General features: G+C 38.7%; 1 pseudogene; it reads right to left on the reverse strand.

Moving 5' to 3' along the window:
- Positions 1–12,904: 12,904 nt before the first annotated feature.
- Positions 12,905–71,034, reverse strand: LOC148049145 (uncharacterized; annotated as a pseudogene).
- Between the last annotated feature and the right edge of the window lie 73,145 nt (positions 71,035–144,179).

Consider the following 144,179-nt stretch of genomic DNA (forward strand, 5'->3'; position numbering starts at 1 on the left):
CTGGAAAGTTGAAAACACCTCCCAGAAGAAGAGACTGGTAAATAATTTTTCATTTGTTGTCAAGAAAATGATTTTAAAAACTCACAATTACAAGTGCACAAATAGATAGATAAAGGGAGTCAAATTCAACTTGATGGAAATGTTGGTTCCTTTTGAACTGCATTAGAACAAAAATCTTTGGAATATTGTTTTGGGTCCAAAAGTCATGGATTTTCCATTAATGCAGTTCAGTGGTGGGATTCATACATTTTTACTACCTCCCCGTGGAGATTCGGACCCTCACCACCCTCCAGGCTTTCCGCAAAGCCTAAAAAACCTGTTGGCTGTTCCAACAGGCCTGGGGCTGATGAGTTCCTGTCCCCGCTCGAATGGTGTGGCTGTTGATTGTTTTTAAAATTGTGGTGTTGTGTTGTCCATTGTCTTTCTCTGTCCCCCCCCCCCCGACTTGGTTTGTGAGTCGCCCTGAATCCCTCTGGGGAACAGGGTGGCATAGAAATACAATAAAATCGAAATTGAAATCGAAACCTGTTCTGTGGCCGTGGCTTGGTGGGTATGGCTTGGTGGGTGTGGCAGGGGAAGGATACTGTAAAATCTCCATTCCCATCCCACTCCAGGGGAAGGTAACTGCAAAATCCCCATTTCTTTCCAATCAGCTGGGACTGGGAGGGAGGAAAGGCAGAGAGGCAGAGAATAAATGGGAGCGGGACCAGTCAGAGGTGGTATTTACTAGTTCTCCAAACTACTCAAAATTGCCGCTACTGGTTCTATAGAACTGGTCAGAACTTGCTGAATACCACCTCTGGTGCAGCTTATGAACAATATTTAGAAGTATACATGCATACATTATATTTTTATTTTTTAAAGAAATTCATTTGTTCAACAACAAAAGGCTATCAGTCTCTCATTTTTTCATGTTATTTTTAACAGAGGCTAATAAATTGAAATATTTTGTGCACAGATAGTGAAGGAAAAATGTCAGGATTTTAAGCTCTTTCTTTTTAAATAAATGAAATTCTTTAAATAGGAGTGCAGTTCCAATGAACATTTTTCATTTCTGAACAACGCTTAAGTTGGAAGCAGTGGGGAGGGAGACATTTTGACATTTCACAAAATCATTTCCAGGGGCATTGTTATTTATACTACTAGAAAATCAAGGTTATGAACTTGATTAGAAGGAAAATATTTAGCCACAACCATATGGTATTATGCTGGACTAAAATACTAAACTATTTTCCTAATAACACTCATGTTTAATTTAAGAATTCTGTTTTTCCAGATATTGCTAAATTTTAGTCTTCAACAGCATCAACCAGAATGCCCAATTCAAGGCAAAGTACGGATTTAACCATTTACCATCATATTGTTATGCTACTACTTACCAAAATTAATGTGTAGCAGCCCCTGGAGAGCCATAGTTTCCTCACCTTTGAAAGATCCTTAGACGAAAGTAACAACAGAAAAAGAGTGGGAACAACAGCTTCTACTGTTCCATTTCTAGAAGAAAAGGAAGTTCTCAAGATCTATTTTCTAGAATAGCCTCCCTACAGAAATAATCTCTTGCACAATCACTGATCACATTCTACTGAAGACCAACTTCAGTCCACGATTTACTATGGATGTTTTAAATTGCTGTCTATTATGTGCACTTCTGGCAGTTGAATTGATTGTGACAGGATATACATGCAATTGATTAATCAATCCTTCCTTCTGTTCATGCAGCCTAAAATTGCATTTGCTTTCTCTGCAGCCATGTCATTTTCTGGCTCATTTTCAATTTTGCAATCAACTACGATGTCAAGTTCTTTTTTGCAATTATTATGAGATAATATTTCTAATCTTGTACTTCGGCATTCGATTTTTGTCTCCCAAGTGAAAAGCAATTGCATAAACCCTGTTAAATTTCTCCAATTTTGGCCCATTTCTTCAAATTATCAAGATCATTTTAAATTGTATTTCTGCCATCTCTCATTCATTGCTCTTTTCATATCATCAGCAAGTTTCATCCATAATCCCTCCATCCCATCACCTAACAATTAATAGAAATTTGCCACATCCTAACTCAGTCATTTTACTATAGCTGTACTATCAACAGAGCAATTGGAATTCCTCCCTTCTGCTTTAGCACAATTGAATTTCAAGTGGTCATTCTACCAATTTTGTGGTTGGATTCAAACTTGGCGCTAAGCCATCAAGTAGATTGTTTGCTTCATGGTTTAGTAGATTACATGAATACAATCACTGAGAACCATACTGAGCATGTTGAATGAATCCAACCATTAGAGTTTATTCAATAAATCATGCTTAAGCAACCATCACTTTAAAGTGATGTGTAAACATTACTTTGACTGCTATTCAGTCTGACACATATATTTAAAAAGCATATCATGTGAGATGGTGGTGTGGAGATTTGATAAATAAATAAAATAACATTTCTGGATACTATTCCATACTACAAAAAGGGCAAGTTGCCATTTTTTTAAAAAAAGCACCATATAAAAATTAGAAAAGACTGTTGAAAGCTTTGTTAGAATTCTTTTTCAACATGTAAATGTTTTTTTTTTAAATACAGATTTGCTTCTCTTGTAGTACAGCCCAGAACTAAAATATTTTATAAAATGTATGAATTAGTACCTTAAATAGTTTTAGTACTATTTAGAGAATATAACACCAACAAGAGCCTTTGAAAGACTTCAATGAGAAATGTTTGGACAGTAGCTATCACTTGATTACACCTTATAATAAATGTAATATTCCGTGTCTATATTAACTATAATCTGCCATTATGGAATACTGTGATATATTTTCTTTAAATATTACTGTAATTTCAGGCTCAATTTACTAAAACTATGGAAAGAAGGAACATTCACTGACAATAGTCAGAGAAGAGATTCACTGATATAAATTACTTGACTCCATAAATATAGCATTGAAAATGGGACAATTATAATGGGAGAAAGTCATATTTTTTTCCTGCATAAATGCAATAAAAGGCAAATTATAAAACCATTCCCTAGCTATCCACACTCCATTACTGCCTACAGTTATGAGAAGGACATATAAAAATAATTCCATCTGTTCTGCTTCTACTCATAAAAACTTTGATGATGTGTAATATATAAGTTTTATTTGAGAAGAGCCACATCTTGGCATATTTCTGGCACTGCTCCTTAGAAAAGACTCAAACTGATTTATACAATCTGAGAAGCAATCCTAAGAATGTACTGAATTATTTTAAGTACACATTAGATTACCTGTAGATACATGGCATAGATGTATAACTCTTTGGATAAGAATCTAAAATGTTGAAGGAAAAAAAAGGTATGATCCATATCCTACATTTAAAATGGGTCAGAAGAATAGAGTGGTGGAGAAAACCAGAATGCCCATAATACTCCTTTAAAATGTGTTATGGTGGTCCATATATAGAACAAGATAAAAGAAACATACTTCTGCATATACTATGAGTCAACCTGAATGCTACAGAAAATATTCTGCAGTTATTGAAAACACTTCTTCAATTTATTTCACTGGGAAACTTTTTTTTAGAATAAATGAGAAGAATGCCAAACTATTAAGCTTTAATAAGCCTGGAGGCTGAAACATATGAGGAATGGGTGCAGGGACTGGGTGTATCTAGTCTAACAAAGAGAAGAACTAGAGATGACATGAGAGTGGTCTTCAGCATTTGCGTGGCTGTCACAGAGAAGAGGGAGTTGGTTTATTCTCCAAAGCCCCTGAGGACAGGACAAGAAGTAAGAGATAGAAACTTACCAAGAAGAGATCCAACCTAGAGCTAAGAAGACATTCACAGACAATCAGAACAATTCAACAATGGAACAGCTTGCTTCTAGAAGTTCTACCTGTTCCATCACTGGAAGTTTTTTAAAAAAAAGATTGGACAACCTTTTTTCCAGAATGGCATAGGGTCTCCTGCTTGAGCAGAAGTTGGAAAAGAAAGTCCATGGTCCCTTTCAACTCTGTTATTCTGTTATTTCTGAATGAAACCTGAAGAAACAACTCAACTTGTTTTATTTATGTAGAAGATAAGAGTGACTGGCCACCTACTCACTCTCAGTGACTCTGGGCAGCTTACAAACAATAAAAACCCAGTATAGAAGAATAAAAAACAATAACCCCACTGACAACACACAATCAAATGAGCCATTTGATGGGCTCTCTCCCGGTCTGGATAAGGTAAAGGTAAAGGTTACACTCACACATATGTGCTAGTCATTTCCGACTCTAGCAGGAGGTGCTCAACACCATTTCAAAGCTGAAGACATCTATGTGGTCATGTGGCTGGCATGACTAAATGCTGAATGCACCCAGAACACTGTTACCTTCCCACCAAAGGTGGTCCCTATTTTTCTACTTTCATTTTTACATGATTTCAAACTGCTAGGTTGGCAAAAGATGGAACAAGTAATGGGAGCTCAGTCTGTTACGCGACACTAGGGATTTTGAACCGCCAAACTGCGGACCTTTCTGATCAATAAGCTCAGTGTCTTAGCTACTGAGCCACCAGGTTCCATTCTGAATACTTCAGGCCAGTTGACAGAACCAGGTCTTATGAAAGAGTGTCAAAGGGGGTGGGCAATCTAAGTTCTGTTGTGATGGTATTGCAAATGGAGGGAGTCACCACGAGAAGGCCCTTCTTCTGATCCCATCAGATACAACCCAGAGGTGATATTCCGCAGGTTCTGACCAGTTCTGGAGAACCAGTAGTGGAAATTTTGAGTAGTTCAGATAACCAGCAAATACCACCTCTGACTGTCTCCACCCCCATCTATTCTCTACCTTCCGAGTCCCAGATGATAGGGAGGAAATGAAGATTTTGCAGTTTCCTTCTCTTGCTACGCCCACCAAGCAACACCCACAGTAGCAAAAAAATTTGAATCCCCAACTGATACAACCTCCTTAGAAGATGGGAGCAATAAAATTCTTTGTCTCCTTAACGCTAGTGGGTCAGATGGATGCAACTGAAAAGAGATGGTACCTCTGATAGATTTGTCAAAAATATGTACCTTCTTTCCTTAGATGCAAAATGCTCCAGGAACATTTCAAAGAATCATATGTTTATCTATCTCTTCATTTTTCATAATGGAAATGCCAGGGAATGAAAGAATAAAATCATCCCCTAACATTTTCTTTTATGGGCCCCGAATTAAATAGAAATAAAACATTATTCAGTAATTTTACATCACAAAAGAGATGGTCGGGATATACTACACATAATAACCAAAAAAAAAAAAAAAAAAGGAATTGTGAAAATACAATACAATACAATTGTGTGTGTGTGTGTGTGTGTGTGTGTGTGTGTGTGTGTGTGTATTGAATCTGATGTATTTTATATTATCATCCCTTGAATCGCAAAGGAATTAAAATTTTAATACCAATTTCTAGTGTCCACAGAAAGCATCTCATCCAGTTCCAATGAATCATGCAATTTAAAGCAAAAAATCATTTGAAAACAAACAATAGAAAGACTTAAGCCAACTAATATTTAATCAAGAATCCAAAATCCACCATAAAACAAGAATCCCTTTTAAAAAAATAATAACTAAATAGTTCTTGATCTAATCCTCTGCCTTCTAATTGTGTCTCTTCTTTCTTCCTCTCTGCCCCAAGTCATAATCATCCATGCTCTTCTCTTGTTTGAGTCTTTATCTGAGAATAAAGCAACAACAATTGGCTCTGAGCTCTACAGTGTTAGAGCTCTTCTCCTTTATGTTGAAGAAATTATGGAAATAATTGGGATTTTGTCTATTGTTTACAAGACATAATGGAATGTTTTCTAAGACCAAAGACAATGGAGCCAAATTTACTGTTGGGGGAGAAGTCAACAAAAGAAAATAAAGTTCAAAAGTAGGTTGATCTGGCAAGAATCTCAAAGGGAAGGGAAGGATGGGACAGGTCAGGAAGGGAAGGGAAGGGAATCTCCTTATAGAAAAGACAATTGGCCAGCAGTTCACAATGTGGATGTTTCCACTTTTTTAAGATTCCTTCTTTCTAACCTTGAGACTCAAAGTAGAGCTATAAGGTATTGGGAAGATTTAATACAATACAATACAATAGCAGAGTTGGAAGGGACCTTGGAGGTCTTCTAGTCCAACCCCCTGCCTAACAGGAAACCCTATACCATTCCAGACAAATGGCTATCCAACATCTTCTTAAAGATGTCCAGTTTTGGGGCATTCACAACATTTGGAGTCAAGCTGTTCCACTGATTAATTGTTCTAACTGTCAGGAAATTTCTCCTCAGTTCTAAGTTGCCGCTCTCCTTGATTAGATTCCACCCATTGCTTCTTTTTCTACCCTCAGGTGCCTTAGAGCAGTGATCCCCAACCCCCGGTCCGCGGACTGGTGCCGGGCCGTGGAGTACCTGGCACCGGGCCGCGCAGCAGCCGGGGGCCATGATCGCTGCAGCGGCCGGGGGCCATAGTTTCTTTCTGTATGCAAATTAGGGCTAACTGGCACAAGGGGTGTTACTGGACCGCTGGTGGCACTCTGACGTCACCAGCGGCCCACCGCCCCCCTGTGTCCAGCGCCGCCCTTCTCATTCCTTTTCAGCACTTCAGCGCTGGCCGATTCCTGAAAAAAACCTAAGAGCGCCTGCGCAGCTACGTAGGGCTAGCGTAGGCAGCGCTAGTAGCGTAGCCTTGCGTAGGCGCAGTTTGTGCTACGCTATCTACGCTAGCCATACTGAACTGCGCCTGCGCAAGGCTACGCTACTAGCGCTGGTCATCGACGCGCTCAGCGGGGCACGGTAAAATTATCAAAGGCTGACTGGTCCGCGGCGATAAAAAGGTTGGGGACCACTGCCTTAGAGGATAGTTTGACTACCTCTTCTTTGTGGCAATCCCTGAGATATTGGAACACTGCTATCATGTCTCCCCTAGCCATTTTTTTCTATTAAACTAGTCATACCCAGTTCCTGCAACCGTTCTTCATATGTTTTAGTCTCCAGTTCCCTAATCATCTTTGTTGCTCTTCTCTGCACTCTTTCGAGAGTCTCCACATCTTTTCTACATCATGGCGACCAAAACTGAATGCAGTATTCCAAGTTTGGCCTTACCACGGCATTATAAAGTGGTATTAACACTTCACATGATCTTGATTCTATCCCTCTGTTTATGTAGCCTAGAACTGTGTTGGCTTTTTTGGCAGCTGCTGCACACTGCTGGCTCATATTTAAATGGTTGTCCACTAGGACTCCAAGATCCCTCTCACAGTTACTACTATTGAGCAAGGCACCACCTATAGTGTACCTGTGCATTCATTTTTCTTGCCTAAATGTAGAACCTTACTCTTTTCACCATTGAATTTCATTTTATTAGATAGCTCAAGTTTGTCAAGATCCTTCTATGTCTTAAGCCTATCTTCTGGAGTGTTGGCTATTCCTTGGGAGCTGTTGTTTTTTCTTCTTCATTGGTATTGTGCTAGACTGGGCTTTTGTAATCTCATTTTTCAAAATTTCCCAAGCTTCTTGAGTTGTTTTCCCCTTGAGGATTCTCATCCATGGACTTCTTCCCAAGCTCTCTCTAAGTTTATTGAAATGAGCTCTCTTAAAGTCCAAGACTCTAGTTTGACTTTGTTCTACTACTTGTGTTTACATAATGTTGAATTCCTATATTGCATGGTCACTTGCCCCCAGGGTTCCTGTGGCCTCAACACCTTCTATCATTTCCTCTCTGTTAGTGAGAATTAAGTCCAATATGGCTGATCCCCTTGTTCCCTTCTCTACTTTTTGGGAAACAAAGTTGTCTGCTAGGTTCATTAGGAAACTGTTGGATCTTCCATTTGGTGCAGAGTTTGTTTCCCAGTTGATGTCAAGGTAGTTAAAATCCCCCATTACTATTGTGGTGTGCTTCCTTAGTTAGCTGACTAGCAAAAAGTTCATCTACTTCTGCTGCTTGATTGGGTAGCCTGCAGTATAGACCTATGGCAATGTCATTTTCTCCCCAACCTTTAATATTGACCCAAATGCCTTCAAGATATTTCTCATCATTTTTGTGCTCTATTTCTGTAGAGATGTAGTTATTTCTTATATATAGGGCAACTCACCCTCCTGTTTTATTTGGTCTACTTCTTTTAAATAATATAAATCCTTCTAGCTGTATGTTCCATTTGTGGGTTTCATCCCACCAAGTTTCTGTAATGGCAATTATATCGTATATGCCATCATTTACATGAATTTCTAATTCACCTGTTTATTCCTTATACTCTGTGCATTGGTGTATAGACATATGAGTCCATTTGTTTGTGTGCTTTTTCTCCTTTTGTTAAAGCCTAGATCAGAAGCTTAATTCTTACATTCCAAATTAAATTCCATCTTTTACCCACTTTGCAACTTGAATGTTTCAGTTTATTGTTGTACCCTTATATACATATTAGTATAAGACATTCATGTCATTTTTGAAAGTGAATTATTTTATCTCATTAACGAGTCTTGATATCTGTATGTCCAGGTCAGGATTCTGCACAGACATTGATATTGAGAACATTGTATGCCAATCATGTCTTTCCTGATGCAACTTTGCAAAGACTACCATAACATGTACATTCTGAGCAAAAGCTGGGCTATACGATCCCCATAATTTAACATATTCTTAGCTTACAGGTACAAGATCTTGATGGATTAGTCCTGATGTCCCCAAACGCAATGCAAGATCCACGTCTAAATATGGAAGAAGCACAACTAACTAATACAATAGCAACGTCTCAGCACAGTTGTGAGATTGCTTGACTGAACTCAAAAGGAGACTGCTCCTGTTTTCAATATGAGCTATTTCTCTATCTCTTCAGACCGCCAAATGCCTAATTTTAATTCACTGCAAGAATAAGAAGGGAAATTCTGCCTCTGAAGTAGCTGAAGCGACTCTCGCAAGCATGAGTGAGTAGTTTCTAAATTACTTTCTGAATATTTTATCATATCCCCTAATATAACCATTTTAACAGGCAAAGCAAAGGAATTCACAATCTGAAATGGAGGAATAAAACAGAATATTTAATCAGTCGTCATACTGGACTTTGAATGGTTTGCTTATCATTACACTAAGGAGGAGATCCTTAAAGAGAAATGTGCTCAGATGGAATAGAAATGATGGCAATTTAGCAAGTAGCTGATGTCTTCAATGAAAATTAAGAGGGCTACTCAATTTGCCTAGCAGTGTGTTATTTAAGAAGGATGCCATTCTCTTTTTTTTCTGCCACAGATATTATTTCCATAAGAGGTCATGAGCCAGATGAACTATTCTCCACAGCTATCTCTCTTTTCCAAGCATTTATTCCATTAGAATTGCCAAGAATCAGATCAACTGAACCCGGGGTAGGTTGCTGCCAGCATTACTGCCGGTTCGGTACACAAAATTTTTCGCGCATGTGCAGTCGTTTCACTCGCTTGCATGCCAAATGCGTAAATGCGCATTTGTACCTGAAAAGGTCTGCTCATGTGCACAACATTACAAAAGGAAAAAAAAATACATTTCTGCAATGAAGATGGCGTCGCTGCTGATAGAACTGGTTCGGGGGCATGGCAGGCCGAGTTACTACCTTCTCAACGGAACCGGTCCGAACCAGTAGGAACCCACCTCTGGACTGAACAGATAATGTCATCGTCATGAGCTTCTAGACACAGAGGTCTCCAAACTTGACAACTTTAAGACTTACGGATTTCAACTCCCAGAACTCTCCAGCCCTGTTGTAGGCTAGCACATTAATCAGCTGGTGATTCTCAGGATGGATATTATTTTCAACATACGACAAATAGAGAGCTCTAGAAATCCATATAATGCTTAATTTCTTCTTGTATTCTATACAGTTCCAACCAACAGAATGAGCAGAATAGCCAGTCAGATTTTAAGAAGACATTAATACAATTAAGACTACAGTAGTCTTTAACTTCTTCCAATATGCCTTTTCCCAATAATATATAACACCCCACTTTGCTTGATTCTAAACTAGTGACTGTGTATATGTATGCCAGCACACACTTATAAACTGAGACCCACGGATTTATGGATTTTTCAGCTCAGTTCACACTAAAATCAGAGAAATGTCCACAAAAATATGCACTTTGGGAAGTACTTACACAAATACATATGTCAGAGAAATGTGCATGAAAAATGTTCAACTGCTATGGAAATAGGTTGAAACAAATGTAAGCCTGAAACTGAGCCAACCACAGTATGATACATTTGCTCTCCCGTAAATTTCTCATTACCTTATGGTCTACTGGAACTTCAGGGTCATATGCTTTGAACCATTTTCACATTACCATCTATGGTGGGAAGAATTTGGAAACTGAATACTTTACATTGCTAAATGTCTATGGAGATTCTCAGTCATGTAGGTTATGGTTGTCCCAAAGGTGCTTTTTCCAGAGGCAATGGGAGTTTCTGGTTTTTCTTTGAAGATGTTTTCGCTTCTCATCTTCTTGGATAAGAAGTGAAACATCTTCAAAGAAAAACCAGAAACTTCAGTTGCCTTTGGAAAAAGCACCTTTAGGATAAATACTTTATAGTTTCTGTTGGAAGAAATGTCCTTCTGGGTTCAGTTCCAAATGGGGAAAAAGACACTGAAAACATGGAGGCTGTTTGGAAAGATGGTTTTAATGGTGGACAGGACCACATGGCTTAAGGTCCTAGGCAAAAAGGTAATAACATGCTTCGAAGATGTTGACTGAGGAAAAAGAAGTGAAGGGGCTTGCTGGGAGTTCCTGAGTTTTTTATACTCTCTATTCGGCCCCACCTCTCTGTTTCCTGTTCCTGTGGAAGAAATGTATTCTGATTGGTTGTCAGACTCCCAGGGGCAGGGGGTCTTAGCTAACTTTGTAGGTTGTGTCTCTTTTGAGTCCCAAACTTGGTTGTGTTCCCAGTGCCCTGTAATAAGATGGGTAAAAGGCTAATACTATCATGCCTTAATCCCATCACCCTGGAGCAGAAGGGAATATATCTGTTATGTAGAATAGACTAGTTTTGGCATTTTAATGGCACATTGACAAAGGTGAGAACAATTAAGAGTGAGTCTGTTTCCTGCTGAAAACATGTTTCTCCATTTCTTATCCAGGGAAATATAAAATTCTGCCTTCTTAATACTTCCCAGGATACTTCATTTTTCTAGCATAGGGTTGGGTTTTAACTTTCTATAGTTCCTAAGACCCACATAAGCACATCTAAAAGCGGTATGTGTTTTAAAAATGAAGAAAACAAAAACAGTTGAAATCATTTTTAATAAACAATCAAAGAAAGTTATGGAAGTCGTCAGACAAAGAAAGTTTGTAAGATCCAGTGCAAGCTGCTTTCTTTAACTTTGACTTGAATCTGTACAGGGTATCTGATTGGAATTATTCTATAAAATCATAATATTGTCACTGCAAGAATGGCATATCTGCCTGGAATATTCAAGCAAACATGGTAAAAAGCAGCTCATTAATTTTCAAGAGGCAATTTAGAATAGTGCCAACACCTTCAAAGTTTATAGGTAATGTGTTCTTTTCAGCAGTGCTGAACTAGGAGAAAGTACAAGAAAAAAAATGTCTAATTAAGAAATGGAAAACTATAAATACATGTAATTTGATAATTGGCCAAAGCATGACTTTATAACTACATGGAGCTAAGCCCAGTGAGATAACAACACCACTTTTTTCCAATTTTTGCAGTGCATCGTTGCATGTCTAAATAAATAGACATTTTAAATACTGAGTTCATTTGTTTCTGAATTTTAAAGTTCCAAAGAGGTTCTTTTAGCCTCTGAATACATTCTTTTCTCCTACTATTTCTTTCCTCAATTTTTAATTGCCAGAATTAAACATTAATTCCTAATGTTTAGGAAAGCAAAGAATGAGCTAACATTAGATAGAATTGGGTGGCACGGTGGCTGAACATGTTGAATCAATTGTAGTGTATCACTTTAATTATAGTGTATCACTTTAATTATAGTGTCCCTTAAGAGTCCTCACCATCTGGCCAATTAGAGCTAGTTTTTGACAAGCCATTTCATGACAGTTCATAACATCTTCATATTATCAATTAAGGAAGGAAAAAGGTATACTCATTATAGATGAATTATAATGAAAGTCCCCTTTAGAATTTTGTTACTTAGGATCTTCTCAAGAATTAACATTTCAGAAAGAAATAACTAAAGTAAGTCTTATGCATCTACAAAGTTTTTTTTAAAAACATTTACACAGAAGTAGAAAAATCTTCAGAAATATAACAATTATATGGGCAAACTCAAGCTTCAAAGCTAATTCCTGTGCTTTAATGGAAAGGGTAGGAATTTCAGAATCTTCATACACCATTAGGTTAAAGCTTTTTTTGTGGGGGGGATAACTTACAGAAACTCTCACGAGCTTTCATTGGGACTTTTTTTCATAGATTCTTTGAAAAAGCAAGATTTTAGAATCTCTCCCAGGTATGGATTTGGAGGATGCTGCAAACTCTCAGATCTCCTCAAAAGCAAATAAAGTTCAAAGATTAAGTTCATTTTTCTGGAAATGACATTCTACCATCACCATACTCCTATGAACTTCTAGGTTCCAAACAATTAAACAAAAGCATCTGCCCATAACTGAAAACTATTGTCCATAATGTAAAGGATTTGGGTACAAAGATGATGCTGGCTTCATCCATTATGTCTCTTGTGGGGAATGGTATAGGGTCACCTGTTTGAGTAGGGGTTAGACTAGAAGACCTCCAAGGTCCCTTCCAGGTCTATTCTGATTGATTGATTGATTGATTGATTGACTGACTGACTGACTGACTGATTGAATTGGATTAAAAGTGACACAGCGTGCGAAGGAAGGGGTAGGAAAAATATTGTTTTGCATTATTGGGACTATAATTATATGTAGTCCTAAAAAAAGATGGCATTATTATTATTATTATTATACAATTGTATCACAGCGGCCAGTTGTTTCGCCGGATTTGGCATTGGTTACTAGTCGGGCCCCACCCAGGGGCCTAGGACGTTGTAACGTATTTTCATAATATGCATGCAGATCCAAGCAGTGCGGCTTTTTGCATTTGACTGATGGTGATTTTGTCAATTTTTAACTGTTTTAAATGTAATTCCAGTGCTTTTGGTATAGCACCCAGTGTGCCAATTACCACTGGAATTATCACTGCTGGTTTGTGCCATAGTCGTTGAATTTCGATTTTTAAGTCCTGGTATCTTGCTATTTTTTCATGTTCCTTCTCGGCAACCCTGCTATCACCTGGTATTGCAATGTCTATGATTGTGACCTTATTTTTCTCAACCAGTGTGATGTCTGGTGTATTATGCGCCAGTATTTTGTCGGTTTGTATATGGAAATCCTACAAGATCTTGACCATCTGATTTTCGGTGACTTTTTCAGGCTGATGTTGCCACCAGTTTGTTGCTGTTTTAATATTATAATTTTTGCACAAATTCCAATGGATCATTTGTGCTACTGAATTGTGCCGCAATTTATAATCAGTCTGCGCGATTTTTTTTACAGCAGCTGAGTATGTGATCAACAGTTTCATCAGCTTCTTTGCAAAGTCTGCATTTGGCATCATCAGAGGATTTTTCGATTTTGGCCTTAATGGCATTTGTGCGGATAGCTTGTTCTTGCGCAGCCAGGATTAGTGACTCTGTTTCTTTCTTTAATGTACCTGTTGTTAACCATAACCAAGTTTGTTCACTGTCCACTTTATCTTTTATTTTTTCCAGAAATTGGCCATGCAGTGCTTTGTTCTGCCAATTCTCCATTCTTGATTTTATCACATCCTTTCTGTATTCTTATTTTGTCTGTTGGGCCTTCAGTAGATTTTTGTTCTTTACTTTGATTAATAGATGTTCTTGACTTTCTTTTAAATAATCAGCCAGTGCATGTTTTTCTTCTTCAACTGTTTGCTTCACTTGTAATAATCCTCTGCCACCTGATTTTCGGGGCAGGTAGAGTCTATCAGTATCACCACGTGGATGTAAACTGTAGTGCACTGTCATTAGTTTCCTGGTTTTTCGGTCCAAAAGGTCCAAATCAGCTTGTGTCCAGTTAACTATACCAGCTGTGTATCTTATAACTGGTATTGCCCAGGTATTTATGGCCTTGATTGTATTTCCACCATTCAATTTAGATTTCAAAATTTTCCTAACTCTGTTGGTGTACTCTCGCCTGACAATAGTTTTTACTTCTCCATGCTTGATGTTATCCAACTGCAGAATGCCTAAGTATTTGTAGGCTTCATTTTCTTTGCATTTAATTAATTGGCCATTGGGCATTTCAATTCCCTCACATGCAGTGATTTTGCCCCTTTTTATGGATACAGTGGTGCATTTTTCCATGCCAAACTGCATTGAAATTTCGGTGCTGAATACTCGGACTGTGTTTGTCAATGATTGGATTTCTATTTCTGACTTTCCATAGAGTTTCAAATCATCCATATATAGTAAATGTGAAATTTTTTCAGCTTCTTTGGCTGTTTGGTAGCCTAATTTCATTTTTTTAAAAGATTACTGATAGTGGGATCATTGCGATGATGAAGAGAAGAGGTGAAAGTGAATCACCCTGGAAAATTCCTTGCTTGATATTAACCATTCCGTAGATCTCATTCCCTACTGCCAACTCAGTTCTCCATTCTTTCATCGCCTTTTCAGTAAAGGATGTAATATTTTTGCTAATGCCAGTTGTTTCTAAGCATTTTATGATCCAACTATGTGGCAGTGAGTCAAATGCCTTTTTGTAATCAAACCAGACCATATTCAAGTTTGTTTTGCTGTTCTTACAATTTTCTAATATCATTTTATCAATTAGAAGCTGAACTTTTGTGCCCCTGCTCCTTCTTTTTTTGCCTTTTTGCTCTACTGGCAAGATGTTGTTTGTTTCCAAATAATCCATCATGTTATCTGCAATAATGCCTGTGAGTAATTTGAAGGTTGTTGGCAAGCATGTTATTGGTCTGTAGTTTTCAGGTGTTGTTCCTTTAGTTGCATCTTTCTGAATCAAGGATGTTTTTCCAGTTGTCAACCATTCATCAATTTGGCCCTTTTGTAAAATTTCATTCAGTTGCCTGGCCAATATTGCATGTAAACTGGTCAGATATTTGAGCCAGAAACCATGTAATTGGTCCTTTGCAGGTGTTGTCCAATTCTTTACCTTTTTAACTCAATTTTTGACCATCTCAGTTGTTATTTCTAATACTTGCATTTGTTTGTTGCCAATGCTTTTCTCAAAGTCATGTATCCACTTTGCTTCCTTGTTGTAGTCCTTTGCATTTTCCCACAATTCTTTCCAGAATTATACTGTGGCCTGTTTTTCTGGTTTTTCACTTTTGGTGTCACCATTCACATTAAGACTTTGATAAAAACGCCGTTGGTCTGATCGAAATTGCTGATTTTGTTTATATTGGATGATTTGTGCCTCATATCTTTCAATTTTTCCAGCTGTTGCTGTTATCTGCTGTTTTACAATCTCTACAGCTTCATTGATGTTTCTTGTATCCAATCTATATCTTCTGATTAGGCAATCTATGATTTTGTTGTTTTTAAGCCATTGCTCATGCATGTTCTTTAAGTTACTAGCATCTGCCCTTAATTTATTGATTTTTTTGTTCTAAACGGATTTTCCACTTTGGCTTTGATGCTTTTTCTGTTTTGTGACTAGGTACTTTAATTTTAATGCCTAGTTGATTAGTGACTATTACAGCTGTGCTGTACATTAACTGGTTTGTTTCCAACATGGATCCCGGTTCAATTGTTGAAAACACTGCATTAACCATTTGCATGATAGGGGCCAAAATTTTCTTAGGCATAATTTTTAGTGATGGTAAACATTGCCTTTCCTCATTAAGCAGAAAATGCTCCATGATCTTATCCTTCAATTCTTTTTGTTTTTGAGTTAGTTCATCAGTTGGTTCAGTGATAACTGGTTCTAGTGGTGGTGATGTTATTTCCTCCCCGAGAGCTTCTTCTGGGAGTTCTACTATAATGTCTTTAGTTGTGTCTTGAATATCACTTATTTCCGCTTGTGATATTGTTTTTTGGGTTTTGCAATTTGCCTGAATTTCCTCATGTTCAACGTCACTAAACACTTTATTCCGTATAATAAATCGCCTTTGATCTGCTAGTCGTTGTTCACTAACATTTGAATCTGGATATTGTTGTTTCCATAATTCATACATTCGCTTTAAATAGCCTCTTTTTTTCTGGCTTTGAGCTGTAGTAACAGGCCATTATGGCACGGTTTTCATCTGCACTATATTTTTTGTCGTTTTGTTGGCTGGTCCACTTGTAGCCCACTTGTCGACGGATGTCCAGGGAGCCCAACATCCGCCGTGGCCCTTGTTAACCCGCGTGACGACCGATGCGGTATGGAATTCTTATTTGTTTTTTTCACCATATTGTATGGGTTGGCGGGGTTTTTTTACGGGACCAGGTTGCCAATCTGACCCCAACCCTCCTCCTTTTTCATCCGGGCTTGGGACCGGCAACGGTGGAGTTGTTGTTGTTGCTGTTGTTGTTATTATTATTCTTGTTGTTGTTGTTGTGGTGGTGGTGGTGGTGGTGGTGGTGGTGGTGATGATGATGATGATGATGATGATGATGATGATGATGATGATGATGATGATGATGAACTGGAAAAAATTATGAACTATTGCAACCTTGCCATAAAAACTGCATAGCTATTGATGAAACATGGAAACATGGAAACATGTAACAGTGATAGCCATTATCATTGGAGCACTTGGTACTATGTACAAGAATTTTACAAAACACATCAAGAAATTGCAGCTTCCTGCAATAACAGCAGCGGAACTTCAAAAAACTCGGAACATCATACATCTTAAGAAAGTATTTGGTATATGCTGGCAGCAACCTGTATCAACCATTAGCACCAGTCAATGGTATTTGTGATGCATTTTTAAACACTCAGTTGACTGAGTTTCATATTTAATGAATAAAGTAGATGATGATGATGATGATGATGATGATGATAAACCAGAAATATATAGCTTTTTGCATTGAAGTCAGAGTATGCTTCCCAGAATACTCTATTGGCTAAGTGGATTCATCTAATTTAGTTAAATTCCCAAGGTTTGAGGTATACATACACACACACACACACACTTCAAAGGAAGATAGATGCTCCAAGGATTAAAAAATAGCTCCAAGGAAAATATGTAGGAATCTGCAAAATTTAAGAAACTTCTCCTTACCACTGATCAAATTACTCTCTCATTGCTCTGCTTGAATTGCGCATTTAAAAATTAGGGTTTAGTCTTTGTGACATTAAAAAGAAGCAATTTGTCTTTTCAAACAAATGTATCTTTCGATTAACATATAACAAAAAAGGAGATGCATTTTTGCTTTGTTGCTAGCATTTAAAATGTCAAAGCCTCAGTTATAAATACAGAAAGAAGTAGCTGCCAGTTTTGTATTCTATTATATTCATTGCTTAAATTTCAAATTGCTTTCAAGCAATTTGAATTTGAAGTTCTAAGAACAAATTCTCACTCTTCTGTGCAATTATGCTCAATCGAGATATCACCATATTGTACTTTTAAACAGAGATGTTCTAAATTTAATTCCACACAGCCTCTTTTTTAGGCTGTTTAGTACACTTGCTTTTACCACAAATCTTCTCTCCTAGGTTGTCTCCTGGAGCATTTGTATTCGTGACATAGACTTAAGCTGGAGCATCAACACCATGAAGAAAAAAATCTGTTTTAGTTATCTGTGAACAAGATATCGGTATAAAGTAATAAATCACAGATCTATAATGCTTGCTTCCAAATCTTAAGAGTTAAAACATGCAACAAAACACAGACAACAAATCCATGAATAAAAATAAACAAGCACAACTATCTCACCTTGTTCATTCCCTTTTTATGCTAAGATATACAGTATTTTAAAATCAGTAATTTCCCATGGATAAGTTCCTTATGCTATGAACAGACACTCCTTCTTGATTATTCATATTTTGTTTTATGTAAATTGCCCTAGTTTATCTTCCTTCTCCTTAATAATCCCCAATGCAGAGTTAAGAAATGTCTCCCTCCCGCACCTATTATTTCCCCTGTTTATTGTTGTGGGTTTTTCACATGAACATTTCCCTTGTCAAATGAAAATACTTGATTTTTGATGAGTAACTTTTTTTTAACCATGCGACATAAAGAACCTGTCAAAGAAAAAAAAATCAACAATCCTAAAATGGTTCAACACACATGAATTTAGTGTTATTAAAATAAATATTCAAAGTTGTCTTCCCAGTAAGAAAAAAATGTTTAGCTCTCTCAAGGGATGAAGACAGACAAATGTGTGGGAAATATATCAGACTAGATTTGGGAAATCTATATTCAAGTCCACCTTAGTCAGTAATGAGATGATTAGTCCAGTCTCTTTCTCTTTTTCAATTCTGCTGAAATCAAAGATTGATTGCAGTGCTGGGAACCTACCGGTTTAATAACCAGTTTGGTAATTGCGTGCTTTGCGTGCATGCACAGTTTTGACAAAACATACTTTGCACATTACTGCTGGGGAGAAAACCAGCTGAAGCATAGCAATCTACTCTGCCACGCAAGAGGATATAGGTTAGTAAAATGCAAGGATGGGTGAGTGAGCCCAGCTGATCGTCAGAGCAAACCGGTTCACTCCCAGCTGACTGTCGGAGCTACCGGTTCACCCGAACTGGTCCGAACTGGTAGAATCCCACCCTTCGTTGGTTGTTATGAGAGTAACATGAAAAGACAGTTTGATATTAACTGCCTTGGGCCCTTAAAGGAAAAGCACTATTTATTTATGAATTGTCTTTACTACTTGCCCCAATCCCAAAGGATTCTGAGCAGAACTATAGGAGGAACATATAAGAACAATATAGTCTAGAGAAAATGACTAGGAATAGTGTAGAATGGGGGTGTCAAGCTCACAGCCTGCGGGCAGGAGGTGTCATGTGTGCTGATCACACCTACCCCCAGTTTAGCAAAGGGGGGAAAAGTCACAATACATCACGTGATGACAATGTGATGCAGGTTTGATACCTCTAGTCTAGAGAAAAGAAGTACTATGGGTAACATGATAGAAGTATTACCGGATTTGAAGAACCGCCACAAAGAACTTATTTTCCAAAGCACCAGAGGGCAGGACAAGAAACAATGGATGGAAACTAATCAAAGATGGAAGCAACATGGAATTAAGGAGAAACTTCCTAACAGTGAGGACAATTAACCAGTGGAACACATATTTTGGGTGCTTCATCATTGGAGAAGAGATTGGACTAGACAGCCACTTGTCTGAAATTGTATACAGTCTCCTACTTGAGTAGGGTGTTGGACTAGAAAATGTTCAAGGTCTCTTCCAGCTCTATTCTGAATATAAGAATAAGTCCAACTCTCCAATACATAGTCTGGAGATTGTTTAAAGATTCCAATCAATTTTCTCAACTGAGTCCCAACCAAGAGACAAGTAAGATACTTAAATCACATTTTCATTCCAACCAAGATGTGTTAGATAATAGTGTTTGGGCAGGCAGCCATGTGATATTTCAGATGCCTCACCTCCTGTTCACAGTGTAGCTATGTAATCAAAGATCTAATGCAGTTTCAAGTGCTGCCAGTTTTTAAGGTGGCAGAGCATTAATATTAGGACCAAAATGAGCCAGTTTGGTCTAGTGATTAAGGCACTAGACTAGAAACCAGAACACACAATCCACTTAAAGTTTCTTATAAAGTAATAAAGACACTATTAAAAAGAACCATAAATAAATATTAAAAATTGGGGTGTCTGCAGGGGCTTTAAAAAATCAAAACGTTGTCCATAATTATGAGATAGAAGCCCCTTACCTTTTTATATGTGTCATATGGTTGTGTCTGCCATATTAATTTTTTTGGATCTAAAGTGCACACCTATGGTCAAATGCTGACTACCCAATAATTAATCAAGGAGAGAAGCAACTTAGAATTAAGGAGAAATTTCCTGACAGTTAGACAATTAATCAGTGGAACAACTTGCCTCCAAAAGTTGTGAATGCTCCAATACTGGAAGTTTTTAAGAGGAGATTGGGATAACCATTTGTCTGAAGTAGTGTAGGGTTTCCTGCCTAAGCAGGAGGCTGGACTAGAAGACCTCCAAGGTCCCTCCCAACTCTATTATTCTAATACTTGATAGAAGGAAATCAGTTACTAAAGGAGGATTTCATGTACACCAATGAAAAACTTATTAGATGGAAGGAAGATCACATACTTTATCTGGGCAATCCTGGTCATGATTAGGATTGGATAACATATAATAGATATTTCTTCCTGGACCTATGCATGAAAGTTCTTCATCCCCCCTTTTTGGGGACACCTTGATATATCTCAGGTCAATGTATCTTATCTGCAAACAGCACAGTAACTATTTTTCAAAACTCTTTATTTATTTATTTTTACACCTACCATCTGAACATAGTGACACCCTGTTCTATTGTAGCTAACAATTACAGCAATATAACACAAAAACAACGAACAGTAACTTAACCATCTACAACCAAACGGAATGGAATAAGAGGCCTTTAGTGTTCTTTGAGCTTGGTGGTTTTCTTGTAGACATTTTATTACCGAGCTAGGTAATATTATCAGAGCTAGCAATAGGACTGAGGATGTTATATGGTTTAAGTAAGGAGAAATCTGCAAGAAAACAACCAAGTTCAGAGAGCCTCAAGGATTCCTGATTTCAGTCCTGAGCCACACATATTTTCCTTTATAGGAACGGAATAATTAAACATATATCGAGGGTATAATGCAACCAAAGGAGCAAATATTGCCTGAAAAAGCACCTTAAAAAAGGATATTATTTAAGTACTAGACACAATTAACATCCTGCTTTTTCCCTTGTTTCTTTGTCTGACCCTTTGGCTTGACTTTGAAACTCTGCAGGTTTACTTCAAGATCTCTGAATTTTCATCTGATTCTATTAATATACTAAAAGGAGAGTTTCAGCTGTACCGCACAACTTCCTTCGCCCTTGCCCACAACGTCTACTTCATTAAATCCTTGAATCAAAGCAGGGGCTGCTTTGTAAAATGCCTTAATATCACACTCTCAGAATTAATTTGGCAGGTTTGCAAACGCACACAGAGGGAGGAGAGAGAGAAACTGAGAGGGGGAAAAAAGATACAGCAATCACATTTTCATTCCAATCTTGCTCTAAAGAAAAATTGCACATTTTTCCTAAGAATATGGTATGTGTCATCATCTTGGTCTAAATGGCATGTATAGGGGGGGAGGGGCAGACACAGCCCTTCTCCGATTCTTCTAAGATTGTTTTTAAAAAATCACGAATGCTTGACGTTCGGGGAATCAGGAAGCTACTCAGTGAAAAAAATGATCCTTTTTTTTCTTTTGTGCAAGGACAGCATAATGGCTAATTGAGGTTATGATACTTTTTCATCTGACAGGTTGACATGCCTATCTTTGCTCAGTGAATTAATGATGGGCATGCAAAGGATTTGTTCCTCTGAAAATGGAAAGTGAATATAGTTTTGGTCAATATATAAGCAACGTACAGGATTTAGAGAACTGACATTCTTGCCAAAATGAATGTTATCTATGTATCATTGAGCCAAGGAATGAGTGATTCTTGGAAGAAAGCTGACTGCAGACAATTGAATTTAAATCTAGAAATACCATTGGAAAGCTTTTGAAATGTGCATCTAAAATACTATTTCACTTAGAGCAGGGATGTCAAACTCAATTTCATTGAGGGCCACATCAGGGCTGTGGTTGACCTCTGGAGGCTGAGCGGGCATGGCCAACTGGGTGGGCATGACAAGCTTGATGCCAATTCCCAAACTAATGGAATGTTTCCTCTTTGCATTGGGGAGACCAGGCCAAAGCCACACTGGCCCAATGTTCCTCTTCTCATTGGGTAGACTGGGCCAAAGACATGATGATCTAATATTTCATCTTTGCATTGGGTAGACTGGATCAAAGTGATGTTGGCTGGTTCCTTATATTTTCCAGAATGGCTCTCCAGGCTGGATCCAACCACATCGTCGGCCAGATTTGGCCCGTCGGTCTTGTGTTTGATACCCCTGGCTTAGAGCCAGACTTGAATGAGTGAAATCATCTTTGTTCAGATTTTATGTTCTGTAATTCTACTTGTATTCCACTCTGCCTCTAAAAGATGAAGGTTTCTATATAATGACACAAGGTATGATCCAATGAGAAATGTTGGTTGAATGCACCAAGCTGAAGAACTCTCAGTCTTACAAGATAGCTTTCTCCAATTTTCTCTGATTATACATGGGCACTGTATGTCTTTAGCCATGTTTAGATAATACTTTAGAATTGAGAATTCAGCACATGAGAAGGGGTGAGCAGTCCCTCTGCTATCCACATTGCATTGATGATATCACTGAAGATTACCTCTCCAAAAGTACATCATGATTGTTTCCAGTTACAATCCTTTGTTCTACAAAGGGCATCCATGTGAGTTGGATGGGTAACTCACAGGGGCATCCATGTAAGTTGGAATTCTGGATTCAGGATCTTGGGAAGACTTTGAAACATGTGAAATCTTCCGAGACAAGTGCACTATTATTGGAACTGATTCTTCAACATTATCAGCAATTAAAAGGAGACAGCGAGATCTGCTCACCATTTCTCATGTGTTAGGATTTCCATCCAAAAATATCTGAACAAGTCTCCTATGCCAGAGATTAGTCTGAATCATACTTTTTTTTAAAAAGAAAGAAAAGATGAAGTCTGCAAGGAAACAGATAGAAATAAACCTTTACGGGTACCTATCATTCTTCTCACACTAGTCTGGAGACAAGACATTAGTCTGGAGGCAAGATAAAACATATATCACAAATGTGTGTAAGTGTTCTTATCCTCTTCATAGCGTATTCATCTATATTATTTTGTGCCTACCTCATGCAGAGAAACCATACACCAGCAGATATATGGTACAATTATTTCAACATATCAGTCATGACAAGAGTTATCTTCCCTGTACTATTTTTTTGGCCTGGTTATACCAAGTTTATAAGAGATTTAAAGCACTATCTTTAGAGTTCCTTGCAACCATTTCTAGCAGTTCCTACATATGATATGCTAAATCAGTTTTTCCCCACATTCAGGGACATTTTTAAGAGAGGTTGGTTATGAAATAAACTATGTTAAGTGCTGCCCTCATGGTAAGCTATGGAGAAAGACTTAAGCATTTGCTTTCATATGTCATCTTAAGGGTCATGATTATGACCTTTTCTTTGTTCTAGTATAGGACAAGAATCACCTAAAATCCATGAATGCTACAGTTACTCTTTTTTATGCTATCAGAGTTGCTATAGCTTCATGGATCATTAACTGAAGATTTTATGCTTACCTCCACACTTCTGCGAAACAGTAGGAGAATTCAGGTGTCTTTATTATTGAATCTCCATTGCAGGAACATTATCTGCAAGTAACTTGTAATGTAGAATTGTTTTCTTTTCAGATATAACATCAGAACATCATACTGGTCCTGTTGGATGACTCCTGCTGGATCCCTACATTTTGTGCTATAGTCTTTAACTCCAGCAATGTACATTCATACATATAAGATACTTTTATCAAATTGTTTGTTTGATCTCCCTCTGTTGAAGTTCTCCAAAAAGGCAGGAATTTCTTTAGCAGAATCCATGCTGGTTCTTCATCTTAACAAGACTCCTATACCAGAGATTAGTTTGAATCATACTTGTGATGCAAGTATTATTGTGTAGTAGGCTTCAGTATGCAAGAACCAGACCAGCATAGCTACAAAAACATTTATTGACTCAAAACTGGAACTGAGGAACAGCAGGCAAATGCCTGTAATTTATACTCTGGGCCCACAGGGTCTTAACCAGAGGTGATATTCAGCAGGTTCTGACCAGTTCTGGTGAACCGGTAGCAGAAATTTTGAGTAGTTCAGAGAACCAGTAAATACCACCTCTGACTGGCCCTGCCCCATCTATTCTTTGCCTCCTGAGTCCCAGCTGATTGGAAGGACATTGGAATTTTGCAGTAATCATCCCCTGGAATGGGGTGGGAATGAAGATTTTTTTTAAATCGTGAGGGAAGACGCAGGAGCCATGGATCAGAGAGTAAGATGTTTATTAGTAGGTGACAAGCGATTCAGAATGTGTTACAACTGTCACAGTATTTATACTCTCAGGTACCAACTGTCATTTAACTGTCATTACAACCACCAATCACAGGCTGTGCTTCGCCCGACCAATTAGAACGCAGCACAGGCTGTTGCTGGGTTATAACAATTTTGCAGTATCTTTCTCCTACTATGCCTACCAAGCCACACCCACCAAGCCACAGAACTGGTAATAAAAAAATTTGAATCCCACCACTGGTCTTAACCAATGATAAGGCTTGAAAAACCCACCCAAATATGAATGTTCAAAGTTTCCATCCAAAACAGTTGGAACTAATAGAAAGGGTCATCTAAAGGTTAGTTTCACTTTATCAGGGGTTAACACAACTATACACTATAATAAATAGTGCTGCAAGGAAGCAGACAGAAATAAACTTTTTTGGGTGCCTTTCATTCTTTTCACACTAGTCTGAGTCAAGCCCATGCCTTTGATTCAAAATGGTACCCAGGCCATTTTTTTAACTGAATAATTCCCCCACCCACCCAGTCACCTGCAGTGTGGTTCTACATCAAACTGTGCCTTCAAATATTGAATTACACTTAAAGCAATAGTCTTCAAGAAGCTGTTGTAGAATAGTCGATAAGGCATTTACTGAATGAGGACCTGCCTTTTTTCTTTAAAGCAAGAGGCCATATTGCACAAATTAAAGAAAAAGACGAGTAATGAACTTGTCGTGTAATGTTGCTTAAAGTTTCACATAGTTAAAGGATGCTACATTCGGCACCACTGGGATGCAAGTTATATAATTTCATAAAGACAAACACTATGCTATGAACCTTTAAACAACAATTAGCCATTGTTAATCCTTTTTTCTTGTGCAAATAATTTACATTAGCAGACTTCCTTTTTTATGTATATATAAAAAAGCAGAAACTAGTTCTCTCCCTTGATTGACTGTTCCTTGCATAGAAGTGTGGTTTCCCATTAATGAAGAGATGCTCTGTTGACAGCACAACCCCACCTATTTTTCTTTGATCCCTCTCTGTGAAATGTGTCCTCCTCACATTTTAAAGTATTTAATTATTGATTGCTGGGCCTCAAGGGAGGGTTTTTCTGAATCAAAGCAGAAAGTCAAATGGAATTTATAGAATTTTGAAATCAATATTTCGTTTCTTTTCAAGTGCAAATGCATTTTCTTGGCATTTTTAGAGAACTTCCATCAACATGAAATTCCACTATCTTCTTGGGGCTCTTTAAAATATTTTGTACTGCATGTGAACAAACGTGGGGGAAATGCATAGAAAAAACATAGGAAAATACATTAATATAGAAAAGAAAGAGGCACTTGGAACATGCTGCTTCTTTCTATGAACTGCAGGGGTGCAGCCAACAATAACACTGTATCTCTTTCTATCTTAAGGGAAAGATCTCATATTTGTGTGTATGGGTAGTGTGTGGTGTTTGAGCATATAGAATAGAATAGAATAGAATAGAATAGAATAGAATAGAATAGAATAGAATAGAATAGAATAGAATAGAATAGAATAGAATAGAATAGAATAGAATAGAATAGAATAGAAAACAGAGTTGGAAGGGACATTGGAGGTTTCTAGTCCAAGCCTCTGCCTAGACAGGAAACCCTATACCATTTCAGACAAATGGTTATCCAACATCTTCTTAAAAACTTCCAGTGTTGGAGCATTCACAACTTCTGGAGGCAAGTTGTTCCATTGATTCATTGTTCTAACTGTCAAGAAATTTTTCCTTAGTTCTAGGTTGATCCTCTCCTTGATTAGTTTCCACCCATTGCTCTTGTCCTATCCTCAGGTGCTTTGGAGAATAGTTTGAGTCTCTCTTCTTCGTGGCAGCCCCTGAGATATTGGAACACTGCTATCATGTCTCCCCTAGTCCTTCTTTTCATTAAACTAGACATATCCAGTTCCTGCAACCGTTTGTGGTGTGTTTGTTTGTGTGTGTGTGATGTGTTGTGTGTAGTGTTTGAGTGTTAGGGTTAGTATTACAAAAGGTGTCCATAACTGCTCCTTGGTGTTCATTGTAAGCAAACAAAATCTTATTTTGAATTGCTCTGATTAAATGTTCTGTTTATCAAAAAGAATAAGCTACCTAAACTATTAAACTAGGAAAGGCTGATTTCCCTTCCCCCTCCCCTGATAAATTCCTGTCCATGTGCATATTCCTTTTGCATCTAAATATCCTTCATTTTCAGTTCAACTGGGAGCTCCAAGAAAACCAATGGCCGAAAAGAATGTAGATCAATAAATGAAATATACAATTTAACAACCTGGTTAGACTTAATAAGCCAGAATCAAATCTACTCAGTTAAGGCAAAATAACTTGACCACAGTTATAAGAAAGTTGAGTGCATGTTTATATGTGTGGGATATTCTGTGTAAAGAAGGAAAGAGATTTCCATGAAAAAGTGAGATAAACTGTTTTTAATTAAATTAAGAAACACCTGATTATTGAGCATGGAAGTAAACTGAATAGCAGGAGACGGTTATGGTTAAATCAATCATCTTAGTGATGGCTTCTTGCAGAAAAAGATTGGTTTTTTATCCTGGTCAACTCTCTGAGTGGGGAGCAGGGATGGGTTCCGGCTTCTATTACTGCTAGTTTGCTTAGGGGCATGTTGGGCATGTTTGCGCAGTAGTAAAAAATTGCTTCTGTGCATGCGCAGAAGTAAAAAAACAAGACGGTGGTTCGAGGCCATGTCCGGCCGAGTTATTACTTACTTGTCCGAACCAGTCTGAACCGGTAAGAACCCACCTCTGGTGGGCAGGAACATGTGATTGACATTGCCAAGTACAGGTAGTCTTACAGCGGCATTGAAAAATGTGACTCATGACCATTTTTCGCAGTTACGACCTTTGCCGTATCCCCGTGATCATGGGATCAACATTCAAATGAAGACAGACTCACTTAACAACTGTGTTGCTGACTTAACAACTGCAGTGATTCATGTAACCACTGTGGCGAAAAAAGTCATAAAATGGGTCAAAACTAACTTAACAAATGTCTCACTTGCCGCTGTAACACCAGAAATTTTGGGCTCGATTATGGTCATAAGTCAAGGACTACTTTCAGCAAGGCTATGTTGCTGTTGCTTCACTCTTCACTAAGCTTGCTAGCCACCATGTCTTGTTGAAAGCTGAACAGAGAGTTACTTATTATGCACCTATCACCTTATATTGATATGAACTACCTATAGTTCATATCAATCCAATTCAGTTTACTGCATGGGTGTCAAACCCATTGCCGTCACATAATGTTTTGTGACGTTTCCCCATTTGTGGAGCTGGAGGAGGAGTCTCCCATGGGTGATGCATCTGGCCCATGGGCCACCAGTTTGACACCCCAGATTTAGCAAGGTCTTTGAGAAATCTGTACTAAGCCAGACTGATTTTTTTCTCAATTGATTTAAACATTTTACATGAACTGATTTTCTGAACCAATTCAAATGCTAAGTCAGAATTTCACCCAAATGTTTAAATGAAATTGCATTACATTTAAATTATAGACATGATAGTATTTTTTTAGACCACTATACCTTCTGCAAGAAGGGACATGATGGCTCAGTAGCTAAGATGCTGAGCTTGTCGATCAGAAGGGTCAGCAGTTCGGCGGTTTGAATCCCTAGCGCCACATAACAGAGTTAGCTCCCGTTACTTCTCCAAACCTAGCAGTTCAAAAGCATGTAAAAATGCAAGTCAAAAAATAGGGACCACCTTTAGTGGGATGGTGTTCCATGCATCTTCGATGTTTAGTCAGGCCGGCCACATGACCATGGAGAAGTCTTCGGACAGCGCTGGCTCTTTGGCTTTGAAACAAAGATGAACACTGCCCCCTGAAGTCAGAAACGACTAGCACATATGTGCGAGGAAAACCTTTACCTTACCTTCTGCAAGCATCGCTTTTCTTGGTCTCTAATCCCACACAGAAAGAGAACAACCAGCCTATTGCTTTGAAATTGAAGATTTAAGTTTATAGTCCCCTTAAACCCTCCCCACTCTGCAGAAAAGATAAAAAAAATATATTGCTCTTCCAATCTAGGGTGTCTCAAAGTTGAGCAGCTCCCCATCCCTGCCAGCACTCATAAAAACTTGCATTTCTCTTTCCTTGCTGTTAATGTTTTTCAGATGACTTTTCTCCTTTTTCTTCAATCAAACATGTTTTGGGAAGGGGTGGTATCCTCAACAGATCAAAATACTGACTGTGATTAGCATTCTCAAGACACAGCTGGGAGAAAGGTTTCTCCATTGGAGTTCTGTATGGCAGTTTCCTTGGGCCATTGATGACAGAAGATCGAGAATGACTTCTAAGCCTGTCTCACACTTCTGCGACAGAGAGCTTTCTTGTCAACTTTCCCCCATTGGCACATTTGCTTTGATCTATATTTATTTCCTACAAGTGGACCTTGATTTGTTCTGAAACAAAGAGACAATGGAGGGAGATGGGAATGGAATCTAATGTTTTTTTCTCAACTAGTGGAGACTTTAAAACCGTGATGGCGAACCTATGGCACATGTGCTGGAAGTGGCACTTAGAGCCCTCTCTGTGGGCACATGTACTGTTGCCAGCTGCTCTTCTGGGTTTTCTCATGCTAGCTGGTCCAGCAGGAATGCACACTGGCCAGCTGTTCTCTTCTGGGTTGTGGCACACGCATGCTGGCCAGCGCACATGCGCGTGCCAGAACTCAGAAAAGAGCAGCTAGCCGGTGTGCATGCATGCCAGACCAGCTATCTGGTGAGCATGCACGCAACAGAACCTAGTTAACCATCACTGCTTTAAACTGTCCAGGATGAAATTGACCTACGATTAAGAGAAATGACATCTTCCCGTAGGGTGCAAAGTTGCATTTGATCAATCATAGTTTATTGAATAACTCAAAATTGGATGGGTTTTTTTCAGCAGGCTAAGTCATAAATGACCAATTATAAGCAATTTCTAGATTTGTACTACATACTTAGCCACATTATCATTTGGCATGATGTGTGAAAAAGGCTATAGAGAATTGGCTCTTGTTCCTCTCTTGCCTTCCAGTAAGTTTCATGCACCGTTTTATGATGATGCTGTTTATTTTGGCTCTCTTGCCCTATTTTCCAGTCAAATGGATTAAAGTTGTAGACTGATGGTTACTTTGTGAATTTATGCACCTACACCATAATCACCACCAGGATATCAGTCAATTGATTACATCCGCAATGGGTGTTTTGGACTGCCTTTAATATCAGTGCTGGGTTAAAAAAAAAGCATAGCGTGTAATGCTTTTGATTAAGTTACAAAAAGCTGCTTTAAGCCTCTAGGGATATGAACATAACATCTCCCATGGCTCATTAAATTTGCTGTATCTTTTCCCAAGTTGGCACAGCAACACTTCATAACTGTCACATGGTTCCAAGAAAATATATCGCTACTTTAAACAGTTGCAGATGATATTGTGTGTGCATCCCCAGGCACTCCAAAGCAACATTTCAGAATTAAATCTTAGTACTGAACACCAAGGAGCCCTATAGTAGTGTTAGTCAGGGGCAAACAATGAAACGAGTGGTGTGCCATTGTTACACAAAAGGAATAGATCTTGAGTGCAGTAGCACAAACCTTTCCAGGTGTACCATGTTGAAATATCTTGGGCTTTTATGTAATGGATGTCTGTGTTTTACTCTTCATATAATTAGACCTGTTAGTTTTTAATAAGAGTGTTATCTACTAATGCTATAATTTCTATTACAAGAGTAGATGAAATTTCCCGAGGAAATGTTTTCCGCAGGCTGACAATGAGCTGAACAAAAAGTTTTTATTTTATTTTCAAAGTCTTTAAGTAATATTTGATTGGGTTCTTGGAGACATCTATTGTCTTTGTGTACAAGTCTGCTGATTATGAATGATTAGTGAATTTTCAGTCTTTTTCAAGCACTAATTTTTCAAGCACTGTGGCTCTTAAAATTGCCATGTTATTTTAACGTTCAAAAATTGTTTGGAGCTTCTTCAGTTTCTACAGATGTTTTTTAAATGAAAATGATAGGAAGAAAAAGTTGTTTGGAAGATTTACCCCAAATATATTTGGAATGGGTTAAGAATTGTGGTTAGAGTCACAATAACAATGTTCAATTTTTATTTAAAAATGTGATTAGATATTCAGTTTAGTGTTGTGTACTACAGTTTCCTCTCTGGTCCGTTTGGCTAGGGAGGGCGTGTCCTTGTTACCGATTGGTTACCTGTTTGACAGCTGGGGTATATAAAGAGCTGTCAAACAGGGCTCAGCTGTTGCCAGTTAGCTAATACGTGCGAAATGTGAAGTGCCGCGTTTGGCAACCTGTTAGAAATACACAGTTAGCTGACTTGAAGTCCTGGCTCATCTCCGTTTGTCCAACCGCGTTCTCTCGGCTAGAACATTTAGGATCCTTACTATTGTTCAATTAAGATTCTGACTATAGAAGAAAAAAACCTACTTATTTCAGATCGTTTTAGTAGCAATTCAATTTTAAAACATATTCCTCCATCTACTTACCTGAATTATCTCTCTGGGAGAAATGTCATAGCACTAAATGGATTTGTTTTATAAATCTAATGAGGAAGAAGGTCAGCTTAACACATTTTAGCTGCAAAAATTTGGAGAAGAACAAAAATGGTAATAAAGGTTTCCTGACCAGTCCTTCTGACTCTGGAAAGCAGTGCTCATGTCTGTTTCTAGCCGAGAAAGCCAGTGTTGTCTGAAGATGGTTCCAGGGTCATGTGGCCAGCATGACTATATGTTTGACACACAAAATACTGTGACCTTCCCACCAAAGTGGTTGTCAGGTTTCCAAATGGCATCCTTCATCAAATAAGAATCTGAGGCTAGAGGTTCCTCAAAATTCAAATGTATTAAAGAAGCCATGTTGACACATCTGGGAAAACCCAAATCTGAAAGCTTCCAGGTTTTCCCCACCCAGTTGAAAGTTCAAGACCCTGCCCCAGCACCCACATGTCCATCACATGGCCCAATCAGCCACTGTCATGAAGAAGGATTCCCCCCTTCCACGTCAGTCGAGGTGCAGGGACAAAACGACCTTGACTCTCTGAAAAAGAATGTTACTTTGGCTACATCTCCCATGTTCCATACAATTCCACCCTCCCAGTTTCCCACAGTAGAATATGTTTGAATATGTGGCAGGCTGGAGGTCCAATACAAGCCTGACAGGGGTATCTATTTATCTACTTGCATTTGCATGATTTTTGAGCTGCAGGAGCTGGGACAGGAATGGGAGCTCACACCATCATGTGGTGCTTGGGTCTCAAATGGCCAACCTTCCAGTTGACAAGTCCAGCGTCTTAACCTCTGGGTCACTAGAAATCTGTAAAGAGGTTGAGAAAACTCTATTTCTATATTACATCCCGTGATCATCTATAGAGATCTATTGGATATTAATGCTTATATTCAGCCTGCGCATATGTGACAATAAATCTTAAATTGTAGGGCCATTATAAGCCTCTGGGGAACCCTCTTCAATAAACTGAACTCCATATAAGTGCTGGTATTATAAAACTTCTCACTGTTTGGCAATAGAGAGCACATACTTGTCACAATGAAAGGTTCAGACATTTATCAATCTGAAAGACTCTGGGGAAGCTAACAAGAGGTAATTTTAAAAATGCTTTATAAATTATTTGAGTACAACATCCTGTTACTGTATTTAAGGGCTCCAAATCACCCAAGGAATGGAGACAATAGATCGTTGAAGTGGGAGAAGTGCATTCTTTGTCTGAGGTTTTTTAGTATTGTTGGCATTGTTTCAACCCTATTCCTAAATGTACGGCCATGAGCTGCTCAGAATTGTTTGATTAATGTAAAAAAAGGCTGAGTAAATTACAAATAAATTAATATATCATTGTGTCTAAAAAATAATAATGAGCCTCTGGAATTTATTAATATATAATTCTAAGCAGCTAACAAAGAATTAAAAAAATACAATTAAAATAGGAAGAAAACAGCCAAACTGGAGAAAGTAAGCTATAATATCTAAAGAAAGGGGGAGGGGATTATGCTCTACTTGGATCACACCATTCTTTGAGCCCCAGAAATAGCAAAAGCAATAGCACTTGGACATATATCACTTTACAGTGCTTCAAAGTACTCTCTAAGCGGTTTACAGAGTCAGCATATTGCCCCCAACAATCTGGGTCCTCATGTTACCTCATGTTATTCTCATAAGAATGGCTTATGTAACATCACTGTTCTGCGAGCTGCATTAGCTGCTGGTCTACTTCCGATGCAATTCAAGATGTTGATGATTAGCTTTAAACCCCTTCATGACATGGGTCCAGGCTACTTGAAAGACTATCTCATCCCACTGAGATTGGCTTGCCCCATACAGTCCAGCAGAGAAGCTGCTGGGCCCCGTCAACCTGATTATTCCAGCTAATGGAATCCAGGAGAAGAGACTTCTCAGCTGTTGCACTTGCCCTGTGGAACATCTTGCTGTCCCGGTGAGGTCAACTCTAATTCTCCTCATCTTCCAGAAGAGCTAAAGACCTGATTCTGCCAGTTCTGCTTTGGGCTCCAATGGGGGGAGGGAGTATCACAGTGGAGGTGATTGATTTATTAACAATGTGCTTCAAGGTGCTAGTCGTAACTTATAAAGCCCTTCATGGTATTGGATCTGGGTACTTGAGAGACTGCCTGCTGCCAATTACCTCCCACAGACCCATTAGATCGCACAGGATTGGCCTCCTCCGGGTTCCATCTACCAGCCAATGCCATCTGGCTACTACCCGGGGGAGGGCCTTCTCTGTGGCAGCTCCGGCCCTCTGGAATGAACTCCCCGCAGGGATTCGGACCCTCACCTCTCTCCAGGCCTTCCGAAAAGCCGTCAAAACCTGGCTTTGCCAGCATGTATGGTTGTGCAACTGTTGCTTATTTTTATTATTTGTATTTCGTTTTTATGTTCCCCTTTTTCCCCTTTTGAATTGTTCACCGCCCTGAGTCCTCCCAGAGAAGGGCGGCATATAAATAATAAAATTCCATTCCATTCCATTCCAATGGATCCCACCTTCCACAGCTGTTACACTAGATGGAATCTTGCTTAAAGGCTTTTCTTGCTATAGTGCCTACTCATTCCTTCAGCAGCAATAGTGGGTCCATTAAAAATAAAAGCCTAAATTACATATATGTTCCAGTGCAATCCTATCCAAGACTCAAGTTGTAACTCCTGGAACCAGATCATCCATGAATCCACAGACACTCAGTCTTGCTAGTGTTGAACCTCAGCCTGTTTTATTCCCACTCTAAAGAAAGAAGATGAAGTTAAGGTTTGCCTAGCTTTTCTCTTTACTTCATTCAATTGGTTGCTCTTCCTTCCTATTTTCTGTGGTAGAACAATGTCCTACTTGCTCCTATAGACAGGAATAGGAAATAAGTAATTTAGCGAAGCAAGTTGGACGGAAGACAAAGGTTATTTTGGCTTTGCTGTTACATGTTACAAATGCTGTTCATATTTCTAGATTTTCTCCTACATTTCTTGCCACAATCTTCCTGAGAATCTCTGCAGATTCATGACCTTTAATAACTGTGTAATGCTGTTTACAGATAATAGGAAATATACTTGAATGCTAAATGCCTCTTAACCATAGAAGAAACAGATGCCAATAGAAAAGCTCAGATAATCCTGTTACATGAAAAATGTCCCAGGTGTGAATTTCAGAATCCTTGGCCAAGATTGAAAAAGTGCTAAAAATACATTTGTCATCTTGTATCACTAGTAACAAACTGGAGGAGTCCATGTCTCATTTAGTAGCTCTCTTCTTCATATTCTAAAGCTTAGAGAGACAAAGAGCCTTTTACCACTTACCTTTAACTAGGGTAAGAAGATGGTCCTACAAGATCTTCTCTTCTCTTCTCTTCTCTTCTCTTCTCTTCTCTTCTCTTCTCTTCTCTTCTCTTCTTTTCTCTTCTCTTCTCTTCTCTCCTCTCCTCTCCTTTTCTCTTCTCTTTATTGATTGTTTCCTGGTATGATTAGATTGCTTATTTGTACCCTATGATTATCATTAAGTGTTGTACCTTATGATTTGTGATGAATGTATCTTTTCTTTTATGTACACTGAGAGCATATGTACCAAAGACAAATTCCTTGTGTGTCCTATCACACTTGGTCAATCAAGAATTCTATTCTATTCTACAGGGCGGGGCATAACCTTTTCCTAGGGGGTCACAGCAACACTTGTAATAACAACACAAATAATTCATACACCATTCGAAAGCCCATCAAAAACTGAGTTTATTGACACGATTTAATAGTCAGTATGACCACCATTAGCCCTTCGAACAGCATTCAAACGAGGTGGATAAGAACACAACAAATCTTCAAACAGTCATTATTTTGCAATTCTAGGGCGGGGCATAACCTTTTCCTAGGGGGTCACAGCAAGATCGACAGCAGTTTACAACTTCCGCGACACCTCATTTTAAAGCCCATAAAAAACTGAATTGAATGAGCTATTAAATGTTAAATTTGCTTTAAGAATGGCTGGAAAATTCGATTCGGAAGAACAAAGGATCATTGACAGAATAAAATGCATTGCCTTTCGAGAGGCACCTCGTTTGAATGCTGTTCGAAGGGCTAATGGTGGTCATACTGACTATTAAATTGTGTCAATAAACTCAGTTTTTGATGGGCTTTCGAATGGTGTATGAATTATTTGTGTTGTTATTACAAGTGTTGCTGTGACCCCCTAGGAAAAGGTTATGCCCCGCCCTGTATTCTATTCTATTCTATTCTATTCTATTCCAGTCCTCTATTCTCTACTCTCTACTCTCTTCTGGCTGTGGTCTGTCCATGAACAAGAGATGCTTTAATTATTATTTGCTGTACCTGTCTATATTTCCCTTTTATAACAACCCTGCCCACAGACAACTTCAAGATATATAAAATCTGGAATGTTTGTCACCCATTACTTTGGGAGGAGGTCAGGTGACTAGCAATGACTTCCAAGACAGAAATGGGATCAACAATGGAAACAGCAAATTCCATGTTTGTTTGTTTGTTTGTTTTAAGCTGGGCAAGAAGCACTGCAATTTTAAAATAAGGAAAGATCCCCTGGAATTATTCTAGACATTTACAAAAATGGAACGATCAGCTGATGAACATCAGGGTTAAATATAAGAGGAGAAAGTGAACAAATAGTAAAAGTAATACTTAATTTTTTAAAGAAAAAAAGATATCTAATATAAAGATCAGGTACAATTATAATGGGTATGGGATAGGCAAATTAGCAAAATGATGAAACTGGCCCTGGTTAATGACAATGCAGATTTAACACTAAGCCTGATTAATGTTAATCACAAAGAGGAAAATTAACCTTAGAAAATTAATGCATTAGACTTCTGGATCAGGTTTATTTCTGTAAAGTTGCGTATTAGGAATAATATGATTCATATCTTAATTTTCTTTCTAAAATTTCCTGGCCTTCATTAGTTCTAATGCTAGACCAGTGACTTTTCTGTCTTATATTTTCCGTGAACTACATGCTATTTTCTTTTTAAAGAATTGCATTCATTAACCCTATAATTATTTTTTTGGTTCAGTTGCCTCTGTTCATTCAGATTCATCACTATGAGCAATACCACCTGCAAAGTTGTAAAATTCCTGAAACTTTCAAAGAAGTGCTATGTGTTGGCTTTGATGTATTATAGCCTTCCTTTTCTTTGCAGTTATGAATTACAAGTTCTTCAGCGACCTGTCTGAGATTTCCTATTATTTTTATGTCACACAAAGCTATGAATATTTTGATTACAGTTTCAGCTGTTTAGGAAAAGATATACAAGGGAGGGAGGGAGGACAGGGATTATTCTTTAGAAATTCAGTTTTATCCCTTAGCTGGCATTTCTTTTCTTTATTAATTATTTTTGATAAAATTATCATCATACAGAATACAAATGAAAATAAGGATAGTAAGAAAATGAGTAAGGAAAAGAGAAAGGATAGAAAGGTGTGCCTGCAGCCATCTTTTCTTTTCGATCGTTGGCCTGCCACACTTTCTATTATGCTACTATGCATTTTCTATTGTGGAAAATGGGAGAGGGGATTATAGGAGTGAGATGCGATGTAGCCATAACAATATTCTTTCTAGAAAGCTAAGGTCATCCTTTGTCTTTGCACCTCTGCACCTGACCAGAACTGGATGGGTGGAACTGCCAGCATAACAGTGGAAGATTGGACCCTGTGATGGACTTGTGGGTGTGGGGGCAAAATCTTGAACTTTCAACTGGGTGGGGAAAACTGGGAAGCTTTCATATTCGGGTTTTCCCAGATGTGACAACATGGCTCTCTTAATAAATTGGAACTTTGAGCAATACTTTGCCTTGGACTCTGATTTAGTTTTGGATGCTATTTGGAACCCTGACAATATGGGAAAGGAAAAAAGAAAAAAAATTGACTTTCTTTTAATTTAAAGCACAGTTAAACACAAAATAGAATTACAACAAATTCAACTTTTTTTACTTTACCAACTTAACAAATGTTATCCATTTCTATAACAACAAACTAGTTTAACTAGCAAAAAACAAATTCAACATTTTATTTTTTTCTGTCTTGAGTATAAAATCCAAAAGTGATTGCCAAGTAAAAACAAAACTAGATATGTTCTTTTCTCTAAGTAGAATGGTCAATTTTGCTATCTCTGCTACCTCCTTTGGCCACCTAATGAGGACTCACTGGAGAAGAGCCTAATGCTGGGAATGATTGAGGGCAAAAGAAGAACGGGACGGCAGAGAATAAGGTGACTGGATGGAGTCACCGAAGCAGTAGGTGGGAGCTTAAATGAACCCCAGAGGATGGTAGAGGACAGGAAGACCTGAAGGAACATTGTCCATGGGGTTGTTGATGGGGTCGGACATGACTTTGCAACTAACAACAACAAGCTACCTCCTTCACTTTTTAATCCATTCTTCTATTGTGGGTCTGAGCTGGCATTTCTAAGTGAGGATGAAATTTCGATGCAAGCTTTTCTCCTTTTCTTAAGACACTGTAACTCATGCCCAGACCATTCAGAATCTCATCATCTGCACAATAGTTACAAAGTTATCACAAATTAAGAAAGAATCCTTCTTCATTTGCTTGTCGAGGTGGCGCAGTGGTTAGAGTGCAGGACTGCAGGCCACTTCAGCTGACTGTTATCTGCAGTTCAGCGGTTCTAATCTCACCGGCTCAGGGTTGACTCAGCCTTCCATCCTTCCGAGGTGGGTGAAATGAGGACCCAGACTGTGGGGGTGATATGCTGACTCTGTAAACCGCTTAGAGAGGGCTGAAAGCCCTATGAAGCGGTATATAAGTCTAACTGCTATTGCTATTGCTATTGTCAAGTTTTTCAAGTTTATGGAATTGCTATTATTTTGCCCTCACTTCAGTTTAAAAAAAGAGGTGATACAGCTGTTAACTTGTTTTCTTTTTTCATCACCTCTCTTCAACAAAGCAGCCAACTGGGATTTATTTATTTGTATATGGGGATGTCACAATTAGGCAGGAGACTACAGTGTTGGTGGTATTTAATTGGTTGCCAAAGAGTGAAAGTCACATTAGTTTGTGCTCACACATTAACTGTGGTGCGCTACTGGGGGCAAACTAGTTTCACTCCAGAAAGAAAGATGAACCACATTGTGTGATATCAACCAGGACTTTCTCTCATCATCAACATCACCTCACAGTTGGGTGTCGCATCCAGGTAGGTCCATCACTGGCAGGGGTCCAACCACCTGCATGAAAAACCATCATGTTTCCCACCAAAGTGGTACCTATTTTTCTACCCTCATGTAGGATGCTTTCGAACTGCTAGGCTGGGCAAAAACTGCGGCAAGTGATGGGAATACACTCTACCATGTAGTGCTAGGACTCAAACCATCAGAGCAAAGACTATCCTCAGTGTCTTTAAGCCTCATGCGATGCACTGGAAGGATTGGCACTTAGCACCCATCATATGCAAACCAAGTCATCTCCTTTCAGCTCCTCGGAGAAAGTTTTAGATTGTTTACCACAAAGTGCCTGATGATAATACTTATAGAATGGGGCTATCCACATTTGATGCACTCGGCACCAAATAATATGGCATGATTGCAATCCTCAAAGAATAAACAAAGCTATGACAAATGCTACATTTGCTTTAATTGCCTTTAAATTCCATTTTTCTGGCTGGACGTTACAGTGAACTGTGAACCCATTCAATGAATACAAGAAGAAACCACATCTTTCATGGAAGAGAAGAATCAAGAAAAAACTGAAGTAGAGGTTAGCTGAGAAGGGAAGCTTTCAGCCAGAAAAAGCTGACTCAGAACAGTAAAAAAAAAATCTATGCAATTTTGCTGTTGTAAAGAAGCTAACTTTTTCTTGCTCAACAAAAAGTCTCATGCTGATTTATAAAGAAACAACAGGAGCTGGCTATGGAATGAAAGTTGGCGATGAATATGGAAGGCTGCTGTATAATTTTGCACAGAAGGGTGCTGTTTTTATATAATGCTGAATTCACTTCAACTTTAAATTCATGGAAGCCTAGCCAGAAATTATTACCTCTTTTCTCAACAATTGCTGATTTCTCCTTTTTCTACAACATGAATGCCTGGGCATTTCCATATAGCCAATGGCTGCACCTCACAAAACCTACATTGTTGTTATCCTTGCAACACACAGTTTCCATCCATGCCTCAGTATACCAAAGAAGCAATTGTTCAAAATCAGAGTGTGTTTTTTATATGGAGAGCAGGTATGCAATCATGTAATTTTAGACTTGGAAGATACGTCAAAAACTGTCTAGTCCAACCCTCTGCACTAGGCAGGAGAATCAATTAAGCCATCGATGAGACATGTCTATCTAGCCTCTTCTTAAAACCTCCAAAGATGGGGAACCCACAATCTTCAGTGACAGACTGTTATAGAGATCTTATAACAAGAAAGTTTACCTTAATAAAATCTAGGTGGCAGCAACTTATCCCCATTATTCCTGGTCCTTGTTTCTATGTTATTGTTAGTTTCAAAGTCATGTCTGACCCATCAACGACCCCATGGACAGTGTTCTTCCAGATCTTACTGTTCTCTACCATCCTCTGCAGTCCATTTAAGCTCATGTCAACTGCTTTGGTGACTCCATCCAGTCACCTTATTCTCTGTCGTCCCCTTCTTCTTTTGCCCTCAATCTTTCCCAGCATTAGGGTCTTCTCCAGTGAGTCCTTCCTTCTCATTAGGTGGCCAAAGTATTTGAGTTCATCTTCAGGATCTGATCTTCTAAAGAGCAGTCAGGGTTGATCACCTCTCGGACTGACCGGTTTGATCGCCTTGCAGTCCAAGAGAATTTCAGGAGTCTTCTCCAGCACTATAGTTCAAAGGCCTCAATTCTTTGGCACTCAGCCTTTCTTATGGTTCAACTTTCACAGCCATACATTGTCACTGGGAAAACCATAGCCTTGACTATAACTACTTTTGTTGGCAGGGTGATGTCTCTGCTTTTAAGTATGCTGTCTAGATTTGCCATATCCATTTCCTCCCCAGGAGCAAGTGCCTTTTAATTTCTTGGCTGCAGTACCAATCCTGCTGCTAAAGAAAACTAAGTGGATATAGTTGGTTAAATATCTCTGTGGCACATGTACCCCCCCCGGGAATAATATAGATTTGCAATGATCTTGGAGCCCAGGAACATAAAATCTGTTACTACCTCCATTCCCCACCCTCCCAATCTATTTGCCAGGAATTGAAAGGGCTGGATGTCATGATCTTAGTTTTCTTAATATTAAGTTCCAAGCCAACTTTTGCACTCTCCTCCTTCACCCCCATCAAGAGGCTCTTCAGTTCCTCTCCATTTTCTGCGATTTGAGTGCTATCATCTACATATGTGAGCTCGTTCATATTTCTCTCGGCAATCTTAATTCCAACTTTTGATTCATCTAGCCCTGCTTTTCTCATGATGTGCTCTGCATATAAGTTAAATAGGCAGGGCAACCAGATATAGCCTTGCTGGACTCCTTTCCCAATTTTAAACCAATACGTGTTTCCATGTCCAGTTCTCACTGTTGCTTCTTGACCCACATGTTTCTATAGCAATGAAAAATAATTGCACATCATTCATGACTCTCTTATGCATGTTGCTATCATGTTTCCTCTCAGTCTTCTTTTCCCCAGACCGAACATTTCAATTTCCATTCTATTTTAATAGCATGTACCTTAAAACCCCTTTTATCATCTGAACCCTCTATAACGTGCAATATCCTTTTGGCAATGTGGTGGACAAAGTACACCAGCTGTCCTCTCAACAGGACTGATTAGAGTAAGTGTTGACATTCTGTTTGAGAAGCACAGTGAAGTGGTGACTAGGTGTTAGGGCACCTTGACTTTAACTAGGAGGAGAAAGAGCTGCCTAATTTTAAAAAGCCAGAGAAGTAGTCACAAAGCAATGTCGCTTTTAAATTTATTTATTTTTTGCTTTAGTGGGAGTGGGAAGAACCAAGAACTGTTCTGGCAACTGTTTTTTTTTATTAAAAGTTTTAAAAAGGTTTTACAAATATTTACCTCCCCTCTTCCTTCTTTCAGTATTGTGCCACCAACAGCCTTGCTGCCGTTGTTAGGTTCAGAATCAAATTAGTTTCTTTATCCATACAATCAGTAGTTATACCTAACAAGAATAACTGAGGAGTAAACTTTATCCTCTTTTTAAAGATATTTTGCATAATCCACCATATTTTTATCCAAAATGCTTTGACCTTTTTACAAGTCCACCATTTATGATAATACGTAGTGTCAGCACAATTACATCTCCAGCATTTAGGTTGTAGGTTCGGATACATACAAGCCAATTTTTTGGGATCTAAATGCCATCTGTAAAAAATCTTGTAGAAATTCTCCCTCAGATTTTGTGCTTGCGTAAATTTTACATTTCTTATCCATATCTTTTCCCATGTATCCAGCATTATTGGTTCTTCAAAATTTTGTGCCCACTTTATCATACAGTCTTTAACTAATTCTGTTTCAGAATCTATTTCTATCAATATATTATATAACCTTTTTATGTGCATTTGCCTTTGATCCCTAATTTGTTTTGCTAGATTATCCTCATTTTGTGTAATACCAATTTTCTGGTCTTTTTTCCATCTGGCCTGTAACTGTCCATACTGAAACCATGTTTATTATCAGATGTTAATTAGCTTCATTCTGGAGTAGCTACTAAAACCTGGTAATGTCAGGGGGACCCAGTGGCACAATGCTGGTTCCAGAGCAGTACAAACACTGCAGATATTTTCCTAAATAAATAACTTTCAGTGAAAATCTGGAACTACTACTCAATCTCTTATGCTAAAAGCTTTATGTAGCACCAGTCCAGTGGTTCTCAACCTTCCCAATGCTGTGACCCTTTAATACAATTCTTCATGTTGTGGTGACCCCCAACCATAAAATTGGTGTCTTGGTTCCTAAGACCATCGAAAATATGTGTTTTCTTACAGTCTTAGGTGACCCCTGTGAAAGGATCATTCGACCCCCAAAGGGGTCCCAACCTACAGGTTGAGAACCACTGCACTAGTCTTACCCCTCAAGCAATAAAATATTGTAATATAATTAGTAATAGGGCAGCCAATGGTTGACCCTCGATTAGTTTCAATTTGCATAAAAGATGACAGCAGATTTCATTATAATTGCTTAATTAACTCCCTTGTACTCTCCTTTATCACATCCCAAAACTTCAACTAGGTAATATGGAACAAACTTCCTTCACCTATCTTTTCGTGAGTTCTAGATACATACAGTATGCATATTTGAAAAGCTATGAGAAAAATTTAAATGCTGCCTCCTGGAAAATATTGGTATGAGTGTGAACAGTTTTCAAAGTTGGGGTCATTTTTAACTTTCAGGAAGTTTCTTCCTTTCTTCCTTCTGTCGCATTTTGGAGCACATCTAAGATTAGTTCAATAGAAGAGAATTTATGTAAGATGTCAGATATGTAAGAATATAGGTCAGATAGTTAAGATCAATTTACGTGGTTGCCTTTGTTTTTGCTTAAAAAGTTAACAATCCATTTAGAAGTAGTTTTTTGGAGTGTTCTTACTAAAATAGAATGAAAAATTAGTTAGCTACAAAGAATAAATACCAGATCAATAAAAAGTCATGCTATTAAAACATTCTAAATAAGTTCACAATCATAAAACAAAACAAAATAAAAAACCCACAAGAAAACTTTTCTTAAAAAGAAATAGGAAGGGCTACTTAGCTTGTAAACAGCTGAATAAGAACTATTTGTTCAAAATTTTTCTATACAGTTTTTCTCAAAAGCAATATTGAGGTGAATTTGGAAGGGAAATCTCTGGGGAACTTTGAGAGAAATTAAAAGAACATAGCAATATTTCTTGAAGTAAAAGTTGAAATTTCCCTTGAGTCAAGCTTAATTTCTGATGACTTCATAGATATGACAATATTGTTTTCAGGGCAACAATATAGAAGTGATTTGCTGTTATCCTTTCCTGCATTTTTTTATTTTCCCAGTTAAACCTACCACCTGAGGTTTTATGGTCTCCTGTAGAAGTAAAATCAGTTTTTCAAGACCAGCCAAAGTTTCTAGATCCTGTTGCTTCCTGTGTGGCTAATCCAGAATGCAAGTTATTGCCCAGAATGTCTGTTAATGTATAAGCAGATATAAATATAGATACATATAATAGTACAGAGGTGGTTTGCCACTGCATTCTTCCCAGACTAATCTATTGGATGTTTTGATAGTTCCCTATCCAAGTATTAATCAGTTCTAAGCCATGAGTATCAAAAAAGGACACCTTTAGATAATTTTAATAGCTCTGTGCACATCTAATGACTGTGTTTGGAGGCAATTCCACTAATTTTGTTATAATGGGTCACACACTCCCTTTTCTGAAAATCTTGGTGCTTAATTAAGGTTTACAAGTTTAAAAGCTTTTCAGCAAGGCAGTTTTTTTTTAAAAGAGAGAGAACAAAAATGATAGACAACATCTCCATTCTTATCCTCTATCAGTTTGGCTTAGATGTTCTAACATTTTTGAAGAAATGAAATGTTACTACATATTTGTAGTAAAGGACTATAAAATGCAAGATAACTTTATTTAGATTGATAATAATAGAATGGAATGGAATGGAATGGAATAGAATAGAATGGAATAGAATGGAATAGAATGGAATAGAATGGAATAGAATGGAATAGAATGGAATAGAATGGAATAGAATAGAATAGAATAGAATAGAATAGAATTCTTTATTGGCCAAGTGTGGTTGGACACACAAGGGATTCATCTTTGGTGCTCTCAGTGTACATAAAGAAAAATAAAATACATTCATAAAGAAAAAGAAGATACAACAATGATAGTCATAGGTAAGCAATCAAATTATACTAATAAAGCAATAGAAATTGAAAGGATAAAAGCAACATGGTTATAGTCATAAGTGGGAAGAGATAGGTACTAGGAAGGAAGAGAATAATAGTAATACAGTCTTAGTAAATAATTTGACAGTGTTCTGAGAATTAGTTGTTAAGCAGAGTGATGGCATTCCGGGGGGAAAAAACTGTCCTTGTGACTATTTGTTCTGGTGTGCAGTGCCCTATAGCGTCGTTTAGAGTTGAAACAATTTATGTCCAGGATGTGAGGGGTCTGTAGATATTTTCCCAGCCCTCTTTTTGACTCATGTGGTATACAAGTCCTTAATGGAGGGCAGGCTGGTAGCAACATAAGAACATCTCCAAATCAGTGTCTATGGAGATTCTCAGTCATCCATGTCATGGTTGTCCCAAAGGTGCTTTTTCAAGAGGCAACTAGACATTCTGGTTTTTTTTTTTTTTTTTTTGCAGCTGTTTCACTTCTCATCCAAGAAGTTTTTTCAGTTCTTGGATGAGAAGCAAAACATTTTCAAAGGAAAAAAAAACTCAGAAAATCCAGTTGCCTCTTGAAAAAGCAGCACCTTTGGGAGAGATCCAAATCAAGGTTTAAGGGGGGAAAAAGTTTCATTTTCATCTGCAGCAGAAAACCAGAGAGAGTAAAGCATTATTCCTCCACCCAACTTACTATCAGTCTCCTTTTATGCTGGTGAAGGTGGCAGTATCTTGAACTCAAGAGAGAGATAAATGTGGGAGAGCTGTTATTTCAAGGAGACTGATTTTATGATAAAAAATTCCTCCTGCTCCATTTTGGATGCTGAATGGAGTGCAACATGGATTGCAACATCACCGTGCTCTAAACGATGTAACTATGTGTAACTATGCAATTTGTAGGATAATTACAGTCTCCAAGGACACAGGTTTCAAGCGTAGTTGTTTTAACAGAGGCCAGGAAAAATAAAGTTAAATATAGCTCTGTGTGCTTCCTTAAGAATAAAGATGAATCTTGTCACCCTTTTATAAGTCAAAGCATAGATTCAGGAAGTATAGCCTTCAAGGATAATTGATTTGATTACAAGAATAGATTTTTATTACACAGTATAAATATAAATTGGGAACTTCCCTTGGCACATTCTTTCAAACAGAAAAAGCCAAGGCAGTCCTAGGCTGCATTAACAGAGGGATAAAATCAAGATCGTGTGAATTATTAGTACCACTTTATATTGCCTTAGTTGGACCACACTTGGAATATTACATTCAGTTTTAGCCAATATGATATAAAAAATATGTGGAGACTCTAGAAAGAGTGCAGAGAAGAGCAACAAAGATGAATAGGTGAGTGGAGGCTAAAATACATGAAGAATGGTTGCAGGAACTTAATATGTCTAGTTTAATGAAAAGACAGACTATGAATGACATGATAGCAGTGTTCCAATATCTCAGGGGCTGCCACAAAGAACAGTAGGACAAGAAGCAATGGATGGAAATTAATCAAGGAGAGAAGCAACCTAGAACCAAGGAGAAGTTTCCTACCAGTTAGACAATTAATCAGTGGAATGACTTGCCTCCAGAAGTTGTGGGTGCTTCATCACTGGAGGTTTTTAAAAAGAGATTGGACAACCATTTGCCTGAAATTGTATAGCAGGGATATCAAACTGCCAGCTCATGAGCAGTAGCACAGCTTTTTGCAGTTCCGCTGATGTTATTGCAGGAAGCTGCAATTTGTTGATGTATCTTGTAAAATTCTTGGACATGGTGCCAAGTGCCCCGATGACAATGGGTGTCACTGTTACATGCTTCATCCATAGCCATGTAGTTTCGACGGCCAGGTCATAATATTTTATTATTTTTTCTAGTTCTTTTTCTTTGACTCTGGCATCTCCAGGAACAGCAATATCAATAAACTGTACACTTCAGCCCTCTACAACCGTGATATCTGGCATGTTGTGCTCCAAATGACGATCTATTTGTATTCGAAAGTCCCACAAGATCTTCAACTTCTCATTTTTGATAACTTTTTCCACTTTATGTTCCCATGACATTCTAGATACAGGTAAATCATATTTTTTACATAATGACCAGTGGATTAATTTAGCAACTCAGTCATGTCTACCTTTGTAATCAGTTTGTGCAATTTTGCTGCATTCACATATTAAATGTGAAACACTTTCGACTTCGTTATTGCAAAGTTGGCAGTTTGGGTTGTCAGTGGATTTTTGTATCTTTGCTTTCAGCAGTTCAGCGGTTCAAATTCCTAGCACCGCAAAACAGAGTGAGCTCCCATTATTTGTCCCAGCTTCTGCCAACCTAGCAGTTCGAAAGCACGTAAACATGCAAGTAGAAAAATAGGAACCCTTTGGTGGGAAGCAGTGGTGGGTTTATACCACGCGCTCATGTGCACTGCTTCTACGCATGTGCAGAAGCATCTGGGCAGGTGAGTGGAGCCTCCCTCTGCTGCCACTACTGGTTCAGCCGGGAGCAACTCACCTCTGGTGGGAAGGTAACAGCATTCCGTGTGCCTTCGGCATTTAGTCATGCCAGCCACATGACTGCGGAGACACCTTTGGACAAAGCTATATCTTTGACTTTGAAATGGAGATTAGCACTGCCTCCTAAAGTCGGGAACGACTAGCACATATGTGTGAGGGGAACCTTTACCTTTACCTATTATAATTATTATTCCCAGGAAAAGTGATGGAAAATTCAAACCTTTTTTATTTTATTTTAAAGAACATGCATTCTGTTTTGTTCCATTTCAGCCTCTCCCTCCTTTTTATTTGCCTTCCATCTGTATTAATATTTGTAAGCAGCTCCAAGCATGATTTTGTTGTTGTTGTTGTTGTTGTAAAATAACATTTTGAATTCACTTTTCCTAATGTCAAGCTTTCGGAAAGCCATTTTTCAATATTATAACGTAGTCTCGATCATCCATTTCTACAGTGTACATATTTTGTATGGATTTCTTGAGGCAAAATACTGAAATGCATCTTCTCTTGCTTTCCTCTGCACTCCTTGTTCCTTAATACACAAATGAGGTCTGAAGCCGGGGTACTCAAATAGAAATTCTGATGTAGCTAATTTCTCATCTGTGACTGCAGTAAAAAGTAAATAAATAAATAAAACTGGCTACAATGTTACTGCATTCTGTTGTTTTATTTTGCATAAATCCATACAGATTTTCCTTGAGTGCACATATTATAAAAGAATGTAATAAATCCCCAATTCTCTTCCTTGCTGTCTTTTAGTAAATTTTAGTAAACAGTAGCAGATCAGACATTTTGTATTCTAGAGGAGAAAAACCCTTAATTTTGGAGTGTCGGAGAAAGGAAATATGCTGATTTGACGTCCTTTTCACATAAAAACACAATGGACAATGCAAACCAGTATGGTCCTAATGTAATATTATTTTAATTAATCTTTATTTTATATTATTCTGCAAATATGATGTACCCTTTGAGGAATGCGGATTTCTGAGTTCTTTTGTGCCACTCAAACAATTGCAAGTTATTGTTATTTTAAAAAACCACTGAGAGGAAGGGACGGAGGGAGGAAGAAAGGGAGGGAGGGTAGAAAGTTAGCACCCACCCCTCTCCTAGAAAAATGAAATATTCTGGGAAATATTAAAGAGGCAGAATATTATATTTTCCCTAAAGAGAAACATGTGCCTAAAGACATGCATTCAGAGCCAGAGCTCCCTGCCCACTCCCCCCAGCAGATATTTTGGTGCTAATCTATCTACAAGGCAAAGGCTGGGCCATCTTATCTACAAAACAAAAGACATGGCCCTCCGGTCATGATAGGATTAACCTTCACTCAAGATCCAAAACAGGACAAAGTCATTAAGCCATAATAGGAATTGCCCAAAGTCCCTGCATTACATCATTACCCAGAAAGATTCAACAAGGTGTGGGACTCAAGACAACCTACAGAGTTACCTCTACATGACCCCGTGGGAGTCTGACAACCAATCAGAGTACATTTCTTACACAGGAACATGAAGATCCAAGGTGGGGCCCAAGAGAGGGTATAAATCTCTCTCCCTCTCTCATCCATGTGTTCATTTTTCCCAGGACCGAAAAAGCCCATGTTGTCCTCTCCCCTATTAAAGCCATCCTTCCAAGCAGTCTACATGTTTCCAGGGTCTTTCTCCCCACTTAGAAATGAGCCCACATGGACATTTCTTCCAACAGAAAGAAGGAAGGAAGGAAGCACCAATACACTGCCTGAAAGCCCATTTTCAATAGGTAAAACTGTGGGATCAATGCAGTGGTGTATTCTGGACCCCGTGCAACTGGCCTGGCATCCACCAATGACTGCGCGCAGCACACACATGCATCCTTACTTCTTGAAATACCTCCGCAAGCCTCCGCAAGCCTCCAGCTGCTCGGTGGAGCATCGTACTGGTGCTGTGCGCTCCATGCAGTGCGTGGAAACGCCAAAGATCTCAAATATAGGTAAGGAGCTTGGGCGGGCAGGCGGGCTCTCCGGAGCACTGTACATGGTACCCAGTGCTCCGGGCAGGCACCGGTACACCCGAACCAGGGCGTACCACCTGCAACCCACCACTGGATCAATGGCAATCTTCATCCAGAATAATATTTCCTCCCACAAAGTCTGCAGGTGAAGTGAAAACGTGTAATTTTCTTCTTCCACCCCCACCCCCATGGCTTATTAGGTGCATTCTTGCAAAACATTGCAAAGCATTGCAAAACATCTTTATGTGGAAGCTTTTAATTCTGAATGGCACTTTTAATCTATTCTCTTTCACTTGCAATCAGCTGAGCGATTTCAAAGAAACCTCAAGTTGGAAGTCAAATCCCCAGACTTTCAGCATAGCAAACAAAACAAACCAGAATTCATCAGCATATGAAGGGGAAAAAATCACATTTGGTTTGCCTGAATGACAATGCAGTAAGACCACACCCAGAACACTGCATCCAGTTTTGATCATCACATTATGAAAAAGATGTTGAGACTAAATAAAGAGGTTTAGGGACCTGGAGATGAAAACATATGATGAACCGTTGCAGGAACTGGGTATGGCTAGTCTAGTGAAAAGAAGGACCAAGGAAGACATAGCAGTATCCCAATATTTGAACACAAAGAAGGGGATCAATTTATTTTCCAAAGCACCTGAAGGCAAGACAAGAAATGAGATATGGAAACTAATCAAAGGGAGATCCAACCTAGAACTTAGAACAAATTTCCTGACAGTGAGAACAATGAACCAGTGGAAAAGCTTGCCTTCAGAAATTGTGGGTGCTCCATCACTGGAGACTTTTAAAGAGAGACTGACTAGCCACTTGTCTGAAATGGTATAGAGAAGTGGTGTCAAACTCAAGGCCTTGGGGCCAGATCCGGCCCATGGGGTGCTTACATCTGATCAGTGGTGGATTTCAAAAATTTTTAGAACCTCTTCTGTAGGTGTGGCCTGCTTTGTGGGAGTGGCTTGCTGGCCATGTGACTGGGTGGGAGTGGCTTGTCGGCCATGTGACTGGATGGGTGTGGCCAACTTATAAAATATGGGGAAACTCACTTAACAATGCTCTTGCTTAGCAACCAAAATGTTGGCTCAGAAACTCTGGCATTTGAAGCACGCAAGTCTTAAAGCTGTCAATTCTTTAGAATTTTCATAAAAAATAATGTTTGTGATAAATTTTAATTGATTGTTGGAAATGGAGTTAGGAAGGAAGGAAGGAAGGATTGCTTCTGCAACGGACCATGGAAGACAAAATTGGATAATAGAGGATGGGAGGGGGAGAGGGAGAAAGAGAAAAAAACCTGGCCTTCAAATAAATGAATCTCCTTTTGTTTGGGAAGTTTTTCATTTTTCCCTTTCAAATGTATTCATAAATATACATTCTTATAATTGCTATTTAACCTTTGTCTATTCATCATTAATCTCTATAATTATTTTTACAAGTGTGTGTGTGTGTGTGTGTGTGTGTGTGTGTGTGTGTGTGTTTTGGGGCACTTTCTTCCCATTCCATGTTTCCATCTTATTTTGCAACAGCCTTGCTCCTTCTATCTTCTCAACCTCCCTTCTCTGTCTTCTTCTTTCCTCCTCTCCTTCCTCCTTTCTTCTTCCCTCTCTTTCCTCCACTCCTCCTCCCTTTTCCTCCTTCTTACCCTCTCTCCTACTCTTAATTCCCCACCCTTACTTCCTTTGCTTTACACTTTCCCTCCTCATCAGCCCTCCTACATCCATGATGGCAAACCTATGACATGTGTGCCCAAAGTGGTACACAGAGCCATGTTGCCTGGCGCATGTGGCCCCACCTATTGGTTGCATGCATGCATGACAATCAGCTGGCCTTTGTGGGCAGGGCAGTGCCAGAAAATGAAAGAGCTGGCCTTCCAGTGTCTGCGTTTGCATGCGCACCAGCCAGCTCATTGCCGCATGTGCGTGCATGCCAGAAACTGGAAGAGGATCTGCCTGGTGCACAAGCACATGCCGACATGCACACTGGGGAGTTCCTCTTCTGGGTCGCATTTCTGATGAGTTCACTCAGGGCCAAAAAGGTTTGCCATCACTGTCCTTACACCATTCCTGAGTAAATCCTCTTTCACGAATTAAATGAGAACAGTAGAAAAATGCAAGAGAAATATTTCTACAGTGTTAATCTTCTTTCCAGATTTCCCTACCCAAAACCACTCTTGAAGATTGACTAAATATTACATTACTTTAAAAAGCTTCCCCATTCAAGTATATACACCTGCCACATGCATCTGCTACTTAAATGATGGAAATTACATGGGAAAGTAAAAATTCCACTCCCCGAGTGAAATGTACTTTCCTCAAACTTTGACCCCAGACGTGCTTCTAAATGTTGTAATTTAATGAAAGTGTGAGAAGGGGGACATTATCAAATATAGGAGCTCTATTCGGTATGCGCTTACAGCTAAGGATCCAACAAGGTCTACTTTTAATCATTATCATTATATTCTGCATTTATAGGTACACCAATCATGTTCTTTTCTTTCACAATAATCAGCATTTTGCAATGCATAGAAAACTGTTTGAAGTGAGAGTATCCATATTTTTCAGAGAATAAGAAGCTTCGAAGTATAAGACACACCTACCTTTTGGGGAGGAAAACAAGAAAAAAAATCTGCCTCTGCCTCCCAGCAATTTACTTCCTTCCAGCAAACAGCCAGTTTTAGCCTGATTACCACAAGGGAAAAAATCTGCCTCCCAGCAGAAATCCCAGCCTCCTTGCAGAAGACAACCAACAGCCTGTTTCAGTTTCAGTTTAGCCTGATTAGCACAGGGGGGAAAAAAATCTGCCTCCCAGCAGAAATCCCAGCTTCCTTGCAGAAGACAGCAAACAGCATGTTTCAGTTTCAATTTCAACATAGCCTGATTAGCACAAGCAGCTGATTGTCAGTTGGATCATCCTCCCCATAATCAGCTGTTTCAGGCTGCAGGTATTGTCATAGCCTATTGCTGCTTCCGTGAGCCCCATTTTCTGTCTGTTCCGGGTGGCAGGGATCAGAATGGGCAGAAAATGAGGTGCATGGAAGCCGAAAACAGGGTGAGGGAAGGTGGCTATAGGCAATGGCAATCCCTGCAGCCTGAAACAGCTGATGGTTGGGAGGCCAATCCAACTGACAATCAGCTGCTTGTGCTCATCAAGCTGGGCTGAAACTGAAGCCGAAACTGGAACAGGCTGTTTGCTGTTTGCTGCAAACAGGCAAATTGCTGGGAGGCAGAAGTGGGGCAGTGGGTGGGTGGGACAACATTCCGTGTTTAAGACCCACCCAAATTTTCACCCTTTATTAAGGGGGGAAAGTGTGTCTTATACTCCAAAAAATACAGTATACATTTCTTGGTTCATGATGTAGTGTATATAGTCACCCTATGCACAAAATGGCCTTGAAAAAAAATGAACTTCCATACACAATGATCCTAATAAGATCATTGTGTATGATGAGCCGAGGTGGCGCAGTGGTTAAATGCAGCACTGCAGGCTACTGCTAGATCAGCAGTTCAGCGGTTCAAATCTCACCGGCTCAGGGTTGACTCAGCCTTCCATCCTTCCGAGGTGGGTAAAATGAGGACCCAGATTGTTGGGGGCAATATGCTGACTCTCTGTAAACCGCTTAGAGAGGGCTGAAAGCCCTATGAAGCGGTATATAAGTCTACTGCTATTGCTATTGCTAATAATAAAGAAAACAGTCTATTATTCATTTTTTAAAAATAGAACCCAAATATTTACCACAATCTTCTGTCCTGAGAGAAAGGCCAATACATGACAAGCTAGCATTTCAGAAAATCAGCATGGTATTTCTAGGTAAAAGCCCACCAGAGCATCAGAGGCCTATAGAATCCATCTTGTACAATTCACTTTCTTTTCCTCTGATACCAAAAGCCAGAGATCAGAATTCATTGAACCAACCTGAAGAGCAAGGTCTGCTTATATTCCAAGAGAAGCAGTGAGCCTTAATAAAATTACTTCCTTTGTTGTGCTAAAAAGGTGATCCTGATAGGGGTAGCTATGTTATTCTTGTTAACCATCCAAGCATGATTCCTTTTATGTCTTATCTGCCCAAAGCTAGTTTAGATTATTTCCCAGAAACTCCTTCTATCATTCATCAAGACACAGACTTTGGTTCTATTTAGGGTCACTTCACATTACACTGACTTCTCATCTTAAAGGCCTAAAAATGAGGGGGAAAATATTGAAGTTCAAAAAAAAACAACCATAATCATTTGTTTCCTCTTACAGACCTTGAAATTTTCTTAACGCCTGAAGCATTCTGGGCTCACACAAAGTTTAACTTCTAAATGAGAACTTCAGTTGATCTGCTCAATAAATTTCTGAAACTTCTCATTACTTACTCTGTACTTTGTTACTTTGTGGAGAGGTTTCATATTCCAAAGTCTCATTTTTCAATAAAAGAAACATAATCATCATTGGGGAGTGGCGGCTCAGTGGATAAGATGCTGAACTTGTTGATCAGAAGGTCGGCAGTTCATCGGTTTGAATCCCTAGCACCGTGTAATGGAGTGAGCTCCCGCTACTTGTCCCAGCTTCTGCCAAGCTAGCAGTTCGAAAGCATGTAAAAAATGCAAATAGAAAAATAGGAACCACATTTGGTGGGAAGGTAACAGTGTTCCATGCACTTTTGACGTTTAGTCATGCTGGCCACATGATCAAAGACAGCTCTGGCTCTTCGGCTTTGAAAAAGAGATGAGCACCACCCCCTCGAGTCAGGAACGACTAGCACATATATGTGAGGGGAACCTTTACCCTTTACCTTTAATCATCATAAGGATTGGTGAACTGTAAAGCGTTCTTAATATAGTAATTCCTAACGTGGAGTAGTAAGACATCTATTAATTATCATCATTCTTTGTAATTGTCTGTCTTCACCCCTTGCGGGGAACTGGGAGTATTTTGTAAATTTCAGTGTATTGTATGTCATCTTACATTAGATTTGGAAAGACAGAAATCATTACAAATGAATAGATAAAACATACTTGAAAATCCTGAAATACTTTTGCCGAAAGATGCTTCTGCCACTATCAAACACAATAGAATTTTACTGGAAATAAGATGAAAAGCAGTTAATAGCAGTGTGTATATGATAGACAGGAGCTTCTTTTGTTATGTTTTGGAATATGTATTTATTTACCAAATTAGCACAATTGTTAAACAATAGTTCTTGATTAAAGTTTGATCTCTTTTTCTCTTAGCATTCTGAAATTATTTGCTTTAGTTTTATATAAACACTGGCCATTAGCAGGAAATCTCCATTCATTGGAATATCAAAGATATATATTGTTGATGTATAATCTACCAAGTATGAAAAATAGATGCCATTTTTGACATATGTTACATTTGGCTGCTGCTGTTAAAGAATAGACATTGTATTCTGTCTCGGGTTCTCTGAGTTTAATCATTATTTTTTGCCTTTTTGATCTACCGCCAGCAAACATCAGAACAATCTAAAGCTGGAATGCTCAGGAGGAAATTTTTAAGTTGTTCTGTAAAACAAGACACACATTTTAAATTAGAAGTATAATTAATATTTAAAAATGAGAGAAATCTTCCCTTCTGTGACTCTACATATAGAGAAAGAGTGCACAATGTGTACACATGCAACTTGAGATATTAGATTGAGTTTTACACACACATAACACACACACACACACACTGTATTTTCATAAAGACACATACAAGAAGAGAGGGGGAGAGGGAGAGGGGGAGGGAGAAGGGGAGAGAGAAAGAGAGAAGCTGTTCTACTGAACTTAGAATTGATGGGCAGATCTTCTGGAAAATATCTTCTAAGCTAATTTGAGACCTGGCAATATGTCAATGTAAGTGATGAACAGACATATGGCAGAAAATAAAATATGCAGCTTCTTTAATGAGTGTAAGATGATTTTCTAGCTCAATCTGCACCTTTTCCCGCTTAGATAATAGTTATCTATAAAAATGAAAAATAACACTGGGCTGGTTTGTTCAAAACTGCTAATGTCAGAACAATCCTTTGGCCACTGTTCCAATATCTCCAGGTATTCAAGATTAAAATGCAGTCTATTTGCCTGCAATTCAAACTTGTATGGGACAGATCAGAAAGCTCAGGTAACATGTCCTAATGTTGTCCAGAAAAATCAATTTGTCCAAGGATATCAGTATTCCAGATGGCCAAGTTCCAGTTTTGCTACTCTCTGTGTAAAATAAACTGGCCTCAGTTGGGAACTGAATTTAATAAATGAACCAGCTGCTTCAAATACTCTGAATTGATGAATGTATACTTGATATCCAGGAATGGTTTCTTTGATACGTCTAATAGATAGAACATGTCAGAAGATTTATCTCAGTCTGGCCACTGTCTTCCATAGCAGGTGTCAGGCTTGGAGTCTATCCTTTTATAGGGCCTCAAGCCTGCCACATATTTTACTGTGGGAAAATGAGAGGGGGGATTGTATGGAGCACGGGAGATATGTAGCCAAAATAACATTCCTTCTCAGAAAGTCAAGGTTGCCTTGTTCCCGCACCTGGACGGATGTGGATGGGAGGAATCTTCCTTTATGGCAAGGACTGATTGTACCATGTGATGGACTTGTGGGTGTTGGGGCAGGGTCTTGAACTTTCAACTGAGTGGGGAAAACCTGGAAGTTTTCAGATTCAGGTTTTCCCAAATGTGCCAAATCACTCTTCTAATAAATTGGAACTTTGAGGAATTACTAGCCTCGGATTGTTATTTGTTTGAGGATACTAATTGGAACCCTGACATTATCCTGAATCTAACAATTCTATTGGCTCCCCTTAATTCTGGGGTGCTGTCCGGGGTGCTGAGTCCCAGCGAAGACAGAGCACAGGAAGACGCTGGCTGGAAGCTATGAGGAGGGAAAATGACAGCAGGTCTATGATACCTGATAATGAGAAACAATATTTGGCATCCTTCAAAATTCCAGTGTTACATTATTCAGATCTCAAAGTTAGAAGAGGGCCTTGTAGTTGGTTGCTTAATGCTGATTTGCTTGACATTTTCAGCTGAGAATTCTCCAAGGGACTTATGTGTGAGAGAATGTGTGATCTTTTTTTTTCATGAGTCCCCCAAATGTTTTTGTTTTTGTCCACTTACCCATTCTTCTTCATTTGTAAAATCTCATGAAAGAAGTGAACCTCTTCTGTAAGTGTGGCCTGCTTTGTGGGAGTGGCTTGCCGGTCATGTGACCGGGTGGGAGTGGTTTGCCAGCCATGTGACCGAGTAGGAGTGGCTTGCCACTCATGTGATTGGGTGGGTGTGACCAACTTGTAAAATGTGGTGAAACTCACTTAACAACGCTCTTGCTTAGCAACCAAAATGTTGGCTCAGAAACTCTGGCATTTGAAGCACGCAAGTCTTAAAGCTGTCAAGTTACAAGATCCGTGCACCCCTAAACCTTTAGGAAAAAAAAACAGGGGTGTTCAAACCTGACAGCTTTAAGACTTGTGGACTTCAACTCCCAGAATTCCTCCTCTCGCTCTTCATCTTGATGATGTGCGGACGGGTGGGAGGAGGGAGCTGGAACCAGTTCTAAATGGCACTGTAGATTTGTGGAACCTCTTCTATAGAAGAGGTGAGAATTGGCAGGAACTCACCCCTGAAGTGAACTCCAGATCTATCCTTTACTGGAAATATAGGAAACCTACCAAAGAGGAAATACATATTTACTGTCTGAACTGTCACCTGCTGCCTGTGCTCTGCAATCATTTTGGTATCAGTCTGCCATGAAACCTGTGGGAGGGGGGAAGGGGGAAGGGGAGCACTTGGGGGAAAGTGAAAGTTAAGAAACTCAAGATACCTGCCTGAGATGATGTTTTAAGGTCGTTCCATGATGAGAAGAATGCAGTATGGCTATTTCTCAAACATCCCACAATCAGTATGGCTATTTCTCAAAACATCTTCTTCAAAATTGATTGGACAATGGAGGACCACTTATGGGAAGTTTGTAAGAGGGGGAATGTTTTCACTTGGAATTTTGGCATGCAAATTTCAAGTCTGGCTTTGCTCTGTTGTAGTTCCCTTGGCTTCTAGCAAACCATAACTTTGTCAACCTGATAGTGATAAGGATCATTTTTATTTAAAAGCCTAAATTGAGTAGGTCTGATATTCAAAATAGGGACATGCTACTCAATATGCATTTCACACAGTTAGAAAAATTGGGAGTCTCTCCATCAAATTATATGATTGAATAGGGTTTGAAACCAACCCTACTTATACTTTTATTCTTTATACTAACCATTATATCATGCTGGCTGTTAACAACTGAAATATTCACTTTCATTGGATGAATCTTTTCTCTCACTTGTATCTTACAATTAACTTACCATTCATGAATGTATTGTACCTTTTCTTTAGTGAACAATTTTTCTTTTGCTGAGGTATTTATAAAATGAATCCATTTTCTGCTTATACAGTAGCTCCCAGCATATTACAGGAATTGCTAGCTTACAAAGTAACCAGATTTGCTCTGCTTTTATTTTGCCCTAGTTAAGATTTCCTACCAAGAGGAATTGAGGCCTCGTGTACTGACCTAATAAAATGATGGAGGAAGCGTGTTGTCTTCCGGGTACCAGAATTCAGGACATGATTGAGAAGCTACAAAGTATCTACAAGGCTTGTTTCACTGTTAATATTGCTTTTTCCCATGTTCTTCAGTCATCATTTCTATCCTGTATGGTATCAGTAAATATAGTAGCAAAGTGGAATACACTTCACAATGGTCAGGATGTTGCTGCTTTTACTCTGGTCAGGATATTCTTGCTCAGTTCTAACCCCAGTAGCTCTTTGATTCTAGAGATTTTAGAATATGAGATTCTAGAAATATCATATTTCATCCAAAGATCTTTCTTACAGGAGTATCACATGCTTGAATAATGCATGAAAGAAGCACTTCTGAGTGAGGCTGAATATCCAAAATATGGAGGGATGGATGGATAAAAAGTTGGTAGATAGACAGACAGACAGACAGCAGACAGACAGACAGACAGGGATTGATGGAGGGAGGGAGGAATGGAGGGATATTGGGTTGGGATGCCATACAGTAAGCATATCTTAAGAATAGAATAGAATAGGATAGGATAGAATAGAATAGAATAAGAAATATGAATAGAATAGAACTTTATTGGCCAAGTGTGATTGGACACACAAGGAATTTGTCTTTGGTGCATATGCTCTCAGTGTACATAAAAGAAAAGATACATTCATCATGAATCATAAGGTACAACACTTAATGATAGTCATAGGCAATAAGCAATCAAGTCATACTAGGAAACAATTAATATAAATCTTAAGGATACAAGCAACAAAGTATAGTTAGTAATATGAATATTTTTCACATTTAATGTAGAAAATATTCAATTTCTAATCAAGAATTCTACCCTTCTACCCATACTGTAATGAATATTTTGTTCAAAATAAAGAGCCGTTGCATGAATAATCCGACAAAATTCCCATTCCCTGTTTTATAGCAGTCCGGTTTATACCAACAATTCATTTTGCAATTAAAACCCCAGGAGACATAAATGTATCTGTATCCAGCAATAGATCTACTTTTCTCATGAATAACGCAACTAAATTGAGGCTGACTAATATTAAGCGACTGTTCATTCTAATATGGTATACACTGGCTGAGAGACTCTTAAAATAAATACTTAATTAGGATGGAAAATCATAGTTCAAAATCTATTTATCAAGGCAATTCCCCCCCCCCCTCAGATTGAGTGGGGAGGGCATTTATAATTTATTCCTTCTTGTAAGGTTGTAAGGTTTCCCAGAATAGGAAGGATTTAAAATTACAATATCATATTATGAAAAACATGGGACTGCATAAAATACATTCATATGGAACTCAGAATCCAGTTTAGAAAGTCCAAATAAAAAAGGAGCGCTATGTATTTTTTCCATTAATTTTCCCCACTTAACTACTTCTTTTCCTCTGTACAAATGTTAAGAAATGTTTCTCAAAAGATGCCAGGATTCATCCTTGTTCAATATTGATACTGTTATAGCCCACGAAATGCAGGGGCCATAAAAACAAATTGGTGAACAACGACAATCTGTAAATAAATTGATTCAATTTGCAAACATGAGGACTAAGGATCCAATCTTCTGCACACTTAACTGGCAGCAAAGCCAGCTAGATGCTGTGGGATTTCTGCATGAATATGCATAGGATGGTGTGGAAGTTTGCGATACACATTTTTAAAAGATTGCTATCATAAAACAGATGGGGAACTGCGTATGTTGCCACTTCTCTCATATAAATTCCTTGCTTATAGAAAACTAGCATTTTTCAAGAGTGCCTATCTTAATATGGTTTCTAATTTTCCCTCTAAAGAGACATTTATTGTAATGTGGAGAATGTCAAAACTTGTGATATGTCCAGATGCGGAATAATACAAAAATGCAGATGCCATAGAGTTTATTTATTTAAAATGTCAGTTGGTCCATATAGTTGGACAGAAGAAGTTAAAATGAACTCAAGACTCTAATACTTGAGTTTTATTTGCTTTAGAACTCTTGAATCAATGATGTAAAATCCAGCTCATTTAGACTGAGTTTCAAATAAATAAATAAATAAAAATACAGAATACAGAATAACAGTGTTGGAAGGGAATTTGGAGGTCTTCTAGTTCAACTCCCTGTTCAGGCAGGAAACCCTATACCATTTCAGACAAATGGTTGTCCAAACTCTTCTAAAAAAATTCCAGTGTTGGAGCATTCCCAACTTCTGGAGGCAAGTTGTTCCGCTGGTTGATTGTTCTCACTGTCATGAAATTTCTCCTTACTTCTAGGTTGCTTCTCTCTTTGATTAGTTTCCATCCATTGTCCTGCCTTCAGGTGCTTTGGAGAATAGGTTGACTCCCTCTTCTTTGTGGAAACTTCTTGGGGGGAAGGTATGTTATTTAAATTCAATTGATTTCTGAAACTTCAAAATCCCACACCACCTATTTGTCTCACCTCTTTGATGGTCTCTACATATTACAGGGGTTAAGCATTCTACATAACATTAGAATTAATGCTCCCCCTCCCTTTGGGGTATAGACAAGACTACTACCATTGAATCTTAAAGCAGTATTGAAACCATTGTTATTACTGGATTGGTATTTTTTAACTGAACTAGAATTGATTTTCTTTTGACTGGTTTAACTGTATTCAAAGCACTCTTGAGAACTTTAAAAGAACGCAGGTAGGATCAGAGTTAGCTATGCTGAACCAAAGATGTGTTAGGGTTAGGGTTAGGGTTAGGGTTAGGGTTAGGGTTGCACAAGACATGGTAGAAATGATAGCGTACAGGTAAGACTGGTCCAGTGCCCGCAATAAGAAAACACTCTGCCTTTAATATCTTATTATTTGTCAGATTTCTTGGGGAATGAAGCATCACAACCAAAATGTTTCTAGGGCCTGAGATTTCTGGGGAAGCACTGTAATTCTATATTGATTTTCTTCTTAACCACTCCTATATTATTGATTATTTTTTCTTTAACTAGGTTTCATGCCTCAAGCTTACCTTGCTAATTACTTCAAATACCCGAAACCAAGCCCCACAAGTTGCTTTCATGCATTTCCATTTTAGCCACCTCACTTAAGATGGATCCTATTTTATTGACTTCCATTGGAATAAGCCTGTGGAGTGCAAGGCTGCCTTACTAATTAGATTGGATATCCGATACTAATTATCTTCCCCTTGTTTCAGGGCATTTCATTTAAGCCAGATTACAATTTAGAAGCACATCCCGCTGTGCCTGAAATAATCAAGCTTGTAAATCTTGTAAGTGAAAGCATCTCACACGGTTGGTCTTATTTCACCCATCATGTCAAAACTGGAGGAGATTCAGAAGTGATTTGTGAAATGGCAGAAGGAATGAATGGGTTATTAGGACAATAAAGGAGATTAATAATCCCCCTGCTTGGGTTTATTAACTGTTTTTATATAGCTAGAACTGTTCAGGATGCTAAACCATGGTTGGTTTTAACTGTGGTTTATTGAATGACCCATAGTGGCCTGGTTCATATGTAACATGAAATTATCAATCAGTGTTTCATAATCATAATGGTTAGGTTAACACCCTAAGCCAACACGGACTGTGACACATTAGTGGGAACATTCAGAATCGGTTTAATGTCAGGGTTCCAAGTAATATACCCGTAGCAAATGTAACTCCAAGGCAGGTAGATTCCTCAAAGAATAGTTTTATTTGGATATATCATATTGGCACGGGCTGGTAAAAACCAACTCTGAATGTTCTCACAGTTTTCACCTAATTAAAAGTAAACGTTTTCCCCCAAACAATCACTCACATGGTCCAATCAAGGTGTTGTCTGGTTGCCTGGAAAGTTCACTCCTCTCTCCGGCCACCTGTAGGAATGTACTTGGTTCCCAGGTGAAAGTATTTTATTTTGGCTACAAACCCCAACTACCTCTATTTTCCTCTCCCCATCCCCCAGCTCCAGTGTGGCCTCAAAATGACCTCAATCGGGTCAGCTTCAGAGTTGACAAAAGTTTTAATATGTAGGTAGTCCTCAATGCTATGCCCTCCTGTGATTATTTATGTTCACTTCATCAGAAATAGAGATAAACATGCAGTTCACAACAAATCTTCTCAATTAATCAGAAGAAAGATCAACGGTCCAAACGTCCCTTAGAACTTCCTCCTCCTTTTGTAATACTATACATGGTCCTCAGACCAACTGTGCAAGCTAGACCAAACTATGAAACCAATGCTGTGTATGACAGGACTGCTTTATTGCAACTGCTATAAGTAACTACTCAGTGGGACATCCTCTCCTGGGAAATTAGAATGGCCCCAACCTTGTTAGCTTTCTAGAAAGCTCTACAAACACTGGGTGTGTGTACCCAAGCCTGTGATGCTACATACACCAAGGGCTATATTGTTAGCAGGCCAGATACCTTGCTTTGTATGTACTTTGAATTAGACATTTTCAAGGTTCTTTTTTTTTACTGTTTCATTGTTTAAAAATGTTTTTACAATTTTAATTGTAATCTATGTTTTGAACTGAGAGTCGTTTTTTGCTGGGATAGTTGGCTATACAAACAAACAAAGAAACAAACAAACAAACAAATATAGTAGTAACATCTTGCAAGACTGAATATGCTTCCCACTGTCTCTCTCTTTATTGTCATGTGAACCTATATGAGATGTTTCCTCAAATTAGTTTCCTTATCCAGGGCCAAGTCTCACTTATTTAACTTTAACTTTCCCCTTGGGAAAGGCTCTTCCTCCTATCCTTCAAAGTCATTCCCTATACCTCTACAGACATGCATCCAAACAATGGATGGAAAGTAACGGATGGAACGATGGATGGAAACTAGTCAAAGAGAGAACAAGCTAGAACTAAGGAGAAATTTCCTAATAGTGAGAGAAATTAACCAGTGGAATGTCTTGCCTTCAGAAGTTGTGGGTGCTCCATCAATGGAAGCTTTTGAGAAGAGACTGGACAGCCTCTTTTCTGGAAACAGGGTCTCCTGTTACAGTGGGGCTTTGACTAGAAAACCTCCAAGGTACTTCCAACTCTGTTCTGTTATTTAAATTTTGCTTCAAGTAGTGGTACAGTTTTGTGGATAATATTGTGAATCTTATATTCTCCTGAAATAGCAATGCACAGCAACACCATATAGCAGGGATGTTAAACTCAATGTCAGGCCTGCAGTTATATTTCTTTTAAGATCTTTGGCCTGCCACACACTCTCTCTCTCTTTCTTTACTATGCTGTTCATTAGTGGGGAATTGGGAGGGGGAATAGTAAGGAGTAGAATGTGTTTGTTTTCAAAATAAAAAAAATTCCTTTCTAGAAATCAAGGTCATTCTTTGTCTCTGCACCTCTGCATCTGACCGGAACTACATGGGTGGAAATGCCAGCATGGCAGGGGAAGATTGGACCATGTGATGAACTTGTGGGTGTGGGGACAAGATCATGAACTTTCAACTGGGTGGAAACCTAGGAAGCTTTCAGATTTGGGTTTCCACAGATGTACCAACATGGATGATATTTGGAACTCTGACACTCAATTTTATTGAGGGACATATCAGGGTTGTGCTTGACCTTGAGGGGGGGTATGTGTGGGCATGGGCATGAACAACTTAACATTATTCATGTCAGGAATGCCTGTGGTGGCCTGAGCACTCTTTTGTTGAAAATGAGCTCCCGAGCTCCATTTTCGGCTGTGATGGCCTCCTGCAACCCTCTGCCATTGTAAATGGAGCTTGGGAGGGCCACATGCTGCTCTCCAGAGCTCTGTTTTTGCTGGCAGAGGCACTACAGGCCAGGTCCTTCACTGTTTCCAGGGCAGCCCCATGGGCCAAAACTAAGCATTCTGCAGGCTGGATCCAGCCCCCCGGCCTTGGGTTTGACACCCCTGCCATATAGCATTAGAACATTTTGGCACGATAATTTGGAGGAAAAGAATTCTACCCTAAACGAAGAAAAGAAATCCTCACCCAACTTTCCAGAAAGATATATCACCAAGGTGTGTCCCTATCCCTCCAAGTGTGGATAGTCCCCAGTTTATTTAGTGACCATTTGAAGTTACAGGGGCATTGAAAAAAGTGACTTATGACCATTTTTCATACTTACACTCATTGCCGCATCCTTGATCACAAAGTCATGTGATCAAAATTAGATGCTTGGCAACTCACTCATATGTTTGACAGCTGCAGTACTCTGGGGGTACGTATGATCCCCCTTTTCATCCTTCTGACAATTAATGTCAATGGGGAAGCCAGATTCACTGAACAACTATATTACTAACTTAACAACTGCAGTGATTAACGACTATGAAAATAAAGATTGCAACATGAGGCAAAATTCACTTAACTGTCTCAGCAACCAAAGTTTTGGCTCCGTTGTTGGTCTTAAGTTGAGGACTACCTATAGTTATCTCTCTTTTCTGATTTGTGAGATCCCAGCCAACTCTAGGTTATTTAATAAATCATGCTTAAACAAATACTAGCTTAATGCATTGACCCTCCCCACATTCTAAAATACCACTTTCCCCAAGTTCAATGAATATCTTAAAGTGTGAGAAATGTAATATTTTCCCATTTGGCTCAAACAAGACCTATGTACTTTGATAAATATATCATATTCCAATTGGCTTTGGTATCAGTTCAGAGATAATATTAACTTGTCTTAAATCATATGTGGGGGAAGCTACATTTATTTCATGGGAAAGTATAGGCTCATTCTGTAGGCCTATTGTCCTGTTATATCTTACTCAGTGGACTTGATTTTGAAGTTTGGAACTAGATTTGATCCTTTTTAATTGGCCCCAGGATCATATAAAAGAAGATGTCTTGTGCACTAGACCTGAAAGTTTAATATTATCTACATGGATAGATAATGGTTCTCTGAGGATTTTCCAAGCCTTACTTAGAAATGTCAGAGATGTAATCAGGAATATATGATATACAGAGAGAGAGACACACACACACACAAACACACACCTACACACACACACACACAGAGAGAGAGAGAGAAGGGGGGAGGGAGGGAGAGAGAGAGAGAGAAAGAGAGAGAGAGAGAGAGGAGGGAGAGAGAGATTCTACTAGATGTCCAGATAACAAGATTACCACAATATTTCCTTTAATGCATTCCCATACAAAATTTAAAATGCATGTTCATTCTATAAATTCTATAAAAATTCTATAAAACAATTCATTTATTGTTTATAATATTATGTGTAAATCCTTCCCCTCATTTTTTTCCCACGGCTCACTTCTTTAGCTGGCTCAAAGAGATTAGAGGACTGAGCTAGTCATCTTTGACAAAGGTATCTCTAAATCATCTATCTGTTCTCATCTGTTTAATTTACACTTTCTCTTTGCCTTTGAGAATTGTATGGAAATATACAAGGTCCTTCTTTCTAGTCTTCTTTCATCTTTTAAACAATAACATGTATGATTAAGAAAAGAAAAGAAGGTCAAGGACCTTATAGGATCAATAGTCTGGTTTTGCAATTCACTCTGGCTCAGAAGAGCTATCTGAAGAAGAATATACCATAGTTGCTCCATTGAGACTGACCAAAACCATCTCCATCTGTAAATTTTAACTATCTCAGAAGTACCTAGGAATATATTTATTTTTAAATAGCTTTATAAGATTGCATCAATCAGCACATGAATGTATTGTATGATGGTACCTGTTAGGAATATAATCTAACAGTTGGGTTGGCAATATATAAACCATGATAGTATCTTTAATTACTGCTGTAAATGTGATTGGTTGCTGTTTCCTCAAGTGGCCTTAAGATGGAGCCAGACTGATTGTTAGATGCTGATTGTTAGATGTAGATTGTTGGATGATGGTTGTAGATATGTCATATATTGCTCAGCGTGAATTACTGTGAGTTTTGCAACTGTTAGCGACTTTTGTGTACTGAACTGTTTATATGATTCTGGACTGTGTTAGTTGGATCACCCCTTAACTGCGAACGTTGATGACTGACTGTCTTAACCGTGTATGAATTGGACTCTGCATACCTCTATTTCCACAGAAGTACAACACTATCGGTTTTACAATTCAGTGTCTCTGTATGCTGGTTTATGTGTTCTTCTACACCACTCCCACTACGCTTCTCTGCACACACTCGTTCTCCTAACGGGGAGCTTACCTAACACTACCCTCCCAAAAAAAAGAGAGGGAATTAAATCTAATAGCTTATTTTTTTTCCCCATTGCTCTGCACAGCAGAGAATGTACTAAAGCAGGGGTGTCAAACTTGCATCGTCACAACATCATCACATGACATATCAAGAATTCCCCTCCTTCACTAAACTGAGTGTGGGCAGCGTGTGATACATCCGCCCTGCGAGCCATGAGTTTGACAGCCCTGTATTAAAGTGACAGATGCTGAGGCCAAATGCTATGACTGTGGGCCACATAAGTCTCTTTTAAACTTCACTTTTTGAACCGATATTTCATATTTAATTCAGCAATTAGTTGCTATAAGAAAACATAAGTGCCCCAACCAGTATTGTAATGGTGTTGGACTGAGACTTAAGAGACCAAATTCAAGCCTTCACACATTGATCGAGACAAAGAGATACCGATATGTCATGCCCCCATGAACATGTTCTTATATGCATGATGTACTGTAACATTTGTGACTTCTCTCTCTGAGAATGCAATGGTAGGTAGACTCTAAATACCTATGCTTGTCAATCTTGGCAACTTTAAGATGTGTGAACGTCAACTCCCAGAATTCCCCAGCCAGTATACATTAAGATGTATCATTCTGATATATTCTATTCTTCCTTTAACACTTGATCCTTCCTTTAGAAGCATCACTACCTGGATAGTCCTAAAGCTAATGCACTACCCATCTGAAGTGCAATGGACTGTGATTTTTATTTTCCCTAGAGATTTTGAAGCCTATAGGTTAAAAACTGAATATATATGTCTAATGATGATGAAATGTGGATTCATCCTGATGGACAATATTGTTTTTCCACAATGCATGTACAATTGATTTCATGGCTGGGTTTACATCACATGTTAAATCAGGGGAGAGGCAGGAATCTAGCCATGGTTAAAACAACACAGATTTAGCATTTTGTGTGGATGCAATGACAGAGTTCTGCAAATGCAGTTCCTGTAATGGAGCCATCTTGTCTGAAGCAGTTTTGTTTCTCTAGTCTGAAAAGAATAGGATGGAAGCTAAAGCATTACTTTTAAAAGAATGCTGCTGACTTAATTTGAGGCTAGCTAATTTAGAAGCAAATATGATCTCTTCTAAGACAACTGTAACCTAAACAGCAGCACTCAGCACTGCATCATCTGCAAATAATTATTAGAAAAAGAGTAACACGCCAACTGAATGGAACAACTTACTGGATGAATAAATGTAAAGGATTTTTAAAAGGCAGAATCTTAAATTAATCAGCTTCTCAACAACCCAGTGTGAGTTATAACAATTGATCTTTAATTTGGAATGTAGCAATGTATAAATCACTGCTTCTGTTCTACTGTTATTTGGTGTTAACAACCTTCTAGGGGCAGAAAGCATGATGCTGTACATAACATGCAGGACTTGTGACAGTGTCAATTAACTACTGCCTGACCTTACTTCTCTTGAGTTGTGAATTAGTCAGCCGTAAAGATGTCATTGAAGAAGTCTGCTTTCTCACCCACATAGTGCAGTTTCAGCTAATGGTGTCTATTGGGGTCAAACAAAGAAGCACAGTAAATATTTTTTTTACTATTTTTTTTTCCATTAGCAGTTCTGATCTAGGATTCTTTGGTACTGATCAGTTAGTGCTGAATTTAAGTTGACTCAAACATTCTTCTCTTTCTCTCAAAACTCCCCCACCCCACCAGTCTGGACTATGATCAGCACAACAGCTACTGGTTAGTCTCCTGCAGTGGTGGGTTTCAAAAATTGTTCGAACCTACTATGTGTGTGTGGCCTCCTTTGTGGGAGTGGCTTGCCACCCATGTGACCAGATGGGAGTGGCTTGCCGCTCATGTGACCGGATATGAAATTATGGATTAGTACTTAGGTCAGTCCAAGTAGCTATTCAGAAACTCTGGCATTTTAGATAAATGTCTTAGAATAATCCATAAAGGAGCACAATGGAAAGGAGAAGCAGGAGACCAGAGTGTGGGGTCCTACCAGTTCGCGCCTATTTGGTAGAACTGGTTCGTCAAATCTACCAGACCAGTTAGAAGAGGTTCCACCAGTGGACCCTTTAGAAAAAAAATTTCAGGGATGTTCAAACTTGACAGCTTTAAGACTTGTGGACTTCAACTCCCAGAATTCCTCCTCCAGTCACATTGGCTCAGGAACTCTGGCATTGAAGCATGCAAGTCTTAAAGCTGTCAAGTTACAAGATTCTTGCACCCCTAACCCTTTAGCGGTGGTGGGTTTCAAAATTTTTGGAACCTTTTCTCTAGGTGTGGCCTGCTTTTCTGGGTCCACTGGTGGAACCTCTTCTAACCCGTCTGGTAGATTTGATGAACCAGTTCTACCGAATAGGTGCGAACTGGTAGGAACCCACCTCTGGTCTCCTGCTTCTCCTTTCCATTTTGCTCCTTTATGGATTATTCTAGGACATTTATCTTCTTTTTAGGGATGGTTCACTCCTGATTAGTCCCCCTGCCTTTCTTTAGTCTTTCCAGGTGTTTTCACAAATGCATTCATTTCTCTGTGATCTCCTTTGACACTGATACAGACCCTTTATCTCTTTTCCCTTATGTTGCCATCCAATGCTATTATACTAGTAATAAAAAAATAATAAGAAATTGTGCCAGCCTAACCCCATTGCCAACTCACTCCACTTGAGGCTACAATTTCTATTTTGGTTTAAGAAATGATCAGAAGCAGCATGGAAGACAAACAGTTTGACTTGCTGTGCAGAATTTCCTATTGTCTGCAAGGCTCCTACAATAGCAATTAAATACAAGTTTTTTTTTTAAAAAAATGATAAGCTTTCATTTAAAAATAACAGCACATTTGAAATCCTGGTTTAAATAAGGAACGAACTATAAGGCTTCAGCGATTAAAGAAAACTGGGTGGATCAAACATAAGTTAATTGTGGTTTTCCCAAAGATTGTGTACAATAAATCTATTGGTAAATATCCATCACCAAACTGCTTCAGAGAGCAACTTTTTTTAAGTAAGAAAAGGTAGCCAAAAATCAAAGTAAGTGTTAAGGTAAGGCTGATGTAAATTTGTGTATACCCTAATATATTTACTTTATTTTTCTACAGAAAAGGTGTCAACTCTCAAAATGATTTTAGCTGAAGCCATATTCCTTTTACTTTGTTTCTTAGTTGCCATATATATTGGGGAAGGGGGAACTATGGGGTATGGGATAATTTCCTTCCAGGTGCCAGACATAATAGCGATAAGGCCATTGGGAATCAAGGTCATCTCAATGAGAGCTTGTAACGGCCAGAAGGAGAAGCTGAAAAGTGTTGTGGCCGGCCAGTGGCCAGTTGAGCGGCTGGCAGATACAGACAGTGAGGAGGTTAGGGAGGAACATGGGCCAGTCCTGGAGTCTGGGGAAGGCTCTGATGAGTGCTCTGCATCGGAGGCAGAGATAAGGCCAGGGCCGTCTGACAGTTATCAGCTGCTTTCAGAGTTGGAGATTAGTGGGGCAGAAGAACAACTGGAACCTGTTCCCAATGTGCGTATGCACAGAACTGCCAGGAGAAAGGAACAGTTAAGGAACAAGGGATTACTTGGGAGTAAAGGCACTGGTGGACAGTGAATGACCCCTCCCATGGGGAATAAAGAGGAGCAAAAGGGGATTGGAGTTTGCAGGAGACAATTAGTTCGCTTAATTAGTGTGGGAATTGTTCATGACTCTTGTAGCTCCTTCTTTTATAGCATTGCATTTGGAAGATATTGGCCTGACAGCTCTCCAAGCCTGATAAGGTCTGTGGTTGTAAATTCACCCTTGAAAGACTGTTTGACGGACTTTGCTGGGTGTGAATGAGAGGAATTCACATTAGCTTAATAAAAACGGGTTTTAACAGGACAAGGAGTCTGCTTCGTGATTTTGTGAAGCCGAGATCAAAACAGTCTGCCATTCACCTGGTTGGTTAACGTGAAATTGATCCTAGGATGGGTGGGTGATATCTATTCTTTTTATTATAATAAAATGCGGGAAATATTTAGAGTTGGTTTCACATTTGAATGTACTGATATGATGTACCAAATAAAATGGATCTTTGACAAAAGCCAGAGCCTCAGAGTCCTGGAATTGATTGGATCCTTACTCGGAACCATGACAAAAGGCTTCTAGTACCTTGCTATGAGCACTGTATTACAAATCAAAAATGAAAGAGGGGGGAGAGGAGAGGAGGGCGGGAGGGGAGAGAGTTTTAAGAATTTCTGATGCAGAAAAGGACATCTTCAAGCACTTGCTTAGGCTACTGCAATTTCCCCTACATGCCTTTGCTCTGAAAATGACTTGGAAGCTACAGTGGTTGCAAAATGCATTAATAACATTATAGCAGGGCCATAATGTCAATAAAGACTTTAAGTTGCTTTTTTTCAACATAGTCCAGACTATGTCCTCTTAACTTGTGTTTCATTTTTGCTTCTCTTTTGGTAGTTATTTTTTTTTGTTCTTTACTTATTGGTTTTTAATTATGTAATATAATTGCAATTCTACAATGATGTGTCACAGGTGAGGTTGGTCAGTTTTTTTTCCTCCATGTTTATATCAAGAACCTTGTCATCATAAAGGTTGCATCCAATTATTTAGGAAATGCCCAATACTGTTGTTATTGTAATTGGGGTAGTAGAAATTATCTACTGTTATTGTTGTTGCTTGATTTAATGGTGTTTGGTGGCCAGACTGCTTGGAATTGGGACAAATTAGCAATATTGTACATTAATAAAAACATACATAGTTTTAAAAGTAAACACTAGTTTAGAAATATTGCTGACTTGGCTACAGTGTTGGGAAAAGAAGAATCTGAGTCAGCTGATTTTCCAGCAGATTGGTAATATTTTCAGTCTCATTTTCCTTAGATGTCTTCAGAAATGGTGCTGAGGTGGTCAGGCTAGCTTTGAATGCTGTTTATATCTATCCATTTTATTAAATCCCATCATACTGTCATCCCTTATCTGCTTACACCTGCCTTGGGTGTAATTTGTACACTGCAGCACATGTTTTACAGAGGGGTTTTGGCAGTAAAGGCTGGAACACAGGGCAATATCAGATGTGGGCTAGATTTTATCATGAATGGAGTCCCCTGTTGGTTAGCTATCATAGCTTTTGAGCCCTTACTACCATAGTATGTCCCAGAGTCTATATCTCACAATAAACACCAAGTTGGTTGCAATTTCACCACGGAGGCTCTGAGTTTGTATTGAACATTATATTGAAGAGGTTTCTCCCAAGCTTCCAACTCAGGCAGCACGAAATCAGGATTAAGAAAGAGGAACACAACAAAGAGGATAGAGGTATTTTTGTTGTGGCCACAAAGTACATGGATGAGGTGAGGTACTTCTTACTGTCCAGCTCAGAGCTAATCATTTTACAGTCCCTGGACCACATCCAACCTTTTGGCTGTCCCTATCTGGCATGCATGAGGTCAATCAGAAATTAGAAGTCAATGTAAATAAGTTGGGACCATTCAAAAAAATACAATTGCATTGCTTTTATTTTGAAGGTGACTGCTATTCTATTATTGTTGTTGTTGTTGTTGTTGTTATCATTATTATTATCATTATTATGTGGTTAATCTTTGGTGAGATTCACAGCCTTTGGGGCTGGTTGGTAGCTCAACTGCTCGAGCCCTAACTAAAGACCCAGGAACTGTTAAGGTAACGTCGGAGGATATAAGCTGTTCCAAGTAGGGTGGTTTGGTGGTTTTTTGTAGAATCAGAATGTTCAAGTCTGATAAAATTAGAATTTCCAAATAGCGAGGTAGCCCTTTATGTATTGCTCCAAGGGCTTCAATTACAATCAAGACAACAAGCAATTTCTTTTTCCACAGTCGCTCAACTTCAATTTGCAAGTCCCAGTACTTTGTGATTTTTTCTTGTTGTTTATCTTCAATTCGTGGATCTCCAGGTATTGCAATGTCAATGAACCATACTTTTTTCTTTTCAACTATTGATATGTCAGGTGTGGGCCAAGTGCCTGTCAGTCTGAATTCTGAAGTCCCACAAGATCTTGACTCTCTCATTCTCTAAAACCTTCTCAACCTGATGGTCCCAGTGGTTTTTGCTGTACTCAAATCCAAACTTTTGGCACAATTTCCAGTGAATGATCTTAGGAACGCTGTCATGGCATTGTAGGTAGTCAGTTTGTGAAATTTTGCTGCATCCACTTGGGATTTTGCGACCCAAGTGGTCGACTGTCTCGTCTTTCTCATTACAGAGGTGACATTTGCTGTTGGTGGTAACATGTTGAATTTTTGCCTTCATGTAGTTTGTGGCTAAGGCTTGTTCTTGAACTGCCAAAATAAAGCCTTCTGTTTCTTTTTTCAGTGCTCCTGATCTTAACCAGTTCCAAGTTAGCTTTTGGTCAGCTTTGCCTTCAATACTTTTCAAGTATTGGCTATGCATAGCTTTGTTTTTCCAATTTTCAGCTTGCTTCTCAATTACTTCTTTCTTATATTCAGCTTTTGACAGTTGTCTTTAAAAGGCTTCCTTTATTTGCTTCCTTAATCATTGGTTTCTCACTTTTCTGGATGTAATCATTCAAGCTCTGTTTTTCTTCTTCCACAGTCTGTTTTACTTGTAGAAGTCCGCAACCACACTCTGCTCTTGGTAGATATAATCAGTCAACATCACTTTTAGGGTGCAAAGCATGATTCACTGACATAAGTTTCCCTGTTTTTCTGTCCAAATTGTCCAACTCCATCTGTGTCCAGTCAATTATTCCTGCAGAGTATCGAATCCCAGGTATAGCCCAGGTATTTATGGCTTTTATGATGTTTCCTCCATTCAATTTGGACTTTAATATCTTGCGAATTTGTCGAAGGTATTTGGCTGAAGCGAATTCCTTGACTTTATTATGCATTAAGTCAGAGGCCTCTAAAATCCCCAAGTACTTGTAGCCTTCTTCGTGTTTTACTCCCTTTATCATTTTTTCATTCTCAAGTTCTATTCCATCATCTTCTATGACCTTGCCTGCTTTGGTTGCCATTGTTGCACATTTGACAATTCCAAACTGCATACCAATGTCTTGGCTAAATTCTTTTGTGTTTTCGATTAATAAATTCAGTTCAGCTTTTGTTTTACCAAACAGCTTCAAATCATCCTTGTACATCAAGTGCGAAATTTTCAGTCCATTCTTTGCAAGTTCGTATCCACAGTTCATCTTCTTCAAAATGATTGTCAGTGATAGCATTGAGAGTATAAAAAGTAGGGGTGAAAGGGAATTGCCCCGGAAAATGCCTCATTTAATTTCAACTTCACCCAGTACTTCTTCATTAGCTATAAGCTTCATTTTCCAGAAGTTCATTGAAGTTTTCATGAATTTTTGTATGTTGCTGCTGATGCCAAAGATTTTCAGGCTTTTCTTGATCCAGCTGCGGGGACCTGAATCAAATGCTTTCAAGCCATGAACAGGTTGGTTTGTCTTTTCTTTGAATTCTTTAGGATTTGCTTGTCAATCAGCACTTGGTCTTTTGTTCCTGTTGAATTTTTGCAGCATCCTTTCTGTTCTACAGGAAGCAAGTTATTTCTTTCCAAGTATCCATAAATTTGGTTTGCAATGATACCAGTAAGGAGCTTGTATGTTGTTGGCAAATAGGTGATTGGCCTATAGTTTCCAGGGTTCTTTCCTTTTTCTTTATCTTTTTGGATCAAAAATGTCCTTCCAATTGTCATCCATTCATCATTTTCAGATGTTTTTAAGATCTGGTTCATTTGGGATGCCAATCTTTTGTGCACACTTGTAAGTGCCTTTAGCCAGAAGCCATGTAACTTATCTGGTCCAGGTGCACTCCAGTTCTTCACTTTTCTTGACTGTCTTTGCACCATTTTTGTTATTTTCACATCTTCCATTTTATGTACTTCAATAGAATCCTCAGTCTGTTTGATCCATTTTGCATTTCTGTTGTGGTTCTTGTTGTTTTCCCACAAATTCTTCCAGAATTTCAGAGATTTCTCTTTATCAGGCTTTTCATTTGTTGTTACTCCATCTCCACTTTCTAAGCTTTTATAAAACTGGTGCTGATTTGCTCTGAATTGTGAGTTTTCCTTGAACTGAGTTACTCGGTTTTCATACCTTTTAATCTTTTCAGCAATGGCAACAACCCTCTGCTTCAGCTCTTCAATTACTACCGCAATCTCCTTATTCTCCAAATCGTATCTTGCTTCCAGGCTGCTTTTGACCTGCTTGTTCTTTAGTTGACCTTGCATTAGGTTCTTCAAGTTGCTCAAGTCTCCACTAAATTTTTTGATCTTCAATTCCAACCGAATTTTCCATTTAGGCTTTCTCTTCTTGCCTCTTTGGTTCTTTTGTATTTTCAAACCCAATTCTTTGGTGGTTATGAAGGCTGTTGCATACATCAGCTGGTTTGTTAGAGCTAATGTAGTGGTTTGAATGGTTTGCACAGTCCCATTGACCTTTTTTAATACCTTTCTCAATTCTTTCTGGTTGACTTGGTTCAGCTTTGGCAAATGTATTCTTTCAGCATCTTCCATTTGATGCTTAATTTTCTCAGCTAATTGAACAATATCTGTTGGTGTTTGTTTTTCAGTGTTTCCTTGTTCTTTATCTTCATCCATTTCAGCATCCTCTTCCACCTTTTCTTCCTCAGTTTGCTTTTGAGTTTGCGGATCATTCTTGATGTTACTCTTCTTTCTTGATAGTTGCTTTCTCTTCGATTCCTATCAATTCTGCTGTAGTAAAAAATTTGTGGCTTAGAATTACACATCGTCCAATTAGCCTTTGTTCACTGATATCATAATCTGTGTGTTTCACCTTCCAAATCTGATACATTCATTTTTGAAATCCATGTTTTGCTGGCTCAGGCTGATAGTAAGCTTTGATAAGAGAGATGTTTTCTTCCCTAGTCCAGATTTTTCGCTTTTTCAGTTTTCTTCTAGTAGCTCCATGCCCTGGTTGCCTATCAGAGGGAGCTGAGCCCTGTAGCTCATTTTGCGCAGAATGCCCAGGAGCCATAGCATCCAACGGAACCTTTGTTAATACGGGCGATGGTTCAGCTGGCATAAATTTCATTTTTCTTCTATTCACCATATTTGAATGGGTTTTGTCCGTTTGTATGCGAAAATCCCAAAAGATCTTGACCATCTGATTTTCGGTGACTTTTTCAGGCTTATTGTTTTTGTTGTTGTTGTTGTTGTTGTTGTTGTTGTTATTGTTGTTATTGTTGTTATTGTTGTTATTGTTGTTATTGTTGTTATTGTTGTTATTGTTGTTATTGTTGTTATTGTTGTTATTGTTGTTATTGTTGTTGTTGTTGTTGTTGTTGTTGTTGTTGTTGTTGTTATATGTGCATGCATACATGCTATGCACCTTCCCATTCTTATTAGCTGAGCTCTCCACAACAGTCCCAGTTTCACATGTCAACCTTTGGAAAAATTAATTGCCCATCCCTGCTTCAGCTGTCCAGCAAAAGGAACCTATGATTGATTGCCATTCTCTCTGGTGCTGTACTCTTGGACAGAAATCAATGTATCCCAGTGCAAGAAGAACCAGGGAATCTTCAATAATTAAGACATCCTTCTGAAACTTTACTTTGATTTCAGAAATTAGACAACTTGAGTGATAGGAAAGACTATGTTTGTAACCATACCAAGCCATAGTAGTTTCAAATGGTAAACCACCAATTGTGGTTTATTCAATAAAGCATGATTAATTACACCATGCCAGCACATTTGTGAAATTGCTTTGCATGTTCAGATGTTTCTTAGCTTTCCCATTCATTGGAATGAATGAATACCTTAATCTTATAGTATAATTCTATTTTAGGATTATAAATCAAAATACTAGAGTGTTCTGATTCACATTGGCTTAATCATGGTAACTATACTAAGTTACAGTATGCGTGTAGGTTTGATGATACAGGTAGGATGCATAGGTGCCAAGTTCAGATTGGTTGGTGTTGCAAACCCCAAAAGTGCTTCAATTTCAGTTAGCAGTCATGGTCAGGTATGACCACAATGGTGATTTACAATAAAATGGGGATGTTCTCTTTTATACAGATCCAATCTATAGCCAAAAAAGGAAAGTCATTCTCTCTATATGAATTCTTTGAAGCCAAACTTGTACCATTCATGCATTGTTGTTGTTAGTTGCGAAGTCATTTCTCACCCATCACAACCCCACGGACAATGTTCCTCCAGGCCTTCCTATCCTCTATCATCCCCCAAACTCACACCTATTGCTTCAGTGACTCCATCGAGCCACCTCATTCTCTGTCGTCCTCTTCTTCTTTTGCCTTCTATCTTTCCCAGCATTAGGCTCTTCTCCAGTGAGTCCTTCCAAAGTATTTGAGTTTCACCTTCAGGATTTAGCCTTCTAAAGAGCAGTCAGGATTGATCTCCGCTAGGACTGAGAGGTTTGATCGTCTTGCAGTCCAAGGGACTCGCAGGAGTCTTCTCCAGCACCATAGTTCAAAGGCCTCAATTCTTTAGCGCTCAGCCTTTCTTATCGTCCAACTTTTACATTCATACATACTAGGTTCAATAAAATCTTTGCAGAAAATTTGCTTGGTTAGAGAAATATTCATGGCCTTGCAAATCCTTAATTCTGAGATGGGAAGAAACTTTCAGAAACTTTCATGAGATGTCAGAGCTGTGAACATCAGTTTCTGCAAAGGTGAATTAATTCATCTCTAAAAGCTAGGACAATGTCTCTCGGGGAAAAAAAGAAACCATTATCACTGTATTCGATAGCAGTCAGGAAGCTGTCATGTCCTGAAAAAAGAAAACATAAACTGACAGATTCCAACTTAATCTCAAGGTATTAAGTGTGCTATTGGATTCCTATCTTTTTAGAGCAGCTGATTATATTTCAAGGGTAGTAATGTTTAAGACTGCTATTTTGCTTTTCATGCAAAAAAATGTTGTTTTGTTGAGTGGGTGAAAACTTTAAAAATAAAACAAATACTGCTTTAGAGAATTCAGGAGAACATTCAAGGTTTGTTAAACTTACTTTGTGTTACTTTTTCTTATAGTGCATAATATTACTGCTTACTGAGTCAGTTTGCAGGTTCTAAATGTACCTTTTTCAATGTGTATCATCAATTCATGCAACATATATTGGCATAAGTTTCTCTCACTGCACAGGGGCATTAAATAAAGTTTATAGAGAATTAAATATAGATAAACACATACACACACATGCACATACTTAACAACTGGAATAGAGTAGAATAGAATATAGAATAGAATAGAATAGAATAGAATAGAATAGAATAGAATAGAATGCTGAAATGGACAAACTAACAAGAAATTCAGTGAAAAGAAGAATCAGAATTCTACCAGATATGGGATAAATGGGCGGATGGAGGAAAGAAACAAAAATCAATGAAGGAATATAACAAAAGTAAGGAATATATAACAGTGATATAACAAAACTCCAAAAATAATAATTATAAGTAAAATAAGAGGGTTAAGAATGGTGAAATTCAAATGAAATACAATAGAAGAGGAAATAATATAAGGTGAGTGGTATCGATTGATAATTGCTATTATAAAGAACAGGAAGTTCCTGTTCGAATTGCATTGTGTAAATGTGGTGTACGTCTAAATTTTGTGTGTGTGTATTTTACATGTTTGTTAATAAAAATCTTCAAAAAAAGAATAGAATAGAATAGAATTCTTATTGGTCAAGCATGGTTGGACACACAAGGAATTTGTCATTGTGTATATTCAAGCAACAAGTAATAAATCATCATCATCATCATGAAATGCAATCATCATAAATCATAATATATAACAGTGATTGTCATAGGATACTAAATAAACTATCGCATTAATCATGCTAGGAGAAGGAGATAAGAAGATAAGGAAATAGCTTATAAATAAAATCACTACTTGTTTCTCGATTGCCCAAACTGCAAAAAATCTATTCTGGGTGCTATTGACCTAAAATAACATTGACTTTTTCTGCTAGATGTTCATTTAGACCAAGTTGAATAACCATCAAAAGTGATTTTGAAAGAAAGCTATATCAAGCAAAGGTAGTTTAATATCATTAAAAATATTTGCACCTGCATATCTAACTTCCATGAATTTGACTGTAGACTTTTAAAGGTAAAGGTTCCCCTCACACATATGTGCTACTTGTTCCTGACACTAGGGGGCAATGCTTATCTCTGTTTTAGAAGAGCCAGCACTGCCCGAAGATGTCTCCGTGGTCATGTGGTTGGCATGACTAATTGTGCACGGAATGTGGACGGAACACTGTTACCTTCCCACCAAAGGTGGTTCCTATTTTTCTACATGCATTTTTACATGCTTTCAAATTGCTAGGTTGTCAGAAGCTGGGACAAGTAACAGGATCTCACTCTATTACACAACGCTAAGGATTCAGACCACTGAACTGCCGACTTTTCTGATTGATAAGCTCAGTGTCTTAGCCACTGAGCCACTGTGTCCTTTTTTTTACAACCATTTAAATTATGGCTATAATCACTTCTGATGACTCCAGCTTCCATAGTTATACTATGAATTGTACAAAAGGTATTTTCTTTTATCAATCTTAAAGTTTGCTGGGTTTAACTTCAAAGGATGTCTTTAAAAAATCAGAGATTCTAAGAAAGTTAGTTCCATTCTTCCTTTTCCTTTCATTTTTTAAAAAGTTATATGCTGCCCTTCAAAACAGAAGCTGACCTCCAAAATCTATTTAAAATTCTATTAAGTGAATTGGATGACTGGGATGAAATCACTTGGCTCCCAGAAAAGAAAAGTACAGTAAAGAGTCCTCTATTCTGTGTCATTTGATGATGGAAACATAATATATGAGTCAGCAGATATGTGGCTTTTAACCTCCATCACCAGGTATCAGCTTACAGTGAAGAGAGATTGCTAGCATATTTATTTTGCTTATTATCTATTGTCAGAATCTTAACTGATTCTGGGCAGTTTACCGATGATGAAGATATCATTGCCAAATATATATTACTGATGAGAGTCTGGTTTCTGATCAAAGTCTTCTAGAAATTTCAGCTAGAATTGCCAGTCCCATTTGTCAATAAAATTAGAAAGAGATAGGAATGCATATTAATAGGTTTCTTTGTCATTTTTATATGGATGTTACAGAAAATATATTATATATCAATATAATCTAGATGGACTTTGTGATTTTATTTTATTTTAAATTAGGTTTTAGCTGTTTTAATTGGCTTTAATGGTGGATGACTATGATTGCTACAAGCCTCTTGTGACAAGCCGATTGACAGATAATGGAAGCAGTTAGCTTCCTCCCATAATTGGGGCATACCAGGGGTTGTGACACTAAATATATACCTTCCTCCCTGGCTTCAGCTGATAAGGAGGAGGACCTGTCGCTTAATGGCTAAGACGTCTGCCTAAGATGTAATATAGCACAGGTTCGAATCTCAGTAAGGGTATGGCTAGCTGATTAGAGCTAAATAGCTTGAAATAGAGCTATACTAGTCTCCCTTTATTTATTTATCAGCACAAATATAACATACATACATACATACATACATACATACATACATACATACATACACATATATGTTGCAATTGTGCTGATAAATAGTATTGTGTCACAATAATGTATTGTGACACAATACATACATACATACATACATATACGTACACACATACACATACATAGACACACATACACACATACACAATATACATACACTAATATACATATACAATACACAGTGATATACATACACAAATTCAATATGAACTGATTTATGTATATAGCAGAGGACTATCCTATTGTGAAATACATGTTCATTATTTTTACAATATCTCAAGAAATGTATTAAAAGTACTCTCAAAACATTTGTGATTAACAGATTTTTAGAAGCTTTTTCCAGCATCAGTGAGACCATAATAACAGGTTATTTACTAGAGATGCAATGACTGATCTTAGATAGCAAGGATTGATAAGATAGCTGGTATTATCTCAGTTAACACTGCAAAATGGAATTGCAGTTGTTTAAGCTGATGTATATTTGTAGTCTTCTTCAATATTTGTGTTTCTTTCTGCTGAAAAATATGAGTTAGTTAAATCTGAGTTAGCAAAATACAGAAAGAGAACATGAATTGAATTCTACTGTATCTTCCACTGGAAAGTTTGTCCAGAGATGACTAGAAGATAAAGATGGCAAATGTGATTCATGAATGAAGATCAATAAACATGTTCCAGGATCATGCTGCAGTATCCAATTGAAGTTGGGCACTGGGTTGGAACTTTGGTCCCAGTGATCGACTTAGATTGGATCCTGCGAATCTTGCTCAGGGATAGATTTTTGTTGAGTCTACCTCAATCTAGATCAAACCATGGAAATTAGCAAATAAACTTCTTAAGTGTCTGCAGGGACTGGACAAGTGGGGGACGGGGGAAAATTTTTCTTTGTGACATCCTGATGTAAAACCTAGAATTTAGATACTTGTATCTGACATTAAGAAGCAACTGTAAATGAGCCGTGGTGGCAGAGTGTTTAGAATGCTGTACTGCAGGCTACTTCTGCTGACTACTGGCTGCCTGCAATTTGGCAGTTCAAATCTCACCAAGCTCAAGATTGGCTCAGCCTTCTATCCTTCCAAGGTAGGTAAAATGAGGATCCAGATTGTTGGGCTCAATATGTTGACTCTGTAAACCGCTTAGAAAAGGCTGTAAAGCACTGTGAAGTGGTATATAAGTCTAAGTGCTATTGCTATCACTATCTTGCGATTAATAGCTGATGCCGACATACAGTGCTGACACTTGTCTACATCCAATGCAAACAGTAAAACAAATGTGAATAATTAGCACTGAATTTATATATTTTTTTAAAAAAAGAGCAGTGCCAACAGCATTAATAGAGACGATTCCTGGATGCAAATCTGTGACATGCAGCTGCAAGCCCATGGCAAAGTTTGCCAAGCTTATTATCACTATTATAATTTCTAAATATTTTTGCATAATAAAAATGTGAAGACGCAGTGGTGTCACCCTGTATCCAAATGCTGAAGTCAGTTGAAATAAAGTTTTTAAAGGGCTCATGACAAATTGGGTCTAGATTAAATGGTATGCTAATCAAAACTAGCTTTCCTATCTCCTTTCCTTTTTAAGAAGAGGAAAAAAAACTCCAAGGAAGCATTCCAAATCACTCTTTCTATGCAGCTGAACTGATTATACTTGATATAAAGTGACAATTGATAACAAATTGTATTGACAGACCTTGATTGGGTGTAATTACCTCACTGGAAAATGCTTTGAATAAATTAACCAAAGCAAAACCAACTTTTAATTTTTTTAAAAAAACGCTTCACTATCCAGACGAAGCTGCCATCACAGTTTTAATTCATAATTTATCTCATCTTTTTTTAAAATATGAAGATATTGACATATTTAAATCAGAGTTAGAGTATCTATTGACAAAATATTCATTAGATTTTTTTAAATTGTGCATTTTCATTAATAGAAAGAGTCTGTACTGAAATGTCAACATGAAATCATTACAATCTATGAAAAAGCTGAATTTGTTCCAGCTATTAAAATAAGAATATGCAGGCATTCTCAAGAACAAATGAGCAGCATTTGTACTGGCATACAAATAAGGAGAGAGAAGGAAAAATATTCCCAACTTTTCACTAAAAACATTTTCCTTTTACTCCAGTGCATTCTTCTTAAGTTTAGCTTTGCTTTTATCTTATTTTATGCTCTGGGCAAATATTATATAGATGCCTATTGCCAATATATACCCACAGAAAGAGAACACACTTCAAACTTTAAGATAAAGGATATGCACACTGAGATTGTTATTTCTCAACACTAGCACACCAAATACTTCCACAGGAGATGTAACAGCCTGATGAACAATGCATTAAAATCCTAGGGAGGAATATGTTATTAGTCTATGGCAGCACCATAGATCTTGTCTGATACTAGGAAACTGAGCAAGATTAAACCTTTAGTAATTCCAAAGATATCCCCATCACCAGTGTAACTGCCTCCATAGCCTGGCTGCTGGTTATTCTCTTTGTTTCTTTGCATTCACCAACATTGGAACCTTTTCCAGAGATTTGGTTCTTGACTTAATATGCTCAAAGAAGGAAAATTTGAGCCTGATCATTTCTGCCTCAAAATGACAGTATAGAATTTTTAATTAATGAATTTATTCATAAATGAATGAGATGACTGTGGAATATCTGTGCTTCGTCCTTGTCCCTAGTCACTGGTCTTGAATAATTACTTTTTCTGTGTAATCCAGTGGTGGGTTCCTACCAGTTCAGACTGGTTCGGCCGAACCGTTAGTGGTTTGGTGGCCTGGGTCGCTGGAACTGGCAATGACCCAGGTGTGCCATGCCTCTGAACCGGTTCTCCCAGTGGTGCCATAGGTGCCATCATCTTGATTTTTTGCTTCTGCGCATGTGCAGAGCAATTTTTATTGTGTGCAGCGTGTCCATGAGCGAACCGGCAGTAGTGACTGATGGAACCCACCCATGGTGTAATTAGTAATAGAGCAGGTGGTTATTTATATCATCACCAAATAATGTAACAATCATTAAAGAGTTTATCCTTTTCAGGTTCTTCAACATTATTACTATAGAAAGATGTTATTTTTCCAATCCTTCTTTGTACCGAACTGAAAAGATAATACCAAACACAAGTTCTTCATCTCTACAGGTTTGGAAAGGAGATCATGAATAATGGAAACAAATCTGACAGTGCAATCCACTGAGTTCATTGATAGATAATTAAATTTCACAGATGAATGTAATGTATCATGTATAAACTCCATTGAAGTTGTTATTCAATAGTGACAAATATAGTCAAAGATTTGACAGACTTCCTGCTAGATTGGAAGAACCTTCACATGTTGAAATATATGAATGTAGACTCTCTTCCTGGATCAATGCAGCCACCAGGCAGAAATACAGTTAACAAGTGGTCTTAAGATTATATCTTTATGGCAATCAAATGTGTTTCTAAAGAACTGTGCATGTCTCCAATATTTGTTGTTACCTGTTCTCCTTTTGATCAGTGGTGGGATTCATTTTGTTTTTTTTTACTACTGATTCTGTGGACATGGCTTGGTGTGCATGGCATGTCTTGGTGGGTGTGGCTTGGTGGGCTTGGCAGGGGAAGGTTACTACAAAATCCCCATTTCCTCCCGATCAGCTGGGACTCAGGAGGCAGAGAATAGATGGGGACAGGGCCAGTCAGAGGTGATATTTACTGGTTTTCCAAACTACTGAAAAATTCTGCTACCAGTTCTCCAGAACTGGTCAGAACCTGCTGAATACCACCTCTGCTTCTGATGCATATACCTGGCTTACGCATTATTTATGGCACCAGCTGATTTATTTTCCAAGCATACATTTAAAAAATGGGATTTAGTGCATGCTCTGATACACGTTTTCACTAAGTAATCTATATGATCTGAAGTTTTAAGCTATGAACCTCTCCTGTTATTCAGGTAGCAAAAACACTGGGATTTGGATTTTCCATTTTATAGACTAGCAAAATTGTAGATCGTAAACACATTATCTTCTCAAATGTCATAAAAAGAGGTATTCCTCTGGACATTAAAAGATTCTCAAAAGAAGCAGCTGTTTCAAATGACAAATTACCACATATGAATTTGATGGAGTTTAGATAACTGGAGTTTAGATACATTTCCCTCAAGCATCTCTGTTGAGCACTGCTTGTTCCTGGTAATCTAGTGCAATTTAATCTTCTCAGGTAGTTCTATCTGCAGAATGTGTTACCTTGCCAAATCTCACAAATATTTACCTATCTTGGCTTTCAAAGGGATACCTCTAGATAAGCACTTTCTCTCTAATATCTCTGCTGAAAAATGATGTGTATCCTAATTATCCAGTCTCCCAGCAAATCATTTTATGCTTGTGATTGCTCTCTGTCCACTGCGTAGCTGTGATGATTAATTGTTGCCTGGAACACTATGTATCTCATATGTCAATTCAGAAAATTTCCTCTGAGTTTTCAAAGCAAAATATGTATTCATCTTGTTGGTTCCTTTGTTTGCCTTCAACATGATTGACAAGCAATATACTGTATATTGTGTTTACTTTATGCTGTCTGACAATCAAAGTTACAACTGAAATGGCAAAAAAGAAAGGAAACAACCTGAGGTGATCAAATTTCAAGATGATTATTTTGGGATGGAGAAGTTCATCACGAAGCCCAGCAAAACTAGAGCAGTGAAAGTACCTTTCATGTTAAAAAAACCCATAAAGCTGTTTCACAGAAAATTATGTAAAAAGGTAAACATTTTAAACCAGTGGTCTCCAACCTTGGCAACTTTAAGACCTTCCTCAGGTTGCAACTCTGGGAGTTGAAGTCCACAAGTCTTAAAGTTGCCAAGGTTGGAGACCACTGGTTTAGACCACCATGGCCCATAGAGATATATAGATTACCTCTGGTATATTTTGAATTGTTCTTTTGATCAAGACCATTGGAAGAATCGAATTTGGCAATTCACATCAAGTCAAATCAATGTGATGCTTCATTTTGATGTGCTGAAGTGGGTCAATGAGCTTCAATTACTTGAATCAATTTGTTCATCTAATTTGGAAAGTCAGTCCAATTTATAAATTGCTGTATATCAAAAGGGCTTGAATAAAATCTCAATGGGGTTTTTGCATAATGGGATGCTTTTGTACACTGTAATATTTCATTGCACACATTTTTATAACTATCCTTCTACCATAAACAAATCTGGGCAATGAACAGGACAGAGTATATGAAAAATACAATTTAAAACAATAAAAAGCAACATTGAGACTCGGATTAAATTTGTATTCATCCACTATTCACTTATGCCAGCCCCAGTTCACTGAGGAGAAGTCACACCTTTACTGTTGCAGTGAAAGGTCAGAAGGTTTGAGCCATCCCTTTCCAGGTGGAGGGGCAGGTACTGTGATTAAGTAGTATCTCTTAAAACCTGTTAATATGAGATTGTTTCACTCAGGGGACCCAGAGCATGTCCATGCTGTTAGATCTAATGGAATGGGGAGAAACCATTGGATGCATGTGGTTTCCACAAGTGGTGAGGTTCCATGTGATATAAAACATTAATGGTGGCAATTAGCACTTTGAATTGTACCTGGAGGATTACAGGGAGGCAGTTCAGCTCATGCAGTCTTTACATGGGCATACTTTGGTGCCCACATTGTTTCCCATGCCACCACCATCATCTAAACTAGTTCTGGACTAATTGCAGCTTCCAAATGCTCTTCAATGTACAGCTAAAGTCTGTATGCCACATTCAGTTCCTCTAAGTTTCCATTGGAGGTGGGGGAGAAACCCTTGATGTCATCACTTGAGCAGTGCAGGACAAAATGTATTGATGGTACTTAACCCCACACTGATAGATTATCTCAACATTTGGATTTATTTGATGTTAAATGAGAATTGGGAGAGAATCAAATTCCCTGATGATCCACAAAATAAGGATCTAGCACTAGACAGATTTCCTACTAGTAACATCAACTGGAAACCGTATTAGAGGACACTCTGAACTCATCCATATATAGTTTATTCCAGTAACCCACTGCACTGTGGTGGGGCAGTGGTTACAATGCAGTGCTGCAGGCTACTTCTGGTGACTGCCAGCTGCTAGCAATTCAGCAGTTCAAATCTCACCAGCTCAAGGTCAGCCTTCCACCCTTCCGAGATTGGTAAAAGGAGACCCAGATTGTTGGAGCAATACACTTACTCTGTAAACCATTAGAGAGGGTTGTGAAGCACTATGAAGGGTGTATAAGTATAAGTCCTACTATTATTGCAATCATCCCTGATTATCCAAAATGTGACATGGACCGAGTGACATCTAAGCCAGCATGTCTCTCCTAATTCATGTCTCTCTGATATCTAAATTAAGCAGGTGATGTGATGGAGAGGTTTTTGGTTTTTTTGCCCAAGGATTTATATTGATAAGGAAAGTACCAGCTGGGATTTAAACCCCAGTACCTTGCATCAAAGTGTTCTATCCATTATGCTATTCAGCTGTTTATCATTTATCTCTTCTGGGCCAGATCCATAGTTATATGGTGACCAACAACTCCTTAGCCTGCTCCAGGTTTAGACCTAGAAAAAGCAGGTTGAAGTCTTTAGAATTACAAGCCTAGAAGATCCCACTGCCAAGCAATGTTCCCTCTAAGCTGCGCGGCTGCGCAGCCGCGCACATAGCAACAAAACACCGTGCAGCAGTTTCCAACTGCCGCGCAGTAGTTTTTGTGAGACGCCTTCCACAATAATAGGAGAGGAGAGCCAGCCTGGAGACAGCATTCAGTTCTAGGTCCATAAGACAGAAAGTAGCTGAGAGAAGGGGTGTTGGAGTTGGAAGAAGGCATGGGACCGGCTCCCAGCAGTGGCTGCTCAGATTTGCCATTTGCGAGAGAGAGGGGGGAGGGAGGGAAGGAGAGAGGGAGGAGAGGGAGAGCGTGAGCATGTGTATTCCTCCTTCCTTCAGCCCAACACTCTCGCTGGCATCCCCGCCAGATGAGAGGGACTGCAGAGTGTCTCCTCGAGTCTAGGGCAGCGAGTCATTCAATGGGAAAGTTGCCTCTTGGAAGGAATGACCCAGCTTGACTCCCACTTCATCTCCCCTGCCTCGTCTCTCCTGCCTTTTCACTTCTCCGTTCAGTTGTTGGGTGGCAGATTGAAAGCGGGAGCCAAGCCAGGTCATTCCTTCCAAGAGGCAAGTTTCCCATTGAATGACTCGCTGCCCTAGACTCAGGGAGACCCTCTGCAGTCCCTCTCATCTAGCCGGGATGCCAGCGAGAGTTTTGGGCTGAAGGAAGGAGGGATTCTCTCTCTTTCTCTCTCTCTCTCTCTCTCTCTCTCTCTCTCTCTCTCTCTCTCTCTCTCTCTTTCTTTCTTTCTCTCTCAGAGAGAGAGAGAGAGAGATAGTTGGTGGGCAGCTTAACACTTTGTTAAGTTTGTTTCTCTGTGTGTAATTATGCAAGCATTTTTTCCCCTTTAAAAGAATTTTTGAATGTCTCCTCACCAAAGGTGAGGACGCTTAAGACTGTAAGAGTTAGAGTTGAAATATAAAGAGATTGTCAATCACCATACTGTTAGATTGATAGGCAATTATGGACTATCTTGATTATATCCTCCTTAGAAAGAATATGCTACTGTATGGTTGAGAAAAAGATCAAACTTCATTCCATGTAAACCCAACAAAGTTCATAGGGAGGGTTTCTTTCTACAATGGGCTTCTTGGGTCAACAGTGAATATCAACAAAAATGTAGGTAGAAAATTAAGCAGACAATAGGCAATTACAAAAAGGGAAGCCAACTTTCTGAATTCTGTTTCTTTGCACTTAGTGACTTATAAATAGACTAATGTTCTGAAAACCTGACCTAAATTACTATATATTTTAAATAGCTGTAAAGTTATGCTAAAAAAGTTGTTCTCAGAGTATTGTGATAAATTCAATAAAAAGAAGGGAATTCTTGATGAACTTAAGGAGAAATGAGAGTATTGGATAGTAAATGGACAAATAAAATTACCAATCAAAGAGAATATTTGCACCTCAGGGTTGAAATGAGCTGTTCTCTTTTACTCTTTCCTCTTCCTCTCTTCTCTCTCTGTCTCTCTCATCCTCTTTCTCTTTGTCTCTCTTCTCATTCTCCTTCTTTTCCATTCTTCCTTCACTTTCTCTCTACCGCCCAACCATACTTATCTTCGACTGATCATGTTTGCCATAATTTACCTTTTCTAAATAGGCACAGTTCCCTCGCTCACTCAAACACACACACACACACACTCACTCACGCACACACTAAACTATTTTTCTCCATTCCAATTTGGATCCTATAAATCAATTGGTCTGTGAAACATCTGTGAAAAAAATTCAGGTGCTCAGGAATGAAAATGTGCCACTCAAACACTATACTTTTCCGCACACACTGAAACATTGAGGGAACATTGCTGCCAAATCAGCCAAAAGAGAAGTGGCTCAGGTTGAGAAGTTGTTCTGCATTCCAACAAACTAATTTGAGAGAACAACCAGACATCACCATGACCACAACACTTGCATGTGAATCTATGATGTTATTTGGCATTTTCCATCCAATTACTCGACTTCTCTCTTGTGACCCATGCCCCTCTTACTTGGTGGAGCAGAGAATAGCAATAGCACTTAGACATATATACCGCTTCACACTTCTTTACAACCTTCTCCAAGCAGTTTACAGAGTCATACTGCCCCCAATAATCTGGGTTCCCATTTTACTGACCTTGGAAGGATGGAAAGCTGAGTCAACTTTGAGATGCTCAGAATTGAACTCCTGCAGTGAGCAGTGAGTTAGCCCTACAGTACTGCTGTCAGTGTTCCAAGTATCATGTAGAATTAAATCAGAGTCAAAGGCAAAACAATCCTTAAAATTCCAATTTAATAAATCAGACATCTTGGCATTATGCTATGAAATCCTAATACTGGGAATGACATCAGAATTCCACACAGTTAAAAGTTCATGATCTTGTCCCCACACCCACAATCCATCACATGGTCCAATTTTCTTCTTCCATGCTGGTATCCACACCCAGCTGCTTCCGGTCAGGTGTACTAGTGCGGAGAAAAAAGACAACCTTGGCTTCTAGAAAAGAATGATAACAATACATTCCACAATCTTACTCCTGTCTATTCCTCCCTCCCATCAACTATACTAATGAAACAGCATATTGAAATAAGAGAAAGTGTGGCAGGCCAAAATTCTAAAAGGAATATAATTGCAGGCCTGACAACTGCATTCTAACCATTGTATCACCATGGCACAATATGGAAACCCTCTTATAACTCCCAGCTCCCCCATCTAGAACCCCCAAAGAGGTAAAATTACAGTTACTTCCCAACACCACCTACCCCCTCCCCCAAGAAAAAATCCCCCCACAAATCCTCTAGTCCCAAGTCTTAGGCTCTTCTGTCTTTTGTCTTCTGACTCGGGTCAGAAAAAATATAACGTTAGAATTGACCCAAGCCATGGCATTGCACAAACAGCCAGTTCCTGTTTTTGACATGCCCACAACAAAACTGAGAAAACTAAAAAGATGACAAAAACAATTCAATACACTGCTGTCCCAGATGGCAGATGGCAGTTACTGGATGCAGGTCAGTATTGTTACAGGACAATATTCTGCTTTGACTGCCTTTCCATCCCAACCCATCGGGGTTGGGATGACCAAGGTTTTCATCCCTATACAAACGGGCATATCCTAGCCAGGATCACCTCTGAAACCTCTTGGATGATGACAAAGATAGCAGCAAGCTCCACATTTACTACTGCTGGCATTGGTACCAAATGGACTCCTTGGCTTGCTGCTTCTTTCCTCCTGGTTCATGCACTGTGCCTGTTGCCAGCCAGCTGATCAACAAGCAGTTTACAGGCAGAATAAAAAAACCAAAGATGCTGTATTGCTACAAACTCTCTGCAGAGACCCAGTAGCCACTTCTGTGTTGGCCTCTGCCAGCTACCCCACACTTTCCAGCCTGCCAGCTGATATCGTTCTGGAGAATTCCTGTCTGCCTGCCTCAATTCCTTATTCTGCATTGACATACATACAAAAGACAGGTTCCCCACAATCTCACAGAAACCAACTGTCAATCCTCAACACTTCCAACAAATCATCCTTCTCTACATATTGAGCTTACTAATGACCAGTTCTGGCACAAACATCTAGCCTCAATGCCATATTGAAGAAGGAAAATTACTGTATTATTTCTAATGATGAATTTGCCATGCTGTGGAATAGCATACTGTGATGAAAATAGAGGTACTTAAGTATTTTGTTAGAAAAAATAAATCTGAACAGTTAAGGTAAAACTGATCCAATGCAAAATAATTAATATCTGTTCAAATCTTCCCTAGTGTTCTCCAGATAGTGGTGACTATATTTAAAAGCAAATTGTATAAGTATAAAAAACTAGATAGAATTAAATATCTTTTTTAAAAAATAGGAAAAAAAGCCTAATCAACCAAGATCTAAGGATAATTTTTTTAAGAGTGAAAACAATTAACCAGTGTAATGGCTTGACTTCAGAAGTTTTGGGTGCTTCATCACTGGAAGCTTTTGAGAAGAGTTTGGAATGGTACAGGATCCCCTCCTTGCAGAGTCCCATCCAACTCTGTTATTCTGTTAAGAATTGAATGATAGGGGAAATAGTTAATTTTGGCCTAGAATGTCTCTCTTAGATCCAAGCCAATAAGTTAAAAACACGTACCCACACAAGGATTATGGGTCAGCATAGTAGATTCCACTCAATGACCTTCAAAGAAGATGCCTTCATCCTGCATTAGATTTATTTGGGACAACAACAGCAACAATATAGTTATACAAGAGACACTGCAGAAAATCTTTAGAATCCCTGTTCTGTTTGCTATATTTCTTTTGACCAGTGGTAAAAAGTACTCTAAGATAAAATTGTGTGCCAGCACAACTCACCATCATACAGTAGGAAGCACTGTGCTTCCATTTAAATGTAAAAAAAAAATGGTATATTGCTGTCTGTGTTCTAAATACAACAGAGTTAGCTGAAAGACAAGCAAAGGTAATTGTTTTCTTCTAGGTTGACATTTTTCCTCTCATTTTCTACTTAGGAACAATAAGTAATAGAGTTCGGTAAACAATAAATAAAATAGGTTGTGTAAATGTATTAATCTATTTGTTTTGATGGAAACGTAGGCTTAAGAAAACAACAGCAGGCAGATTAGAAGAAGAGAAATTGATGTTCACTTTCCCCAATTCATATTAAAAGCAAATGGCCTTCTCTATAAGTGCAGAAATTCATCCTTTTGCAGCCTATTCATCAACAGGTTACCTTTTTCTCACTGCTGTAATTTGATATAGATGATGATGATGATGATGATGATGATGATGATGATGACGATGACGATAGCAATAGTACTTACTTATATACCACTTCACAGTGCTTTACAACCCTCTATAAGAGGTTTATAGAGTCAGCATATTGCCCCCAACAATCTGGGTCCTCAATTTACCCATCTCGGAAGGCTCAACCTTGAGCCGGTGAGGCTCAAACTGCCGAACTGCAGCCAGCCAGCAATCAGCAGAAGTAGCCTGCAGTACTGCATTCCAACCACTGCACCATGATGGCTCTTGATAAAGAAGAAGAGGAGGAGGAGAAGGAGAAGGAGAAGGAGAAGGAGGAGGAGGAGGAGGAGGAGGAGGAGGAGGAGGAGGAGGAGGAGAAGAAGAAGAAGAAGAAGAAGAAGAAGAAGAAGAAGAAGAAGAAGAAGAAGAAGAAGAAGAAGAAGAAGAAGAAGAAGAACTACTATTTGAATAGCCTATCTTGCCCTATCTTGTCTTTCTTATGATACGCCAATGTGGTCAACTTGGCAGTTTGCGTCAGGAGTTCAGCTCTTAAAATTTCCAGTTAGTGAGATCAGTGTACAATATTTACCCTTCTCCCAAAAAGTTGACCCTAAGTATAAAAATGACCCTCCTCTTTAAAATGAGAAAGGGCATCGGGTAGAAAAGAATCCAGTGTAAATACTCAGTTTCATCACTTTATCAGCATAAGGTTGCCAACTCCAAATAAAATGAATTGTGGAGGATTCCTTCTAATCCAGAGAACAAAACTGCATGATGCCGAGGTAAGGAAAAGAAGTAACTGCATTTGATAGCAAGGGGGGGAGATGGGGCAGAGAAACAGAAAGAAGCCCTATTTAGGCATTGCAAAAAAGAATTAAATTCACAGACAAACTTTTGGAAAGTGTGGCTAACCTTGAGTTTCGCCTTCTAAGACATACACATCTGCAGTCATTGTAAGTCTTGCTCACTTTATTCTTTTCAGTTCTTATTATTAAATGTAAAAAAAAAATCACATTTGCTATGTCTGTGGTAGCCATCCTATGGGGAATACAGCATGCTTTTTTTAAAAAAAAAACCAATGTGGCATACTAACAATGTATAGTAAAATCAAATATTAGACTTTGAACTATCCTGTAATCTTCTCTGACGCAGAAGAGAAGATTTTCACTGATCTGATAAGGTCCTTTATCAATTATGAATAGAGAAAAGATTGCCTGAAGACAAGGAAAGCGTGGTTTTAAATGAGCAGATAAATTCAGAATGCTCCTTGACTTTAATAAAAAGCAATGTTAAAAAAATATTAGGTGGTATATTAATTAATATTGTATATCTTGGCTTCAGATTGATGTTATTTTGGATTAGTGTCCTGGAAGCACGTGACTATGTTTTGAAAAACCACAAGTAACAGGCTACTGAATATCTTTGGGCAAATCATGTTTGCATCTTAATACAGATTTCCCCGCTCCTTTTCTTGATCTTAATTTACTTTATGTGCATGATCACCCTACAATAAACAATAACACTGAACCTAAATGAGAGCACCCTATATATGTCCTCTGCAGAAGTCGTCTCCTAACTTATTCTTTTAAAAACGTGAAAATTGTGCTATCTACATTCCCCTGGCCTCAGTTTGTGACAATAAATGTTTTTTTTTTCCCCAAATAAATAAATTAAATCTGCAGCTGCTTGTGGCGAATTTAGAAAATATTGATTCAGGCTGTCTTCCAGCTGGGCTTCAACTGCAAAACAACTATTCCATCCTGATCCTGTAAACTGAAGTAATCCACCAGAAGCATTCTTGTGACACCTAAGGAAAAAAACTTACATAAAAATGAATATCGTACCAAAAATGTATTCCAAGCACAGGTTTCCAATTCTTTCCAATATTCTCAAATGCAAGCCGATGAATCTGTATCTATATATCTGTCTCTCTGGGTAGATCGGTAAATAGACAGACAGATATTTCTTCAGAACTTCTGACCACCTGGAATGTGTAGTGGGGGACAATTGAACTAAATGCTCTCAAGATTATCCCAAACCAAGAAAAATACATTCTCCTTTATGTCTCAAAGGTGCTTTTTCAAAAGTCAGCTGGACTATGTTTTTTCTTGAGGAAGAAGAAGATGTTTTGCTTCTCATCTAAGAAGCTTCATCATTTGCGACTGGATGGTGGAGGGATGGAACTGGTTTTTTAAAAACTTTTTTATTTATAGAAAAATTATATTGCTGCCTACTCACACATGGTGACTCAAGGCAACTTACAGAGACACCATATAAAAGAAATTTAAAAAATAAAATAATAACCCCCACCCCGATCCTGGCGACAACACACATTCATACTAACCATTTAGTGGATTCCATTGTGCTCTAGGTTTCCAAGGCCCACTAACAGATGAAGCTTCTTGGATGAGAAATGAAACTTCTTCCTCCTCTTACAGGCCACACTTGACATACAGCATTCAGTTTTAGTCGCCATAATATAAAAAATATGTTGAGACTCTAGAAAGAATGCATAGAAGAGCAACAAAGATGATTAGGGGACTGGAAGCTAAAACATATGAAGAATGGTTGCAGGAACTGAGTATGTATAGTTTAATTACAAAAAAGGACTAGGAGAGAACATGATAGCAATGTTCCAATATCTCAGGGCTGCCACAAAGAAGAGGGAGTCAAGCTATTCTCCAAAGCATCTGAGGACAGGACAAGAAGCAATGAGTGGAAACCAGTGGTGGGATTCAGCCGCTTCACACCTATTCGGGAGAACCAGTTGGTAATGTTCCAGCCAGTTCGGAGAACCGGTTGCTAGAAGAAATCTCCTTTTGTGTTTCCCCACTTTACAGGGCTAATCCTGTAAGGAAGGCAGGATGGAAACATTCTGGTGTTGTTTCTAGCCTCATCTTTGTTGACCTCCTTACAGAAACTGTCTCTCCGGTTAACCCTAATTACATTGTAAGAGCTAAGGCGAAGCACCCATTGACGGGAGTGACGTTGAGTTGGCCACACCCACCCAGCCATGTGATCACTGAGCCCCACCTACCCAGCTGGCCATTAGGGCAGAGAACCGGTTGTTAAATTATTTGAATCCCACCACTGGTGGAAACTAATCAAGGAGAGAAGCAACCTAGATCTAAGGAGAAATTTCCTGACAGTTAGAACAATTCATCAGTGGAACAACATGCCTCCAGAAGTTGTGAATGTTCCAACACTGGAAGTTTTTAAGAAGATATTGGATAAGCATTTGTCTGAAGTGGTGTAGGGTTTCCTGCCTATGCAGGAGGTTGGACTAGAAGCCTCCAAGGTCCCTTCCAACTCTGTTATTCTATTCTATTCCTCCAAAAAAAAAAAGCAAAATAAACAAAAACAAACAAAAAACCATCAACAGTCCAGTTGCCTTTTGAATAAGCAATTTCAAGACAACTATGACCTGGATGACTAGGAATCTCCATAGACATTCTTCTTTGTAGTTCTCATGTATTGGGTAAACAAACAAGTAGGATCTGCATGCTGAAGAAACCCATCATTTGCAGATAAACATTCAAACATGCTCAGGTTGATATATGTGCACCAAAAGTTTAAATGTCCAACTATAGTGAAAGAACATTCAGCTGTCAGGCCTGCAGCCATCTTTTCTTTTGGCACTTTCTATTATTCTATTATGCATTTTATATTGTGGGAAAATGGGGGGGGGAGATTATACGGAGTTGGATGATATGTAGCCATAACAAAATTCTTTCTAGAAAGCCAGGTCATCCTTCGTCTCTGCACCTGGATGGAACTGCCAGCATGGCAGTGGGAGATTGGACCATGTGATGGACTTGTGGGTGCAGGCAAGATGTCTAGTCTAATGAAAAGAAAGACTAGGAGAGACATGATAGTAGTGTTCCAATATTTGAGGGGCTGCCACAATGATGAGGGGGTTAATCTATTTTTCAAAGCACCAGGAGACAAGAAAGAAGGCATGAAAACTAACGAGGGAGAGATCAAGTAGAAGTAGAAGAACCTATGTCAACAGGTTTAAGCATTTAATGAAGATATTAAATTTAACAAAGTTTAAAGAAAATCACATTATTTATTCAACTTTCCTCAAGGGTATCCAGGAGAGATTGTATATTCAGTATGCCTATTTTATAATCTCCACAATCTTTCAATATGATTAAAGTTGAAAGAGAGTTGAATGGTCTGGGTGAATCTCATGGCTGAATCTATATTGAATGACATTGTAATCTTTCTGTTCCAGACATTAAAGATATGAAACACTATGCAATGGGTGGAAGCTCATAAAAGAGAGCTCCAACCTGAAACTAAGGAGAAACTTCTTGACAGTGAGAACAATTAACCAATGAGCAGCTTTTCTCATGGAGTTATGGATGCTCCATCACTGGAAGTTTTCAAGAAAGTATTGGACATTCAATTGCCATGGATGGAATAAGGTCTCCTGCCATGGACAGAAGACTGGACTAGAAGACCTTCAACATCCCTGTTCTGACCTAGGCTTCAGAAAATCACAAAGCAGATTCCTTGTCCTGACAAACAACCCTTTTTTATTAAGCTAATGTGAATTCCTCTCATTCACACCCAGCAAAGTCCTAGCAAACAGACTTTCAAGGGTGAATTTAGAACCACAGACCTTATCAGGCTTGGAGAGCTTCCAGGCTAATATCGTCCAAATGCAACACTGTACAAAAACATACTTGGCAAGGAGTCTTAGAGTCACATACAAATCTTCACCCTAATTAAATGAACAAATTGTTTCCTGCAAACTTCACTCCCCTTTTGCTTCTCTTTATTCCCTGTGGGAGGGGACATTCACTGTCCACCTGTGCCTTTACTCCTGAGTCGGCCCTTGTTCCTTAGCTGTTCCTGTCTCCTGGCAGCTCTGTGCATGCATGCATCGGGAACAGGATCCAGATGTTCTTCTGCCCCACTGATGTCCGACTCCAAAGGCAACTGGTAACTGTCAGATGGCCCTGGCCTTATCTCTGCCTCCGATGCAGAGCACTCGTCAGAGCCTTGCCAGACTCCAGGACTGGCCCATGTTCCTCCCCAACCTTCCCACTGTCCGAATCTGCCACCAGCTCTGCCGGCCGCTGGCAGGCCACAACAATCCCTTCCAGTTTATGACTGTATAAAAATATTTCCTAATTTTAAATTATTGTGTTTTTCAGAGTTAGGGCAAGACCGTACTCAGGCTTTCACATGAGAAAACTTACCTCACAAGAAATAAGATTATAATATTAAGACTGAGGAGAGAGAAGAACAATTTCCTCTTTGTCCTTGTTTTCAAAGGAGGAAGCAGCTAGTCAACATCCTTAAAAATAAATCAGAGACCCTCTAATTATATTAATAAGCATCAACAGTATTTAAAAGACAATTTTCAAACATTTGGCAAAGCCTTGCTGAGTCTAGTAGAATTTTTTTTTAAAATAAAATGATTTCCAAGTTTCACTGTAATCAAAGTAAAGCCTGGTACTGGATTCAATCCAAGAGAAAATAATGTAATTTTCTTGGGAGATAGGAGGCCTTTTATTATTACTATATCTGCAGCGGTATCTGTTATGAAAAGTGCACTGACAATTTTGTACTATATTAAAATTTTTCTTGTGCGATAACTTGATTAGGGATATAGAAGAACTGTGTGGTAATATAAATTTACCCTTACTCTCTTTTTCATGCAGCTGACGGAAACAACATTGCTTCCCTTTATATCAAGATAAAGTACGGCTGGTTATTCCTATAGCAGATGGAATAGAGAATCTAATAGTTCTGAATGGCAGCATTTTATACAATCTCATGTAAGACAACTCTGTTGTTCTGGGAATAGATAAAATCCCAAATTTGTTTCCATGCTTTCCTTTTCACATGTGGGTTGATGTTCCTGGACAGACAACTGGAGTAGGTTTAGCAAACTTCATTGTACATTGTTTAGTAAGTTCAAATAGAATTTTATATCAAAGGCACAATTCAATTGTTACATAAGAGAAGAACTACAAACAGAATAAAACCCATATTATATATTGCACGATCTTAACTCAACTGTATGTACATGATATAGCCAACTTACGTGAATATTTCACACTGTAGTTGATTCATTTGCTTGTTAACAAGTGACAGAAGCATATAATGATTGGCACGTGTGAATACATCTTCTCAAGGTAACTACAGAATTATAATACCTGAGCTATTGTGTTTCTCAATAGAGTCAGTGCATTGCATTCCTTCAGCTATCAAGGGTATAATAATCAGACACAGATAAACCGAGTGATTTCTTTATCAAGGCAAACTGTCACTCTTTGCTTCAGGTAAGGAAGAATAAAAGAGAATATATTGAGCTTACGGTTGAACAATGGAGTACTTGGTGTTGTCTGATCTTGGTTGTTTAGGAATGTAAAACAACTCTGTTACAACATAAATTTACCCTTACTTCGTTTTTCATGCAGCCCACAGAAATAGTGTTGCTTCCTTTTATATACAGACAAAATACTCTTGGTTATTCTCATAGCAGATGGGATAGAGAATCGAACAGTTCTGCTTTGCTTGCAGATGTTTCATTACCCAACTAGGTAACATAAGCACTACCTAGTTTGGTAATGAAATATCTGCAAGCATAAAACCAAGCTCAGGGAACACCAAGGACTGCATCATATTTTCTGTCAAACAAGAAAAATGTATAGCTAAAAATACCCAGTGGATCTATAAAATAGATATAATCTGTTATTCTTCTTTTGCCCATTATGTTATAGGCAGAGCCAAGTGATCTATCATGAATGGGGCAGGGCAGTGTTGAAAAACAACCCACACCAATCAAGTGCCCCATTACTAAAGTAGCAACCCAACCTCCCACAAGAGGAGCTAAGAAAATTATTTAGATGAGCACAAACATATTGCAGCAACCCAGAATACTAGAAAAAGAAAACAGGCCACTGATACAACATCCTCCAACAATATGTGAACCCATGCAATTTAATCAAAAAGGACCTGAGCACTCAAACCACTATAGCACAACCAGCCTAAGCTATGAGAACAATATTATTACCATACATCAGAAACATCTCAGAAATAACCAACAGACTATTGCAACCATGTCATATCATCATAGTACACAAACCAAACAAAGGCCTCCAAAATGTCCTTAGTAAATCAAATGATCCGTAGTTGGGGGGGGGGGACTGTCGTCATATATAACACACAATGTGCAACTTATATAGTATAACAGCCACTATGTAGGATAGACAGACAGAAGATTAGCAGAGCATATCCATGAACTGTCAGAAGACATAATGACAGTCCCTTATTCTCACAATAGGTAAAAGTAAAGGTTCCCCTTACTCATATGTGCTAGCCTTTCCTGACTCTAGGGGCAGTGCTCATCTCTGTTTCAAAGCAGTTAGCAATAGCAATAGCAGTTAGACTTATATACCGCTTCATAGGGCTTTCAGCCCTCTCTAAGCAGTTTACAGAGTCAGCATATTGCCCCCAACAATCCGGGTCCTCATTTTACCCACCTCGGAAGGATGGAAGGCTGAGTCAACCTTGAGCCGGTGAGATTTGAACAGCCTAACTGCAGAACTAGCAGTCAGCTGAAGTAGCCTGCAGTGCTGCATTTAACCACTGCGCCACCTCGGCTCTCAAAGCCAGCGCTAGTGCTGTCCAAAGATTTCTCCATGCTCATGTGCTCATGACTAAATGCCGAAGGTGCACAGAACTCTGTTACCTTCCCACCAAAGATGGTTCCTATTTTTCTACTTGCATTTGTACATGCTTTCAAACTGCTAGGTTGGCAGAAGCTGGGACAAGTAATGCAGCGCTAGGGATTCAAACTGCCAAATTGCCGATCTTTCTGGTCAACAAGCTCAGCGTCTTAGCCACTGAGCCACTGTGTCCCTTTCACAATACATGGACATAATCATAATTTCCACTGGGAAACTGAGTATCCTAGAATGAACTAAATCCAAAAATTCTAAGGAAGTCCTAGAAAATTGGCATTCAGAGCAACAACCCATCAATAGACACAAAGAGATAAACCACATTTACTTACCTTTCAAAAGAACTAATAAAAAAGAAACTTAAGAAGAAAAGAAAAAGATCATAACACATCTTCTCTAGCAACTAACACCCAAATAAGCAAAGATAAATGCCAAATAAAGAGTCAGGCAGAAAACAATACCCTAATTAAATAAGGAGAAAACTATACTCCCAGCAACACAAACAGGGTAAGTCACTATATATAAACAGGGAGCAAACATTAGTCACTAGCACTGATAATGTTACCTGGTCAGGTAATAAAATATCTGCAAGCAAGCAACCCAGCTCAGAAAACTCTAAGGAAGAAGAATAATTCTGAAAGCTAGCCTATTTTATTCAAGGTTTGTTTTCCTCTCTTGTACCAGTGATTGAGATCAATCACTGGCACATGGATACTCTTCGCTCATTTAACCACATTGTCCTATATCACTGATGAAGAACTTGCAGGTCTCCAGATTTTGCTGCACTATATAGCATCTAGCATCCATAACCATAAACAATTGTAAGAAATGGTGGCAAATACAGTTCCACAGAGCCTTAAAAACTGCAGGCTTGCTGGACTGCTGAATACTCATGATTCCCTTAGCTATGTTATTGAGTTATGCAAGGCCATGGACAATCACTTGAAAGCTGGTCAAAGCAAGCAGACTCTCACCCTGCTAGCTGCAAGCCATAGATTGAATGCTTCCCTTGCAAGCAAGAATAGAATTGGCACCTGACTTTTGCGGCTAGTTGCAAGACCTCATTTGAAACATTATGTTGTTGTTGTTAGTTGCAAAGTTGTATCTGACATATCACGACCCCATGGACAATGTTCTACCTGTCCTCTACCATCCTCTGCAGTCCATTTAAGCTCATGCCTACTGCTTCAGTGACTCCATTCAGCCACTACATTCTCTGTCGTCCCCTTCTCATTTCGCCCTCAATCTTTCCCAGCATTAGGCTCTTCTCCAGTGAGTCCTTCCTTCTCATTAGGTGGCCAAAGTATTTGAATTCATTTTCAGGAACTGGCCTTCTAAAGAGTAGTCAGGGTTGATGTCCTGTAGGACTGACTGGATTGATTGCCTTGCAGTCCAAGGGACTCGCAGGAGTCTTCTCCAGCACCATAGTTCAAAGGCCTCAATTTTTTGGTGCTCAATCTTTCTTATGGTCCAACTTTCACAGCCATACATGCCAACTGGGAAAACCATCACCTTGATTATACACACTTTTGTTGGGAGGGTGGTATATCTGCTTTTTTTCTTACTTTTATATAATTTTATAGCATTATAGAAAATTAAAATATAATAAATATTTTATTACATCAAGATACAAAGGACTTTTGCCAAGTCTTCAAAAAATATTGAATGGCGGACTGCATCATATTTTTAAATCATGCCTTACTTTCATATGCGTTTGGTCTAAAAGATTTCAGTAGTACCAATGTATTATTTTTGAAAAATGATTTCATTTTATTGTATTGATACATTTTTTTCATTTCTTTATAATCACATTATTACCACTGAATGTGTTATCTTTACTGTGAATAGCCTAGATGTTGTTTTCTAATTAGTACTTATATTTAATAAATTATGATTTTTAAAAAGGTATTCTGTTATCTAACATGAAAAGGAATGTATAGGACATCAAATTTTCCAACTGAGAAGGGAAAGTTTGTGTTTGTTTGTCTTACAGATATTTGAAACACTGGTTTATATGTGTCCTTGTAGTCTAAAGTCAATAAAGTAACAATAAAAATGGACTTAAAAGTAAATCTTCTTTGATACAAGCTGAAATCCAAACATACTTTAATGTGCTAAAATAATTCACTTTCTATAGGAAATGGAAAGAAACTTTTGGCAACTTCAGTAAATACAGCTGTTTTATATACTCAAAGTTCCCTGATTATGATATGAATTATGAGTATATTGAAAGGAGGGAAAATATTTAATAATTCTTGAGACAACTAAAGCTTATTGAAAACCTGTTCACACTAGACTATGGTCTAGAAGACACAGGAGTGACATTTAAGTCAACAAAGCATAATACAAGAATCAGCAAACTTTTTCAACTAGTATTCAATTCTAGAATTTTAAAAACATGTCATAGGCAGTCTTGTAAAATGATTATTTTAGCTTGATAGAAAATGCCAGCCATTGTGCTTATCCCATGTAACTTGCTAATATAAAATTATCTTTTAATAGGCAGACTGAAAAGATTGTTCCCCATTATTCCTCCTTTTTTATTTGGGCAGGTGAGTGCATTTAAAAAAAAAACCAACCTGGATCCTAATGAGCCATTATTTTTATTTTGTAAATATGCCTTTGAGGTTCATTTTTCATCCAGCAGTACTGTCAACAAAAATAATGTTGACAGTTTTGTCTAAAATGGTAAAGGATTTCCTGCTTGAGCAGGGGTTGGACTAGAAAACCTCTAAGGTACCTTCCAACTCTGCTTTTCTACTATTTGTACTCTACCTTGTCTCTTCAGATTGTGGTAGCTTATTAAACTCAGAATCATTTGATTTGAGAAACTGATTCTTGATAATTTAGTGATAAACCTGATAATCAATGCATATTCAATCAACATTAAATCCATTTTTTCACTCATTCTTCTGTTTATTTTCTTTCCTTGTTTTATGATTTTTTTTATTTAACAAACCAAATGGCCAAAACTTATAACTAAAACTAAAACAATAAAACTAAGAACATAAACATACGGAAACACTCCTACTCTTTGAAGCTCAAAAGCTATGTGTGACACTGAAGTCCAGATCAGTCAAACATCCTTACCAGAGGTGGGTTGTTCCCAGTTTGGCCAGGTTTGGCTGAATAGGTAGTGGTTTTTGGCCTGGGTCTCAGAACCGGCAGTGACCCAGGCTGGCCATGCCCCTGAACCGGTTCCCTGGTCCCTGCTGCCATTACCGGCATGTTTTTTTGTAGTGTGTGTGTGTGCGCACAATTCATTGTAAATTGTTCTGAGCATACACGAAGAACAATTTACATTGAACTGCACACACATGCATAGCAAATTGGCAGTAAAATCAGGAGCAACCCACCTCTGATCCCTACTACAGTAACCCAACTATATAAATTATTCTATATCCTACAATATGTTTTTTGTTTGTTTGTTTGTTTATTGGATTTATATGCCACCCTGCTCCCAAGGACTCAGGGCGGCGTACAACATTAAAAAAAACACATATTACAAAAGTTTAAAAAAATTAGATAGAGTATCCAAAAAACAAACACAATTAAGATTAACAATCACATTTAAAATTCGATTAAAATTAACAATAATCAACCATTTATTTTATTTTGTTCAGGCCAGACCGGCTTGCTAGAAAAGCCAACTTTTTAGGGCGCGTTGGAAGGACTGGAGGTCGGGGATTAAACGAAGCTCCAGGGGCAGCTCATTCCAGAGGGAAGGCACTCCCACAGAGAAGGCTCTCCCCCTGGGGGTCGCTAGCTGACACTGTCTGTCCGACGGCACCCTGAGAGGCTAACTCTGTGGGATGGCACTGGATGGTGGGACGCTACCGGTGGCAGTAGGTGGTCTCGCAGGTATCCTGCACCTAAGCCATGGAGCACTTTAAAGGTCATAATTAGTACCTTGAATATGAAAGCTGGAGTTGAGCTTTGCCTTTGTGTATTCAATTTGGGAGATTCTGAGTATTTAAAAAAAACAGCATCCTTTCTTTTAAAGGAAGGGAAGATGTATAAATCCTGGCTTCTACAGCCCACAAATCACAGGAAATAAATCAAGAGAAGTAAATTATTGCATTTAATACATTGCAAATTGAGATGTTCATCAGTTTAGTCTATCTATCACATACAAAAGTTGCCTAGCTTTTATTTTGCCTGAATTCTTCAAAATATAAAAATAGTATTGTCAGAGTTTGTTACATAAATTCAAATCAGAAAGCACACACATATAACTGATTCAGCTGGATTCATTGACTTCTTTATATACATAAGAATAAATGAATAAATGTACAATACCAATAGGTGGTTCTTCCAAGTAAACACAAGGCAGGAGAGTTACAGGCAAACACAAGCAATTAGCTTCATTTCAGCAGACAAACCCAGACAGACTGCTTGTTTACTTCTCAGAGCCACAGACTGCTTAATACAGCTAAGCCACGCCCAGACTTCTTACTTATGTTTCTGTTTCCAATTCTCTGCAAAGACTCAGATCTGTTTAAGCTCCCATTGGCTGACTAGGTTGCTATTCATTGGCTGATCTTGTTCCATGTCTCTCCCAGTCATGAATATTTTAACAAGTACTTTGCCAAGGATCTTCAGATCATAGTGTATGACTTCTAATACATTCTATTCTGGCATCATAACTTATGGACAACTATTCATATGATCCAAATATGTTGTTCAAATAATACTTTAATATAAAGTGGATCTTCTGAAAACATTGCATGTAATTACTGAACTTCATGGCCGGGGGTGGGTGGGACATTGATAAATATCAAAAGAGATGCAAGGTTCTTCTACCTAGTTTGAAAACCTATGTTTAATGTTTAATGAGGTAGGATTTCTTACTAAAGTACACAAATGATAATCATCCAACTATTTTGCAAATTTACCAGGTCAAAAACAAATGTTAGGGACTCTAAATGAATTGATTATTGACACAATAAAATGCAATCCATCATCATGACAGTGAACTCTTTAGAATTTAAAGGGAATAAGATAAAGGTGTTAAGTTAGAAAATGAATGTAAAATGTCAGGCATTTTCTTTTCTCTTCTTATTTTTTTGGTTCCTTTATATGACTTTCAAAAATCTCCTGCTAACATATGGTGTCTGAAATGCAGCTGAATAATTGAAACTGTTGAATGAAGGAACACTGTGAGATATTTTTTTAGCGATATAAAAGTTAGAGACATTGGAAAAAAGTTTTTTTTAGAATGAGTCCAAGGCTGACTATCTCATTTCACAACATAGATAGATAGATAGCTGGTTGGTTGGTTGGTTGGTTGGTTGGTTGGTTGGTTGGTTGGTTGGATGGATGGATGGATGGATGGATGGATGGATGGATGGATGGATGGAATTTGAGAAATAAACAGGTCAAGTAAAAAGCTAACTTTATTCAAAGCTCATCCATCAGTTCATCCATCCATATGTAAATACATATTCCAAATATTTTTAGAAACCTTATTTTTCTAGAACTTCATACTTTAAGATATCTATATATCATTTGCACATATTATAGCATTTTTCTGAAACTCTAGTGATAGTACAGGATAGTACATTGGTATCTGAATAGTACATTGGTGACTTCTTGCTGAAATGCATCTCCAACCCATTGTCCATAAACTTATTAAACCTTAAGTATATTGCATGAAATTCATAACTCCATAATTTAAAATAATGTCTTTTAAAACATTGCTTCCTTGAACTTCACTGTTCTTTTGTCCCTTTAAAAAAATGAGGATTATTTTATGTTTTGAACAGAAGGAAAAATATACCACCGAACCTTTGATACATACTTGATGCCTTGGTAAAAGAGTACAAAATGTCAAATCCTTTACTTGATAAAGGCCACAAATGCATTATGTCACAGAGGAAAAATATAGCCAACTGAAAATATGTTTTATTCCCCACCATAGTTCAGTACCCCCCATTTCAGGATTTTGCATTCTGAGACATTCTGAACATCTGGAAAATGCCAGTTATTTTTCAATCATGTTTTAACATTTCTACAACTTGCTTTTTCATTTTTTTGGTACATAATTCTAAGCTTGCATAGTTTGACACTGCTTGTAATCTTTTTAAGACTTGTTGGAAGAAATATCCATCTGGTTCAGTTCCAAGCTGGGATAAAGATGCTAGAAAAATAGAGGCTGATTGGAAAGATGGTTTAATGGAGCAGGACCATCAAGCAAATGGTCCTGGTACAGCTGACCACATGAAGTGGAGAGTGAGAGTTAGTTATACCCTCTCTTGGGTCTTGCCCTTGACCTTCCTGTTCCTGTGCAAGAAATGTATTCTATTGGTTGTAGTCAGACTCCCATGGGGCCATGGGAATCAAGTTTGGTTGAAGCCCGGAGGGTGATTCAATGCCCCCAGGTGATTTTGCAACACAGTGAGCCCTGCTGCTAGATAATCCTATTATGTCCTGGAGGGTCATGTCTTAATCCCATCACCCTGGAGCTAAAGGTCTTTTGTTTTGCCGAGTCCTTCTCAATGGGCACCAAATATCTACTGGGGGAAGGGAGCTGAAGCTCTGAATTTCTGTCTCCCTTAAGATTTCTATTTCTCTCTTACGGGAAATATAATATTCTGCCTTTTTAATATTTTATTCTTTTAAGAGGGGTGGATGCTAACTTTCTACAGACCTTTCTTATATCTGAATAGATGGGCTGTTATGCATCTGTGAGGCAATGCCATATTGATGGAGGCATTACACCACATGGCAAGATTTTCCTTGTCAAAGCAGAGTCAACATGGTTTGCTTCCTTGCAGCATTTTGCATAATTTCAAACAGTGTTTCTCAATTCTGGCAACTTCAAGATGTGTTGATATCAGTCCCCAGAAACCCCAGCCCAGTGGTCTAAACTTTCTCCCTGTCTGTTACCTGACATTTGACAAAACCAGAGATCTTTTTTCCCCCAAGTTTTGGCAAGGACAAAATTTGGAACACGAAGAATATGTTTTCTGATGCAACTGATCAAAGCTTAGGGCAAGCAGTGCAGGTGGAGACAGGGCTTTATCCTCGGCAACACTGTCCAAAATTTTAGCTGAATGGCCTGGAAGAAGCTGAACAATACTTTCCTCAGCAGCTTTTGCCAAAGCTTGGGTGACACTGCCAGCTGTGAACATCTGTGTATCAGAGCAAAATGAAGCAACATTGCCACTTGGTCTTAGAAACAAAGAAAAGCAGCTTCAAGGGAAAAGTGTCCTCAAAATGCTGTTGAAAAGGTAATCCCCATTCAAGATTTGCCAAATCTCTGGTACAAAAGACAGTGTATTTAACTTGCTTTAATGAACATAAATGAACCATGTCTTGTTGTGTAAAAAATTGATTTTCTTCTGGTGTTGGTATTACTCCTAATAAAATAATGACATTATTTTTAAAAAAGAATTTCCTTTACTTGCATCCACTCATACTTTTCCACTCCTATAACAATAATGACATTTAAAAAAAAGGTTTTATCTGCATTCGCTCATACTTTTCCTCTTGTAGTAAAATGACATATTTCAAAAGGAATTCTTTTATTTGCATTCACTCATATTTTTCAAAAGGTTTGTTCGAAGTTCTGAATGGCATAAGTCTGCCATTCTCCTACCCAAAGGTATATTTTTCAATTTCTTCTATATTTGAGGACTTTCTCTTCCCAAATCACAATGTACTGTACACACATATCCATTTCATTTAAGATCTGCAGGACTTGAAATCTAACTTTTGTTTCTCCATTTCAACTTTAGCAGCTTTTATTTCTCTATTGTTAAAAAATAGGTCTACTATGTAGAGGCATACTCCGGGAGGTAGAAATTCTTTCCTTCTATATAGAGCTTTTAATGAATTAATGGTCTTATGCTTCTCCACATCTGTATCTGTTCTGGCTCATCTGGCTAGCTAAAAGAAATAATTCCAATATTTCAGATAGACTGTAAGTCAAACTGAAGGCCCGGGGACTGGATCCAGCCCGTGGGGTGCTCAGATCAGTGAACGACTGGCCCGTGGGGCCTTTTCCAGTGAAAGTGGAGCTCGGGAGGGCCACATGTGACCCTCCCTAGCTCCATTTTTACTGGGAGAGGGTTGCAGGAGCCAAAAATGGGGCTCGGGAGCCTGTTTTCACTGGTAGAGTGCTCAGGGTGCCACAGTGCCCTGACACAAGTGATGGCAAGCTGGCCACCCCCCCTCCCGGCCATGTCTTCCTATCCCCCCAAAGTCAACCACTATCCTGATGCAGCCCTTGATAAAATCAAGTTTTCCACCCCATCTTAGGTGATATGCTTTCTTCCTCTCTAGATTTTTGAATCTATTTTTTTTTTGCAGCAGATTCTCTTCAGCGTAGATATAAACTATGCCCTTTTCACAGAGCATCTTCATACTACTTAGTGTATGTGGGAAACCGAGGCTCAAAGAGAGAGACACATTGTATCCAACCTCAACTGAAAATAAAATCCAATCACTTTGGTGTTTATCCAACCAGGTTCAAGTTTGAGCACTGCAAAAACTTTCTCACTCTTGCTTCTCTTCTTTTTCTCCTACTTGTTTTTGCTACACTCTCAGGCATTCATTTATAAAAGATAGCCAGGTTTCATTATGACAAACTTTTGCATGACGGGACAAATTATAACTTTCCACAGTCAGCTTTTGACACTTGGTGTATTGTCAGGAGACCCACAAGAGCGTGCTTGGCTGAAAAAATGTGAAGTCATTAAAAGGAGTTGTAGTTTCCTGTCTCACATTCTCTTGGGATTTGTTATGATAGCATTTCTGGGTGTTCTGAGGCTCTGTTTTTCATCTAGCAGCCTTTTTCTTATAGATCAGGGTTATGGTGAAAAGGTACGATTCAGAATCCACCCTTGAGGATTGGAATGGTTTTCTTCACGATTTTGGACAAAAATTTTGCTTTTTTTCTACTATAAGCAGTTTATTTTGAAACAACCTAATTGGTATATAACTTTCTTCCACAATCCCGGAATTCCTGGTCAAAATCTTTCATTACGGTGATTTCATGCATATGGCCTATTTCATAAGTATATTCTTCAGAGCAATTTTTGTAAAAAAGTAGTGCTGAAATCATTTTAGCAATTGCTAGAAATTTCAAAATATGCTCAAACCAATTCCCTAACTAATATTCCCTAACTAATATTATAGAAATCCAGGATGTGTGTGTGTGTGTGTGTGTGTGTGTGTGTGTGTGTGTGCCACACACACACACACACACACACACACACACACACACACACACACCACAATTCTAGGAGATCATTTGGATAAGTCTCTGCAGTTTTCTTGGTGATGTTTATCAAAAGTGGCTTGCCATTGCCTCCTTCAGCAATAGCAATAGCAGTTAGACTTATATACTGCTTCATAGGGCTTCCAGCCCTCTCTAAGCGGTTTACAGAGTCAGCATGTTGCCCCCAACAACAATCCGGGTTCTCATTTTACCCACCTCGGAAGGATGGAAGGCTGAGTCAACCCTGAGCCGGTGAGATTTGAACAGCCGAACTGCAGAACTGCAGTCAGCTGAAGTAGCCTGCAGTGCTGCGTTTAACCACTGCGCCACCTCGGCTCTAAGGCAAGAGGAAAGTGACTGGCTCAGCTCACCCTATTGCCTTTGGCCAAGGCAAGTCTTCTCCCTCAGTTTCTAACCTGATGCCTTAACCCAGGGATGTCAAACTCATGTCATCATGGCAGCATCATGTGACATATCTGAATTTTTTCCCCTTAGCTAAAACAGGCATGGGCGTGGCCAGCGCGTGATACATCCAGACCACAGGCCAGGAATTTGACAGCTCTGCCTTAACCATTAAACTAGCTCTTGGTTAAAACATAGGAAGACCATAATTTTAAGAAAGGTAATATATGATAGGTTGTTCTGAATGCAGAATCAACCCTTGCACAAAAATCAAATTCAGGTCATCAGATCACCTGATCTAATCATGAAGATGAGCCAAAGAAACATTTTCTACCATCAAAATGGTGGTGCTACCCAATGAAAGTTCCTTAAATAATTCTTCTTCTCCTTCTCTATCTTCTGTCACCTGGAGTATGGTTCTTGGGGCGGGAAGATGTTTCACCATCTCTAATCCTACAGGATGGTTCATCTATTCTTACTGATCTTTAAATTGAGCAATCCCACAATTTAATTTGAAGTCAATTGACTTGCATAACTCTGTTTTAGTTGCAAGCATTCCACGGGCTGGAAGGAAAGAACTACAAAGAGGCAGAAAATGTTTCATTCTTGATTGTGTAACTATGTCTGCCAAATCTCTTGGGCATCACATCACCCATTATGACCACAAAAAAAGAGGCTCTTCTAATGAATTGGATATCAGATCTCCAATTCTCCAATCAGCAACATATAGGACAGATTAGGAATTAAAACTGTGAAAATCCAATATTTCTATAAGAAGCCAATTGGGGACTGGTTAACCTAGGCAATTGATGATAAATTTAAATTTTGTTTCTATTAGATTTTTCTTTGTTGGTTTTGTTTTTATTTAATTGACACGGACTTTGCTATTTATTCCATGATAGTAGCAAATTGCTTTTCTGTGTTTTCAATTAATCTTCCATGCAATGAACAGAAATGGTAACACAGTGTAATTAATCATGCTGACCTTTATTCACAGGAATAAGGGAGACTTTTTTTTTTTAAAGAAAAAATCTAACCAATTGAAGAAACAAGGAATATGTATTCCTTTCACCGGGATCCCTACTATGCTTTTCAGAAAAATCTACCACAGTTTCAGTAGACAGACAAAACTACTATTTTTACCAATATTTAAATTTTGTTGTGCATCAAAAATGTGTACCTTGTTACTTTGCAGAGAGACCACTTAGACATAATCCATTTCATCATGTTTCAGATCACATAATAATAATAATAAAAAAATGTTACTTGAAAGATTTCTACCCAAGACTTCAGCTACTTTTGCACAGTGGAAGGCCCAAACAATAAACAAATAAAATCTGTCTAACAAACTTTAATGAAATTGATCAGAATAAATTTAAGTCTGAGAAAAAATGAAAAACCCATTTAACAAGCAGAAATAAAAATAGAGGTAGAGAGATTGTGTGTGTGCGTGTGTGTGCGTGTGTACACACACACACACACACACACACACACACACACCTTTGTCTTTGTCTTTGTCTTGCATTCTGGTGAATAAGTCCATGCAATTTTCTTGGCAATGTTTTCATAATGGTTTGCCACTGTCTTTCTACTGGAGCTAACAGAATGAGTGGCAGATTCAAAGTCATTCTATTGATTTTGCCCTTAAGGGATGAACAGAACTCCTGGTCTTCTGGTTTCTAGCCTTATGCCTTAACCACCACACCAATGGTCCTCTCAATAATTTTAATAATATAGGAACTGGTATGCAAACTGTTGGAACATGGCTCAGTGGCTAAGATGCTGAGCTTGTCGATCAGAAAGGTTGGCAGTTCAGTGGTTCAAATCCCTAGCGCCATGTAACTGAGTGAGCTCCCATTACTTGTCCCAGCTTCTGCCAACCTAGCAGTTCAAAAGCATGTAAAAATGCAAGTAGAAAAAATAGAAACCACCTTTGGTGGGAAGGTAACAGCACTCCGTGCACCTTCAGTGTTTAGTCATGCCGGCCACATGACCATGGAGACATCTTCAGACAGTGCTGGCCCTTCGGCTTTGAAAGGGAGATAAGTACTGCCCCCTAGAGTCGGGAATGACTAGCACATATGTGTGAGGGGAACCTTTACTTTATAACTTATACAAACAGATTCAATAAACAAAAATATTTGCATCCTGTGGAAATTTCTAGGATTTTTATTGATCTCTATCTGTTTTGCCTATGATAGCTAAGGAAGCCACATACAAACTTCTGAAGTAAACTCAGTGCCTGGACTGATTGGAAGCTGATATTCTTTTTCAGGTATCTTGATCGTATATCTTTCTTCCCTAAATGTTTGTTTTTAAATAGGTGTTTTAAATTAAACTAAATGGAGTATAAGCCAAAGCAGTCCTTTCATTCTTTGAACGTAATATTAGGAAAAGCCTGTTTCTCCGACTACATTGATTTTACAGTTATCTCAATAACCTGAAGAATGAACCACAAGCCAAAAACAGAAAGAGGAGGAAGATGATAAGGAAGCAACTGTGGTAAGGTATAGACAAAATGTAGAGAACAATTCCAGGTTTTTGCAAACAAGAAGGCCTGAAAACCAGCAGCAGTACCAAACCATTGCTCACCCAAGCAGAACTTGTGATTGATCCAGGAGCTATGCTGGAAGCTGTTTAGCTTTTCTTTTCATATGAAGTTTTTCTCAAAAAGAAGAAATGCCGTATTTTTGGAGTATAAGATGCACCAAGTTTTTGAAGAGACAAATTAAATAAAAGTTTTTGCACTCTGCAGACCTCCCAAAAATGGCCCATTTTTCGCAAAAAAAGGGCCGGTTTCCCCCCCCCCCCCAAAAAAGGGCATGAATAGCCTTTAGGAAGCTTGTAGAGTGCTCCTGGGTGAAAAATGGCCCATTTTTCACTCATTTCTGCCCTCCCCAGCCCCCAGGAGCACTCTGAAAGCCTCCTAAAAGCTCTGCATGGCCATTTTAGTGAAGGGGGTGGGGTTTCAGGAGGCACAAAATGTTGTATTCAGTGTATAAGATGCACCCAGATTTCCAGCCTCTTTTTTGAGGGAAAAAGGTGCATCTTATACTTTGAAAAATACAGTAGGTCAGCTAAATAAAATGGTTTAGGAGATTAGGAAAACAATACAGGAAAATGACCCACAGTTTATCTAAACTATGGGTAGAAGGAAGCATTCCAGCAGCACAGAAGACAGAAGAGAAGTTGCATCACTGCAACCTGGAGGAGGAACAAGAAAATGGAATGGAAAACCCATGGCAATGTCAGCCTCTGGAATGTAACTTGAATCAACTGGAGAGGGAGGAGAATATGTTATGAGTGAGAAGGCTATTTTGCATCAAAATAAACATAGAATAAAGGGTCAATAAATAATGTGATGGATCATATATCTGCCTGTCATGTTTTCACTTCCAAACACACAACCCGAAATAAAGTTTTTTTTCCATCCTGTCCTCAGCAGGTTGCTAAAGTCTCAACTTTCTCTTATGCTCTAAGGTGACCAGGAACATTTCTGCACTAGCAATTTATAGCATCACCCAGCCATCACCAAGGTGATAAAAAGCCTGTCTGAGTTCATGATTTATCACCGCAGGGATGGAATTACTAGTGTGGAAATTCTATAAGAAACAAAAGCTATAATGTGAAATACATAATCAGGAACACTGTGGATTCTCAGGAGCTTTGACCCCAGGGCTACAGCTACCGCACTGCTCTATTTATGTACACCAATACCTAGACCAACACTTGTATGTCACCTACTTGTACAACTTGAGACACGGATCTAAAAACATTCACAAGAACTAGGCAATGTCAAAAGAGAAGGTATTGCCATTCTAATTAAAACCATCTGACTCTAAGATGATGGGTGTCTTTGACAGTTGCTTGATGAACCAAAAAATGGGGCTCAAGTTGATTTCACGGATCACACCATTCCACAATGAGAGGTCTGAAAACAAAAATGGTTGTAAGCCTTTCAGGTTCTCACTAGACAGGTACTCACTGCATTCTCCAACTGCTAGATTATTGTTCTGACCGAGGCTTCCCAAGAGCATGAAGCAAACTCCTTCTCCCAATAAAAAACCCTTTTATTAATTTACTGTGAATTCTGCTCATTCAATACAGCAAAGTCTTCCAAGGGAGGATTTACAGTCACAGACCTTATCTGGCTTGGAGAGTTGACAGGCCGATATCTGCAAAACTTGGCAAGGAGTCTTGGAGAGTCACAAACTAATTAAGTGAACTAATTGTCTCTGCAAACTCCACTCCCCTTTTGCTCCTCTTTTATTTCTTCTGGGAGGGGCCTTTCATTGTCCACCTGTGGCCTTACTCCAAAGTCGACCCCTGTTCTTTAGCTGTTCCCTTCATCTGGCAATTCTTCACATGCGTACACTGGGAACAGGCTCCAGCTGTTCATCTGCCTCACTGATGTCTGACTCTGAATGCAGCTGATAACTAGCATATGGTTTTGACCCCATCTCTGCCTCTGACACAGAGCCCTTATCAGAGCCTTCCCCAGACTCCAGGACTGGCTCATGTTCCTCACTGTCCGAATCTGCTGCCAGTTCTGCTGGCTGCTGGTGGACCACAACAATTATAGAAAGTGTATTTTTGAAGATAACAAGGACCTAACTCTGATGGCTACCAGTGCAAGCCCTGCAAAACAGAAAGCTTTTTGCTGAACTGATCCGTACCAATTAAGAAATAGGCATCTGATTTCAGAATCACCTTCACAGCAGCTCTAAGTAAAATATCTTATGAGACTCCCCACAACATGACAATATTGTCATATTCTGGATTACAAAGGGCAGGAGATAGTTTTCAATGAAACAATATAAAAGGAATAGATATGCAGGCAGTTCTCGACTTACAATCACAATTGAGCTGTTGTTAAACGAAACATTTCTTAAGTGAGTTTTGCCCCATTTTACCACCTTTCTTGCCATAGTTGTCAAGTGAATCACTGCAGCTGTGAAATCATTAACACAGTTGTTAAATGAATCTGGCTTCTCGTTGACTCTGCTTATCAGAAGGTAGCAAAAGGGTTTCATATGACCCTGGGACACTGCAACCTTCATAAATATGAGTCAGTTGCCAAGCATCTAAATTTTATTCACATGACTATGAGGATCATAAGTGCAAAAAACTGGTCATATGTCACTATTTTCAGGGCCGTTGTAACTTTGAGCAGTCACTCCACAAACTGTTGTAAGTTTAGGACTACCTATATTTGTTGGAACAGATTTTTAACTCAGCCGGCTGCAGGTAGTCTTCATTTAATAACTACTTGTTCAGCAAACTTTTGAACTTACAACGCTGCTGAACAAGGAGGACTTATGACCAGTCCTCAAAGTTCTGGCTTCCTAACACCCCCACAACCATATGATTGCAATTTGGGCACTTGGCACTTGAACTTGCACTTACCCATGGACACATGATCACCATTTGTAACTTTCTCTTGCCAAGCAACATCAATGCGGACATCAGCAGGGAACGTTGCAAGTCACTCTGGTAAATTGCTCACACTCTTCCCTGCTCTGCATTAGCAACTTGCCCGCCTGCCAGGTTTTCCATCACTAAGCAATGTAAACTAAGATATAGCATGACATGATGTCGTGCTTTACATCTGCATCCCTTAGTGATGGGAATTCCCATCCAAATTTCCACTGTTAGCTGCAGACTAACTGAACTGATAAAGTATCTCCAGAATTCTGGAAGTGCCTGAATTATGAAACATCATTCTCCCTTCTATTCTCCTTCAGGTTATCATAAATGTAGTTATTTTGCTCTTTCAGTAATATGAAGCTCATGATAAAGAAGGCTGGGCAGCACAAGGGAAAAAGATGCTCCAGGCAACACAGGAACCTCCTTCAAGCTGCCAGGTCTTTTCCCAGGTTTCTGTATTAGCCCAGCATTGCCCTTCAACACTTGCAAAGGATGAGTTTGCTTTTAAAACACAACAAATTGGCATTCCCACACATATTCCTAAATATAGAAAAATAGAATATAACAGAATAACAGAGTTGGAAGGAACCTTGGAGGTCTTCTAGTCCAACCCCTGCCTAGGCAGGAAAGCCTACACCACTTCAGACAATGGTTACCCAACATCTTCTTAACAACTTCCAGTGTTGGAGCATTCACAACTTCTGGAAGCAACTTCTTCTGGAAGCAAGTGTTCCACTGATTAATTGTTCTAATGGTCAGGAAATTTCTCCTTAGTTCTAAGTTGCTTCTCTCCTTGATTAGTTTCCACCCGTTGCTTCTTGTCCAGTGCTCCTACTTTAGAGAACAGCTTGATTCCCTCTTTTTTGTGGTAGCTCCTGAGATATTGGAACACTGCTATCATGTTTCCCCTAGTCCTTCTTTTCATTAAACTAGACATGCCCAGTTCCTGCAACTGTTCCTCATATGTTTTAGCTTCCAGTCCCCTAATCATCTTGTTGTTCGTCTCTGAACTCTTTCTAGAATCTCCACATCTTTTTTACATCATAAAATATATTTTGCTTTCAAATCTGGGGCACTGTGCTCTCCTAGTAAAGCTTCTAAAATGATTCCCCAGGATATTGAGAATTCTCAGAAAGCTTTGGCCATATTAAAAAAAAATTCCGTGTATCCTTCCTCTTTTCTGACTGTAGCTTCTTTGCTAAAATTATGCAAAAAGTTCCCCTGACTTTTCATTATCCTGTTAGCGCCAAATATGCGTCTGAATGGAGAGAGGGGATTAGAGAAGCCCAACTGAACACTCATAGCAAACTTACCCAGAGCTATATGAGTGCCAGTTTTGGAAGGTGATTCCAATTAAAAAAAATCAATGGTACAAGGTAATTACATTTGGGGATAAAAAACATGTCTTCTATGAACGCTGTAATCCTCTGATGGAAAACATAGTTTGCTTTTGCTTAAGGCTACTATCTTTTTCACTTTTAACTGGAAATGGTTGTTTGCCATAATACATCAATGTCTGCACTTGCATTAAAATATCTAACCTGAGGCAAGAAAGGATTGTGCTACCATTAACTGCTAACACCAGCTAGGGCGGAGGATGGAGCACAGCATTCTTTATTCTAAACTTTCTGCCTCAAAGGGCTGTTTTGCAGCTATTTTTGGGTTTGAATCCACTTGAAAAATACATTCACCTACTCACATCCTGAACTTCTGGGTTGCAAAGTATTCCAGTTTGATCTCAATGCTACCAGCAATGAGGTTGCAGAATAACCTAAAGTTTTGTGCCTGCTTTAGACTTGTTTTCTTTATTTGATAGCTTAGTCTTCTACCAATAGTTGTCAGTGTTCCGAGTAATGCATCCATTGAAAGCAGTACTCTGAGGCAGGTAGATTCCTCAAAGAACATGGTTACATCATATTGGCACAGCCGATAAAAACCAACTCTGAAAGTTCCCGCAGTTTTCACGTAATTAAAAGAAGCAAAAGTTCCTCCTCCCAACTGTCAGTGGTCACATTGTCCAGTGGAAGTAGCTGCTTGATCACTCCTCTCCTTCAACAGCCACCTGTTGAGATGATCTTTGTTCATACAAGAAAACTTTTCGTTTTGATTTTTAGCCAGTCTATCTACTTCACCCATCCCTTGCCTGTCTCAGGGTTCGTGGCCACTATGAGTCAGCAAAAGATGGCTTCAGCCAGGTTCACTTCACAGTTGACACTGGTTGGAAAACCCAAATGAAGCTGATTCTCAGAACAGTGCATGATGTACGTGGCACAGGTGAGTATCTCCTCTGATACAACCAGGTAGAAAGAATAGAGCAGACAAGAAAGAAGAAGAGCTTGTCTGGCCATCTTTTATGATGATTATTGCACCATCTCAACCTCTGTGGATATCTCCTTGAATGATATTCTCCAGTTGTTAGGTGGTATTTTAGGGATTGGAGAATTACTATGATACACTGAATCACGACAACTTAGAATGTAAAATATTTACTTCCTAACTAAACGTGCATATAGCGAATGTTTATCTTGTAAGTCCAAAGAAAGGAAGAGTTTTTACCTGGATTGATAAGGTTCGTCCTATCGCCATAAATGTAGGGAGGTGACTGATATGTGTGACAGCCAAAAATTCTTTCAAAGTCACAATAGTATTAAAGTAAAGGGTTAACATAAAATGTAAAGTTAAGCTGGTCAAGAATGCCCTGAGCCTTATCCATTCCACAGTGGATTGAATACCTTATCTACCTGACTAGGTCTAGGCAGGAAATTGGTAAGATTCTATCCTCATAAGGCAATCAAGATATCCCGTCACTAGGGTTAATGTGTACAAGGCATACGTGACATGGGAAGAATGTGTATTTTGGAGAATGATAAATATACTGCCTGATAAAGTATAAAAACCTGTAACAAACTGCCCTTCGCGGTTCAAATTCTGCTTGAGCTATCAGTGCTGAATCTTGCACAATAAACCTTTCCCTTTGACAAAGAGCTGGTCTGGTCTCATTTCTGCAACATTTCTGGCAACACATGAAGGGACTGCTAAGCGATCTTTCACTCCGGACAACTAGAACCTCACACCGACGAAGAAATCCGAGCCTCGGGTACCTCAGGCGCCATGAGGCTTTTTGCTTCAGAGAACAGGGAAAGGACGCCTTCCGCCACCGAGGGCACCTCCAGTCAGTCCAAGGACCCTTTGTGTGAAAAGGGAAAGGACAGAATCTGAATGAATCCTGGCCAGGACGAGAGGGTGAGGAAAACCTGCTGACAGGCGAGTATAATATAGTGTCTACTCCGCCTGAGATTAGAAGAGGGTGCCTGATCACCGCCCTGGATTCAGGACGTCGATCATAAAGAAGTCTGTGTTAGGTTGTGTGGGAGGTTAAATGACTGCAGTTTCTCTTGAGTGACCGTCGAGTGTTCAGCACCGCAGGTCAGTGATAGAGTTTTTAGAACATGGGTGGGGGAGGGAGTGTCCCAAAGACACCTCTGCAGTGTATGTTGAAGAATTTTAAAAGGCCGTATGGTGGAGATTATGGGGACCCCCCAGCAACCCTGTCTAAGCTGAGGAAGCTTTGCGAATTGGAATGGCCCACTTTCGGCATAGGGTGGCCATCAGAAGGGACCCATGATCCCCGAATTATAAGCCTAGTTCATCAAGTCATAACTGACCTAGAGATTAGCCATCCAGATCAATATCAATATATTGATCAATTGCATTCGGAAAAAGTCCCAATTGGCTTAAAAACTGCAAAGCCCAAATGCTGAGAGTATGTGTAAATCGTACCCTAGAGTTTGCCCAGAGGAAGAAAACTTTACTCACAAAGGGGGCAGCCACGATCTTCACAGGAAGGCAGGAGGAAGACAAGTGTCCCACAACTTACGTCCCCTGCTACCCCCCAATACATCAGCCACCCCCGGTAATGAAAGTGCTGGTCCCGAAGAAAGACCCAGTCAGGCCAAAACAGAAAGGGGCATCAGCCCCACTGAAGTCAGAGATTGAGTCCAGTGCAGGTCTAGAATTCCCAATTTCAGGAAGGACTAGAAGTAAGGCAAACCAAATCAGTTTAATGGCTCCACTTAGGCAGGTGGATCAAAGGGTCTTTAATGCACAAAACCAAACCCAACTGGTGTCAATTTTCCAATATACTCCATTCACCACAACTGATCTCCTTAATTGGAAACAGCACTATGGTCAGTTTTCCCAAAAACCAAGAGAGGTGATCGAGCTGGTTCAAACCATCATGCAGACCCATCTCCCGACTTGGGGTGATATTGGCCAGCTGTTAGGGACATTGCTCAGCTCCGAAAATAAGGAAAAGTAGAGGACAGCGAAAGAGAAAATTCTAAAAGAAAGATTTCCGAATGAGACAGTAGCAGATATAAATGAGAGGAGAATCAGAGTTGCGAATCAGGATCCCCAATGGGACATAAATAATCCAGTCCATATGACCCAACTAGTAGAATATCAAGCTTTGACAATGGAAGCTTTAAAACAAGCAGGAAAACCTCCCGTAAATTTCTCCAAACCTGCAACTATTATTCAAGAACCTCAAGAAAGTCCCGAGTCATTTTTCCAAAGGTTGGTTGCCGCATATGAGGAGTATGCCCAATAAACCTTTCCTTTTGACAAAGAGCTGGTCTGGTCTCATTTCTGCAACAGTATAAGACCATGAAGCAAAACTATGATATAAAAGCAGTAGACTCCTTTAATCAGATCAAGCTAATTGTTCCCAACATTAAGAGAATAAACCCAAGGTTAAGTCAAGTACAAATCAAATCAGGCTCAAAAAGGCAGTAGAAAGATTCAAGGTCCTAGTCAAAAATCACATCAAGGTACACTTTGGTTTCCGTTGTAGGTCACCTCCAAAAAATAAGCAATATGTATGTATGTATGATGTATATGTATGCATGCATGCATGTACTGTATGTATGTATATCTTGATGTATGTTTTTGTAGATTTTCACGGGTACAAGTATGCAGGTCTTGGTGTATTCGGGTCTTTTCCCGTGTAAGATTGAGAGTATCTTGGTGACATTTCGACGAGGTCCCACTCGCCATCTTCAGGCTGGTGCCTTCGGCTTCATGCTTATGTGAGCAAGATGTGATTGGAGCTGCCGTCTTTATATGTATGTATGTATGTATGTATGTATGTATGTATGTATGTATGTATGTGTATGTGTGTGTGTGTGTGTGTGTGTGTGTATGTATGTATGTATGTATGTATGTATGTATGTATATAGTTGGCTTCAGCTGATAAGGAGGAGGACCTGTGGCTTAATGGTGAAGACATCTGCCTAAGATGTAATACAGCACAGGTTCGAATCCCAGTAAGGGTATGACTAGCTGATGAGAGCTAAATAGCTTGAAATAGATCTATACTAGTCTCCCTTTATTTATTTAGCAGCACAAATACAACATACATACATACATATACATATACATATACATATACATATACATATGCATATGCATATGCATATGCATATGCATATACATATACATATACATATACATATACATATACATATACATATACATATACATATACATATACATATACATATACATATACATATACATATACATATACATATACATATACATATACATATACATATACATATACATATACATATATAACATTAATGTATATATATATATAACATTAATGTATATATATATATATATAACATTAATGTATATATGTGCGTATATCTATATATCTTAATGTATATAAATACATTAATGAATGTATGTATTATGTGTATATACAGTGTATGTATATTGTGTGTGTGTATACATACATATATACATACATACATACATACATACATACATACATACACACAGATATAGATATAGATGATATAGATATAGATATAGATATAGATATAGATGATATAGATATAGATATAGATATAGATATAGATATAGATATAGATATAGATATAGATATAGATATAGATATAGATATAGATATAGATATAGATATAGATATAGATATAGATATAGATATAGATATAGATATAGATATAGATATAGATATAGATATATGTATATTTTAATGTAGGAATGCAATGCTGAGTGGTTAAGATGCTGAGCTTGTCGATCGTCAGTTTGGTGGTTCAAATCCCTAGCGCCGCATAACAGAGTGAGCTCCCATTACTTGTCCCAGCTGTCTGAAGACGTCTCCGTGGTTGTCTGTGGTTGTCTGACCAGTATGACTAAATGCTGAAGGCACATCGAACGCTGTTACCTTCACACCAAAGATGGTCCCTATTTTTCTACCTGCACTTTTACATGCTTTCAAACTGCTAGGTTGGCAGAAGCTGGGACAAGTAACGGGAGCTCACTCCATTATGCAGCACTAGGGATTCGAACCGCCGAACTGCCAACCTTTCTGATCAACAAGCTAAGCGCCTTAGCCACTGAGCCTCCACGTCCCTATTACTTCTATAGTTAATGGCTTTAATCATTCTTATCTTTCTTAAATCCCACTGTGTATTCTTGGTGTTTATTTTTCTTTTAGACAGATGATTTCCTACTGAATAAATTGTTAGTGCTTCTTCTGACTTCACTGGGAATAGAAATCAAACTCAACTACATTATTTGGTGAGTTTCACGTGCCACTACTTGAGGTAATTATATTAGCAATGGAGGGGAGATTCTTTAAGTGGATATACACTTTTTTTACATTTTCTTACAGCTACAATTTACTTTGAGATGTAAAGAGGCCTCCTGCTGTACAACAACTGGAGACAGTCTGAACAATGGAGTAGCTCATACTTCCACATTTTGCATGTGGTGCAAATTATAGTGGTGCATGTAATTTATCTGAAGGGAAATGAAGTGTAGTTTTGTTTACACATTAGAGCTACCATATCTGGATTGCAAAAATATAAGTATTCTCTAGAGCAGTGATCCCCAACCCCCGGTCCGCGGACCGGTGCCAGGCCGTGGAGTACCTGGCACCGGGCCGCGCAGCGGCCGGGGGCCATGATCGCTGCAGCGGCCAGGGACCATGATCGCTGCAGTGGCCGGGGACCATGATCGCTGCAGCGGCCGGGGGCCATGATCGCTGCAGCGGCCGGGGACCATGATCGCTGCAGCGGCCGGGGACCATGATCGCTGCAGCGGCCGGGGGCCATACTTTCTTTCTGTATGCAAATTAGGGCTAACTGGCACAAGGGGTGTTACTGGACCGCTGGTGGCACTCTGACGTCACCAGCGGCCCACCGCCCCCCTGTGTCCAGTGCCGCCCTTCTCATTCCTTTTCAGCGCTTCAGCGCTGGCCGATTCCTGAAAAAAACCTAAGAGCGCCTGCGCAGCTACGTAGGGCTAGCGTAGACAGCGCTAGTAGCGTAGCCTTGCGTAGGCACAGTTTGTGCTACGCTATCTACGCTAGCCATACTGAACTGCGCCTGCGCAAGGCTACGCTACTAGCGCTGGTCATCGACGCGCTCAGTGGGCCACGGTAAAATTATCAAAGGCTGACTGGTCCGCGGCGATAAAAAGGTTGGGGACCACTGCTCTAGAGAAGCAAAGAATTCAAGCTACTGGTATCTCTTGACTACCACCTACCTATTCAAGAACTGGATTTTTCCATATCAGATTTGAAATCCTTGTTCTTTCTAAATAAACTTCTTGATCCCTAGAAATCATGTAGTACTGGTTGGAGAATTCTGGGAGTTGAAGTCCACACATCTTTTAAGTTGCCAAGGTTGAAAAACACTGGATCAGCCTTCCATCCTTCCAAATTCGGTAAAATGAGAACCCAGATTGTTGGGGGCAATATGCTTACATGGTAAACTACTTAGAGAGGGGTGTAGAGCATTGTAAAGTGTTGTTGTTGTTGTTGTTGTTGTTGTTGTTCTTCTTCTTCTTCTTCTTCTTCTTCTTCTTCTTCTTCTTCTTCTTCTTCTTCTTCTTCTTCTTCAAGTCTTATCCATCCCACTGTGACCTCATGGACAATGTTCCTCCAGGCCTTCCTGTCCTCTGTCACCTGGAGTCCATTTAAGCTCACACCTACTGCTTCAGTGACTCCATCCAGCCATCTCATTCTCTGTTGTCCCCTTCTTCTTTTCTCAATCTTTTCCAGCATTAGGCTCTTCTCCAGTGAGTCCTTCCTTCTCATACTTCAACTCAAGTATTTGAGTTTTATCTTCAGGATCTGGCCTTATAAAGAGCATCTCCTCTAGGACTGACCTGTTTGACTTCCTTGCAGTCCATGGGACTATAAAGCGGTATATAAGTCTAGGTGCTATTCAGTGGTGGGATTCAATTTTTTTTTACTATCGGTTCTGTGGGCATGGCTTGATGGGCATGGCATGACTTGGTGAGTGTGGCAGGAGAAGGTTACTGCAAAATTCCCATTCTCTCCCAGTAAGCTGGGATTTGGGAGGCAGAGAATAGATGGGAGTGGGGCCAGTCAGAGGTGGTATTTGCTGGGTCTCCGAACTACTCAAAATTTCTGCTACCAGTTTTCCAGATTTGGTCAGAGCCTGCTGAATACCACCTCTGGTGCTATTGCTATTAGCAGCAAGAAATAGCATCACTTCATATGCAAAACAATGGTTCCACTTCAAAGACATGGCATTGATATTTACCTCCCAAAGCATATAGAAAAATAATAGCTTAGTTTTAAAAGTTTAGTTTCAAATTAACCATTTTCTGGGCAAGATAATTTCTTCATTGGTTCTGATGATAGATTTGGACAACCTGAAAACTGCTGTGCTGTCCTTTGCTCTTCCCTGCTATCTTTGTCTTAAAAGGCCAAAGGCAAAATTACAGGGCAATATTTCATACCTTTCTGCAGCGAAACCTTCAAACTATCCAGCTGAAACTTGTCAGATCCTCTAGAGTCTACAATCCCTGATATTTTTATCCCAACTCTGGTAAAAATTGAAACAGCTTCAGGCCTTTTGATGTTGCTCTGTTGTGGCCTTTGAATTTTTTCTTTCTGTAAAAAAAACCTGAATCTTGAACCTGGAAGCAGCTTGAATCAAACTGAATTGCTTTTAAAATGCAGGCTCAAATCATATCATATGCTGTTCAAATCTCAAATCATATTTGATAGCTTTGAATCAGATCAAAATTGATTTGCATGGGGTTACTTCTTTTCATGCTTGTGAAGGGTTGTGCAATTTAAATTAAGTCAAAACATAGAATTGAATGTGTGTGTGTGTGTGTGTGTGTGTGTGTGTGTGTTGTATTTGGCGCAGTGGTTAAATGCAGCACTGCAGGCTACTGCTAGATCAGCAGTTCAGCGGTTCAAATCTCACCGGCTCAGGGTTGACTCAGCCTTCCATCCTTCCGAGGTGGGTAAAATGAGGACCCAGATTGTTGGGGGCAATATGCTGACTCTCTGTAAACTGCTTAGAGAGGGCTGAAAGCCCTATGAAGCGGTATATAAGTCTACTGCTATTGCTATATATTGCTATTTGTGCTGATAAATAAATAAAGGGAGACTAGTATAGATCTATTTCAAGCTGATGAGAGCTAAATAGCTTGAAATAGATCTATACTAGTCTCCCTTTTTTTATTTATCAGCACAAATACAACACAAATGTAACAAAGGCAACAGTAAAAATATTGGGTTTCTGTCTGGATGGTCTCTTGTGACGAGCCGATGGACAGAGAATGGAAGCAGTGAGCTTCCTCCCATATTTGGGGATACCAGAGGTTGTGACTTATACACACACACACACACACACACACACACACACACGCATACTACATATATACACACACACACATACACATACATACTCAACTACTCAAAATTTCCGCTACAAGTTCTCCAGAACCTGTCAGAACCTGCTGAATTTCACTCCTGGTTAAGTTGCTAGAATGGGAAGTAGGGTGTGTCATTTAATGGGGTGAATATTCACTTTTGCAATTTTTTCAGTGAGAAGTTCTAAAAATATGTCTTTTTAAAGCAAGAATTCAAATCTGCTGTTATTTTTTGCAATTACACAACATTTAGCCTGGTATGGTAAATCCACATCTGATCATATGCCCCACAGTTCTTCTGAAAAATATTATTAACTTAATTTTATTTGTATTTCCCAGAACGTATCAGTCTTGACAACATCCTACAGTACTGCAGTTCATTTTGTTTTGATCTTCCTAAATTTTTATCTTGATATTTTTTTATTTTGCATCTTCTCCAAACTGTAGTTCCTCATTGGATCCTCATTTTGCTCAAAGTAAATGACAGAATAAACCTTTGAAATAAATAATAATATAACTACTTTCAGAAAAAGCTACAATGTAGAGCAGATTTGGAAGGAATGCATACAAACCTGGCATTCATTTGAGTTCCTGAGAGAGGAAAATGAGTTTGACATTTTAGAGACATGTGTAAATATCAACTAATATTAGAAGACAGAAAAGTATTTCCAAATAGTTTAAGAAAACAATGACTTCTAGAATAGGTAATATTTCTTAGGTAATTAAAAGTATAATCACATTTTAAAAACAAATACAGTGCTGAAGTGAACTGAAGTAAACACTTGGAATATTTTGTTATCAGGATAGAAAATGATGCTGTGACTGTAGTGTTCTGACTTAGGCCTCCCAAGATTATGAAGCAGACTCCCGATAAAACCTCTTTTATTAAGGTTAAAAGGAATTCCTCTCCAGCAAAGCCCCGGCCAACAGTCTTTCGTGAGATTTCAAAAGTACAGAACTTTATCAGGCTTGGAGAGTTGCCAGGCCAATATCTTCCAAATGCCACACTGTAGTAGCAATTACTTGGCAAGAAGTCAGGAACAGATCTTCACCAAAATGAATGGAACTAATTGACTCCTGCAAACTCCTCTCCCCTTTTGTTCCTCTTTATGCCTTATGGGAAGGGCCATTCACCGTTCACCTGTGTCTTTACTCCCAAATCAGCTCTTGTTCCTTAGCTGTTCCTATCTCCTGGCAGCTCTGTGCATGTGCGCATTGGGAACAAGCTCCAGCTGTTGTTCTGCCCCACTGATGTCCAACTCCAAAGTCAACTGATAACTGTCAGATGGCCCTGGCCCTATCTCTGCCTCTGATGCAGAGCAGTCATCAGAGCCTTCCCCAGACTCCAGGACTGGCCCTCCAACTCCTCACTGTATGAGTTTGCCACCAAAGGCAAAATTACAGGGCTGGCCGCTGGCGAGCCACAACACCAAGAAAGTGTACAGAGAAGAGCAGCAAGGATGAGAAGGTGTCTGGAGGCTAAACTGTACCAGGAATGTCTGGTAGGCAGGTAGGTAGGTAGACAGACAAGAGGAGGATTAGGGAGGATTAGGGATGACATGATAGCAGTCTTCCAGTACTGAAGGGCTTTCAAAGAGTAGACATGGTTGGCCTATTTTCCAAAGCACCTCAGGGCAGGACAAGAAGTAATAGGTGGAAGATCATTAAAAAGATTCGATGTCCATTTGATGTAGGCATGAGGAGAGAGTTTTGTATACAGGAGAATTTAGCCAGTAACTTCATATATACAGAGTTGAGTTGGAATAAAATTCAATGTTCCTGGAGTGCTCACCTATCTGTTGGAAATGCAACCAACAACATGGAACATACTGCCATATATGGTGAATGTGCACATCGGTGAAAAAATATTGGAAAAAAAGATTGGCTAGAGGAGATTACTACACACCAAATTGCACTAAAACCTGAATTGTTTTTGTTAGGAATTATAAAAGGAAATGATGAAAAAAAATATTAGATACTTAATTCTACACATAATCACGGCAGAGAGAATTACATTTGCACAAAACTGGAAAAATAATTATATACCAACAGAAGAAAATTTAATAAAAAAAATATTGGAATGTGCAGAGATGTACAGGTTCATGAAAGAACCAAAAGAGAAAGAAGAATCTGAATATTACTCCGTATGGGATTTATGGTATAATTAGCTAGAGGAAAGGGGGGGGGGAGCAGAAAGCAAAAAAGAAAGGAAGGAAGATCAACAAATTAATAAACAACTACAAAACCGGAAAATGATTAAAAGATAGAAATACGAGATAGACTGTAGCAAATAAATATTATACAAAACAACATTTATTTATAGTTATAAAAGATTTATTTGTGAAGATAAAATAATCACAACAGATATGTAAAAAATGTATTGTGTTGCAAAGATGTGAAGTTTGTACAAACACAATAAAAAGTTTTAAAAAATCATGGGCATCTTCCTGACTATTTGTCAGATTAAATTTCCCAGATGTTGGTTTACAGAGAGAGCTACAGACATTTGCCTTCTGTTCTTCTAAATTTTATTCGATTGCATGAAAGTTCGAAGAGGGTAATTAAGTTCTGAAACAAACACACTGATATTTTATAATTATTTTATTATGAAACATGTTCCTAGGATGGCAATGACAGAACTGAAGCTGAGAAGGAGACAGATACTGAGATAGGAGGTAGCAGAGGTGGGTTCCTACCAGTTTGCACCTATTCGGTAGAACGGGTTCATCAAATCTACCGAACCGGTTAGAAGAGGTTCCACCAGTGGATCCGGAAAGCGGGCCAAACCTACAGAAGAGGTTCCAAAAATTTTTGAAACCCACCACTGGTCCTTGGATATGATTATTCTACACTATCAAGCTCATATTTATAAAACTCAGTGCCTCTGTGAAAGGTAAGGATGACTATTGCGTTTGTGGTGCAATCAGAAAATTGCGTGTGTTGAAGTTGTTTTAACACAAACCAAAGATGCCTTTTAAAAAACAAGTTTACATCATATTCTTATGCATGCCAGTGCTGTGTGTGAGGTAATTTAAGGTGGTTCTGACAAGTGTCATCAGCATCTTCATATCCAGTCACATGGGCGGCAAGCCACTCCCATCTGGTCACATGGGTAGCAAGCCACTCCCATAAAGGAGGCCACACCCACAGAGTAGATTCGAACAATTTTTGAAACCCACTACTGGGAGGTAGGGAAGTAAGTAAGTATACAATTTTCATGGAAACAATATCAGGGTTCCAACGGATGCCCTAATTAACGCATGAGCCTCGAGCCAAGCTTCAAAAGAAATCCAGTTACTTATTAGGAGCAACATGTCAGCACGTATCCAAGTGAAGATAGCTCTGTCCCATGTAATTTATGGTTCAACTATGACCCATATCATAAGTGGAAAGTTTTCTTGTTGCTGTGTAATGTTCTGTGATGGATAATTTTCCTACCAAAAGAAGTCATAGATTGAATGATTTGCAGATTGATGATACAAAAGATGGCAAGCATGATAAAAGTCAGGATGACATCTCACAATTGAAGCTGTGCCTTCTTTTTTTCCCAATCTAGCAATTGTGGCCACCATCTTGATTTCTTTTTTAATTTGGGGGACAACCTTCTGCCATTGAAGCAGGCTTCAAAAATTATCTCTGAAATCCAGTAGCCCTTTGGAAAGGCATTGGGAAGTGCATCTTTACAGAATATCTGGAGATTAATTAAAATGTGAATGGTGAGGACTCATTTGCTCTGTTCAAAAGGACACTTCTCAAAACCTTCCCTAGAGATAAAGCCTTTTCTTTCCTTTTGAAATCCAGCTTTTAGATGCCAACTGTGATCCACCAAAGGTAGACTTTAATCTTTAAATTAGGGGGGAAATGCACTTCCCAGAGCCATCTGTTTCAATTCTGTTTTTGACCTACGTCAAATATGCAGTTCTACATCTCCAGCTGAAATAAGCACTATTGTGAAAAAGAAAGGAGGGTGGGGTGAGGGAGAGAGAGATGCCTTAACATTTTGCGATAACTTTATTTGAAAGTTAAACATTTGGGAAGCAATTCAGTGGTGGGATTCAAAACTTTTTACTACCAGTTCTGTGGGCATGGCTTGGTGGACATGGCAGGGAAAGGATACTGTAAAATATCCATTTCCTCCCCACTCCAGGGGAAGGTTACTGCAAAATCACCATGTTCTCTGGATCAACTGGGACTTGGGAGGCAGAGAATAGATGGGGGCTGGGCCAGTTAGAGGTAACATTTACCAGTTCTCCGAACTACTCAAAATTTCCATTCTCCAGAACTTGTCAGATCCTACTGAATACCACCTCTGAAGCAATTGCCTGATACAACAAGATAGTGATATCCACAAGAATACAGATAGTTCTTGACTTATGACCACAATTGACCCCAAAATTTCTGTTGTTAAGTGAGACATTTGTTAAGTGAATTTTGCCCCATTTTACCACCTTTCTTGCCACAACTATTAAGTGAATCTTGCTTGTCAGAAGGTTGCAAAAAAGGATCACATGACCCTGGAACACTGCAACTGCCAAAAATATGAATCAGTTGTCAAGCATCTGAATTTTGATCACATGATCATGGGGATGCTGCCAAGGGTATAACTATAAAATACAGTCATAAGTCACATTTTTTCAGTGTCGTTATAACATTGAACAGTCACTAAATGAACTGTTTGTAAGTCAAGGCCTACCTGTACACTAAAAATGGAAATTCTTCCCAATTACTGGTGGTAAATAAATGTCCAAATAGAAGTAATCAATTTATACAGAACCATAACCTTGGATTCAGGGTGAGTTGCTGCGGTTTTACTACCGGTTTGCAACCCGGATGCAACACGCCTTTTTGCGCTGTTCAATGTAAATTGTTCTACATGCATGCATAGACAATTTACAGTGAACTGCGCATGCACAGTCAATAAAATCCAACATGGTGGTGACATAAGCAGCGGCGGGGGAACTGGTTCAGGGGCATGTCAGGCCTGGGTCACTGCCGGTTCTGTGACCCAGGCCTGAATTCCACTACCGGTTCGGCTGAACTGACAACAACCCACCTCTGCTTGGATCAGCAACATCTGACCAGGATTGCAATAAACAATTTTCAACCCTGCAAGGACATACTGAAAAAGTATATTTTAGATGTACATTTAAACATGATTTTTTCACTATGCATAGCATATGCCGTAGTACTAAGCTAAACAGCCTCCTCTCCATGTGATAAACTCACCATAAAAAGTTCACCTAAGGTCAGTTCCACATTGTGTCCCTATTACAATACAATTATTGCCTCTCTAAAAGCAGGATGTTTACTGACCCTGTAAATCCTGCACATTAGTTTCATCTTGAGAGCTGTGCACAAATATATGCTGGGATGCTGACTCCACTAAATGTATAGGGGGTTGGGGTGACATATCTTCTAATGGTTTAAAAAGAGGGATGGAATTATTTCTTATTGGAACAGGAGTTCAGTTTCTCTCATTTTTTTTAACGTTTGTTTTGTTGCTTTTGTAAGCATCGGTCGGTGGTATCCTGGACTATATTATTTATCATGGCATTGGAGTCTGAAACCATGGAGACATCCATCCAAAACAGTTGGAAATATGTAAAGAAAAACTTCAAAGTAGTTACTATTTTATAGGACAAAGGAATGAAAAAAGAATGAGAAAGAACTCATTTTTTTTAAAAAAAAAATATATATATCTTTCAACTCCTTTCTATAATATACGACCCACTTTGGAATAATGTTGAGAGATTACCTAGGAGAAAAATCCAAATTATTTCCAGAGGCTATGGCTGCCAGCAACTAGATTTTATGAATTTGATCTATTGATTACAATAATACATGTCCTTTCACCAGGAATTCAAGGCAGGCAAGTATCATTTCTTCTGTGCTTCCCCCCCCCCCCTCTGCAGCAGTTCTATGAGGTAGATTCAGCTTAAATACTAGGGGGCAGGAGGCTAAAACATATAAACAACAGTTGCAGGAATTAGGTCTGTCTAGTTTAATGAAAAGAAGGACTAGGGGAGACATGAGAGCAATGTTCCAAGGGCTGTTGGAGGGGCTGTTACAAAGAAGAGGGGGGCAGCCAATTTTCCAAAGCACATGAGGGCAGGACAAGAAGCAATGGGTGGAATCTAATCAATGAAAGAAGCAACCTAGAACTAAGGAGAAATTTCCTAACAATGAGAACCATTAATTCAGAGGACAACTTGCCTCCAGAAGTTGTGGGTGCTCCATCACTGTAGGCTTTTAAGAAGAGATTGGACAGCCACTTGTCTGTAATGATATAGTCTCCTGCTTGAACAGTGGGAGGACTAGATGAACCCCTAAGGTCCCTCCCAGCTCTGTTATTCTGTTATATAAAATATGTTGAAAACTCACCTAGTAAATTCCCGTAGCTGGCTTCAATCTGGAGTTTCTTAACAAGATCATCACATAGGTAGGATTAAATATATTGAGAGATTATGTATGTACTCACCTTTTTGTATAGTATATTTATGGTGATGTATTTCTGCACCACTCCAGTTAAAGCCATTGCTCACTCATATCTGCATCATCATATTCGTCTCAAATGTCCTCAGCAATTTTGCAATTGGCTCCCAACATAAAGAAGGAACATCGTGTAACTACTAATAATTGATGCATTCATTACAATACTATGGAAGACCATAATCTAACATTCATCCACCATAGAAAAGGGGGGAGGAGTCAGCAAGAAAACAAGAAGTGTTGCATTCTTAGAATTGCATCCTAATTCCCAGAGCTCATATTAAACAAATTTGCACTGAAGTTCTCAAGACCGCAAACCATCATTGGTTCATCACAAATGGTGGACTATGGTTGCCATAGATATTTCTGTACAAAAAGTTGCAAAAATGCAAGAAAGCATGCAAAAATGAAGAGTAATGTTTGGAACATATTGCTCATAGCAGGAAAATACTGGATTTGTGGATTTATGTCACCTTACACTTGCTGTGCTTCGCTTTTATGTGGTGACAGACTATCATTAAGCTGTTGGGAGGAGACAGAAGGCAGTGGATGTTTGGGGAATTGAAAGTAGATACTGTTGCTCCTCGAGACGCTGCCTCAAGGTCACCCAGTTGGAAGAAGGATGGAGTTGCATACAAAGCTGTGCTTGAACTGACCATTATGCAAACATCTTGCACGGACTTGATTGATTACAGTGTGGTGGGCAATGAGGGGGCAATTGGGGAAGTAGAATTTAGGGATTTGGGTGCACAATTCTCAGTTCTGGGTATGCAATACTACAATATGCTTGACCTCTAGTAAAAGGATCATTTCTATTTGGAGGTTTAGGTTGCTGCAAGACTAACATATTCATTAATGTGCAATACCAGATTATAAAGGAGTGGGAGACCTTAACTGGGAACCATCGTGGGCAATCCCAGCTCCTGATATGTGGTCATCTTACATTTCAGCATGTAAGGGCAATGAAGAATGGGAGTCTGTTTCTTCCAAAACAGATTTTCACAAGCAACAGGAAACAACTGGATACTGATGCAATCAAGGGAACTTGATTCTACAATAAATCCAGATGTCTACAGCACCATCATGGGTTCCAACAAGTACACACATGAGGTTGAACATGCCATTAATTGCCCCAGTGATGCCTGCCATCTTCTGACAGTAATGGTTTTCTGGAGGAATCATATGGCAACTTTGTAGAAAAGAATTAATGGACACAAATTTAACCTCACAACTAAAAAAAACAACCACAAAGTAATATGAGAGCATGTTCTATAGATTGAATCTAAGATATTCCCCACATCTCTTCCTGTTTGATTTGGACTCATTCCTTAATAAACTGGTGCAGCCCTGGATTATTCTCGGATCGTCTTGCTTATTCTCTCGTGTTTCTATAGGAAATCTGTTATGTAAATGAAATAATCTAGTTTTGGTAGCTTCTGATGGAACCATCTGGTTTCTTTGAAGAAATTTATTTGAGCTTCCTATTTATTGAGCAAATGATGTATAACCAACTTTTGTTATCCAGGGACTTTTCTACCTTCAAAATTCTGATCAGGAATATGTTTGAGTGGATATTTGGTTCCTTGACAAGATTACTAATCTTAGATCAGGGCATGCTGGGTTTATCTTGAAAGACTCCTAACTTGAAGAATTGATAGCAAACACTATGGAGAAATAATACTACATAACTCACATGCTATTTGTACTGAAGCCTCATGTACAGTCGTTATCTGGTTGTAGGGCTAAGGGACCTGTGAGTTTACAAAAGGATGGTGCAAGTAAGTGGAAGTTAATAGGAGCTGAGGTGGCACAGTGATTAGGGTGCAGTACTGCAGGCCACTTCAGCTGACTGTTATCTGCAGTTCAGCGGTTCAAATCTCATCGGCTCAAGATTGACTCAGCCTTCCATCCTTCCGAGGTGGGTGAAATGAGGACCCAGACTGTGGGGGCAATTTGCTGACTCAATTTGCTAAAAATCTGTAAACCGCTTAGAGAGGGCTGAAAGCCCTATGAAGCGGTATATAAGTCTAATAAATAAATAAATAAATAAATAAATAAATAAATAAATAAATAGATAGATAGATAGATAGATAGATAGATAGATAGATAGATAGATAGATAGATAGATAGATGATAGATAGATAGATAAATACATACATACTAAATTAGAATTGTAAAGTACTGTATCTGATGTAGCATATAGCATCTTCCATAATCTGTCTGTTTGTATGTACACATGTGCTCTCACCCATATCATATAAACTTCAGTGTGTTTTACTTAACTTGTATACCAAGATTTGTCTGTATTTTTATCCTGTAGGAAGTTAGCACCCACCCCTCTCCTAGGAAAATGAGTTATTTTAAGAAATATTAAAAGGGCAGAATATTTCCCCTAAAAGTGAGACAGAAACTCATCCCCATGCCACCTTTGTCAATGGTCCATTAAAGCCTAGGCCAGTCTATTCTACATAACAAAGATCTACCTCCTTCAAGCAGAGCCATAGTAGGAATTGCCCAAAGCCCCTTCATTACATCATCACCCAGCAAGGCTCAACCAAGCTTGGGACACAGACAACCTACAAAGTTACCCCTGCATGGCCCCATGGGAATCTGACAACCAATCAGGATACAAGCTCAAATTCAAAAGCCCACAGAGGGCATAAAACCCAGACACTCTCAACATCTCTTCCCTTTTTTCTTCACTCAAGATCTTCAAGGCATGTGACCCTGTTCATCAATAACCTTCTTTCCAAGCAACTTCCACAAATCCAATGTCTTTTTCCCCACTTGGAACTGAACCCAGAAGGATATTTCTTCCAACAATCCTATACCATCTGAACAATAATCTTAACTTTTATAAACTTAACTCCTATGAAACTTTTATGGATTCCGAAATGGCATCTTGCTTTTCTTGTTTTTCTTCCCATAAATATAGAGAAACATTATTCTGCTTTCCATTTAGAGAACAATTTTAACTAGTTTTATAGTTTGGAGAGAAAGTGATAAAAATAATTCTATCAATTATGAGCTAAATGGAGTTTTGCATGACCCCCTAAGGGTGACCATATGATGTACCAATCCTAGCATAGAAACCCTTGGGAATTCTTCAATTAAATTCTAAAGGTAAATTACCTTCGTAATTTCAAAAAATGCTCAGAACTCACCAAGGTACCTTAGGCTTGTTTGCACATTATCTTACAGATAGGTATAATTCTGTCTGTCTCTAGGGAAAATCCACTCCCCCATTCCACTCCTACATAGCATTTCTTCCATGTTCACAGGAACAGCTAAAACATTGAAAATGGTGTTACAATTCTTAGGAATATATCACAGAATGCACAGTTATTTTCTGAGTTCCATCTTAGGTCAACCCTACAAGTTCACAACATCGTAAGGTTGCACTTAATATGTAAAACAGCTCTGGGATGTTCATTATCCTTGAAACGCAAATGCCCTAGCTAGATATTGTTTTAATCCCTATATTTAATCTGCTCCATCCTATATCTGAGACAGCTGACAAAAATCATAAAATGATACTTAAAGCCACAGTTTAATGAATCTAGCAAATAAAACCTTTACAAGTTTTTTTTTAATTATTTCACCATTTCTCTGATAAGGTGACATATGCAGAGAAGTGGGGGGGGGGAACCAGGTTCAGTGGAATTGCAGCTTGAAAAGCATTTGTTCTGCACTTTTCATCCCATTAACCACTAGAGACATTTAGAAGTACAGATTGCAAGCAGACAAGTGGGTTTACTTTTCCTCATTTGAAGACTTTGATTCTGAAAGTTCTCCCCTTCAGTTGACTTCCTACAGAAAGCATTCTTTTTCCCTACTTCTCCTTTTTCCCACCATGAGAATAGAAGACCCACATATTCAGCCTTGAAACCTGGAATGTCACTGGAGAAAAACAAAGAGTGAGAGATTCAATCAAAGAAAAATCTTTAAGAATAAAGGTAAAGGTTCCCCTTGCACATATGTGCTACTTGTTCCCGACTCTAGGGGGCAGTGCTCATCTCTGTTTCAAAGCCAAAGAGCCAGTGCTGTCTGAAGATGTCTCCATGGTCATGTGGCCGGCATGACTAGATGCCAAAGGCACATGGAACACTGTTACCTACCCATTAAAGGTGGTTCCTATTTTTCTACTTGCATGCTTTCAAACTGCTAGGTTGGCAGAAGCTGGGACAAGTAATGGGAACTCAGTTATGTGGCGCTAGGGATTTGAACCGCCGAACTGCCGACTTTTCTGATCGACAAGCTCAGTGTCTTAGCCACCATATCCTTTTTATTAAGGATAGCCTTGTGGAAATAAGTGACAGTGAAACATGGTAACTGCATTCACAGATAATTTATGCTGTTTTGGGAGCCTCCATTGTCCTTGGGTAAGGAGAGATCAGGGAAAGCTTTGCAGAGCTGTTGAGAGAATTACACAAAATTGAGATGCTTTCCAATGCCTGAAGATTATGTGGATATAAATGGAGAAGGACAGGCTTTAACTTCACCATGACAAGACTGAGGGGCTGTGGGAGCAATTATGGATGCAATTCAAAATGTTGCTTGATTGCTTGTCAACTTGAAAGATACATATGGCAGGAAGGAAGGATTCTTGTGAGACCTCTCATCCCTGGAGGTTTCTACTCATCCCTCCATCCTTCCTTGACTCAGTCTTCCATCCTTCCGAGGTGGTAAAATGAGGACCCAGATTGTTGGGAGCAATATGCTGACTCTGTAAACCACTTAGAGAGGGCTGTAAAAAGAACTATGAAGTGGTATATAAGTCTAAGTGATATTGCTAATGCTAGCCTACCACATCTGACAATATGGACTTGTCCTGATTCCTCTCAATGAAGCAATGCCATTTATTGGGTCTTAGAAAGCCATGGTTTTTTTTCTCTGTCATGGCACCTGGTTTAGCAATAATCTACTCCTGAGGATTTAGATAGCTCCAACACTATTTGCATTTTAGAACGCCATAAAGACGTTTTGATATGGATGTGGTGGCTCAGTGGCTAAGATGCTGAGCTTGTCGATCAGAAAGGTCAGCAGTTTGGTGGTTCGAATCCCTAGGGCTGCGTACTGGGGTGAGATCCCATTATTTGTCCCAGTTTCTGCCAAACTAGCAGTTCAAAAGCATGTAAAAAAATGCCAGTAGAAAAACAGGGACTATGGTGAGAAGGTAACAGCGTTCCGTGCGCGTTTGACATTTAGTCATGCTGGCCACATGACCATAGATACATCTTCTGACAGCGCTGGCTCTTCGGCTTTGAAATGGAGATGAGCACTGCCCCCTAGAGTTGGGAACAACTAGCACATATGTGCAAGGGGAACCTTTATCTTTACTGTTTGGAAATTGAAAGTTGAAAAATTGGAAACTTCCCAATGGCAAGGGTTATATTACATCTCTTTGTCAGAAGCACCTTTATCTTTTAAAGACTTTTCACCCAGGCATTAGGGCCACAATGTCAGTAGAGCCTGGCCTGTAATGTTGTTATGGAGATTTTCATAGTAGTCTCTAATTGTTCTTTTTAACTGAGTTTTATTTTTGCATTGTACTTTTATTGCCTACCTGTTGCCCAGAGTTGTATTAGTTATATTTGTTAAAATCTCTCCCTCCCTCCCTCCCTCCCTCCCTCCCTCCCTCCCTCCCTCTCTCTCCAAATTAAATATGAATTAAAAAATAAAAGCAAAAATTAGAAATGGAGGGCACAATTTAGAAAAACAGATGGAAGCTCATTAAAGAGACAACTTCTCTGGAATTAAGGAGAATTTTTGGACAGAATAATTTGTCAATGGCTTAGCTTTGTAGGATGGTCCATCGCTGGAGGTTTTCAAGAAAAGATTGGACATCATTTGTCCAGAATGGTATAAGGACTCCTGCCTTGGGCAAGGGATTATACTAAAGGATCTCTAAGATTCCTTCCAGCTCTGTGATTCTGTGAAGTAAAGACTAAAGAGGAAATGCATCAGTGGTGGGTCCCTACCAGTTCGGACCGGTTCTGCAGAGTAGACTCTCCGGTAGTGATTTGAAAGCCTGGGTGTCTGGAACTGGCAGCGATCCAGGCCTTCCACGCTCCTGAACCGGTTCTCTGGGTGGCTCCATGGGCGCAGCCATCTTGTTTTTGGCTTCTGCACATGTGCAGAACAATGTTTATTGCACTGCGCATATGCGCACAGTGCAACCTCAAACCAACCGGCAGTAGTAACTGCCAGAACCCACCCCTGAAGTGCGTGATTATACCGCCGGCTTATTCTGAAAGTTGCCATTTTACCACACATCTGGAGGGCACCAAATTGGTAAATAGTCCTGTTGATATGACTCTGGCAACTTGTTACAAATATCACAAGGGCTATACCTGCTTTTTCATGCCACACTCTCTCCAAAGTTCAGAACTGATCACCCTATAAATGACCTGCAGTATTTCAGGTTACAAATGGGTGGTGTAAGAGTTAAGCTGAGAGAAGAACTGAGTAGCCATGAATTGTAAAAAAAATCCCATTGATATTCTTACCTTGCTATGCTGTGTCATGTATCTGAGTGCCCCTGGCTGAGTTCAAGCATAGCAAGCGAGCCTGGTTGTGCTGAGTCAAATATCTGGAGATTTCTTCTGAAAGACCTTGCCAGCAGCTTACATATTTAAGTACTTCCCTCACAGGAAACTTTCTGATTCTGTGCTTGTCTTGGCATTTTTTTAATGAGCTGGAACATTTGATGCTAACAGCATCAGGAAGATATATATACTACAACACAGTGGAAGCAAGTACTGTAATTATATTGCAGGAACTAGATCTATATTCTCTGGACCAATAGTTGATGACTGGTTAACTATATCTAAAGCTGTAATAAATATATGTATGCATATGCATTTGTTTCTCTGTTATGCTAATCTTTATCTGTCCTTTCCCCAGATACCCACTTCATCCCCTTATGGTTATTATGGAAAATAGGAAGCAGAAGCAACCAACATATAATCTTGCATTGCACAAAATAAAGATGGAAAATAATAAGAACATTAGAAATATTTTTGAAAAGCTTTAAAATTATTGGAAACAAGATAATTCTACAATCAAAAATGTAGACGGAGGAGGAGATGGTGGTGGTGGTGGTGGAGGTGGTGGTGGTTATAATCCCTTCAAAATCAACCAGGAGATGATCTACTTCTTCTTCTAAAATATTAGGCACCCCACTAATATAATAGTTGGAGAAAGGGAGATAAACTGTGCTTTCTTTCCCTTCCCTTCTCTTCCCTTCCCTTCCCTATTTCCTTTCTTCTAGCTCTTCTGTTTATTGCAGATGCTAGAATTTAGGATACCTAAATTGTGGAAAACTAATCATTTGCCATGGCTTTTTTTCCCCAGCACAGATAGTATAGGAAATGGGAACAACCTGTAACAATATAAACATTCAGAAACCTCCTCTCACTTCACATTAATCTATTTAGTTTAGCAACACCACAAAAATAAATTCTGAATACTAAATACGTTGACATTAAACCTAAGAATGTAGAACTCTACATCATTTTGCAGGATGAGAAAATATTTGGGAGATTAGAATCAGAATTTAGCAGTGTTTTATTCTACACATACTATTTACAAATCTGAATCTTCTAGATAACAATTTGCAATGATCTATGGGATGCATACCATATACATATCTCCCACTCTGTTACATTTATTTTTTTGATTAGGGCTGTGCAGACCTGCAGAACAATGCTTCTCAAAATGTATCTTCATCTTTCTTGATACAGTACCTTCTGCCTTTCTTTCCTGATATATTATTGGACTCCTGCAGGGAGATTAAGTGAGGTAGTGACCACAACCAATTTAAAGTCTTTTCCATCAATATGTATTATACTGATAACATCATGAATTTTGTCAAGATTTAATCTTTGCTCAAATATTCTGCAGGGAGATAAAAAAGATTTTCTATAAGAAACAGAAAGAATAAATAACATTACAATATAGAAGATAGAATAATGAGTTGGAAGGGACCTTGGAGGTCATCTAGTCCAACTTCCTGCTCAAGCAGGGGAGTCTATACCATTTCAGACAAGTGGCTATTCAGTCTCTTCTTGAAAGCCTCTAGTGAATATAGCAAACATTCCACTATGCATAATTTACTATGTAGTTCCAAATGTTTCTTACCATGATCTTCCAAATATGTTAGTAAAGGAAATAAACAATGGTGGATAAAAACCAGTTAATGCTCTGGATTATCACTTGCTTAATTAAGTTATCTTCATAGAAAGCTTAGATCATGAAGTTCCACAGGGAAGACAATTAGGGAGGGGGAATAACACGTGCATTATTGACATCACATAAGTGACAAAAATGACTTATCTATGGTATATATTGGTATCATGACTCAATTGTTCTGATACCACTGTATCTTGTTACATATATTTCTGTTAAGGATGTGTGAATGTACTGAGATTCCAGCATTTCTGTATTCCCCCTTTCTATTCAGTGAGAACAAAATTCTTTTGTGCCTGTGTGTCTCCCCCTGGGATACTAGGCAGAAGGCCTTGACAATTCTTTCTGTATCCAGATAGCTAGTTTATTGATTTATAAAGTAATCCATCCCAATATCATGACTCTGCATAGCAAAAGAGGATTAAAAACAAAGCAAAAATAATAAATAACACAACAACTGCACCATAATAGTGCAATGGCACCAGTGAGCAATTTAATACAAGCCACATAACCACCATTATGTCAGAGGCAACCACAATGATGGGTTCTCCTAAGCTGCAGGCCTCATGCCTAGGAGAACATCAGGTCATCAAAATTTACAAAGCAGCTTACAAAGCAAACCAATCATCTTCTAGGCCAGGAATCGGCAACCTTAAACACTCAAAGAGCCACAAAAGTCCTAAATAAAAGCCCCCCATTCAATTCTGGAGCCAACCAGAAGTCCAGTTCCCCCACCATAGAGTCTCCTAGTGTGGCATCCTTTTTCTTCTACTCACCAGAAGTCTGGTTCCACCACCACAGAGTCTCTTCCTAGCATGGTATCATTTTTTCCTCTACCTCTCCTAATCGAAACCCTATTAATTGTGGTGCCAACCAGGGACAGAGAGTTGCAGCAGAAGAATGATGGAGCCACATGTGGCTCCAGAACTGTGGGTTGCTGACCCCAATTCTAGTTACAAGACTCTACATAAGTTCCAGGGTGTCAGCTAATGGAGGTAAATATTTACATGCTGTGTCAGGTCCAAATAATTTTGCGGCACAGGGGGAAGAAACGGCTCAATTCTTGGGTTCTACCTAATGGCACTGCTTAATGGACAGGATCTGAAGCATACCCACAGATTTAATGGCTAGGTGGAAACAATTGGAGAAAAGTGATCCAGTAATAACATATTCCTGTGTTAGTAAAGGATTTATGAATAGTAACTAGCACCTTGAATTGTACTTGGAAGCCTGCAGGGCCAATGCAGCTAATGGAGCACTGATATTATATGCATTCCAAAGCAACTGCAACTTCTAAGTGGTGTTCAAAAACAACCTCCGTTGTAGTTCTCTGACCTATAACTACAATTGCTTGGTTCAAAAAGTATGGCAGGAAATTACAAAACATTGCATCCTCCCTTACAAAAAATATATATTCAGACCCAGATTTTCTTCCCATTTAATTTGTACAAGTTAAGGCTACCAGGTTTTTCTGGTGTGGATCTCCACTCATATGGTCTTCTTCTAGGCATTTGATGCAATACAGAAATTAGAAGATAAGTAAGAAAAGATGCACAGAATAAAATAATACAAGCCAAATATTGTGACAAGTGTTGGTAATCTGATTCTTACAAACAAATCATCTTCTCTGCACAAGGCTCTACATAAGCTCCAGGGTGTCCATTAATGAATGTAAATATTTGCATATTGCATAATGAGCCCAGAGCTGTCCACTTTCTCCTAAATAAGAATTTCAGTCTGTTGAGTATTTGAAACTACTTGCGCAGGGATCTACATGCATGCTAATATGCACCAGGCATTGGTTGTTGTGTCAACTTTTTAAAATTGTAGGAGGCTGAATACAGGTAAACACTTAAGAACTATCAAGTACTAGTTCTCCAAAGTGATATAAATCCCACCAATATCGCTTAAAATAAAATAAGGAAGAAAATCATTAGGCAACCATAAAATAAAATACCAGCTTTATCTTTTTTGTTAAAGGTGCTACAGTTCTCCAAGAAATAACCCCAGAAAGCCTGCCCTTTAACTGAGAGGGAGAAAAAAAAGCTATGATATTTTCAGGTTGGGAAAAACAAATCTCTGACAGGAGTGATTTGACAAGCTGCTAAAACACTGTTTTCTGTTGCTCCTGCTGCCATTTGAGTATCCTAGCTGAAATGAAACTACTGACTGGATGTTACAAGACTCACAATTGTGAGATGATAGTGATGAATGTGTGATGATGGAGTTTTCTAAATAAACTTTGTCTGCACATTTAATGATGTTTTCCTCTGTGTCGTTCCCCAGCTCTTGCATGAGCTGCATTGTTACCAGAAGGTGAGCTTTTTCTGCAGTGGCCCCAGCTCCATGGAACATCCTCCCCATTGGAGATTAGAATGTCCCTCAGCCCTGTTAGCCTTTCATAAGGGTCTATGACAATTCATCATGGCCAACTTGCCACGGCCAACTCATCATGGCCAACTTGTCATGGCCAATTTGCTGCAGGACAACTCGCCATGACCATCTCACCACAGGACAACTCATTGCAAGACGAGAGTTACACTAACATGAAAGAAATGGTGGAAAAGAATTATTAAAGAAAGGTTGAAAAAGGAGGGACAGAAAGAAATGTGAATGGCAAAGATTAAAATAATTTTTATGTATTTAAAATAATTAAATAGAATTGTTAAATTGTCCCATAATGAGTTGTCTCATGGTGAGTTGGCTGTGGCGAGTTGTCCTGCACTAAATTTCCCATAATGAGTTGGCTGCAGCGAGTTGGCAGGACAAATTGGCCATGGCAAGTTGTCCCATTCCCTTTCATAAGGCCCTAAAACCCAGGCTATCTTCCTGTGGTGCTGAATGTGTTAAAGGCCCTGTTTCCTGGCTATATTGCTAGCAGTGCCAGTAGAGCCAGCTGAATTCAGGATGAGAGCAAACTGGAACTCTGTTTTCATCTAAAGATTGTGCAAAATTGTACCTCTCTACTTTATTAGACCTAACATGATTATGTTCTCCATAGTTGGTTTGATCCTATCCTGCAGTAACAGGACACCAACTACATATATTTAAGATGAGCTTTACGTGCATAAGCATAAGTCCTTCTTACTATACTGAGCTGCAAATGCAGCATCTATTTCAGAACCTAAATAAATTCTGAATCAAACATTTGACGTCAAACTCATTTCTTTGCTTTAGTGAAAGATATCAAACAATATATTATTTCCTGTTCTTTTTTAAATATAATTTTTAAGAAATAGAAACTATGCAAACTAAAATTAGAGAAAGAAAAGAGAATGAAAAGACAGAATAAAAAGTTCAGGATAAAAAGAAAGAAAAAAAGGATGAATGCAATAAATAAAAAAAATATAAAGAAGATACTTTCAATCTTCATAAGTATAAACAACTTAACTCTTCATCCTTATGGGGTTAAGCAGATATATCTTCATCCCATATCCCAACTCTCAGCAAATCCATGAAACATCTACTTTTCAATCTTTGGGTCCTCTTCTGAAGGAGGACATCTTTCCAAAACTTTATTTACCTAATATGTAGAGCCAGAAAGACATTATTTTGTAATGTGATTTCAGAAGTTTGTATTTTCTTGAAGCACAGGATTAAAAGGGAAAAACAAGGAATGAAACCCTTATCACAAAAGTTTAGTATAGGAAATTCTATTGCAGTCTCTCCTGAAACTGAAAACAAACCTAATCTAATATAGAGTGATATTTTCTTCTGATAATCTCATGAAACTAATCAAGAATTCTTGATGTCTTTCTCCACAAGATATTATATTGTCCATTACCAGAATCTGATATTATGAAAGGAAAATATTTTCAATAATAAGAAAGAGAATCTAAACTCTGTTTTCATCTAATTCCTCACCCTTAGAACCATGAAGAAGAAATAGCATTATTACTTTGAAAGCCAATCATCCATCTTTCCTCTTAAGATGGCTTAACACAGCTTGGTGTATTACAGATTGGACTTCAAGGAGTTTTATCATTGCCCAATATTATCCACTGCCACCTGCTCTTGATTAAACCTAATTATCCGATTACTCTCTCTACTGTCAATGGTATTTCACAGACACTTATCGCCTTGGTAAGCTAACTGTCAAGATAGCATGATAAACAAGCCATCATTCTAATGACTATCATGACAAATCTCACATCCTTACTGATCAGAAGAGGTTAAGCGGAAATTCCTTCAATGCTTCCAAAATAAAGCCACTGATCTACCTGAGAAATGACTGCCTTTGTTATAAACAAGCAGTCCATAACAGCAAGTTCTGGGAATTATTTCACAAGTTAGACTTGAAAATTTAAGCATATTCTCACAAGCCACTCTTCAGGCTGTTAAAGGATGATTTCAACTGTAAATAGGTTTCTGGTTTATTATTATTCTTTTCCCTCAAAATTACCCATGGATGGACAGAGGAAGAAATTAATGGGCCTTCAATTATTTTCTCAGAATTGTTTCATTTTAGGCAACAGAATCATAGAACTATACTTTTTATGTCCCCTTTAATAAAATTCTCAGTACATTTGGCAACTTTCATGCAAATCTGTTAATTGCAAACTTACTGTATGCATAGAACTTTAAACAGGCAGGAAACTATTCTAAGCTGTTTTCTTTATTATACATTTAAATAAACTTAGGATTTTATTATCAGATCTAAATGATGAATTCAAAGCAAACATGAATAATGAATATTATGCTACAAAATATGCTTGGGTAATTAAATGTCTAGATAATTCTGTGCTAGCAACTTGACTAGATGAGGAGTGAATTGACTGGAGAAACTTAGAGTAATTTATTAGAAAGAAAAAAGTTATAGAGCATCATCAGGAAATCAGAAAGCCAGTGAACAGTTAATTAAAGTTTGGTCTTCTGTAAAAGCACACAGATTTTTTTTCTTTTTCTTTTGAATTAAAAGGGCTATTCTTATCAAAATATTAGCAGTCTTGAAAAGTAAACAATGGATCAAGATCTCAATTAATAACACTATACTTTTTTGTTCTGTAATAAAGCAGAAATTCCTAGTATTTGAACATGGGCAAAACACAATATAATATCATTCTATTTTATAACATATATTAATATAATGATTATCCATATTGGCCAAAGTACCCTAAGACATCCAGAGGGAATTTTTTCTTTCTTTCTGCAGATAATTTCACTGCCCAGCTGTGGCAAGATGAAATGGAAAGCTAGAGTAATTAATCAGAGATAAATCCAATAGCGTATAAATGTCCAATAAAAAAAATGAAATAACCCTTCAAGTAATACATTCTAGAGTACCCAAATGAATGTTTTTTTTCTTTTCCATCTCCAGTTAATTCCCCCAAGGTACTTGAGGGATAACTAATGCAAGCTGAGGATGTCACCAAACCACTTGTGCTTTTGGAACAAATGGCATATCCTACCAAGGGATTTAACATAAACTTTAAGATGCTTTTAAAACTCTCTCATCTAGTAAGAAATGAGGAACAAAAATGCATTGTATTGTAAGTGGAAATTTTCTAATCTGGAAATTTAACTTGATCAGTTCCTCCTCTTTGTCTCTGTCCATTTCAGCACCAACATGAGAATTTTCTCAAAACATTATCAGGAAAGCTGAACAGAGATTTTTCTATTTCAGTCTCTGGGAATTCATCATAATTCCAAAGGTATGACTGAACTATGGCTATTTTTCCCTTTCCTGGCTATTTTGATTTAAATGTCCTGTGTTCTATCTTATGCTGCTATCAAAATCTTATTGCTTGTCTTGCAATGAAGGCTTTGGTGTTGCACTTCCCTTCTTACTCACATCCGTGAAGTTAGATTCATCACACAGAGAAATGAAAGAATTGTAGGTCGTCAGGGGTCAACTGAAGCCATAAAGTTCATCTCCCTGCAGGAATTCAGATTAAAGCATCCCCAACAGATTAGTACTTGAATGGTACTGCCACTATTTGAATGCATCTAATGAAGAGGAACTCACCTCTTCTCATAATATTTCACTTTATTCTGAAACTCTCTCATCTTTTGAGTGCTTTTCTTAATATTTAAACAGAATCAGCCTTGCTGCAATCTGAGATTGTATTTTATTCTGGGATACATCGTAGACCAAGTTTTGGCTTTGTTCTATAAAGCATCTTTTCAGACACTTGAGAAGTGGAAGAATCATAACCCTTTTCAGTCTCCTTCTTTCAAGACCAAAGTGACTTCGTTCCTTTAGCTTAAGGCTTCTTTTCTAGATCATTTTTGCACTTACGCAAAATTGTTTGAAACTTTCTTTTGAAGCATGGTGCACAAAGTTAAACAGAGGAAGCTGATCTGCAAATATAAGTAGTCCTCAACATACAACAGTTCATTTAGTGACCATTCCAAGTTACAACGGCACTGGAAAAAGTGACTTATGATTGTTTTTACACTTACAATTGTTGCAGCAGCCCTAAGATCACATGATCAAAATTCAGATGCTTGGCAACTGTCTTGTTTTTATGACAGCTGTAGTGTTCTGGAATCACATGATTCACTTTTGTGACCTTCTGATAAACAAGGTAAATGGGAAGCCAGATTCACTTAGCAGCCATGTTACTACTGTGTTTCGTCAAAAATAAGACAGGGTCTTATTTTCTTTTGACTCCCAAAATAAACGCTTGGCTTTATTTTGGGGGAGGCCTTATTATTTTTGAGGTGCAGGAGGTGGTGAGCGTGGTCACCTCATGGCTGCTGTTGTGTTGCAATATTTTTGGGGAGAGCTTATTTTCAAGGGAGGGTTTATTTTAGCATATGTGCTCAAAAGCCCAATTAGGCTTATTATCTGGGGAGGTCTTATTCTCAGGGAAACAGGGTAATTTAACAACTAATTATGAGTAATTCACTTAACAACTTTGGGGCAAAATTGGGCCAATTTCATGTAACAAATGTGTCACTTAGCAACAGAAATTTTGGGCTCAATTATGGTTATACGTCAAGGTCTACCTGTAATATATTGCCCAACAAACAATATACTTGTTAGCACAAATTCAGATTATCTTGCTTATGAGGTGAAGATACAATACAAGCAACATAATATGAATATGGTAGAAAAAATACGTTTCTAAGTCATTTTTACATATTAATTTGATACAAGTTTCAGGTGTCCCTTGGTCTCACCAGCTTTTCAAAGAGACAGGAGTGAAAATTTCTAAACAAGGAAAAAAGAGGAGGCAGTATCATCAATCTTCTCTTTTTTATTTTAATTTTTGGCACAATGACCCATTATTATTCTAAACAGAGGATTGTTCTCAGAGAGAGGACTTATTTCTATGCAGGAGAGAGATGGATAATTTACCAATAGAATACACAATATGGTTGAAGCTGTCAGTCTTCTTGGCAATTTTTGATATAACTGATAATAACTCATTAATAGACTTAGTAAAATTAATCAAATTGGCAGAAAACGTATCCTAATCAATAGACCTAATAAATATAATGAAAAGACATGTTTGTTATTTTGACAGTATGCACAAGGACCCTGCAAAAGTTATCTGTCCCAGTGCTTTATCTGAGTGAAGATAGTGACAGGAATACTCAAAATGAAACATCAAGGAGGGCTGATCCATCCCAGCACCTGCTTTGCTTCAAAGAAAACAGCTTTTGCCTTCAGCTCATA

The sequence above is a fragment of the Thamnophis sirtalis genome, unplaced genomic scaffold, assembly GCF_051295495.1.
Source record: "Thamnophis sirtalis isolate CommonGarterSnake01/CBP01778 unplaced genomic scaffold, rThaSir2_p1.2 scaffold_2, whole genome shotgun sequence".
NCBI lineage: Eukaryota > Metazoa > Chordata > Lepidosauria > Squamata > Natricidae > Thamnophis > Thamnophis sirtalis.